Source organism: Octopus sinensis, linkage group LG9, assembly GCF_006345805.1.
Source record: "Octopus sinensis linkage group LG9, ASM634580v1, whole genome shotgun sequence".
NCBI lineage: Eukaryota > Metazoa > Mollusca > Cephalopoda > Octopoda > Octopodidae > Octopus > Octopus sinensis.
The window spans coordinates 30,740,079-30,865,078 of record NC_043005.1 but is presented as its reverse complement, the minus strand read 5'-3'; the positions used below and the strand labels follow the sequence as shown (position 1 = coordinate 30,865,078).

Here is a 125,000-nt window from a genome sequence, read left to right as displayed (position 1 = left end):
ATAGATTTCTCCACAATTCAGCATAGATATCTTCTTTTTCACTGATCTTTTTTTACTTTATGTTAAACATCTACTGGACAACTGATTTCAGCTACAGTATAATTTTCTCTTTGTTCCAGATCGTTATGTATGGTCTGTTCCATCAGTATTCTTTCATATGTATTGTTACTATGCCCTCCACGTCACTGTAACTTCTTATATTTATATCCCCAGGATTATTCTTTCTGCATTGTTTACGATATCATGTCTGATAGGTAATACCGTGGTAACATTTTTGTACAGCTACTTATAATGAGGATGGCATACTCAGTGTCAGTTCCACAGAGTCTGCATCATGTAGGGCATTTTTACTTAGATCCCTTTCCTTTTTGCTCAACAGGTATTTTGTGATTATTTTCAGCCCCGTATTACTAAAGCATACCCCTTCAAAGTGAAAGCTGTCCAAGATAGACTACTCTGGTTATCAATGTTGCTGTCATTGAAGCCATCTGGGACTATAACCATACACGACCGTTTGCTAATATGTATAAAGTTCTGCGACCTAAGTGTTTATCCCTAGTCATCAATCGGAAAATACTTTCTGAAAAGCCTTTCCAATTCTCATGATGTTATCACCCTCATATCTGCAAACCCAATCCACGGCTGGACTTCGACATTTGGTGGTTAGTAGATGTCAAAGGAACGACATTCAAAGGTTGTTTGAATTGCTGGAGGCAAACTACATTATTGTTGATGTGGGATTTTTTTGCATTGGTTAACAGTTTTCAGATTTTAACATCAATGCCGCAGATCTTATGTAGCATCCAATCGATTTCTGGTACAACAAACACATTGTGTGCAGAAAGTTCCGAAGTTCATAGTTTATATATATTTTTTTTTTTATTCCTGGTTTTGTGTTCTTTGCTATGGGTTTCTTCGAAGGAAATATTCTCATCCATACTTTAGTACCTATAGCATTCCGGATACGATATCAGAGAAATAATGTTGTGGGTGTGTGTTTATATGTTTACTGGGCGCCCGTCGCCAAGGAAGGGGCACGGGATGATACTCTTCTCCCACTACTTTTCAAAGGTGTACCCTCAGATTTAGAAAATACAGTTTATAAGAAATTTCTTAAAATACATTTCTTGAAGTCTTAACTTTACTAACTTTTCTTCTCAAACCAGAACAAATATAAATATTAAAACGACGAACAAAAAAGTGAAGAAAGAGGCTGGTCAAATCCCTGAGGAAATAATGGAAAGTCTAAAGAAATGATAATAAACGAAAATAAAACTGCATCAGCCACGACGATGGACAGCCATCAGACACACCCCTTTCCGCTTTTTTTTTTTTTTTTACTGAAACCTACGTTTTTCGCTACGGAGATTCCGAATCTGAAAAAAAAGTGGCAAAAATCGGTATTTGAACCCTCCGATTTCCCCACCTCCCCAACCCCTTCAATTAATTTTTTGCGTTATTCAGAGATTTTTTTTTTTTGCGAAATACATACAAAAACACGCAGATTATGATTCTGAAAAAAAATTTTTGTAAATTCAATTTTTCAAAAAAATTACCCCTCGCACTCCCCTCACGAATCTACGACATATACAGGATGTTTTTAAACCCTTTTGGTCATTGCGCATGCATAGGGGTTTTCCGACCCGCGCATTAGATAGGCCTTCAAGCAGTCTCTCCACATGCTAGAAATGACAGCCAAATCTCCAACAAATTCTTTGGCACACACGTACATACTTTATAAGCATTACTACACAAGTATGCCCCTTCGACTTTGTTTCCTCATAACTTTCAGAAAAATGGATATTTTTTATCAAAATTGTCTTCACTTATTCTTCATACGGTATAGATTCCAGTTATATTGTTTCACTTTTGACACGTTATACCGAAACAGTGTAAGAGATTGCTCCAGGCAAGAAGTTGAAAATTTGTTTGGCCCATAACACTCCGTAGACCCTTTGGAAAGCATGTGTAAAATTTGAATGAAATTGGTTGAGTAGGTCTTGAGTTTTAGTGATGCATACATACAGACACACATACACATTCTCAGTTTTATATATATAGATATATATCCAAATTACGATGAAAGTAAACAAAGTTTGCTTTAGAAGCATTGAGAATTAATTATTTCTGTATCTTATATATATATATTTATATAAAACTGAGAATGTGTGTGCATTACTAAAACTTGAGAACTACCCAGTTGATTTCATTCAAATTTTACACATGCCTTACTTAGAGGGTCCATGGAGTGTTGTGGGCCCAAAAAATTTTCAACTTCTTGCCGAATGCAAGCCCAAAGCAATCTCATATCTCTTACATTGTATCGGTATTGTGTCAAAAGTGAAACAATAACATCTCTATTGTAATGTGATATAATACTTTCACTATTATATGGTTTCAATTACTTTCACTATGTATTTATATACATGTTTGTATATGTGTGTGTGTGTATATTGTGTATATATAAATATATATATATATATATATATATATATATATATATATACATACATACATATATCATCATCATCATCTTTTAACATTCGTTTTCCATGCTAGCATGGGTTGAACGGTTTGACCGGGGTCTGGGAAGCAAGGAGGCTGCACCAGCCTTGTCTTCGATTGACAAGTAATAATAAAGAAGTGTAACAGAATCAGTCTGATCTGACAGTGTTTCTACAGCTGGATGCCCTTCTTAATGCCAACCACTCCGTGAGTGTAGTGGGTGCTTTTTACGTGCCATCGGCACAGGTGCCAAGGGAGGCTGGTAATGGCCACGATCGGTTGGTGCTTTTTACGTGCCACCAGCATGGAAGCCAGTCACGCCAGTCTCACTTTCTCCCCATTCCTCACCTTGTACTATCTTATAACTCTCTCCACCCCTACACCAATAATACAATAAAAAGTGACAAAATTCCTACAAAAGTTCGATTTGACAACTCCACTAGAGTGCATGTAAAATTACAGTCAGATACAAGTAGTGACATTACTTAATGACAACATACACTACAGAAAACATTGAAAAATGACTGTGGCATCTCAGGGATAAAATTAATTTTTAAAGGTGAAATTTTTTGTAATATTTTATTTTACAGTAAGATTATAAAAGCAAAAGCTTATGTATTAAAAAATACAAGTAATCTTTTTGGAACTGTTCGACTTTTTGTAAAAATGTAATGGGGTCCAAACACAGAGTCAGAAAATTTCAAAAAAAGCAATGTAAAGGTTTCTCCCTGATGTTTTCTCAAATGAGTCTAGTTGGTGCAATAAATTCAAAGCCAAATTTCAGGTAAAAGAAAATGCGTTACAAGTTTTCAAACCCAAATGTAATGTACCATTTGCATCTCTGGGACAGGTAAATAAAGAATTAGACAGACTAGAGAAAATAGGAGCGATTGAAAAGATCAATTACTCAGATTGGGTGAGTCCAACTATATATGTTAAAGAGAAGAAGAAGAAAATACGTATTTGTGCAGTATACTACCCATTACCTAGCCCAGAGGAAATCTTGAAACTAAATGGTAGTAAATTGTTCTCAAAATTAGATTTATGATGCCTACATACAGATACAAGTGGAAGACGAATGTTCTAAGCTCCTAACAATCAATATATGTAAAGATCTGTACAAGTTTAACCAGATTTTGTTTGGCATAAAGTTGCTCAACAAGTGATGGATAAGGTGCTTGCAGAGTATGACTTCACGATAGTCTACCTAGATTATATATTAATTAAAAGGGAATCCCAGGATCAGCATGTCATGCACGTAAAATATGTGTTTGAAAAAATAAGGTAATTTGGCATCACACTGAGTGAGGAGAAACATGATCTTTTCTTAACTAAAATTAAATACTTAGGACAAATCATTGATAAAAATGGACATCGACCAGATCCGTCGAAGGCAGATGCAATTGAAAATATACCCCCTCCGACAAATATATTTATCTTACAAGCTTTTTTGGGACTCGCAAACTATTATCAAATTTATATACCAAATATGCATGAAGTAAGAGCTCTGCTTCATAATCTATTAAAAAAACATGTAAAGTGGAATTGGTCTAAAAATTTTCAGAAGGTGTTTGGCAAAATTAAAAAGCTTTAACATCTGATTTGTCTTTCGCACATTTCGATCCTGTAGTGGAGATTGTAGTAGTTTCAGATGCCTCTGAGTACAGCATCAGAGCAGTAATGCTACATAAATATAAAGATGGTAACATGAAAGCCATGGTTCAGCCAAATTGAAAAAGAGGCTCTAGTGATTATTTTTGCCACAAAAATATTTCATAGACTTTTATACAGTAGAAGTTTTCAACTACAGACTGGTCATCATCTGTTATTATCTATATCTGGGTTGAAAAAGGAATCGCCTACCTGTACTGCTAATAGGTTACAATGCTGGGGCACTATATTACCAAACTATGATTTTAAGATGGAGTTTATACCATCTAAAAAAATTAGGACACACTGATTGTTTATCAAAACTGATTTCAAAAAAATACTGAACCATTTGAGGATACTATGATTGCTCCATTTCAAGCAGAAAATGAAATTTAAAATGTTTTGTTTTATATCATACTTGAACTACCAGTTACATTACAAGACATAAAATTAAAAACAGAAAATGATCAGTCCATTAAAAAAAAATGAAAGAAGTGCTGAGGGCTAAAAGGAAAAAAAATATGAGCTTTTCTGAACACAACACAAATTTGAATCTATTCTCAATGTGTGTCTATGTGTAGATGTACACATTACAAAAGCAATTACTAAAGAAATTTTGCAATGGGCATCCAGGGATTTTGAGAATGAAATCATTAATGAGAAGTTATGTGTATTGACCAACAATGGATTGTGACATTGAGAAACTAGTGAAAGAATGCAAAGGTTGTGCCCTAGCTACAAAAGCACCTACCTGCATGTTGATTATACAGGTCCACCTAAGGGTTCATATTACCTTGTTGTGGTAGATAGTTTTTCAAAGTGGCCTGACATCCACGGTTACAGTAAATTTTTTACAGGAATTGTTTGCCAGATATGGTATTTCTGATACCATTGTGTCTGATAATGGAACTCAATTTACTTCAGATGAGTTCAGAAAATTTTGTAAAATATTTGTTGTTGAACATGTGACCACTCCACCATATCATCCCAGGGCAAATAAACGAATGAAGCATTTTGTCAATACATTCAAGAGGGCTTTAGAAAAGGCGAACAATGAAGAAATAGATGACCTAGCACTTCCACAATTTCTAAGAGTGTTCTAAGTAACATCTAATCTGAATACTCCATATTGGATATCCTTACCCTCTTTGTAATGTTGGCAAATGGAATAAGTATAAAAATGTACATTGTCTATTTAATTAAAAAATTCTATATGTGGCTGAAGATTGCTCTACATTTTAAAACTGATGTAATACATTGTTTAATAAAATGAAGTAGCATGAAACGATTGTACTACACTACCTTGGATATCCTTGTTGCCTATTTTGATTATAATCACCCCATTTGATTTATATAATACTATACCAAATTCTGGTGCCTTTAACTTAAGTACCATATTCATCTGAATCTATATTTTGCTGAACTTATATATATATATATATATATATATATAGGGAGAGTTTACGATAAAAACAAAAGACGAAGACAGATGGTGTACAAAGAAAAACAGATGTATTAGTATAATGCCCAGGAATAGAAAAAGTCTTTTATGTTTCGAGCCTACGCTCTTCTACAGAAGGGACAGAAAAAACAAGTAGAGAAACAAGGAAAGTAACTAACGATCTATCATGATATATATATATATATATATATGTATGCATATATATATATCATGATAGATCGTTTGTTACTCTCCTTGTTTAGAACCTTATCGTTCTTCATTTCTAGGTAGAGTTCAGTGTCTAAAACAGGTAATCTATAGTTAGGGTGCTTACTAGGGTAGTCTATCATTATTTCTATACACTAGAACAAGAACACATGCAAAAATGAAAAGTGTTATTGAAGAGGTCATAGATGTGTGATGAAAGATTTCCAGACAATGGACATGAGTTAAAGTAATAAAATAAGAACAGTAATCTTTATTAAGATTTGGAGATGAGGAATTAGGTACATTATATACATTTGACAGATATTTGTCTCATCTTGTTTGTTGTTAACACAACATTTCGGTTGATATTTCCCCAGGTGTCCTTTTCATTATCAAGAAATGTTTTATCTACCTTTGAATACTTGATTTTGGAGCAAATTTTGATCTAGAACCTTCTTGAGTTTGCAGCAGCAACTGGTATTTACTTGTAGAATGACCGTGCAAAGGAGAGGTGATGAGAATGGTTCCTTTAGTACATCGCATGGTCGATACAATAAATATGAAAAGTATGAATGAGTACAAGTGCCAGAAGGAAAAGAAAGACACAACCGGTAGAATGTTTAAGAGAAAGATTTTATTTATGTGCTAGCATGTGTGCATCATATAAGCATAATAATAATAATAATAATAGACAGGCCATCATGTATACATAATGTGTATCTGTGTGCATTAAATACAGAGCATAGAAAAAGTCTATAATAGGACACTAGAAGAATAATATTCAGACACAAGGAAGATAAATACCAGTTCGTAGTAAGGTACATAATAGATGAAGTGCTGTAACAAGAAGTTGAGGTGAAAGGAAGCAGAGCCGGTTGAGGCACATGTCATGTAAGAAGTTGTGGCTACTATGCTGCTACCGGTCATTTGATACAGGAAGTTCTCGTAGGTTGTATTTACTGTTAACCATGGTGAAGTAATTCACAAACAGTGTTGAGATAGAACCTGGGTGTACGTAGAGAGATGTTGACATTAAGACGGAGGCGACAGAGATGGGTGTCCTGTATGCTGCTGGATGAAGTGTTGATGTTTCTCCATGTGGCTGCTGGTGTTGTCACTGGAACTGGCTGTGTGCTTACACCTTAGAAGGTCTAGAACCGAAAGACATCAACTTGGTGTTGAAGCTAGCATTTTACAGGGACCAGTCAATGCAAACGGTGATTTAGAAGGCTGCAATTGGTTGGGTTGCACAGTGGCGCGTAATAGAGCAAGAGACAAATTGCGCTAATACCAACCAATCAGAGTAGTGGACACAACAGGGTCCAAGTGCCGAAGGCTAGCTGTTATCTACTACATCTGTATTCATGTATATATATAACAGAGAGAGAGAGAGAGAGAGAGTCAACTACATACTCTTTTCATATGAGTGATTCCAAATACTATTTAAATACGGCAACTTCACCTGTCCCATCACTTTCTTCTAAAATAGTGTTTGCCCAACTATTCAAGCGTTCACTTTAATTAACAAAACTGTAGGTACTTTTGATGATATGGGTATACTAGTTTATAATAATAATGATGATAATAATAATCCTTTCTACTATAGACGCAAAGCCTAAAATTTTAGCAGAGGGGTTTAGTCAATTACATTAACCTCAGTGCTAAACTAGTACTATTTCAACGACCCCAAGAGTAGACCTCAGCAGAAATTGAAATCGTTTTATCTAGTGTTCCAATTTGCCACCTTTGGGGAACATTTGGGAAAGGATCTGAGGGGGAGGATCTAGTTTTTTTCATTTGCAAAATATGCATTTTTTTAAAAAGACAGTAAAAAAATCTGAAAATTGGCTATAATAATATAGTTTTCCAGTCTAATTGCTATGAAGGTATGATGTCATGGAGGAAAAAATTACAGAGGTTTAGGAATTGAAAAAACTGTATTTCTAGCCAATAGCGAGACAAAATTTCTGCGTTTTGTGGAGCAGTGTCAAGTTTAAGGTTGTACCCTGTGAAATTTATAGTTTAGCGTCTGTGAAATGACCTTTTCACTGTAGGTTTCTAAATAAACAGAAATACCTAATAAAATCAACACGTATCATCTTACTGTTTCTTTTGTCTCTTCATTGATTGAATGTTTTTTATTAATTTTTAAAAATTTGTTATATTAATATAGTTAGTCGGCATGTGTTTACTTTATGCGTATTTCAGTATAATGCATACCTGTCATGTATTTGTGTACATCATTAATATATAAGTGCATGTGTGTGTGAAAAGGGGGCGTTTGTCTCCAAAACTTCATACTTGGAGTTGTAAACTACGATAAGAATAACATTCGTCAACAAAGAATTTGTCCCAAGAACAAGAATACCTGTACCCTATATGTTTTTGCATACATAATTAAAAAATAATATCAAATTATCTGTCCTAAGTTATCATATTCCATTCGCCTTCATAATGTCAAGAAACTGTACAAACATCGCAAACAACTTTTGCTATATATGAAAATATGTAAAATATTAAGACAATCGACGAAAAATATCTATAATAAAATTCCAATAGATAAATATAGATTTTTATTGAAACAAAACACGCGGGTGAAGTAAATCTCGTGGTGTAAAGAATCAACACAACAATCGGGTGGAACACAACGTGCGGTTGTCATGGTAACAAGCTGTTACTGCTTCGCAGTCTGTTGATTGACTAAAATTACCCAAATTTCCCAACTTTAATTCCAAATAATATCAGATTCTTTAATTTAGGAAATAAAGTAATTGGTTGATCGTTATCAAAATTCAGAGTTGCATTGATACACCAAAATTGAAAGCAAAATGAGCAAAATTAAAGCGGGCTGATTTCAAATTACTGCCAGGGGTAATTTGAAATCAATTTCATCCCGCCAGCCAAGTAATCTGAATGCAATTTCAAGTTACCGGGAGGCAATCCGGAATCGCTACACCGTGTGATTACCTCCGGTGTTCAGTGTTGTGTTATTGTTGTTGATATTATTTCTAGTAACGCAAACACTCTGAACCTTTGCATTCAGATTGCAACTCCTGTTTTCAAAATCCATTGTAGATTTTAATAACTCTGGTGGTCAATAAAAATAAATATCAGTTAGTCTTGGTTAAACAAGCACACTGAGCTAAGAAAAGAAATAATTACTCCCTTTAGTAACTTCAGTTTAGAGGCCTCTTGTGGAGTTAGTGAAAATGGAAAACATGGCTGGTGATGGAACTAATTCTGAAAATCAGCTTTTTAAGATTCTCGAAAATGAAATTTCTGCCGAGCAGTGGATGAGATGGAAGCAGATGAAGAAGCAGGTTAGTTTTATTTTTTATTTGGATAAAAATCTTTCTTCGTTTTAGCAGCTTTTCATTTTAATGGTATATCCTAGAAAAACAAATGCATATATAATCTTTCGGTATATCCTAGAATATAATATTTTTTCTTAAATGAGGCGAGAGCAATCCTTATTTCAGTGTTAATTTTTATTCAGCATTAAATAGTTATGCAGTTTAAGAAGGTGCCCTAACATCGGCTAATTTCACAAAGTAATAGGGTCCCGCGAGTAATACGGGGGTGGGTGGGTTATTTTGAGAATTTTTTGTTTTACTTTTAAATTTTCAGACTTTTATTGTTTAATTCTTTGATCTTTTGCCAGTTGCCTGTACCCGCATGAAAGATGTTTTGACCTATGTGACTAATAGTTTAATTCGACGGAGTATTGCCTGTTATTTCTAGATTGAGCAGTAACTTAGAAGCTTATTTGTTGACTCGTCTTTGTTCGTAAAATTTGTAACTTTCAAAACAAATCCATCTCAGAGTTTTTTTTTAGACTGTGATTATATACGATGTTTTAAAGGTTTCTATTAGTTCCTTGTCAAGATTTTCATTAGGACAACCATTATCTCATATATGTCAAACTGGTTATCATGCAGTAGTGAAGACCCTTGTCAGACCTGTTCAAGTCAAACTTATGATAAAATGCAGGGCCATATTATGAAAGGGTGTGATTTGATGGAAATTTTACTACTATTTTTTGTAGGCTGAGAACTAAATACAGTTCTTCGTTGTCAGAAAATTCTTAGTCCCATGTTAGCACTTAATCTAGCAGGCCTATATAAAGACATTCTAGCTATGACCATCTCATCTTTTCAGGCACAGTTAATCTTGGACTACAATATCTGTTATCCCCCGCCCCTTTTTTAAAGACGGTTGGTTGTTATTTGTGACATTACTGATATTCTGGCAGCTTTAGCAACAACGTAGAGGTTTTCTCGTTGACTGGCCGTGGCTCCTATGTAGACTTAATAAACAGTCTAATCATGTCTTTCTTTGTTTCAGTAACAATAATAGCACACTTTTCATTTTATTAATATCTAAGACAATCAAATCACAATTATTTAGAACGTGTTTGTCATCACTATATGCAATTGACTTAACAGAAATCACAAATAAAGGATTGCTGAAAACGCAAGCGGAGATCCTAGTTAGCGAAAAGAACAAGGGAGACAAATATGTTTACTCTAATAAGTCTTGTACATTGCTGGATGATTATGGTTAGAGTTATTACTTAAATGATTCGTTCCATATTATCAGCAGAAAATGTCACACTTGAATCACAATGACTCTTCTGTAAGATTGATGCACAGTAAAAATAATTTTTGCTGCAAGACGACCTATCAATGTTTTTGCATCAGATACAGTGAACCAAGTTCAATTTTTAAGTGTTTTGGGACTGCCAAACATTCCTGTTACAGGGTTGACAGTTAGCATTCAGAAGAATGTGGCAATCTTTAAATAGCACACATTATTGCCCTCTCTCCTCCACACTTTATCAGTACAACAGCAATGATTAACCTTGCCTTCTCAGTTCAGACACTGAGGCAGCATAATTTCTAATAACTGCACACTGAATAAGATTACTCAAAAAGAGGGTGTTTCCAAATAACTATCTCCACTATGATACCAAGGTTCTTGTTTACTGAGTAGACTGGAATTTCACTCATCTATGTCACAAAGTATAGTGATAGTCAACAATAATTTCAGAATTTAGCATGATGGTAGCAATCCATCAATGTTCAGTTCTCATTATAGTACTACAGGCCATCACAGTGCAGTTTCAGACTTACTGTGCATGGGAGCTCCTATATATTGACAATCTAGTTCTCTAGGGGAGGGACCAGAGAAGAAATTTCTGGCATGGAAACTAAATCAAGAATTGAGAGACCTAAAGTTAAACATATCAAAGACAAAAGTTTTAGTAAATGGGGAAAAAGAGACATGACTCAACTATTTTCCGGGAAATGTCCTTGCTCAATATGCAGAAAAGGAGTAGGTATAACTGTCATATGCTGTACCCAATGTAAGCTATGGTCACACAAGAGGCGTAGTTGAATCGCAGGCAAACTAGCAGATGAAATAAGTGTCATATTTCACAGATGCACTGAAGCAGTATGAACTATGTGCACATCAAAGGTAGATTCTTTTGGTTTTTTTGGAAGTATTCAATAGGTTTTGCTACCTAAAAGATTAAATATTAGGGTGGTGGTTGCTGCCAAAGTATAGTAGCCAAGGAAAAAGTTCAGCAAACTACTACCATTACTGGCAACAAAGGTCTTTCCCCTCAGAATGAAGGGAAAATTGTGCTAGGACTGCAATGCTGTATGGTAGTGAGGCATGGGCCTTGGATGCAGGAGACTTGAGAAGGCTAAAAAGAAATGAAGCCAGCATACTCCATTTAGTTTGCATGAACAACAAACTACAAATGTTTTCAGAGAAAAGATGGACATCAGAGGAATCCTATGTTGTGTGCAAGAAAGAAGATTGTTCTGATATGGACATATGATGTGTATGGGTGAGCTTAGCTCTATAATGAAGTACCGATCACTTAATGTGGATGTAACTTGCAGAAGTGGGTAACCCAATGAAGAGCTGAAAACTTATCTTAGGACATTGAACCTCACTGAGGAAATGACAAAAGTCCAGGATGACTGGGAATATGTAGTTTCAAGAAGACTTACCTATCATAACAAAATTGAGATTCTAGAAGTACAATATATATATATATATATATATATATATATATATAAAGAAGAGCAGAAAAGGGGTTTAAAATTTACTACAGCTGTTTTGGTAGAATTTTATTTGATGCATCCATAAATTATATAATAGCATAAATCCGCCATCTTCAGGTAAAATTTTAAACAGGTATAAACAAGCTAGGTAACATGATGATGACCTATCCAACAAACAACAAGATGGATAATTTTAAACCCAGTTTGTGTTCTTTTTATACCTATGCATCACCTGGAACTAACCCTGAGCTGGATCTACAGTTTTTAGAAGCACCATTTTACAGTTTTTGTGCCAGATAGAAGCACCATTTTATTTATATTTACTTATTATAATTGTCATGGTGGTATATATTTGACTTATGTGAAGCTCTTAAAAGTATGTTTCTAGCTTCTCTTGCTTTCAGATTGATTTAGCTTAACACATTTTTTCCACAGGCTGGTGACCTACTGGTTAGCTCTGATGAAGAAGAAGAGGAAATTAGTGGATGTCTGCCAACATCTAGTACATCATCTAAAACTGCAGAGTCCTCTACAGTTGCAAAAGAACCTGGAAAAGTTGATACCAAGGGATATGAAGGTTCAATTGAAACAATGGGTGTAAAATTGTCTGGTTTTAATACAGACCTTACCCTAAAATTCCTGAATGGTAAGAATTAAAAGCAGTCATTCATCTTGCTTTTGTATTAAAAGGAAACTCTGGATAGCAATTTGGTACTATTTGACATTATTAGACATTTTAGTTTATTACAATGTGTTGGGTAAAATTTTTACTTACCTAAGTGTTCCAACTCTGTTTATATAACAGTATTCATATATTTTCTTTGGAAAATTGCATGTTCTGATAAGGATAGAATTAAACATGACCACAAGATAGTTGATTGTGATGTCTTTGTTTTTTAAATCACTCATAAATTACTATAAATGCATATGTAGTCCATTGGCTAGGCTCCTTTCACCAGATTAAATCATTAAAACAAAAAATTGTTTTTACTTACTGTTCATATAACCACTAAGGTATTTGACTTGACAGTAAATAAGTTATATACTGGCAGCAATGAGAAACAATGTTGGTGCTTGGCTGAGAGAGAATAAAATAATTGACTAGCATAAAAGGTTTGAAGCTGTTTTTTTTGCTACTTTAACCCTTTAGTGTTCGCATTATTCTGCCAAAATTAATCCTTTTTTATCCACATTGTTTTGAACTAATCATGCATTATCTTGTAGCGATAAGATTTTGATGAGGAAGCTGTTAATTTTTAAAATGATATTGTAGGGTTGGTGTGAGAGACCAGATCTGGCCAGTTTGTACATAAAACAGGCAGAATACTTTTGGCCGGATATGGCCGGTTTAAATGCTAATGGGTTATGGTTTCCATTCTCTGCAGTCTCAGTAAGTTCTCTTTCATTCATAACAAAGAAATACTTTAAGTGCTCACCAACACCTGTGTTGGTTATAACAACCTCAAATCACAGCTGGTTTGCTGTTCTATGTACGGTTCCCAAACATGTCACATTCATAACAAAATCTTCACTTAACATTCTAGTGGTGTCTCAAAAAATTCAGTTTTGCAATAGCTATTTAATACCCTTTTTTAAACAGGTTTTACAATTAATCTTAAGTATACATTATTTCCATGAAAAGATAAATGAATATTGCTGGTTTCAAAATGTTGGCTCTGAAAATTGTCAATTTGTATAGCAAAACATGTTATTTTGTTACTTAAAAGGAAAGATGTTTCAAGAAGCAAGAAGATTGGTGCATCAAACAGATTTGACTAGAAGCGGAAAATAGTAATAATCAATTGAAAAGATATTGAAGATAGGGAGAGAAGTCCGTTTTGTAATATACGTCTATACCAATGAAGTTATCTCATTGGTTGATATCTTTTGTGCCTAGCTGTTTTTTCATTTGTTTTTGATATTCATATCCATATAGATACCAGCATATCCTGGCAGACATTGTGTTCAGCCTTCCATGAAAATCAACATGAAGTGTTATATGTAATACCCATTTTACTACAGGTTTCTCAATACAACTGTGCATTTGAGATATTAGAATTATTTGATTTAATTTTTCTTAGGTTTCTATTGATAGCTTAAAATGCTTAATTTATTTTATAGTGTTTCTGATTAATCTAATTAATTTCAGGAAAACATGTATTGAGTACCAGCTTTTACTATGCCTAAAAGGTTTTTACAAATTTAATTAAGACAAACTATATGCAGTGTATAATTACCAAATTTATGATTTCTTTTTTCCTCTATAGGTCAAATTACATTTAATGAATTCAGTACTGAAATGGACAACCTTCACCAGGTTGAAAATACAAGGGAGACAGAAGTAGAAACTGATGGGGAAGATCTTGAAGCTGGTGTTACTGAACAAGAAGATGATGAAGATGATGAGGAAGTTGATGATGCAGGAATGATCGTGGATAGTAAAGATGAAGACTGGAGCCCAACACCTACACCCCGTAAGAATAAGTAGATTTAACTCGTCTTCCACTTTAAACTATTTTGAAATGATTAACTGTAGCAATATAATTTTCTTTCAGCAAAAATAAAGATAAATAATTTGAAGTTTATTTTTTTCCTTATCTTTAGGTAAGAAGAAAGGAAAACGTATCCGAAAAGTAAGTTTTTTTTTTCTACTGTACTTTCATTGGATTATTATGATTTGTAGAAAAAATTGCTCTGTGGTCAGTTTTCCGATAAACATTATGACAATATACATTTATGGCTGAGACTACATGTCAAAATTGGACTTTACAGTCCCAACTCATGCTAGCATGGAAAGCGGACGTTAAACAACGATGATGATGATTTCAGATGTTGCACTTTAAGCACCCTCTGTGGTCTGTAAAGCTGATGGGTGCTACCATATGTTTGTTGCTCTCTTTCTTTAACCTCCTGCTCTTCCTCTCTCCTGCAATCACTCTCTCCTGATCTCTCTCTCTCCTGATATCCCTCTCTCCTGCTCTCCCTCTCTCCTGATCTCTCTCTCTCCTGCTTTCCCTATCTCCCTCTCCTGCTCTCTCTCTCCTGTTCTTCCTCTCTCCTGCTCTCCCTCTCTCCTGTTCTCCCTCTCTCCTGTTCTCCCTCTCCTGCTCTCCCTCCCTCTCTCCTGCTCTCAGTCTCTCCTGCTCTTCCTCTCTCCTGCTCTTCCTCTCTCCTGCTCTTCCTCTCTCCTGCTCTCCCTCTCTCCTGCTCTCCCTCTCTCCTGCTCTCCCTCTTTCTCTTGCTCTCCCTCTCTCCTGCTCTTCCTCTCTTGCTCTCCCTCTCTCCTGCTCTTCCTCTCTCCTGCTCTCCATATCTTGCTCTCCCTCTCCTGCTGATCTCTATCCTGCTCTCCCTATCTCTCCTGTTTTCATCTCTCTTAATCTCCCTCTCTCTCCTGTTCTTCCTCTCTCCTGCTCTCCCTTTCTCCCTTGCCTGTTCTCCCTCTCGCCTGTTCTCCCTCTCTCCTGCTCTCCCTCACTCCTGCTCTCCCTCTCTCCTGCTCTCCCTCTCATGGTCTCCCTCTCTCCTGCTCTCCCTCTCTCATGCTTTCCCTCTTTCCTGCTCTCCCTCTCTCTGATCTCTCTCTCTCTCCTGCTCTCCCTTTCTTCTGCTCTCCTGATCTCTCTCTCGCCTGCTCTCCCTCTCCTGATCTCACTACCGCTCTCCTGTTTTTTCGCTCTTCCTCTCTCCTGCTCTCTCTTTTCTCATCTCCCCCTCTCCTGATCTCTCTCCTGATATCCCTCTCTCCCTCGCCTGCTCTCCCTCTCTCTGATCTTCCTCTCTTCTGCTCACCTTCTCTCCTGATCTCTCTCCTTCTCTCCCTCTCTCCTGATCTCTCTCTCCTGATCTCTCTCTCATCCTTTCCCTCATCTCCCTCCCTCTCTGTTTCCCCCTGCCTCCCTCTTTTCTCTAAACCTTCATCACTCTCATTGCCCTCCCTCTCTCTCTCTGGAATGCATTAGTTCCGTAACAGAACTTATATTCATAAACAACATGAATTTTTTACTTATCCCAGGTTCACAAGAATTGATTTACAAGAGAAAGCTCACAATATAATCAGACACTGTGAATTTCACTTCAAAAAGTGATGATGTTACTCTTCAATGTTGTAATACAAAGAATTGTCAGGATAAAACATTAGAGTTTATGACTGTCAAACTTGGTGCATAAGAAAATCGGCCATTTTATTCTTAATGACCTGATATATATCACTAGCTCACCTGCTTACCATAGACATGTAATAAGAGTGAAATCAGTTGAAAATCAAATTCATTTGAAAATATATACTCCTTGAGCAGTTCACAAGTCTTAGGGCTAAAATATTTTGTGGGACATATAGATGAACAACAGTGAATGTGTTTGTAGGCTTTATTAATGAGTACTTTGAAATCCTCATCATCATCATCATCGTTTAACGTCCGTTCTCCATGCTAGCATGGGTTGGACGGTTCGACCGGGGATCTGGGAAGCCAGAAGGCTGCACCAGGCTCTGGTCTTATCTGGCAATGTTTCTACAGCTGGATGCCCTTCCTAACGCCAACCACTCCGAGAGTGTAGTGGGTGCTTTTTACGTGCCACCTGCACTGGTGCCAGGCGAGGCTGGCATCGGCCACGGTCGGATTGGTGCATTTTACATGCCACCTGCATGGAAGCCAGTCGACGCGGCACTGGCTTCGGCCATGATTCGGATGGTGCTTTTTACGTGCCACCGACACGGAAGCCAGTTGAAGCGGCGCTGGCATCGGCCACAATTCGGATAGTGCTTTCTACGTATCTCCAGTCCAGGGGTCCTGGCATCTGCCGGGTGCCAGTCATAGGATTGGTTCAATTTCGATTCCGATTTCACTTGCCCCAACAGGTCTTCGCAAATATAGCTTTGAAATATAGCAATTTAATCTAATGATATTGGCTGATGTAATGTCTTTATGGCTGGAAAAGAAATTTTTTTCCATTTTCTTTTCTAATACTAATGCATCATAGGAGCTAATAAATCTTGTTTTTACATTTGAAAAACTTCCTATTAGTATCCGAACAAATATATGAATTATCAGCTATGGGAATAGAGTAGTTCATTTTTTCTAAATGTGGAAAACTGATACAAGTAGTGTGCTTTGTTTAAAAAATCTGAAATGTCTATGGCAAGATAGAAATAAATTCATGTCTCAGAGTGATAAATATCATTTTTATCTTTTTCCATTTCTTTTTTATATTTTGTATAACTTGGGGTTCAACTATTAAACTTGAAATGTGAACACTTTTTTCTTTTGCAGCAGCGTCGCAAAAAAACTGAACTACCTAAACATTTACAAGGTTTAATGGGAGAAGCTAATCTGAAGTTTGCCCGTGGAGAGCACCAAGAAGCTATTAATATGTGTCTTGAAGTTATTCGCCTTGGTAACAAATCCTATTTTTTTTGTTTATTGTGAAAGAAATTTTGATAGTTTTGTAGATGTCATAAAGAAAATAAAGTGAGTTCACAGCTGTAACCACACCAGCATCGCATAACCAGCACACACAAAAGAAGTACCTTGGATCGTAGGGCGACATGCCATGCTTGAGGAGACCTATTGAGTCAAGTACATCAACATCAAAATCAAATCAAACTACAATCAAGTCTAACAGAGTGATAGAAGGATTTTATTGACAGCCTAAAGTAGCATTACTAGCACATTCCAATATGATAGTGTTACTATGTTTACATAATGCTGTTAAAGAAGACCTAGGTTACTCCCAGGCAGAATTACTGTATGGTTCAACACTTAAACTGTCTGGTCAAATGATATTTGCTATAGCTACTCAACAACATGATTTTAGCAACTATATTCATAGCAGTGTTGATTGACTTAAGCAGGCTTTCATCGAGCCTATTCACCTACTACAACACAACCCCTTCCTTGTCTGCCACACCCAAACAATCCACACATAAACATAATGTATGATCTAACAACAGGGCATTTTATACTGACAGGGTAACCAAGAGTGGAAAAAGAATACATTGGATGGATAGGTACACTCACTCATATTTTATTAACACATAAACAAAAAAAAAATGTTTCCTTTTTATAGTTTCCAAGAAAAAACAACACAACTGCAAAACTTTGCATTTTCTATGAACTTTTCATTGCTGCATGTACATTGTTTTCGGCAGTTTTTCATATAGATAGGTAGATAGATAGACAAAAAGACAGATAAATAAATAAATAGGCAGGCAGAGGACCAATTTCTCAGTCATCACAACATTAATTCTCTTCCTTGCCTTGCAGTACTCAGCAGTTAAGTACTAAATTTAACTGTAAAATCCTTTTTTTCCTTATTTTTAATCGCTCAAGTAGTGGCGCATACAGAAGGCAAGTGTGCTTTCCATTGTCACTGCCTGATATTTATGATTCATCTTTCAAAATATTTTCTTTCTCAACTTACTCAAGATCTTTTGTTTTTTATAAATGGGAGAGAGAAAGATAGAGAGTAAGAGAAAGTGAGGGAGAGAGAAAGGAAGAGTGGGAAAGTGAGAGAGAAAGGAGAGAGAAACAAAGAGGGAGAATGTGGCAATAAGAAACAGAAACTAACAACCATACTCTCACCCGCGTGTAAAGCGGGTCACCTTAAGCTAGTCTGTCAGTATTAAATCTGATTTGCAATTATAATACCTTTTATAAACTCTGGTTTATTTTCACTTGTCTTTTAAATCTATCTTTTCATTTAAGTATGTTGAAATTGACTAATTTAATTCTTGTTTTTGAACTCTCGTGTATCTTATATATTGCTATTCTTATCTGATAAAATACTACTGATTTTTCTTTTCTTTCAGCTCCACAAGCTATTGTTCCTTTCCAAACTCTTGGCATGCTTTATGAAGAAATGGGTGATTTGGAGAAATCTCTACAAGTAAATTGGTTTTAATTATTTCTAACTGATCTCATCTATTCTCAGTAAGAGAATAGATAAGTTCTAATCTTTTTGTTATGCCTAATAATAAAAGACTAATTTTCCTGAAACCAAGTCCTAACCATACTCTGGTATTTTTCCAACTACTGTCCAGCTCTCAAATCTAACACTGTTGCACTACTACAACTACTTTAAAGTAACTCTCTAGTGTGTGATACTGTTGAAGTAATAAGATGCGTTATAGATATGGAAGAGGGTATATGAGCTGTGTGCACGCGCGTGTGTATATTTTATTTGGTTGGCTAAAACATTGTTGATGACTACTGGCAGTTTCTCTGCATAAAAGTCATATACTTCATCAGACCACCATTCTAGAATAAAATTCTAAGCAAAAATATGAATGGATCATTTTGTTAATTAATAACTACTGTATACAATCCCACACTTCCTTCTTTCCTCCAACTTGCTCAGGTGTAATAATGTTGTTGATGGCACAATGAGTCTGCAAGAACAAATTGAGGCACTTGGTGTATAATTTTTACTGCTCAAAAGCCTACAAGAACAAGGTGGTTTAGATGTTTTGTGGGATATGAAGTGTGGTGATAGTTGATAACTATTGGGGTAGTTTTTGTGTACCCTTGATACTTTCTCCATGCAATCATATGAAATCTAACCAATAAAAGGTGAAATTCTTCAGTCAGTAACCTGTCATGAGGTCTGGGACTGAGAATTTCCTGTTTGACATTTTCTGCAGAACTGATTCCTCTATTTTGCTCTCTCTTTCACATTACTTTTGCTAGACATGCTGGCAGTAGTCTTGCTCCAGTTTTTTTAGCCATACAGCTTGTTTGTTAAATTCAAAATTTGTTTCCAAACAGATCTACAATAGCCCTCAACTAGATCTTATGTGTGGTGTCTTTTACAGAGATTGAGCCTTTCGCATTGAAACTGTGATAGACTGACTTGGGATCTTTGGCAAATACTCTATTGAATATTTGTTGTTATGTGCTGTAAATTTATATTTTAGTTCTTCAGCTGTAGCTACGAGTTGTTTCTTTAGCTGGAGCATTTTTTGAATCCTATATCACCAAATCACCTCTCGAGTTTTTTCTGCCTGTCTGCTTATCTGTATATAAGTACATACAGAATGAGAGTTGGGAGAGAGATGATCAAACAATTATAAGTGTATGAATATTATGAGTTGTTACATAATTGTACACAGTATGATCAAATCTTTATAGCTATTTTGATGGATCCTGTGAGTTGTGGATATTATTATGCAATTTGGTGCCAACATTATAAAATATTAGTTCTTAAAAAGGACGAAAGCAAATATCACTAAACATGAACCATAATATATAAGTCCTTACAACATGCACAGTACATAATTCTTAGAAGGGTGGCTGAATGTGATGAGAGGAATAATTGCCCAGAATAAATAGTGACATCAAGTGGAGTGTGTATAAAGAAAGGAAATAAAAAGAAGTGAGGGAAAAAATAAATAAGTTATTTTAAAGCATAAAAGAAATAAATAGTATGTGATTGTGAAAAGTGTTTCAGCTACGAAGAAAGGTATAAGGTATAAGAAGGAAAGAAGAAATAGATTACAAAATAAGAAGGGAGCAGATAAAGAAAGAATGAACTTTGAAGGCAAAAGAGTTGTTGGATCATTGCAAAGTTTGCTGTATTCTTTTAAATCATTGTTGACAATAAAGTACACACCTTCAGTTTCAATAGTCCCTTGACTTTTATATATTTCATATATAAGATGCTACTTCTCTACAACTGCTTTTTTCTGGAGATAGCTTAGGTGGTACTTAGCCTCAAAGCTTTTGCTCAGTTCTTCAATAACAACACCAATCTGCTTTTATGTATATTTGACTCTTCATTCAAACTGTGACACAGTGAAGAACTCAATGTACTTGATTTCCTTCTCCAATTGGTTCTTGTTTTTTGTAATTTTGTGGGGAACATCTGTTAATATGATTGCCTTCATGTCTGTGTTCTTGTTATTTATGCTACTGATGGAATTTGTTTCAAAAACACTGGCAAATTCAAGATTTTTTTTTTTTATTTGTGATCATGCTATAGTTCAGATGATTTGGAAATTTCTCCTTCATATGTATTGGCAGCTTCAATTGTTTCCTTCAAATCCACCTTTAGAACATGCATTTTCCAGTCTTCTCTGAAATCTCTAAGACAATATAGAAAACATAGCAAGCAAAATAAAGGTTATATATACATCTTTGCAGTCAAGTGTGAGGGTCAGTTGTATTGACTACCCTCTCTTCTTCATATTACTGCCTAACTTAGAAACAACTGTTATTATTATTTTGCTTTTAATTGAATTTTTCTATATTAACAGAAAAGACATGTTCACCAAAAACAAGGTGATCTACAAAATGTCTTGCCCACTTGTATACAATAATAGCTGTAGTTAACATTTCAGTGTCTGACTACCTGGTTAGTTTCCCAACATCTGTTTCATACAAACACAGTGTTCTTTTTTTTGTTTTTAATTTTATTGAAATCTGATTGAGTTAGAAATGGCATTAAATTTTTCAAAATGCTCTTTTTTTAATTAGTTATGCTGTGGTACACTTTTGTATTTGTTATAATTTTTTTTTTGATTGCTTTGAGATTATCAAAAACTTTATATTTTAATACCAAAGGGTTTGTATTGTTTTCTTGTTTGTTTTTTTAGTTATATCTAATAGCCGCTCACCTGTGGCCAAATGACCCAGAGGAATGGGCACGTCTTGCTCATATGTCAAAAGAACTGAATAACCCCAGGCAAGCTATTGCTTGTTATAGTAAAGGTAATTGTTATTTTAAAAGAAATTTTTTCAGCTATTGGCTTTATTCTGCTTGTGATAAAGTTTAAAGAATTACTATTTTTCTTTTGTAATTTCCCGCCTTTAAACTTAATTTTTGTAATTGATAGTTTAGAGTAACACTTGGATTGTTGTTGAATATTAAAAGAAATAACATTACATTTATTCATATTTAGATCCCACCAGCTACACTTTGTGCTCAGTTAAGGTTTTATATTTTCTTACAAGCTTATTTTACTAAAATTGATATGTTTATGTATCTAAATATTCTGCTGATTTCAGCTATTTATATTGAAACAGATATTAAAACAGTTTGACAATGTTTTGTAAGAAAGAAAATACCAAAGCTAGTGCAAGAAATCAAGATATATATAGACTTTTCTTTTAATTATTTTGATACTGATTAGCTTTAGAGAAGAAATGTAATTTTAAATCTTTTGAAAATTGTCTAGAATTTGGCAGGATTTATAAAAATAGCTAACTTTTCCATTTATTTATGTTATTCATAGCAACTTCACAGAAGATTCATATATAAAATCATGGTGGGAGGTTTTAATTTAAATAAGAATAGATTAAAACCTGATATTTTGTTATAGAATCAGAACAGTATTAGGTGGGTGGGAATCAAAAAGGTTAAGCATATTTATTTTAATAATTTATGCAGTTGCTTCAATTTCATGATTTATATAACATTAAACAAATGAAAAAATTCTATTACGTTACTATCTATAAATGTTAATTTACAATGGAGGAGTTTTTTTTTTTTTTTTTTTTTTTACTTCAGTTGGTATTATTTGAAATGAGAAAGATATAAACACATTGACTTAATATTTTGATAACTGTTCAAATCATTGAACAAGTTGTCAAAATGTTATTTTACCTGCATCAAAAGACTTCTCACTGGTATTTTTGTATAGTTATTAGTGTAGCTTAATTTTTGGAGTTGCTATCTTAGAGTAACACTTGGATTTTTGTTGAATGTTGAAAGAAGTAGCATTACATTTATTCATATTTAGATCCCACCAGATACACTGTTCATTGTTTGTTATTGTCCTTTTCTCTTCGTTATTACTAGCAATCCGGTGTGATGCATCGAATGCAGATTATATTTGGGCGAGGTGCAATTTATATGAACAAATTGATGAACATTCAAAAGCTTTGGAAGGATACCAAAGCATTCTTCAGTTAATGACTGCTGGTGGTGCTGATGCTGAAGATTACTGGAGACTGGCTAGGGATACTTCACGGGTATGTGAAAGTTAAAAGTTTCATTTTCTATTTGTTTATGTAATCTGACCACCCATCAATTGAAGATATTTTAAAATATAATTTTAACAATGGAATTTCAATTTAAATTTTATAAATTTTTTCTTATTTGATGGAACATTTTCATTTTGTCATTAGAAAACAGTATAATTTCTAATAGATAACAATTGTAGGAAGTTAATTTTTGTACTTGTTTTTGAAAATTTCTTTGTTTCTCATGTATCACATACAGTCAAGAAATACATATGTAAAAATAAGTCTCTGTAAGATGATTACAACTATTCTGATGTGAGAAGACCATGTGTATGTAACTTAGTTACATTTTTGGGATGTGTACACACACAAAGAATAAATTACTCTAGAAAGACAAGGTTAATAATGGAAACTTTGCACAACACACTTGTATTTTGGAACGTATATAATTAAGTGCAGGCATGAATATGTTGTAGTATCATAGTTTGACAGGAGCTGGCCAGCTGAAGGGCTGTTCAGGCTCCATGTCTGTTTTGGTATGGTTTCTATGGCTGGATGCCCTTTCTAAAGTGTGCAGGGAGTTTGTTTTTTGTACATTCCTTGTATTTAATGTACCTATACATCTGCGACATGTAAAGACTACTTTCTCTGTTAGTCATCCAATGATACTGCTGCACCTCTTATGTCCATAACTCGCACTGGGTACACCTTATGGTTTTTCTCCCAAAACCTTCTCTACCTATTGAGCAGGGATTATTAATCCTCAGAACTGTAAATACCAAGTTTCTCCCCTAATCTACTTGAAACATGCTATTGATAAGGATGGAATTCAACTAATATGTGAAAAAAGTAAGATCAGTCTTTGATTTCCCTTTGATTTCCCTTTGATTTTGTGAGAAAATTTCTAGGTCATTAATTTCTGTAGATATATTATACCATTATGTTAAAGCAATTCAACCCTTAACAGGTTTACTTTGTGAAAGAAATAAGAACAGTCCTATCATGCTCAACTTTACTGCTTTGCAATCTTTTGCAGAAGTCAAAGAGAAGCTAGCCAAAGCTTCTACATTTGTAAATTTGAAAACTGATGTCCCATTGCACCTACTTAATGTTGCTTTAAATCTTTGTGTTGGTGTAATCTTTACAGCAAATTATCAATGCTGAGACTGGCAACTTTTGTCATCCTTCTCAAAATAACTCAAGTCAGCAGAGACCAGATATAGTACATTTGGATGAGAATAGGTAGTAGCATGCCTGGCTGTGGAACACTTCTGATAGCTTTTGTAAAGTCACACATTTTCTCTTGACACACTACAATTTTTTCATTTTTAATGTATGTATCATCATACACACATAAAAGAAATATATATTTCTTTTTACATTTATGTGTTTGTTTTGCAAGATTCCTGTGAAATCATGTGCTGAAACAGACATTGTTATATTTTGGAATGGATATATTTTATTTTTCTTGACAAATAACTACACACATATACTCATTCTTCACTTCAGCTTAATTAATATGATTTTAGTGTTCCTTTGTCTGAAATCTTTTGTAACACATCCTATAAAATTATGGTGGTGCTCCAGCATGACCTGAGCTGCATGGCTCAAATGAAAAAAAAGCAATAAAAGAAATATATTAATGTATATACTCAACTGTAGGGACAGGAATGCATGTCCTCTAGCAAATGACTGTTTACATAGGAATATTACATATATATGAATCCCAATAAGTGGTGGAAGTAGTAACCATACTAAGATGTAATATTTGTCACCACATCAATATGGCTGTTTGATGTTACTATTGTTTTATTTCCTGGCAGACCCTCTGCCAGCTGGTTACTGGTGCAGCCTGCACTCTGTGTATATTGCAAGCAGGGAGGTAAACCCCTATCATCCTCTTGCAGACGATGAGATCACAAAATCAAAGTTTTGGGCTTGTACCCATCATCAGTTATGAACACCCAACTGCTAGAAATGGCAGGGATTCGCTCCAGCTCACAATATATAGAAAAATAAGCAACCATTGGTCACTGATTTTGCCATTAATATATTTTTTTTATTTTCAAGTAGTTGTAATCATCTTACATGTTATCATTTTTAACCTATGTATTTTCTAATTTTTGTTTTAACAGGCTTATCTTGAAGCTGGCGATCTGTCTACAGCTTTGTCTACATTACAAAAGGCTTGTAAAAATTACCCAAATTTAATCACATCAGAAGGTTAGTTTGTTTACTCACAATTTTTTGTGATTATGTATGCATATATATGTATTTATGTATGGCTATCCGTTTTTGTTTGGATTTGTCGCAATACTTTTACCACCCATCTGCTTAGAGTTAATATAACTCTAACAGCCGTGATTTAATCAGTGTGATTAGCCACTACTTGAAGATGCATGCTAAATTTGAAGCCTGAATTCTTGAATTTATAAAAAGTTTGCATATATAGATCACCTCTAAGCCGCTACCTCTTGCAATAACCCTCACACAACATTCCAAACAATTTTCCCATTGCTACAAACATTATATTCTAGAACATTAGAAAGAAAATCTTTCACTCAACCCAGAAAAAATAGCTACCATAACATTTGGTTGAATACAACATCACACTCAACATACAACTGAGCAATGACAGTATATTTTAAAATATTGGGACTTATATTTAATACCATGCTAGTACACACTGGATAATCGAAAATCAGCCAGCAGAAAGCACATGTATTCCCAAATTTCATTCAACATACTTCAAACTGTTTGCTATCAATCTGTCATCTTATTCCTGTGTATTGTATTTTTTCTGCTGCTCACTCTTTCTGTATTGCTAGTCATCACTCCCTCTTCCCTGAATCACTTCTATTGACATCCATCCCACACTCATATTTACCATCAGCCACCCTCCACTTTTGTTCACCATTCACTGTATTCACTCTCACTCCTATTTCTAATCATCTCTTATATTATTGCAACTTTACCCATCTACTCTTTCTGATTTTCTGTGTTTACATCCTTTTATCATTTTCTTGTATTTTAAGATTATGGTCTGGCACATGATCACTACCATTTTTTTCTCTTTCAAGCTACACCTCATTCTTTCCCTTTCACGCACATATAATGCTATGAAGTCAGGAAATCCCCATCACAATAATAGATCTATTTCTGCCCTTCCCATTGACACATTTCTATTGTTCTTTTTCTCAGTTAAGGGACCTCTTCAGTCTTTTAAGTTACAAGGTGATCTCACTTGTGCTAGACCTGCCCCAAAAGCATCCAGTACAATTTATAAAGTGATTGGCATTGGGAAGGGCATTCAACTGTAGAAGTTATGCCAAAACTGAAACACTGCAGCAAGATGTGGCTCTCTAACCTATTGGATCCTCTCAAACCATCCAGTCCATGCTGGCATGGAAAGCAAATATGAAGTGATGGTGGTGTTAGTAGTCATGGTATTTCTCCATTAAATTTCTTGCAGACTATTTTGAAGTGTTTTTGTAAATTAATCTTTTTTCCAGTGTATATTTAAATTCATAATAATTTTTTTTTTGAAGATATTAATACCATTCTGGAGATGCAGATATCACAGAAGATATTTGTTGAATCTCTTGAGGTAAATATACGCTTTAGTTGTATTTATTGAACTAATATAAGATTTTCTCTTCAACAGCACTTTGTAAACTACTTTTCTTTACCTATGTTCACTGAAATAATATTTGAAACCAAATCTTCTGTTTGTCTACACATTTTTATTTAAAAAAAAAACAACATTTTTGCCTGTATGTATTTCCAGTTTCATAAATAAATGTTGTTGCCAAAGGGTACAGATGTACATTCAAGTATATATACCTATATGCTTCATACAAACACACATGCATACGTACATGGTAATTGCCGTCAACTTATTCAGTACGACCACTTTTCTGTGCTCCTTTCTCTCCTTTTAAACATGTGATGTCTCTCTGTCATAGGCACTTGTCGCAAGCCCATGACTCCACTACCTGGATACCAAAAGCACATCTATGGAGGACACAATAGTATAGATGAATAGAGAATTGTGACTGCTCTATCCTATACTAACAACTATATGTTCCCATGAGCTGGGAAACTACAAAAGTGGTGATATTTCATTGTTGCAGATGTACATGATTCACTGACTGTCATACTAGAAGGTCTGTCGTCTGTCTGTAGTTCCAAGAAATTTGAATCCTGAATTGCACTGGTGAAAAAGAGGGCAACACATCAAAACTTAAGGGGGCAAACACTTGTGTGATACAAGTATCACTCTCTAGAATGTTTGAAACTATTGATAAGTAAAGCAAAAAAAACCCAACAACACGAGTACCAGTGACTACAAACACCGCAAATTTCATGTCAAAGTATTCTCTTCCAAATATCCCTTTAAATACATGTGTAAATGCATATGTGAAGGCACATGGCTCAGTGGTTAGAGTGTTGAGCTTATGACCATGGGCCCGGTTTCTGTGGCGTACGTGTTCCCCTCAGCTGGATTGGATGCCAGTCCATCGCAGTGTTACTCAAGAAACAGGAAGGAAGAGTGAGAGAAATTTGTGGCGAAAGAGTACAACAGGGGTCGCCCACCCCCTGCTGGAGCCTCATGGAGCTTTAGGTGTTTTCACTCAATAAACACACACAACACCCGGTATGGGAAGTGAAATTGCAATCCTCTGACTGCGATTCTGCTGCCCTAATCACTGGGCCATTGCGCCTCCATGGGTCTACCTATAGTAATCCATATTTATATGATGCACTCTCCCCATTTAGCAACCTCTCATCATAGCATTTCCATGCCTCTTTTATTTTTGATTGTAATGAACATGCGTGTATATATATTATTACATTGACACTTTACACCAACATCCCAATTCACACTGATTATACTACTTTGCAATTCAGAAAATTCATACATCTAATCTCCAAATTACAGAACTTAGGCAGACTACTTATTTTCAACCACTCTCCTTGCTAAGTATATCCAATGTTTAGCTATCTGATATTGCAGGCTTACTTTCCCTCACTCTTTCCAGGTCTATCTCCTAGTTTTTATGGCTTTATCATTTGTTATTGAGATTTTGCAAGAGGCTGTCATGAAAATTGTCCTTTGGATCATCTGTAACTTCTGATGGTGTATATGCAAAGATGATTATTGCTGTTGTATTGCCTATGACTACTTCAGTTGCTCTATACATTTCTCTGCCTATTATATGCCATCATTCATTTGAACATTGTTACCTGTCTAGAAAAAAATGTACCTGTGTATAGGCACAGATATGACTGTGTGAACTACTAGTTCTGGGTTCATTTCCACTGTGCATCAACTGGCGAACTGATGCCTCATGAGGGAATTTGGAAGATGGAAACTGACTGAAGACTGTTGTTTGTTTGCGTGTGTGTGTACAACAGATGTTGTTTGTTGATACTTCCTGCCAACAAATTATCCACTTGTTCTGTGCTTTTGAATTCTTCTGGAACTAAAATATATTTACTTATGAAACAGGTAAATGTTTGTAAGAAAAGCATCAAGCCACAATATTCTTGCTTCAAGTATCATCCCATCTAACGCCAGTTAGCATGGAAAAATAGACATTGAACAAATGAATAAATGGATTTTGTTTGTGAAGATTAAGGCTGAGACTTCTCTCCATCTTGCCTGTATAAATCTAATTGTCTTACAGTATAAATCTAATAGTCATCACTCAAGTATTTCTACGATCTCTGTGTATCTACCTTCCATTATGCTAATATTTATGGTGACATTCTTAAAGTTCTTTGAGAGATTTTGCTTGGGTAGTGAGTGGGATACTTATGTCTGCACATGAAAGGAAGAGAGTTTCTGGGATTGTCTACAGTTGTAATATAATATTTCTGTTATATGATATTACTAAAAGGTCTTGTCTTCTGAGTTAAAAAAGAAATAATTTCTTAATATTAAGTTTTGAATATTGCTTTTCATTCAGAAATTTCATGAGCATGTCTATTTGCTTTCATATTTTTTAAGCTGTTGGTGAAATTCTGTGGTGTTGTTTTTGAATTTGAAAAATTTAACTGGAGTTGTGAGTCACTTTATGTTCCCGATGGTTTGGTTGATGGACGATTAATTCCTGTAAAGTAAGTTTAATTTATGAACTTTTATGTTTGATTTTCTCTTCTATTTTTCATAAATATCTAATGTAGATACAATTGCAGCATGGAAGGTGTTTAAAAGCCATTTAAAAACACACAAAAACCATTAGATTCACTTCAACATTTACATTTAATTTGTCAAAATATTTTCGCTGCTTTGAAACCACAACCTGTTCACTGACAAAATTCCGTGCTGTGTTTTTAAATGACTTATAAACACCTTCCACGCTGCAATTGTTTTTGTTTCAGCACACCATCTCAGATCAGGTCACTTGCTATTTAAGTACATCTCCATAAAAATAATATAGATAATTTGTCATATATAAATTGTGCTGATGAAATATTGATTGATTATACCTCTCTATCTGCCAGTCGTGTATTGGATTGAAAGCTTCTCATTAAATTATGCCATTACTGTATGCACTGATAGGGATCTTTCTGACACATACACTTTGTCTATTTTGGTGTATTCCAAGATTCACTTACGTTCCTCAGCATTTTTCCATCTCTTCTCCATTAAGCTTGCTATCACTTCTAACATTGCTAGAGGTGATAGCAAGCAGGTTGTTAATGACATCACAGGAAAATATCTGCCAATGACTTCTGTGCATGTAAACTAATGATTTGGGATGGAATTCCTAATCATGTCCTGCACTATCAAACATTATCAATTGATTCTTGATTCACATAATTCCCAAGCTACCTAGAGTAATAAGGTGGTTTAAGAGGAAACAAAAAAAAAGTCAAGGTTGTGAATTATGTGTGTGAAGGATCATATTTCCAATGCATCATCTAAAGTATGAAAAATTAATTACTTTCCCATAAAAAAATCAATAAAATTTGTATGAGGTTGATATACTGAGGTTAAAACCCTTGAAAGTAGTACCCCAATGTGACTGTCCAATGACTGAAATTAGAGAAAGAGTAAAATATACAGCTCTTGATTGAATTTAAATTCAAATACATCTTAAAATTCATAAAATATTAAAATTTTCTCTGGATGTGTATATTCAGTTTTGTGTCAGTTACATAATATTCTCTATGGTGAAATGCTGGAGTGTATCCTCAACTTAGACCTTTAAACCAGAGGACTTGATAAGGAATATAATAAAAAAGCTTCCAGTCAGGCGTGTTTCACTTCAGCTGCATACAGTGTTGAATGAAGGTATTACTCTTAAAAATAGAAATTCATAGAAGCAAAATCCTTAAATAAATATGACTTCATTTTCATTCTGTTACTGGAAAATATCAGGACAGATATTTGATTTATTTTGTTTTCTTCGTTTTGCTGCTTCTGTTTTAATATAATAAATGATTGTTAAATGATGCTCTATGAATTGTGAAGTGTTACTACATGGTGTACTGTCTGACTCACATATATGTAACTATTTTATATAGGTGTACAGCACCTGAATTACTACCAATTGACCTCCGAGCAAAGCTTATTGTCTGCATGATTCATTTGAAGCATCATAAAATTGTTGAGGTTTGTAAATAAAATTATTGGGGTTTCTAAAACATGTAATTGTGTGTGTGTATGTATATGTATATATATATATATATATATATATATATATATATATATTCATTTATTTATGTATGTATGTATTGATATATATAGGTGTGCAGTAGTGGCTTAATTTAGAGACCCTCACTGTCTCTATGCCTACTATTACTCTCACCCCATCATGAGGAATAGTTGGAGTGTCATTGAATAGTGAGAGAGTGGGGTCTAAGTGTGACACACTGACACACAGAAATTAGTTTTCACATTGATTTTATAACCTACATTTACACTATATATATCTAATATGAATTTATTGTATTTATTTCATTATTAAGATTTATATAATGTATTTCCCATGTTTTTACTGAAACATGTAACACAGAATGAAAATGATACTACATATTCCAGTCTTTGTTTTAATGCATAGGTGTGTGTATACATATATGCGTGTATGTGTATGTATGTATATATATATATATATAATATAATTATATATCCACTTATGTGTATATATATATGATTTATATATTTGCATATATGTCTATGTGTGTTCACATACACACACACATTATAACATGTATTACCTTGCTTTTTCATTCATTGTTTAAATGAGTAGTTTATTGGTGCATATATTTTTTATTCTTAGCCTTTGATGCAGCCTTTTTATGAAGAAAATATAGAACAAGTTGGAGACCTGTATCTAGATATAGCAGAAGCATATATGGAAAATGCTCTTTACTCAGAGGCTAAATCTCTGTTTTCAGTTCTTGTTCATTCAACTACATACAATGAGGTAAGTCAGTTCTTATTTTTTGCTAGGTAAGTGTTGTTTATTTGTTGATTCTAGCCATGATTGAGAGAAACTCTCAGAATTTTTTGTGACTGTTTGTCGAATGTTGATAAGTTCAGTTACCATGTGAAGTATAAAGTAAGATGCTTTAGCATACTGTATTCTACAACTTAATTTTTTTTTTTACAATCTAAACCTGCATGCGATCCCCCTCTCACCACCAAAATTTCACTGTTTGCTTATAAAACAACAGAAACATGTAACCTTGTCAAAAATTCCATTGTTCCTAGTTTCATCCAGCCTAATGTTCCTCATGCTCTGAATTTGGTTGTACTCATCATTACTTTTCCAAACAAGCAGTTGTATAGAAGAAATAAATGAAATTAAAAATGCACAAAGAATGTATTAGTATTAATTAAGTTTTAATATATATATATATATTGTCATATTTCGGTCATATTATGCGGAGAAAATCCCTGGAGAAGGACATCATGCTCGGAATGGTCAGTGGCAAGAGAGGAAGAGGCCGACCAAGAACCCGCTGGCTTGATACCATCAAAAGTGATACTAGAATGGACATAGCCAATCTGAAAGAAGCGGCTCAGGATAGAACTGACTGGAGGACACTGATCCAATGACTAACCAAGAGTCGACTTCGACTGAGCGGATAGATAGATAGATAGATAGTTCATAAAAAGAAGCATGCTCTAAAGCATTAGAGCTGTAATATATTTTTGTTAGGTAGTTAAATATTTTGGCTGGTCATAGAATAGCCATTGGTTTTATACCTATAAAGTGTTTAATTCGTTTTGTTACCCACTTTGTTCTCTCTTGCTCATATTATGTCTGTATCCTTGCTTTTTGCATGCTATATGTTAAATAGTAGCTTTCGGTTTATCTGTTTGGATATTTTACATGGCCTTTATCTAGGGAATAGGGCAGCCATGATGTTTGGTCATTTGTGGTGTACCTGCCCACCCCACCCCAAATACCTATACCAAGAAAAGTCTTTTTTCCTTGAACCCCTACCAGAAGTTTTTTCTCCTCGAACCTCTACTGGAATTCTTTTCTCTTTGAACCACTACCAGCAATCTTATCTCCTTGAACCCCCACCTGAAGTCTTTTCTTCTTGAAACCCTACCAGAAGTATTTTGTCCCCAACCCCCTACTGGAAGTCTTTTCTCTTCTTGAACCTCTACTGGAAGTCTTTTCTCTTTAAACCCTTACCTGAAGTCTTTTCTCTTCAATCCCCTACCTGAAGTCTTTTCTCTTTGAACCCCTACTGGAAATCTTTTCTCCATGAACCCCTACCTGAAGTCTTTTCTCCTCAAACACCTACTGGAAGTCTTTTCTCCTTGAACCCCTACTAGAAGTCTTTTCTCTTTGAACTCCTACTGGAAGTCTTTTCTCCTCAGACCCCTACTGGAAGTTTTTTGTCAATGAATCCTTAATCTCATTCTTAAGGTGAATTTCCTTTGTCCAATGTAATATTTGCTGCACCCATTGCATTTGATGGTATGTCTTAAATGTTTTAAAGAACAAATAAATTGGTTTCTCACAGTAAAAACCTGTCCTAATTTAAATTCATGTTGTATCTTCAATAAGATAGCCACAAATTCTACAATTAGAGTGGTCATACTTTTTAACTACTGGAGTTAAGTGCACAGTCGGTAGTTTTGCATTGGTATTAGGTCATCTCATAAATAATGCAGTTTTTTCAGTTGTATGAAATAAAAGTTAGAAGGGGACAGGATAAACTACCTGCATCAACTTACTATAAAAGCAGGTAGTAATTTTACCATGTCCTTATTTATAGTGCACGTTTTGAAGAATGCAGTTCGAGTTTAACATTTATTTTATCAAAGCTATAATGGCAGTGATAAAAGAGCATGTTTGGCATATTTTGCTTTATGAGTTCAATAAAGGCAACAACGCAAGGGAAAGTGTGAAGAATATTAATGCAGTATATGGGGATCGGGGGATCAGACAATAAGCATAGGCCAGTGTCAAAGGTGGTTCCAGAAATTCCGAGCCAGAAAGTACAGCCTAGAAGATGAGCCTTGATGAGGACATTCTGCAAACCCTGGTGAAACAAAATCTCATTGTAACTGTTGAGGAACTAGCAGAGAAGTTTGGATTTGGTCATTCAACCATTCATTGACCCCTGGATGCTATTGGAAAAGTCATCAAATTGGGTTGATGGGTTCCTCACAAACTTTCTGAGTCTAATCGTGCACAGAGAGTAATTGTGTGCTCTTCTTTGCTGTCATGTCTCACGAATGAATCTTTTTATGACCGAATAGTGACTGGTGACGAGAAATAGGTTCTCTATAAAAATGTCAAGTGCCGATGACAGTAGGTAGGGAAAGGAGAAAAACCAGCACCCCAGGTTAAAGAAGGTCTTCACCATTGTAAGGTGTTGTTATCTGTTTGGTGGAATATGAAAAGTTTAGTCCACTTTAAACCAAAACCAAATGATAACAAAGATCTACTGTGAACAACTTGAGCATCTGAAGTCAGTGCTAGAGGAAAAATGACCATCGTTGGTTTCAAGATGAAAGATGTTCTTCATAATTACACATGTGGTTTTTATGCTTGTCATATATTTGCTTAGACCATGTTTTCTTTCAAAAATACTTTGAACTTAAATTGCTGCTTGACAAAATGAAACTTATCTAGTTTTTGTCAATAGTGAAACATTTTAGGAAATCAAAGTGAAAAAAAAATAGAAAAAAATCTCCAAAAGTTTGTAACACTCAGATATCATGTAAAATAATGCTGGACAGAGTAATTAAATTGTTTACATAGTGAAATCATGTTTTCATGAATATACTAATAAAATTTACCTTGAAGTTTTCATTTAAATATAACTTGATTATTTTAGCAATTTTTGACTGAAAATTTGTTTCTTTTGGTATGATAGAAAACTCAGCATTAGAAATTTGTGGAGTAGACATAAGTACTGTAGGATGGCCTTAATTCTTCAGGACTTGATGATTAGTATCTTGTCTTACACTGCAGCTATTTTGACAGCTATATGCATTTTGTAGTGCCATTGGTAATCATTGTATACTTACTGCTGACAGCAAATTGATAGCAGCAGCAAATATTAAATTTTTTATTTTCATTTTTACTTCTTATATTTTGTTATGACTTAATCAATGGAAGAAGAGTAGTATCCACTACATTTTACAGGGCTTCTGAGATTGGTAAGGGAGAAAGTATTGAAACTTTGACTCATGTGTTACTCTTAGACTGGAGACTCGTCCAAATTCTTGCAGTTGGGTGGACTCTGCTAAAAGTACCCAGAGGCCAAGTGATGGTGTAAAAATGAGTGTATGAAGTATACCATCCAGGGACCGGTACAGTCTATCTGATAGACTTCTGTTCAATTTCTGTTTACTTACTTCCCACAAGTCTTGGGTGAAGCTGAAAGCTATAGAGAAAGACTTGCCCAATGTACCATGCAGAAAACCAGAACCATGTGGTTATGAAACAAACTTAAAAACCACATGACAAATTCCTGTGCCTACTTGACACAAGAGCACTTTAATTATCTTAATTACTCTATAATTATTCATTGTTTGTAAAAATAAATAAATTTTTTCTAGGCTGCTGTTTGGCTTAAATATGGTGAATGTCTTAACTGTTTGGGTGAACTTGAGAGTGCTGTGAATTCTTATCAAAGAGTGGTTGAGTTAGCACCAAGTCACACTGGCGCTCGTATATCATTATCTGCTCTGCAACAGCAACTTGGCCACTCTAGAGATGCAGTTGAAGCTCTCACCATACCAGGTAAGTCTTTTGCAGTTTTCCAGGTACTTTTGTATTAGATTGTACTTTCAATTTGTAATAATGATATAGAACTTTAAAATTCTTTAGACTATTTATTTTCTTACTTAAGTATAAGGTTAAGTTGATAAATGTGATAAATGGTTGATTTTGGTGTGGTATGAAAGCCAAGAGCATTTCAAATTTTGATTCTTTGAATATAATGATGACTTTAAAGAAAATTGTGTTTGCTATCATTAATGCAAGACAAGAAGTAATTGATAACGATTGATACTTGGCAGTATATTATCCTAGCAAAATTATGAAATGAGAATTTCCATCTAGAGTGATTCAAATTAGTTCCTTAGGTTGTTGCTTTTCATCAAAAATCGCCCCAAGTTGATTTCCTACATGTTTTATTGGATAAACTTATTGTCCCAGGTACGTTCTCATAAATTCATCATGCTTTTCCATCTAAATTTACCTCCAGCTAACCCATTTGTATGCATCGTTTTTGTCCTGCTTTTTTTTCGTCAACCTGTACATAACTGCACCTTCCATTTTTTGTTGTTTTTGTACTGCTTAAAGGCAAGTTTCTTTCCAGCCAAGCTTACTGTTTAAACCATGTTTGTGTTCTCCCAATCAACTGGTACTTTAAACTCTTTGGTTGGATATTTGTGTGAATAAAATCGTTTTTCTTTGGAATAGTAAAAAAGTCTATCTTTATTTCTTCTTTTGCTGGTTAAATCAGTGTTTCTCAAAGGGGAGGCCTATGGGACGGTCGGACAAGTTGTTTTGAGAAAGTTTGGTTTAAATGTTTGACAACTCAGCACCGTCTATTGGAGGGGGGGGGGGGGCGTTTTGCTCGTATTAGAAATAAATGAAGAAATGTAAAAAATAGTTTGTTTTTTATATTTTGCATTTTTAAAAATATTTTTATTTTCTTTCTTAATCAGGTTCATCAGATTCCAATCCACCTAAACGAGTAAGTCAGCATTTTACATTTTTATTTAAATGCACTAAAAGAGATACCTTTGTGCTTCATTATCCAAATTTAGAAATTACTTCTTACAGCTTGAGACAAATGTGTGCACAATAATAGTACAAATATATTTGCTATATTTTAAATTGGCATGACAGGTAAATTATTTGATAAATTCATTTGTTGGTTTAATGTACTATATATAAAGAGAAAGAGAGACATACTGGGTGTTTGGGCTAAACTTGACAGTTTGCATAAAAAGAAAAGAAAACACTATCCTTTCGATCAAAAAATTTCAACTAGATTATCGCTAGGAGATAACAGTTTACTCACAGTACCTGCACTCAGCTTACACCACAGCCTCCAGACATCCCTTGATCTTAGCATCCAGTTTGACCATATACATGTGTGTGTGTGTGTGTTTATATACACACACACACACACACACATATATATATATACATACACATGTAAAAGAGCGTAGGCTCGAAATGTAAAAGACTTTTTCTATTCCTGAGCGTTATACTAATACATGTATTTGTTTTGTACACCACCTGTCTTTGTCTTTTGTTTTTTTCGTAAGCTCTCCCTATATATATATATATATATATATATATATATATATATATATATATTATATATATATATATATATTCTCCTCCTATGTATATGTAAATGTGTGTATATATATATATATATATATATATATATATATATATGATGAACTCTCCCATTGGTTTCGACATATGAGGCTCCAACAACATATTTTTTCTTTATTACTTTCTTTTGACTATTTCTTTTCTGTTCTATAGTGTAATCTTGTTTTTCTCATATAAAAACTTTCTTCAAATGAAAATGTTTTGAATATATTTGTTGGTTTATTTCACTTGTAGGTTTTCTTTCACAAAAGTAGAGCCTTTCTTATTTCCCTCCCTAAATTAAATAACACCAAGTTGCAGTTAATCACTTAATACATGTACTTAAATTGTTTTAGGTAATTACATTCATCATTACTATTTCTAAAACATTACTTTTTCTGCATGTCACTCTATAAATTGACGTATTTTCTTTATATCTGCAGGACCACATATTGCTGGTTCACAAATGCCACTTGCTTTATTCCCTTAACCGTTTTGATGAGTTCTACCAATGTGCAAAACAGTTACTTTTCAGTCATGTCAGAGATGAATGGAAGCCAGTCTTCAGAAAAGGTAAACAATTTTTTCTTTATCTTTATTTTTGTTTCAAATTTTGTATTAATTCTCTTGGACTATTTTCTGGTAATGAGCCAATGTTGATCTCCTTTACACCATGCTAAATGCAGTTTGTGAAGGCAATGGTCTTTCTTCACACTTGAAAGAAACTTCATAGGTAAGCAGTCAGGTTGAATCATCTTCACCATCATTTAATGTCTGTTTTCCATGCTGGCATGGATTGAACAGTTCTACAGGAGCTGCACCAAAATTAGCTCTGCACATTTTACTAAAACTGTTGCCTCAGATTGTCCAAAAGTTTAAATCAACATATTTTGTGACTATTATCTCCCCTCTTTAATAAAAATATGTTCTAGAAAAAGTGGGCTATACCTAAGGGCCTTCAAAGCCCCTCTCCCCACCCAACAGTCAATAAGATTGACAAGGTTTAGCATTCCTCTTTACCATCAGCAAATCAAAGACTGCCTAGAGGATGTTTTTGTCTTGTAATTATTAGAATAATTTCCATTTCTTGAGGTTTATCAACTCACCCACTGTATTACATATGTGAGACTCTACCATATTTGTATTTAGTGACCAGGACTACTCCACCACCTTGACAGGTGTTTTCATATTTTTGTCCTTTGACCATATTGAGTATATAAAATATCATTTTATGCTGAATAATCTTAGCAGCTATTGGAGATTACAACCCTAGAATAGTTTTGTGAACAGAGCCTCCGTATCTGGTTTTCAGTTAATTAAATGGTTTTTGAAGTTGTGTTGTGTGAATGTAGATGAAAGGTTTTAAAAGATAGTAAACCAGCAACCAGAGCATTGTTATCATTCCTAGAAATTATAATTTAACTTATTTATCTTTAATGAATGACTTTTCTTGCATTTCATTCCACAGTGTATAACAATCAGGAGTTTTCAGACTTTCTACTGAGTCAAAGACACTGCCAACTTTAGACAACACTACCTGCTCACATATTTACATAGGTAGCTTTCAACCTGTTGATGATTATAGTAAAATAAGGTACAAGTTCTTACCACTGAGGTTACCTTCATGATCCAAGTGTAGTTATAGCCTGCAAGAGATTGTATCAGTAAAGATATTTAGATAAAGATCTCTTGGTGCTAAAAGAAACCAATCTTAGAGAAGATATACAAAAAAGAACTCTAAGTAATATCAGTTTGCAATAGAATATTCAAATTTTTCCCCCAAGAAGTTTCCAGATTCTTCAGATTTTACCATTACTTCTTTTTATTTCAGTTATATTTGAATTTATGAGTCGAAGAAGCCGTGCTGAAAGTTTAGAATATTTTTACCAACACATTGGGAAGAAAGGTAAAGAATTTTTTTTTTGTATTTCTTTTCTCCTTCCAAATGTCATTGCTTCTGAAAAATTTAATTTGCTGTAAAAAAAAGCAAAGAAAAACATTCACTGCCAAGTTAAAACATGTATCTGCATGTGTAATATATATATATTGGGTCATCCCATAAATAATGCAGTTTTTTTCTTTTATTTTTCAAAATTAAGATAAAGTTCTTTTTTAATCTAAAATATACTCTCCTTGATTTTCTACAATGCTCTTCTGTCTATCTGGTAGACTTGCAAGGTTCCTCTTCCAAAATTCACTTGTCCTTGTATTGTTCTGAACTCCAGTGCTGTTCTGACCTTGTCTATAGAATTTATATTTTTTCCGTCCAAATGATTTTGAAGACTGTGGAACAAATATAGTTCTATATTTAAGAGATGAGGAATTATGTACATTATTTACAATTGACGGATATTTGTACTCATCTTGTTTGTTGTTAACACAACATTTCGGCTCATATACCCTCCAGCCTTCATCAGGTGTCTTAGGGAAATTTCAAACCCAGGTTCTCATTCCTAAGGTAGTTTTCAATGTTGTTGTTGGTGTTGGTAGTGGTGCTGTTGGTGGTGGTGGTGCTGGTACTGCTGCTGCTGTTAAGCAACAACTACCCAAAAGCATACTCTCCACTCCAATTATGAAGAAAAGAGAGGTTGAAACCAATAAACTGTCCACAGTCTGTCTAACCTATGTGAAAGGCCTCTCTGAAAAGATATAAAAGATAGGCAGCCTGTATGACATCAGGACAGTATTAAAAAGTAATACAACACTTTGCAAATATCTCCTTCAAGTAAAACCACCAATGGAAGAGAATATCACCAAACACAGCGTGTACTCCATCCCATGTGGCTATGGTAGGTTATACAAAGGCAAAACATGCCGCCCCCTCAAAAAAAGAGTAGAGGAACATTGCAAAGCTGTGACACAGGAAGATGTCATAGATCAGGTATAGCTGATCATGCATGGAAAAATGGAGACCACCTCCCCCTGTGGGATGAAGTTAAAATAATAGACAGAGAACACCACTGGAAAATATGGAAACTAAAAGAAGCAGCACCTATGCTAGGACACAACAACCTCTTAAGCAGACCGAGTGCAGATATGAACAGCATATGGGAACCAGTATTAAGGAAGGATAGGAGAATATTAGATTTATAAGCCCTAAAATTCACTCCATAATTGTCCATGGGCATGTGGCATAGTCGTTAAGAGCGTGGGCTACTAATCCCAAGATTCCGAGTTCGAAGTAGTTGATAGCTTCCGTTACCTAGGTGACCAAGTCAGTAGTGGGGGAGGGTGCACTGAAAGTGTAGCTGCTAGAATAAGATAAGCTCTTACCTCTCCTGGTGACAAAGGGCCTCTCAGAGTAGAAGGTAGACTGTATGACGCATGTGTACGAACAGCCATGCTACATAGCAGGGAAACATGGGCTGTGACTGCTGAGGACATGTGTAAACTTGCAAGGAATGAAGCCAGTATGCTCCGATGGATGTGTAATGTCAGTGTGCATACTCAAAGGAGTGTTACCTTGAGAGAAAAGTTGGACCTAAGAAGCATCAGATGTGACGACTGCACTGGTATGGTCATGTGGTGAGAATGGATGAGGATAGCTGTGTGAAAAAGTGCCACACCCTAGCGGTTGAGGAAGACCTGGGATGAGGTGGTGAAGCATGACCTTCGAATATTAGGCCTCCCTTAGGAATGACTAGTGACCAGGACACTAAACTCTGCTTGTGAAGACTTGTTGAGGCAAGTGAAATCAAAATCGAAATCAAATTCGATGACTGGCATCCATGCGAGTGGAGCGCTAAGAGCACCATCCTAGACCAGCAAGATCGGTTAAGGAAGGATATTATCCATCTTAAGAAAACATTTGATCTTAGCGTAACAATAAAAAATCACTCATTTTTCTCTATTTGTATTTTTAATAACTGATTAAACTCTAAATAATTTAATTTATTTCTTTTCTCTTTAGAATATTTTTCAGAAACACTTGTTTCTGCTGATGATCTTTGGGATATATTTTTGATGGTATGTGTAAACCTTCTTTATGAATATACACACCTAACATGATGTTTTTTTTTTATTTCTTTGTTATGGTATTTGAACCAATTAGTAATGTTATGCTGATTAAGATTTTTTTGTCAATTCACAAAGCTTTGCTCTGTACTTAAGCATTTTTATAAATAATTTCTGATAATTCTGAAGTGAGTATGAACTACTAGGAAACATTTCTTGCTTTCATTTACTCTGGTGTTATTTTATTTTTATAAACTATCCTAGTTTTTGATGTATTGGAATAGTTGTTTCCAGTCATGTTTCACATGGCAAAAATTGAATTATTAATTAGTAATTTTGAACATAAAATATCTTTGACATTAGAAAAATACATTTGATTGATAAGTAAACACTTTTAAGCACCCAATAAAAGAAATGGTCACAAAAGAGGTGCAATGGGCTCAGTGGTAAATTGATAGGAAATCTGGGGTTTAGATAAGATAGGTTATAAAATAAAGCTGTAAATTATTCATAAATCCACTATAAGTAGGCATTTATCTACATGGCATAATTAATGCTTTGATTGGTTACAGTAAACTTACTGTGACTAGATAAGAAAGGGATGGAACAATGTTAGAGTTTGATACCTTTTTTTATACTAAAATGATTCTTTTTCTGTTCAGAAGGCTAACTGTTTGAAACATGCATAAAATATAATGCTGCATGTTACTAAGACATAGGCATTAACAATACATAACATTTGTAGAGAATGGAAAGAAAGGAGTTGTGTGGTCAATTGGATTACTTGTATGCCAACACCTAAAAAACAAACAAACAGTTGAGACAATATGATCTGTACAAGAATGTAACTGGGTATTAAAAACCCATTTATGCAGTACAGATCACAACATTGATATGGACTATGAGTACTGAATGAAACAATCTGTTTTACAATCCATTTTCTCTGCCCACTATTCATGGGAGGGTTATGGGGGTAGAGTCCTCAGATAATTTCTCCATTGGATCTTATGAGAAGCAATCATCATTGCACTTTCTATGTCATCTGCAAATATCAGCTTACCAATCCTATACCTTCTGTGATACCACTTCCACAATGAGTGTACATGTCAATCTAGTTCATGCAAAGAGAGGTGACAATACACACATTGAGTGTACATGTCAATCTTGGATGTTGAGTCTTATATCAGATAAGAAAGGGTTAATCAGTTTGGCAATACTGCAGAAATTTCAAAATCATGCTATCATGGGAAGAATAGGTGATAACAAAGTATCAGCAGAAATATGATATACAATATTTATCAGATAAACTTGAGGTTAGAGAAATATAAGCAAATGCATTTTAGCTGTGTGTATTTCTGGATATAATTAAAAAAAGATTTTTTTGAATTATCTTGCACCAAAATAAAGTTGAACTCAAAAATATTACTTCATTTCTGCTTTAATCTATATTTTTTCTTTTTATAGTTGTGTCGTGGTCTTTGGGAAAAGAAGATGTACAATGACCTTTTGGATGCTTGTATTCATGGTTTAACAAATCCCCAAATATTGGGAGATGAAGAGAAATATAAAGTAATGTTAACTTTCGCTTTCCTTAATTATTTAATATTAATATCTGTAAAAAATTATATGCATCCTGTAAAGTGAGTATCAAAAGCATGAAGTGTTCAGGATTGCAAGACAGTGTGTGAGAGAGAAGTGAGACCTCATTAGTAAGAAATGTTTTCAGAATGATGAAGGCGTACATCATAGATATGGAAGACAAGAAAGTGATATGGAAGTGCTATTATGACAGGTTGCAGAATGTGGAGAATGCATGCAATATAGAGGGGCTATCTCATTCTGATCCTATGAAGGGACCAGCAATTCAAGTTGACAGCAGCATTGTAAATGAATCAATTAGGAACATGAAGAGAAGGAAAGCTCTGGGTCCATCAGGAATAGTTGCAGAGATGCTCAAAATATCTAGTGAGGTAAGATATCTGATTACTAGCTGGATAGTTAATCAAGTTATACAGGAAGGTATCATATCCAATAATTAGTATATCAGTGTCATCATAAAATACTACACAGGTAAAGGAGATGCTTTGGTAATCAAACTGCTTATGAAGATCAAAGAGAAAATCATATAACAATTGATCTGTGACTAAGTATACCTTGATAAGATATAATTCAGCTCTTGTTGTTATTGCCTAAGTGAAATGTCTGAAGGATTCAAAGATATAAAGTTATGAAGAACATTAAGTGAATTTAAATGATTGTATTTCTTTCTTCAGTTTCTCTGATTCTTGATGTCATATTCACCATTGAGCAGGGAAAATAAACACAAGTTGCATTTAAGTTATGATGTTTGACTTGCCTATCAAGATTCATTGTTGAACAATTGTTAAATGAGGTAGATTTAAAGCAGTTTAACTCTTTGCACAATTGTTCCATAATTCAACATAAAAAGTACAAACAGCCTTGAGAGAATGGGAAACCATATAAATGTTTATCAGCCTGTCATTAGCAGCTGGCACTTATCAGTCAATGACAGCAAACATTCAAGAAATGTGTCACGGTTTACTTCTTAGAAGATTCAAGAAAATTTTGCCACAGTTATAAAACTGATAATTTGAACTCCACAACAGAGCCAACTCAGATTCCACAAAGAAACATATTATTTTGTTCCACTCGATCTGCTTTCATCTCCTACTTATCCTAGCATAGCATACACTTTTCTCATATTCAGTAAAGGTAATTGCCTTTATGTTTTAATGTCGCGACATTCTCCCATCTGTTCATACATGTATTATTTTATATAATCAGCTTCTTTATTCTCTATTATGTTTTTAATAATGGACATATGTTGCATAACAGATTCAAGTAGACCATTCCCTTTATCTTAAATGTTGTCAAGTTTTAAATATCACAGACATTTTTAAAAGAAATTTTTATAATATAATATAAAGAGAGAATGAAATTAGCAGCTGTTATTCTTGAATATAAAGTGGGTTACATGCAAGCCACCAAATATTCTTTACATTTCTTTCACATTCATAATCATTCATTGCATACACTATCCCATACAACTGTTCTGTGTCAACTGAAAAGGATCGGAAAGGTTTCAGTGGTTGGAAAATGGGTCCTGCACAAACTGTCTCCAAAGAATCTACATGTTGTTTGTTGTCAATCATTGCTTTCACAACACCTTAAAGGAACCATTATTAGGAAGGCTTGTTACAGGTGATGAGAAGTGGATCCTTTACCATAATATTAAACACTGCCAATTGTGGATCAGTCGAGGAGGAAGACTTGTTCAACAATTAAGGGGAGAACTTCAAACAAGGAAGATCATGTTGAATGTATGGTGGGATATTGAATGAATTGTCCATTATGAATGGTTTTTGATTGACATCAAGAGAAGAGGTTGAAAATGAGTTGGATTCATATTTCGCATCAAAACCTAAACAATTTTACAAGCTTGTTGGCAAATGGAATGAAGTTCTAGAAAGCAATGGAAATTATGTTAATGAATATTGTCTAAATCATGGACTTTTTTATTTTTAATAGAGACCTTAAAATCAGCCATTACATTTTATACCAACCTGACACACACACACATTCTTTCTCAGTTCAGAAACCTTTCTTTGACTGAAATTCCTCCTCTGTGCACCAAGTGCCTCCTGTTTAAGAAGTTTCCTATTGAAACTAATGCAGCTTCACTATCTAATAGTGTATTCCACTAAAGTATGGGAAAACTACTGAAGCACAGACAAAGAAAAATTAATTTCCTGAACAGAAACCTGTAAATTCAAAAGAAACCACTAACTACTCATATGTTACGATATCTGATCAAGTTGTAAAACCCCAAATTATAAAATCCATGTAATTATAATCAATTGTGTATATTATAATTTAATTCATTTGCATGCATTTGAAATTGATATTCGATAATGCCTTCAATAATGAGAATGAAATCAGCACAAGACTACACATATTATTTGGATGAACATGGGGATTATAGATGATTTAGTTGATCCTCAGCATTTGACTAGTATTTATCAGAAGTAAAAGAATGATAAAGTCAACTCCATCTGGATTTGAAGCAGAATATGAACCTAACATGCTTGTCATATCTAATTAAGATTTCATTACATTTTCAGAATCATTTTACCCTTTCAAAATTTACCAGTTTTTACATTACCTTTACCTCAGTTATACTAATTTTGTCTTCACACATATTTCAAAATTCAGAAGTGTATATGGATATTGTATTTTATTCTCAGAAAACGGAGCTGTTATACCTGATACATTGTACTGTCAGGAGCAATGGTAACAACAGATTTTTCATTACATTAATAAGATTTTTTATAAATGTACTTCCGAGAAAAAAAATTTATGTTTTTATTCATAAGAAAAATATAACACACTGTTACTTGTTTTCTCTGTAGGAAGCTGAATTTTTATGCCTTATAGCTTGTACTCTCAGTAGAAATGGCAAGCTGGCATATAATCTTATTCGAGAAATTTGTGTCAAGGTTAGTTTTTGCGCTATTCTTTTTTTTTTTACTTAGTTTATTTTATTTTTCTAAATGCAGTCATAAATAATACACACTACTAATTATGAGCTATTTCAACCAAATAAGAAGATTGCTTTGAATCATCTTATCTTTCTAATCATTTTGTGAAGATGTAGGAAGTGACAAAGTCCTTTCTTTTCTCTTTTTTATTTTTTTTTTTCACAGGAGAAATTTTAATTTACTTCTTTGAAACATGCAGCAAGACATTAAAAGTTTTTCTACAGGAGTGTGAATGGAATCTAACTGAAGCATTATAATCACAAAAATTCATTCATATGCTAGCTTATTGAGCAGACAGTTTCATTTGTGTGATTGACCTGAGGGCTTCTTTTGATAAGAAAGGATAAGTATGTTAAAGGCTTGTGAAAAGCTAAATGATTCCAAAGAAAAAGTTACTCCTTTCGTGTCAGATAGAAAGAAGCAATCCCTCAAATTTCCCTTCACTCGAAGTGATGACTGATGATGCTGGATACATAACTCTTACTGAGCTTGAAGAAATTGTAGCATATTTGGAAATGCTGTCAAAATTGTTTGATGGATATTTTGCTACTGGATGGAACCCTAAGGATTAAAAAAAAAAAAAAAGAAAGATTATGAATCTATATTCCTGCAACTTGGAGAAAATATCAGATGGATTGAAGTAAAATCTTACTGATTTACAGACCAGTCAAGCTCTTTGGTTGTAATTTAAAAGCTAGTCTTTGGAGAAATTTTAGTGTTCAGCACTGGAAAAGAATTCTGTGTACTCATTTAATTTGGAACAACATATTTTTGTGAATCCTCTTTTGCCAATCAAAGAAGAATCGAGGAATTACCTGTGGATCACTATTAGTAAAAAATTCTGTCTTGATAAAGTCATGAATGAGAAGCAAGAACAAAGAAGTCATTGAGTTTTATTTTCACAGCTGTGATTAATTTCATTGTTTAAAGGGTTTTTTTCCTAATTACTCAAAAGCGTATTTTTTTAGTTCATTTTGTTTGCTATATGTGATTCAATTAAAAGTATAAGTTTGTTGCTAGAAAATTGACTTTTCCATCTTCAAATATTATATTACTTTTGTAGGGAGAGTGAAAATTAATCAAACCATTTCTTAATAAATGTATGAATTCCATTTAATTGTTAGAAACCAGTATATGTTGGAAGATTTACATAAGATACATCAAATGTAGTATACTCCAAAAGAAAAATTCTATTTTGTGATAGTATCTTTTAGACTGTCAGTTTACTATATCTATACTTAATAGGTTATTAGTGTCTTTTTTATAAATTTTAAAAAGTTTCAGATAGAAATATTACTTTATCAAATACTTTTCTCTTGTCTTATTTAGGAAATCAATAATAACCAAGCCTGGAATCTTTTCAATCAAGTCATTATATGTTCTTCTGATGGGCGTCACAACAGGTTCTGTTTACGTCTAATGATGAAAGTAAGCCGATATCTTATATACTTCCACTTTAAATTGTATTGCTTTAAAAAAAAAAAAAAACTGAACGTTAATCCCCTCAAACTTTTATGATTCAAGTATTCATATTTAATCTTGTTTATCATTAATCCAACATTTCATATGCTAAACATTTGTCTTTTGCTTTTCCAAACTTCAGCTTAGTATAAGGGAGCTTCTATGCAATAACTTGACCTTCTAGAAATAGCAACCAAATTTTCTGCAAATCACACCCCACATTGTTAGAAAAGGACATATTGGATAATGTGATCCTAGTTATTTGATTCTGGGTAAAATGGTCAAATGGATAGATCTGGCTGAAATGCTTTTGAAGGAACTAAACATTAATGAAAACTAACAAGTAAAAGTGTGAAAGGTATTTTTTGAAAGCCTGCCAAACTTTTGGTTATTTTGAAAAACATGTGAAATAGGTAGGCAATCTATTTGTGTCAGAATAAATGGTCAGTGAAGAATTAAATACTAAATAATGTTCACTGATTGGATTGTGTTTCAATTTTTAAATATAGTAGGTATAGCTTAATGGTAAAGAAGTTTACTTTGCAACTGTGTAGTTTGAAGTTCAATTCCACTGCACAGCACCTTGGACTCATGTCTTCTATGATAGTCGTGTGCTAACCACAGCTTTGTCAGTGTTTTGGGGTGGCAAAATTAATCTGTTTACTAGTTCAACACCACCACCACCACCTGGCCATGGGGATCTTTAGCAGAATCAACTTTGTGGAAAGCATTCAGACCAGATCTCTATTCTGAGTATAATGTTTTCTTTTCTTCCCACAAATCTTGGAGATCCTGGGAAAGTTTTTAGGTACTGCCTTTCCTCCTCTGACTAAACCATCAAAAATAATATTTAATGAATAAAAGTATATATATGAGGTCTGATCAATAACAAGATCTTTATTATGTCAAGAATGATAAAAACTTTTTGAAAACCTTGCATAGGCCTCTGAGCAGGTATCATGAAGCTTTTGGCAAAATTTGATGCTGATTCTCTGCTCACCTTTCTCTGTCTTGGTCAATGCGATGATCACATGCTACACACCTTCCTTCCAAGCACTACTGTAAACAGCAGAAGTGAGCTAGAACGTTAAAACTTAGTGTGCATGCACAGTAGAGTTCACTGTCAATCTTCCCTAAGCGGTTTTACCCTGTGTTCTTTAGCTTCGTTACTAAGGCAACAGTTCAGATACTTATTGATCAGACCATATATATATTTTAAATGTAAAAACAATTTCCTAACATAGTTCAACATTCTTTTGGATGCAATTTGAAATGATTTTTTGTTAATTTAAATCAGATCACTCCATATATTCAGAAAGCAATGTAATTTATTCCAAATAACTTTGTGTGAGCCAAATGGTTATAATGTACATTTCAACATTAAAATAAAAAAAAAACAAATCAATAATTCTTTCATCTTTGTCTTAATAGCATCCAGACAACGTTGCCCTTGCTTTACTCAATGCTCATAATTCCATGGTATCAGGAACATATAAACATTCCTTAGGTATGTAAATACTACACAAATTTCTTGGTGTTTGTTCGTAGCTTATTACATATCTTACTTGTTATAAACGTCTCTGTATTTACTTAGAGCTTTCTATATCCTCTATATGTATTTTCATTGCATACTTCTGGCAGCCATATTGCCTCCTGCCAACCATTTAGTATAAATAAGATCCCAAACCTTCGATTTCTCTCTCAAGGATTTACCTTTTGGTTACCTATCAGACACGCATGCCAAGATAGGCACAGATAAGATAAGTTGGTCTTTGCCCCCAACCCCAGCATTAATCCACATTCTGCCTCACTAGCCCCCACCTGTATTGATTTAACTTAACTTCATATATTTCACTTGATTAATTTATTTAATTTGATTTAATTTAATTTAATTTAACTTATGCTTGCTCCATCTCTCCTTTCTCCTGTCATTCTCTTCGTTAATACTATGAATTTTGCTTCAATGTTTACTTATCCACAATGCGCCCACCCTTTCCCAGGTCTTCCTGGGTCTACCTCTTCCACAGGTTCCCTCCACCGCTAGGGTGTGGCACTTTTTCACCCAGTTATCCACATCCATTCTTGCCACATGGCCATACCAGCGCAGTTGTCTGTCTTGCACACCACATCTGATGCTTCTTAGGTCCAACTTTTCTCTCAAGGTACTAACACTCTGTCGAGTATGCACACTGACATTGCACATCCATCAGAGCATACTGGCTTCATTTCTTGTGAGCTTACGCATGTCCTCAGCAGTCACGGCCCATATTTCACTGCCATATAGTATGACTGTTCGTACACATGCGTCATATAGTCTACCTTTTACTCTAAGCAAGAGGCCCTTTGTCACCAGCAGAGGTAAGAGCTCTCTGAACTTTGCCCAGGCTATTCTTATTCTAGTGGCTACACTTTCAGCGCACCCTCCCCCGCTACTGACTTGGTCACCTAGGTAATGCAAGCTATCAACTACTTCTAGTTTTTCTCCCTGAAATGTGGTGGAAGTTGTTCTCTGCACAATTTCAGTGTTTATTGCTCCTGAGCATCTGCCACATACAAAAACTATCTTCCATTTAGTGTACATCTTATAGAGTTTCTACCCTATTTCTTAAATTTTTTTTAGTTGTATTGTGTGCAACAAGATCTGGAACAAATATTTGTATATTCATTGTTAATACATCTAGGCAGGTTCAGACACAAAATATGCTGGTTACTAAACTAGAAAATTCTGAGAATGTATTAGTTAGAAATGTATATGGCTGATATTTTTTATTGCTTTACTCTCTTATGTAAGTTTTTGATGATAAAAATGCTTTTTATTCTTGCAAAAAGACTTTGGAAATTTTGCTTATGCATATTTTATTTCATTTCCTAGGAGAATATGTTAATGTCTACAGACAGCAGCCCAGTGACCCTTTAGTTAATTTGTGCATTGGTCTTGCATTCATTCACATGGCATGCCAGAAATTTTCATCGAAAAAACATGCCCTCCTGATACAAGTATGTTTTGTTTTTCTTTTTGTTATAAATTGTTACAATTAAAACTGCTTTGATAGACAGGATATAAATATATAACATTCATTTTCTAAAACAAGTATTTGTTTAGAAATTTTAATCACCTTCATTTTAGTAAAATGTTCTGCATTTCTTTTTTTCTCTCCCAGGGCCTCTCTTTTGTAAATGCCTATACGGAGCTGCGAGGTGAATGTCAGGAAACCTTGTATAATGTCGGACGTGCCATGCATCAACTGGGATTGACTTATGCTGCTGTATTTTATTACAAAAAAGCGATACATTGTTCTCCTCCAGTCGGTAATAAAGGTGTAAGTAACTCATTTGTATTTATTGAAACTGACTTTTGTTAGATATTAGCTTAAAGCTTTATGCAAAGAATTTAGTTTTACAAATACTCAAGTCTTTTACTTGGATTCAACAGCAAAGGTTTTTATTTTAATAAACATCATTGTCTTACAATGAGGAAATCCACCATCAACTTTTATCTCACTATAGTCATTGTTCTTAGTTATTTTGCTGTCCATCACTACTCTTTGGTTTTCCATTTTAGTTTCATAAACCCAAAAGTGCAGAAGCTGCAACTGTTGCATTGAGACAGCCTATACTATCTAAAGTTTTCTATTTGTGTGTCCTACCAACTTCATAAGCATTTAAACTGATAAATGTTATATTTTCTGCACCTATAGTAATCCCCCATTCACAATCCATCAAAACCTGGAGATAAGGGTGCATACAAATGTATAGGAGGTGAAGTTGGCATTGGATGGATGCCTCACAATTCCTTACATAGTTGTGGAAAGGAAAATAGTGGGAGCAAGAAACTCCAATCAAATAATAATAATAATTTATTTCGCCTGAATAAACATTTCATCTCTGGACATTGGTAGCTTGGACGTCTCGGTGTGCGAGAAGCAGCAGGGTTGGTAGTTAGACACAAAAATACTAAGGCATTTTCACAGACTCGCAACGTCGCTCGCCATCAGAATTCCAGCTCCATGGAGCTGGTCTAGGTTGCATCCTGTCTTGTCAGAAGCCAGGGCCGAAGAGGGAGAATAGCGGTCAAAGCTAGCTGCTGCTGATGACTATGCATGCGCATAAGGGGCTTCCGGAAGGCTCTAATCCCTGTGCATGCATGGATGAAAATCCCCAAATGGCGTCTGGAACCAGGCGTCACTACAAATGTATATCTTTGCTGGGTATCTGCTCATTACTTTATCATTCAACATTTCTTGGATACCAGAGAAACAATTACAAATAATCACTTACTCTACATATATATACACACCGTTTTTAAATCCTTTTTCTTCTCAACAAACATCTGTATACTTTCTTTGAAATCAGCAGTCTTTGGTCATGCCTGGCATGGGAATTTTCAGGCAAAACTAATATATTGCAAACAAAAGTTTCTGGCAAGAAGTTTAAGTGCAGCTTCTGTTGACAGAAGTCTTATAATCGTTACATTATTCAGCTTCCATGTTTCCCTGTGCCATCCATTTCTCTTATACTCTTATTTACTTCAGGGATTATTTGGTCCCACCTCCAAGCACATTTAATATGAGAACACCAGCTCAACACCTTTCATATGTATGTGCATGCTGCATCAATACTTGCTTGTAATAATTCATGTCCTTCATGAATGAGAATCTGAAACATTAAGCAGTGATGACAGGGCTACTTAAACTTATAACTGAGATTATTCATAAATAATCTCCATTTTAGCAAAAGAGCAAGTCATAACAATGCATTCCATTTGGTCAGACAATAGACAGCACAAGAAAATTCTAAGTCTTGTTATAATGTTTCATAGAAACACTTATTTTCTCTTTAGTGAAGATTACCCTGAACAAAAAATTAGCTTTGACCAGCCTCCTTGAACTTTTAATTAATTCTTGTCTAATTCATCTCATACACAGAAATGCTTGATTGATCCAAGATAAAACCTTAAGACTGAGAAACAAGATTTTACTATTCACTAGCATTCTTTTATAGCTACAGCAAAGGCACCTATTACTCACTGTTTGCTGATTTAATATAACTTCCATTTAATCTATTAAATGTATCTATTGCCACTGCCCAGTAGCCCAGTCTAGTTAATTAGAACTAGATCTACCTGACATTTACCTCCTTTCTGTTCTTTCCACCTGCCTTCTTGCATCAGTTCAAATCAAATGACAATTGCACAAATCCTTACCCTGGTACTGGTACCTGTATCCATATTTGAAAAGTGCTTTTCAAATATACTTTCAAAATACTTTCTCAAATTAACAAATGAAAAAATAGTCATTGCTAATATCATTGTTTTAATAGTGACTATATTATAGAAATCATAAGCCATTTCAATACAATGTGATAATGTTTGAATTTATAACCTCTTCAATACTAGCCTAAATGAATTAGGATTTATTTTGAGAAATAAACTATTCTGTAACTTTAGGGGATAAATAGAATTACAATATCAGTTTTAAAAGATTTTTGAAATACAAAAAAAAAATGAGTACATAAAATTTGTCAAAACTTTTAAGTAAGCTGTCATATTTTGACATCTCTACCAGGTAAAGTTGCATTATCTCTGTAACTATTTAGCATTTAAACCAACTATATCCAGCCCAAGTATTCTTCCTGGCCTCTCACAGACAATTACATCATTGAAAGACAATACATGATTAATTCAAAACAATGTGAATAAGTATTACATTTGGCAGAGTAATCTGAATGCTAAAGGATTAAAGCCTGAAAATATGTAAATGCAGCCTCTTGTTACCTCATCAGTGGAAATAAATATTCTGAAAGCATAAACCACTAATGATTTTGTGAGATATTTATCATAAATGCTCTTATTTTTGTTTGTTATAAATACAGTTTGCTTTTTCAGTTTCATATTCAATGAAACTAAAGAATACAGTTTTTAGTTAATTTATAACATGTGACAAATAGTTTATTTAAAAAAATTAAATCTTTGTTGGATAAGATTTGTTTTTGCTATCTTTTTGGCCTAATTGACCTACAAATGATTGCAACCTCAGTCTCAAAAGATTCAGGTTTTGAGAGTAGAAATTTGCATTATAGCTTTATTTGAAATAATTGTTCTGTCTTTCCTAATAATTAATATTTTAATTTTGTTTTTGTATCTGGTTTGCAAGATTCTTTTTGTGAATTCATGTATTGAAGCAAATTTTGTTGTCTGGCGAGAGTCATGTCTTAATGCTTTATTGTCTATCACACTCACTGGTTCAACTTCCATTAATTTCTTATTTATATTTTTTCTGTTATTGGAGTTGCCCCAATAACAGAGTCAACATCCATTGACGAGGTTACAAAAGCAATGAAAATTTTGGAAGAAAAAATATAAATAATAAATGAGGGGAAATCAAACTGGTGAGTGTGTTAGATAATAACACATTAAGACAATATGACTCTCCCTAGACACAACATAATATTTTTATAAATGCATGATTTATTTACTTATCTTTGCAGGGAGTTTTTGATCTGAGTCGTGAAATTGCACATAATCTCTCCTTAATTTACCAAACAAGTGGATCAAATGACTATGCTCGGTGGATCATTCAACAGTATTGTGTTGTCTAAGAAGAAAGTAAAGCAAATAAACCGAGTACTTAATGTCCTTCACTTATTTTTTTTTGCATTATCATAGTAATTTTGCCATAAAAAGTTACCAATTAAAATTGGCTACAAATTTCAAATACTTTTCAGTTACAGATAAGGCTTTACCCATAAAATCAGCAATCCTGAATTCAGATATAGTAATCAAATTCTCCTATTATTTTAACTGGTGTAAATATCATTACAGATGCAAACACACACACAAACACACACACAATGGACTTCCACCCAGTTTCCATTTTCCACACATGTGTAGCATCATCATCATTTTAACACCCACTTTTTCATGTTGCATGTATTAGACATTTTCAATTGACCAGACATGTTTTTGCAGAATATAGCAGATGATTGACATTCATTTACAACACTCACACGCATATGTATGTATGTATGTATGTATGTATGTATGTATGTATGTATGTATGTATGTATGTATGTATATATGTATGTATGTATGTATGTATGTGTGTGCATATGTGTGTATGTAAATGTATATGTGTGTGCATATATGTGTATGTATGTGTGCGTATGTGTGTATGTATATATTTATATATGTATGTATATATCTGTATATATATATATATATATATATATATATATATGTGTGTGTGTGTGTGTATGTATGTATGTATGTATATATACGTGTATGTATATAGATATATATATGTATATATGTGTGTGTGTGTGTGTGTGTTGTGTGTGTGTAATCCTTTATTCTTTTACTTGTTCAGTCATTTTACTGTGGCCATGCTGGAGCACTACCTTTAGTTGAGCGAATCAACTCCAAGACTTATTCGTTGTAAGCCTAGTACTTATTCTATCGGTCTCTTTTGCCAAACCACTAAGTTATGGGAAATGTAAGCACACCAGCATTGGTTGTCAAGCAATGTTGGGGGGGACAAGCACATACATACATGCATATATGTATGTATCACCATCAAAATACAGGACCAGATACTGCAACAGCTTGGGTTTCAGGAGACCACAGCTCTTCAATATCCTTCCTAAATGCCTGAGAGATCTGCATGGTGTGGATGTGGGTTTCTTTAAAACTAAACTTGATTTCTTCTTGTCAGGTGTTCCAGCTGAACCTACCTCTCGGCAGTAAACACAGATGCTGGCAGCAGTGTTGAACTCCCTTGTTGACCAAGTGCCATGTATCAGAGGAGGTTTCACATACTACTGTAGCACAGTCAGCGGTGGTGCCCCAGCATGACCGCAGCTTTCAGGCTGAAACATTTTTAAGAATTTTAAGGATATATATATATGTATTTGTATATACTTGTATATGTATATATCTGCATTTGTATATACATGTATATGTATATATATGTACTTGTATATACATGTATATATATATATATATATATATATATATATATATATATTATATATACGTATGTATGTATTTATGCTTATATATATATATATATATATTACGGAGATGTACTTGCATAGCAAGTGATTTGATCTGAGATCGTGTGCTGGAACGAAAACAATTGCAGCGTGGAAGATGTTTGTAAGCCATTTAAGAAACACACAAAAGCCATTTGATTCACTTCAACATTTAAGTTTAATTTGTCAAAATATTTTCTTATAGCAACGAAAATATTTTGACAAATTAAACTTAAATGTTGAAGTGAATCGAATGGCTTTTGTGTGTTTCTTAAATGGCTTACAAACACCTTCCATGCTGCAATTGTATATATATAATATATATATATATATATACATACATGCACACACACACAACCACGTACACATATGTTGGTTAAATGAATAGATTGAATATATTACTGAAACATTACTTCACGGCTGGATGTCTGTCTTGTCACAATCTTTCCATTTTTTTTCATATTTTATTACATTTTCTCTTAGAACTATATTCAAAATTTCTTATAAAAAGACACATTATTACTGATCATCACCCAGCCTTGCACCTTCACATGTCTATGTTCATACTTTACACATTTCTTCACTCTTATATGATTTTTTATGTTTCTTAACAGTTTTATAATCTACATTATACAAACTTGCATTGATATTTATAATTTTAATTAAAATCTAGCAATCTTATATGTTTAAAGTTTTTTATTTCTATTTTTATTCTTCACCTTTGCCAATTTTCCAATATTTTTTGCCTTTGCCAGATTTTGTCCTTTTATTTGTTTGGTTATTTCCCTATTTTGTTTAATTTTTTAAATTTTTATCTGACTCTTTTACTTGTTTCAGTCATTTAGTCTCTTTGTTTAATATATTTCATTATATTTTAATCTCAACTATACACAAATGCAAAAAGAAAAAAAAAAATGTCTCATAGTCAAGTTTAAAAAAGTGGTTCATGCTCAAACATGCTTGCACCTGTTGAAGTATGGCAACAAGTATGGAATATATTGCTGTCGAATAACACAGATTTCTAAATGTAAATGTTCCATGCCTGTATCATGTAATAAATTTAGTGCTTTATTTCCAACAATATTTTGGTCTCGTCTTATTATTACACATGTGCCTTGTCAATATACACAAACACACACACATGGCCAGCTTCTTTCAGTTTCTAACCCATGCTACAATGGAAAAACATGCACAAACAAACTTATCAAGTTTCAAAAATGCTATATTTACAGGACTCAGCCATTGAGTCAGCTTCTAATAAAAAAAATTATATATATATATATATATATAATCAGGTGCTTGATTATATATATATAATCTGGTGCCTGACTGAAGAAAGAAAAGTTCGAATGACCCATCCTTGTTTTCTTTGTATCGTCTATCTGGATGTTTTGTTGTCCCATTTTTGTATCACCTAGCTGTCCGGATGTTATGCGTTCTTGTCCCATTTTGTATTATATATATATATATTATATATATATATATACATACATGCACACACACACAACCACGTACACATATGTTGGTTAAATGAATAGATTGAATATATTACTGAAACATTACTTCACGGCTGGATGTCTGTCTTGTCACTATCTTTCCATTTTTTTTCATATTTTATTACATTTTCTCTTAGAACTATATTCAAAATTTCTTATAAAAAAACACATTATTACTGATCATCACCCAGCCTTGCTCCTTCACATGTCTATGTTCATACTTTACACATTTCTTCACTCTTATATGATTTTTTATGTTTCTTAACAGTTTTATAATCTACATTATACAAACTTACATTGATATTTATAATTTTAATTAAAATCTAGCAATCTTATATGTTTAAAGTTTTTTATTTCTATTTTTATTCTTCACCTTTGCCAATTTTCCAATATTTTTTGCCTTTGCCAGATTTTGTCCTTTTATTTGTTTGGTTATTTCCCTATTTTGTTTAATTTTTTTATTTTTATCTGACTCTTTTACTTGTTTCAGTCATTTAGTCTCTTTGTTTAATATATTTCATTATATTTTAATCTCAACTATACACAAATGCAAAAAGAAAAAAAAAATGTCTCATAGTCAAGTTTAAAAAAGTGGTTCATGCTCAAACATGCTTGCACCTGTTGAAGTATGGCAACAAGTATGGAATATATTGCTGTCGAATAACACAGATTTCTAAATGTAAATGTTCCATGCCTGTATCATGTAATAAATTTAGTGCTTTATTTCCAACAATATTTTGGTCTCGTCTTATTATTACACATGTGCCTTGTCAATATACACAAACACACATGGCCAGCTTCTTGCAGTTTCTAACCCATGCTACAATGGAAAAACATGCACAAACAAACTTATCAAGTTTCAAAAATGCTATATTTACAGGACTCAGCCATTGAGTCAGCTTCTAATAAAAAAAATTATATATATATATATATAATCAGGTGCTTGATTATATATATATATAATCTGGTGCCTGACTGAAGAAAGAAAAGTTCGAATGACCCATCCTTGTTTTCTTTGTATCGTCTATCTGGATGTTTTGTTGTCCCATTTTTGTATCACCTAGCTGTCCGGATGTTATGCGTTCTTGTCCCATTTTGTATTATATATATATATATATATAGCGGTGTACGTACACCTTGGTCTCTTACATGTAAGTACACATTTTTCTAAATCTTGTACGACTCTATTTCTGTCTATCAGCCCATTCATGCTTATTTATTCATTCCACTCTTCGTTACCCCTCTCTCACATTTCTTTGCTTTCTCTTCTTGCTCACTTTCCCTCCACTTTTCACATCACTGTGTCCCTGTCATTTTTTCTCGCCCCTCCTTAATTCTTCTGTCCCTCTGCTTCTACTTCTCTCTCTTCTTTTCCCACATGACCGGTGTTTGGCCAGCCTGTTCTTTCTTTCTTGGTCTGGCCGTTGTCCGTGCAACATCGATATTCTTCCGTGTTTGTGAAATTTTCTATCTCTGCCATAAGGCTTCGTTTCCACACACGCCAGCTTAATTCAATTCATCCTTAGTCAAAAGACACTTGTTATGCCCTGTTATTATTATTTTTATTGTATTTGTGTAACATTTTCCATTTTTTCTGTCCTTGTTTTTGTATACATTCACTGCTTTCTTCCAAGGAATCTAATGCTCTTAGCTTAGTTTTTCCTTGGGACTGGCCAGTTTGGAGCAATATCAAGCATAATCAGCCGAAATTGCGAGGATAATCTGGTGCTTGACTGAGGAAAGAAAATTTTGAATGACCCATCCTTGTTTTCTTTGTATCGTCTATCTGGATGTTTCGTCACCTAGATAGCAGAAGCTATCAACTACCTGTAGCTCACCTACCAGGCATTTGATGGAGTCTATTTTCTGTACATTTTTGTGCTTATTGTATCTGTACACATTCCACATGTGAAAACTGTTTTTCCAGTTGACTTGCCTCTAATATTGCTGCACCACTTATGTATCCATAGCTTGCACCAGGTACATCTTATGCAATTTCTACAGACCGAGAAGGGCCATCTGCCTAAAGGGGTTTCTGATTTGTCTACTCTCCTACTTATTAAGACTTTGGTTTTTGCTAGGTTAATTCTAATGCTGTGTGATTCCAGACCTTGCTTCCACACCTAAAAATTCTTCTCTAGTTCTGATAGTGGTTCAGCTATAAGTCATCAGCATAGAGGAGCTCCCAGAGACTGCGCAACTTAAATTCCTTTGTTATTACCTGGAGGACTGTGATGAACAAGAGGAGGCTGAAGACTGATCCTTGGTGAACCCCTACTTGTACTCTGAATTCATAACTACCTTACCTTACTGACGGCATTTCTGTACATGGCTAGTACAGCTCTCTCCAACCAATCGTCTATCCCTAGTTTCCACATTGACCACCAGATAAGAGATCTGGGGACCCTGGCAAAGGATTTCTCCATGTCAACAAAAGCCAAGTACAGAGATTTATCTTTTGCTAGGTACTTCTCCTGCAGTGGCCTTACCAGAAATATAGCATAAGTGGTGCTTCTCCCTCGCACAAAACCAAACTGCATCTCATCTAGACTAATTCTCTCCCTAATTTGTTGGGCTATGACTCTCTCTGCAACTTTCATCACCTGATCCAACAATTTGATATCTCTGTAATTATTTCTATCTAAAGCATCACCTTTACCTTTGTAGCAGTTGACTATGATGCTGCTACACCAGTCATTGGGTATGATTCCTTTGTGTACCACCTGATTAACTATACAGGTGACTAGACCATAACTCACACCACCAGATATTTTAAACATCTCAGTGGTTATTCCTGATGTGCTGGGAACTTTCCCGATCTTCATAGCCTTCATGGGTTTGTCTATTCAGATTGCTGCTCCCTCTATTGCCTCAGCATTAGGCAGACTCTACTTTTCCCATGAGTTCTCTACATTTAATAGCCTTTTATAGTGGCACTTCCAAACCTCTTTCTTTGCAGAGTCACTAATTGCAAATGAACCATCATCCATGCAAACACAGTTTTCCCTGGAACACTGTCTTTCAAACCAAAACACTTGAAGCCGCTGGTCCTCATGCTGCAGAACATTGGCAAACTTCTTTCTTTCTGTTTTACCATTGGCTAAGTATACCTGCTTCCTAGCTTGCCTTCTAGTGGAGGGGAGGTGCAATGACGTCCTTAGGGAGACCCTGGGCGTCGACGACAAATACCTGACCTGCCTCTTCAGGACCACTTTCGGGCCGGGACCTATGGACAATCACCAGAAATCCCTGGTCTTGCAGTGCTGTCGAGAAGCATTGCCTGTTCGAGATAAGCTCTACAGGCACGGTTCGAGATAGACCGGACCGACTTGCCCGAGATGCGGTCAGAGCAACGAAACTGTTCTGCACACACTCGTGCAATGTCCAAACATTTCAGACCTGTGGGCTTATGTCCAATGGCTGCCGTCACGTGTGGAATGAATTTGGTAGTTGGCCGAGTCTATCGTGAATATTGCCCCGCTACCTTCCTTTAACCGGGAAGGCAAGGTATTCTTTCACTGTAGTCACCAGTACAATGAAAACTGTGTGTGGTGGACTTGGGCGAAAGGTTTAGAGACATTTTCCTCTCTGGCCAACCGCTCAACAACTTTTTCAAGTACATAATTCCTCATTGCTTAAATATAGAACGAGATTGTAGCAAGTTCAAGTAAATAGAACCAGTCACAGTACCATCAAAACAAAATGGTCCAATCCTTTTTATGATAAGGATGAGTGGGGGAGTGTTTTATGATACTGATAGTTTTCATCATAGGTGATGTATATATCTGAGTATTTGGATGTGATGTTCTGTATAGTGGCAGGGACTGTAAGGGTTGATGCTTGCCATAGTGACAGGTTACAGGTCCAGAAGGTCTATTTAAAACTTATGATTTATATATGATGCATTTTTTAAAAAATTCTTTGTATTTTTTGTGTGGAGAGATTGGGAACCCAGGCAGGACTGGTATAATCAGTAAGGATAACCTCATATCAAATATTTTTCTTTTTCTTTTTACATTGAGTGTTGCATCATTTTGTTTTCTATTTATGCAAAATAGACTGGTCAGTGGTCCTCTGCCTACCATGTAACCCAGATCTGGCATCCCCAGACTTCCACCTGTTTAGTCTGATAGAGACAACAGTTTGATGACATTGATGAGGTGAAAGTGGCTGTGAAGTGGTACAGGGTGGGACAGAGAGGATGGACATTTTTGAAAAATTCACAAATAATAATTATTTTAAAATTATTTCTGAACATTAATAGCATAACTAATTTTTCAATAAACAAAGAATGAAATAATTACTCATCATCATCATCATTGTTTAACGTCTGCTTTCCATGCTAGCATGGGTTGGACGGTTCAACTGGGGTCTGGAAAGCCCGAAGGCTGCACCAGACCAGTCAGATCTGGCAGTGTTCTACAGCTGGATGCCCTTCCTAACGCCAACCACTCCATGAGTGTAGTGGGTGCTTTTTATGTGCCACCGACACAGGTGCCAGACGAGGCTGGCAAATGGTCACGCTCGGATGGTGTTTTTTATGTGCCACTGACACAGGTGCCAGACGAGGCTGGTGAACGGCCACGCTCGGATGGTGTTTTTTTTTTATGTGCCACGGACACAGGTGCCAGACAAGGCTGGTGAACAGCCACGCTCGGATGGTGTTTTTTACGTGCCACCGGCACTCCTTACTAATATATTATCAGTTAATTTAATGTTTAGATATATATGAGTTAGTTTATTGTTATGAATCAATATCACTGGTATTAATAAAAGAAGATTGTTCATTAAAAGTAAATTGCTAATAGCAAGGGATAATGATAATTAAACAAGAGATATCAAGAGTGGTGAAAGTGTTTATTTTCAGTCAAAATTCCAAGAAAGCTATCAGGAGAGCAAAAGATATCTTAATGCATCACACCACCTGCAAGCTTTTTTCCTTCTTGAATTGCAGTGAAGCCATTTTGGCTTCTTGTCAGATGATTTTAATGGCTGAATTCATTCTCTATCACTAAGTGAATAGCGTGTGATATATCAACATGCATACATAATTAGCGACAGCTCTTTCTACAAATACTGTTTTTCAAAGACACAGCCTTGATTTCATGTATAGTGTTGCACACAAAACAGAGCATTCCTTATTCATGCTTTCACCAACATAAAGGACCATTCTACATCAACTGCTGCAACTCAAACAACAGACAATTCCACATGTACCATGCTGCTTCAACACCATTTTTTCTTGCCAATAGAACAGATCTTCCTACATGTACTTGGAGAGAACCTGGCTCCTTTTATACAGAAAGAATATATCATTCGACATGCATTGCTACATGGAGAAGAAAAATTCCTCATACTTCAATTAGAAGCATGTTAACTGTTGAATTCTCACAAAACACTTGTATACACACTTGTTTATATAGACTCACTTGTATAAATACACACACAAACATACACACATATGTACATCTTTTACTTGTTTCAGTCACTGTACTGTGGCCAAGCTGGGGCACTGATTTGAAGGGCTTAGCTGAACAAATCAACCTCAGTAAGGCTTATTTTTTTAAACCTGGTATTTATTTTATTGGTCCCTTTAGCTAAACTGCTAATTTACGAGGGACGTAAACAAACCAACAAGTGGTGTGGGGTACAAACACTGAGATACACACACATACATAAGACAGTCTTCCGCACAGTTTCTATCTACCAAATTCACTCACAAGGCAATGATTAGCCTAGGGTCACAGAAGAAATTTGCCCAAGGTGTTACACAGTGGGGGGGACCAACCCTGAAACCCCATGGTTGCAAAGCAAGCTTCTTAATAACACAGCTATGCCTGCACCAACATACAGAGCCACTCGTATATACACAACAATGCGTATACAAAATGACTTGTATACACACACAGGTGTGTAGACTAACTTCTATACATTGTATACATACACACATATTCTAGACAGCAACTGAAGAAAAGGTCATATTTCTCTCTCTTTCTCTCTCTCTTAGTCATGAATGAACTATACTCCCTCTCAGATATATTTTACCACCACTCAATAAACCATCCTCCTGAGTCTGTCAAATGCGTACCTCAAGTATCTATACCCACTCAATACACTTGCGTAGTTGCTCCCGCAAGGTTTCAACCCCATATTGTAACAAATCACGCCATAATGATATGAAAACAATGTATATTGTGTATTATAAAGAAGTATACGTGTCTGAATGTATAATGTATAACTAGAGTTTTTGCTAAACTAGAGTTTCTGTCAACATCCACGTTACTCTGCTAACTCATAGCAAGGTGAAAATATCCCCAAACAATAAATATGAATAAATAAAAAAATATGAGTCCCAAATGATTTGTTCTTATACTTTTCTCTTGTGCTTTGTTGGTTTGCTGTTTGTGTGAACAGAATGAGAGCCATTTGGTTGTAATTGGTTTCTTGTCTCATACTTATCATGAACATGTATAAGTTGGGTGCTAACAACTTCACAGTCAATTTGAATCAGCCCAATACTTCCGTCAGGACGGTGCACAGAATCTAGAAAATTGAGAAAAATAGAAAAAAAGGCTTCAAATCGAAATCAGAGACAGAATCCCTACAAATTTAGAAACAAGAATTGTGATGACAATGACAATGTGTGTGTGTGTGTGTATATATATATATATATATGTGTGTGTGTGTGTGTGTGTATATGTGTGTGTGTGTGTGTGTATATATGTGTGTGTGTGTATATATATGTGTGTGTGTGTGTATATATATGTGTGTGTGTGTGTGTATATATATATACACACACACACACACACACATACATACATACATATATATATATATATATATATATATAAGAGGTGAGAACCAAAATCCTTCAAAGGGATGTCAAACCTCCAAGTCTGCCAATACAGTCCAAGTAAAGAATATATATAAAAATAGATGTTCAGTATTTACAAAAACAGTAAATGAATTATAAGGAAAGAATTGAATTAAAGTTCAGCTACACTTAGAATATTTTTCCTTTCCTTATACTTCATTTTATATATACATATATGAGAGAGAGAGAGAGATTGTGTGTTAAACCTAATGGCGGGGGAGAGTGGGTGTGTAGATGCACATGCGTACTTAACCCATCTCCCATTTTGATTCTTTCACTGGCTTTAGCCCTCCATTTTTCCCAGCTCCTTTTCCTCCTGTTAATTTATATGCTGTAACATACACACATCCGCAAATATATAAACATGCACAAACCCATAAATATACAAAGTGATACAGGAGCCTCTTCAGCCTATATACAATTTTAAGATTTTTTAGACTTACAATTTTGTTTTTCTATATTTTTAATACTGCCTTTGTCATTTAGTAGTCAACATCTTTTGATATATGTCACACCAGTGTCCAACTCATGCCAGCACTGAAGCTGGATGTTAAATGGAATTAATGATGATATATATGAGGGGAAGTCAAAAATTATCCACACTTTCACCATAACATATCTTTATATATATATTAATTAGAGAAGATATATTAACCTCTTAAAGGGATGATTACATCCAAGAATACACTAGTTCACTACCTTATATCTTTGGGTAATAAATTTCCCTAAATCAATAGATATATATTAAGCATATAATCCATATTCATCCAATTTCTTCTCTTAAATGAATATGGATTATCTATCTACCTACCTACCTACATACATATATATATACTTTATTAAAAAAGCAGCAAAAATATCACAAAGAAGCTCTAAGTAACAGGTTTTGTGATATTTTTGCTGCTTTTTAATAAAGTATATTACTCTACCTCTGGTATTCAAGTACTATTTTTTCCTCCTTGTTTCACATTTATGTGCTTACTCTAGTATATATATGTGTGTGTGTGTGCATACTTTTATCAAAGCTGTGAAATTATCACTAAACTGTTACTCACAGTTTCATGTTCCTGTTTGTTGGAAAGTTGCGATCAACTGTCCGATGAATGGGAACATGAAACTCTGAGTAACAGTTTTGTGATAAATTTGCAGTTTTAATAAAAGCATATTACTCTACCTTTGGTATTCGAGTACTATTTTTATCCACCTTGTTTTGCACTTATGTTCTCACCTGTGTGAGTGTGTGTGTGCATATATATATATATATCCACAAGGGGCTAAACACAGTGGACAAATGCGGACGGACAAACAGATTAAGTCAACTACATTGACCCCAGTGCGTAACTGGCACTAAATTTATCGACCCCAAAAGGATGAAAGGCAAAGTCGACCTTGGTGGAATTTGAACCCAGAACGTAATGGCAGATGAAATATGGCTACGCATTTCGCCTGACATGCTAATGTTTCTGTCAGCTCGCCGCATTATTATATATATATATATAGTACAAATAGTGAGGGATTATCAATTGGGGCAAAATTCTTCATAAGCTCTCTGTTGGCACATCAGACTAACAATATTGTTTAGATTAGTGAAGAACTCCAAGTAGTCTTTTGGTAGGGTTCCAAGTTATGGGTCATCACCATTCTGTATTGTAAATCCGTAGATGGGCTCCAGATAAACTGGTTTTTACTCAGAGTGATATATAAGAAACAAGTTAAAAATTACGGTCATTACATATAATTTCATTATTGAAGCAAATTTGGCTTACACCTGTTTCCAGTTGTTGTTATAGGGACATTACTGATAGGTTTACTCATTTGGGTCTATTGACCAATTGAGGTAAATTGAAAGACCTAAGAAAATTAATGCTACCTTCGTCAGAGCCAATCCAGGTACTAGTTTGATTTGGTAAGATTTCTACAGCTGGATGCCCTTCCTAATGCCAACTTCCTATATTTATACCATATTAATTATTGGAGACAGTATCTACAAGTACAATATTGCAATAAAGAAAATTAAACATCTATAAATAACAACTGAAATTCTCACCATTGAGGGCTAATGCAGGCATCATCATGGACATTCGAGGTCGCATAGTTTTATTGTGCGCAGTTGCAGGCAGTAGAAAGTGATCCTACAGAGATAATACAAGACATCTTTAATGCCATGGCATTTGTAAACACTCAATAAAAAACAAAAGTTCTCTAATCATAGTAACTTACCATGCTTAAAGATAATACATAGAAAGTATCATTTCTTCGAGGAATATTTTTAAGGTAATCTTTCTTATTTCTGGGACCATTTTCAAAAGGAAGCAGTTCATATTTTTGGTAGTCAGCTCTAATATAAGAAACAATGATTATCAAGAGATGAAGGGAGAAAATTAGAGATTTTTATAAAAAGATTGTTGATTTATATAAAGAACATGATTTATTACAGCAATCAGAATGAACAACTGTTGAAGTAACAGGTTTATTCTCTTTTGTTTTATGTCCATTTTCTACCAGGTAATTTAGACATGAGCACATTATTGATAAAATCAGGACTGCTTAATTGATGCCAGGACCGCCTGATCGATGCCAGGACCGCCTGATCGATGCCAGGACTGCTTGATCGATGCCAGGACTGCTTGATCGATGCCAGGACTGCTTGATCGATGCCAGGACCACCTGATTGATGCCAGGACCGCCTGATCGATGCCAAGACTGCCTGATCGATGCCAGGACCGTCCACTTGACTGGCTCCTTTGCTGGTGGTACGTAAAAATGACTAATTGAACATGACCGATGCCAGGCCAGCCTGACTGGCTCCTGTGCTGGTGGCTTGTAAAAAGCACCCATTACACTCTAGGAGTGGTTAGTATTAGGAAGGGCATCCAGCTGTAGAAACATGCCAGATCAGATTGGACCTGGTGCAGCTGCTGGCTTTCCAGACCTCAGTCAAATCGTCCAACCCATGCCAGCATAGAAAATGGGCGTTAAATGATGATGATGATGAGAGGCACTTGCAGCTGTTAATTACTCAAATATAAAATAGGAGTGGAACCTGTTATCAGCTGGACAACTGAGGTAAATTGCATTAAATGCCTTTTACAAGGTATTTAAAGGGTAGTTAATTTTAGTCTCATCCTCTTAGCATGATATCAATTAACAGATCACAGAAACTGAGTAATAAGATAATATAGATAAGGAAACAGAATTTAATCAGCTCCGTACAGCAAGGACAGGAGTTGTCAAATGTTATAGACATAACCAAGGATACAATAATCATTCAAGTCACTTTATGAACTGTGTGTGTTCTTTGTTGATAATGGAGTACTTACCTGAGCTTTTGCCAGGCATCAAAGTGACCATTGTTTGTGAATTTCTTGAACTGAAATACTGTTTCATGGTTATGGCTGTTCTTTTTGAAAGCAGGTTTCTTTAAAGTATTTTTTTTCTTTTGCTGTTCAAGTAACAGCATCCAGTCTGAGAGATCTCGAGCAATTCTGAAAGTGATAGAAATATCTTTTCAATACATTTGTTTGTATTCATACTCATATTAGCACACACACACACACACATATGTGTAACATGTTGATATGTAAATGTAGGCACAGGCACGACTGTGTGTATTGAAGCTTGCATTTCAACTAAGTGGTTTTGGATTCAGTTCCACAATGCAACAGCTTGAGGAATGTTTTTTTTTACTGTACCCCAGAGCTGGCAATTCCTTGTTAGAGCAAATAGTCAAGAGAAATTGTATGCAGCCTGTTGTGTGTGTGTGTGTGTGTGTTTACAACCTGTCCTGACTTTAGAATGTCACTGTTTATAGCTAAACAAAAGACATTCACTGCCATCCTTAGTGACATAAGTGGTGTGTGTATATACACACACACACACATATTGAAGATAAAAAGCAAAATACATTGACACCTTTATGACAAAACAAATTATGAATGAAAAACAAAACAAATTATTTCATCCTTTAACACTTAAACCAGTTAGATCCAGCCCAAATATTATACCTGTTTTATGTTCAAAATGACCAGAATTGGCCTTTTACACTTCCTTACAATATCATTTTAAAATAAAAAATTACATCTTTGAAATATTGATGCTACAAGATAACACAGGATTAATTTTTTAAAATGTGAATAAATAAGCCTTAGCTTTAACAACGGTAATCTGAATGCTAAAGGGAAAGTCAATAGGTTTTACTTTTTTAAAAATAATTATAACTGTGTAATTAATGATATATTATAATTTCGTAACTACTTGTAAGCAATATTGTTATAATTAGATAATCATAAAAATAGAGCTTGACTGTAACAGGGGAGATAATACATGGAGCATTCATTTTCTTCAATTACTTGCAAATATGCATATTTAAATGCCAATGAATATAAATGTCCTTGATTGATGAGACATGTTCCACCTACCGTGCTACTGAGGCACCTTATTTAATCTACTGTTGTTCAAATGTTCAAGTACTACACACACACACACACACGTTTAATTTGAAGCATTATCCTGATGTATGAGAAAATGCTGAAAGACTTACCTTATTGATTCTGTTTTGTTGAACTCACTTGAACATTTCTGTCTTTTAGAGTCTGTATTATTTGCAAGGAATGGTGGGTGTTCAAAGAGAACATCATTACTGGGTGCTACTTTGCTCATTCTATCTCTCCACTTTGAAGACAAAGCTTCTTGTAGTAACTTGCCACCATATTTATCACCAAATGACAATAGATGCCGACCAAGTGGCATGCTGAATTCATTTTTTAAATTTTCTACAGTATTTGAGTCTTTGAGAGAAAAGTAACTGCAGTAGGAAAGTATATGTGAAGAAGAAAATGAATTTAATGTTAGAAAAAATTAAATTCAATAAGTATAATTGAAGGTGGTAAAATAAAGTACAGAAATTTGTGATATGAAGATGTGGGACAACTGGTTACATGCTCATGGTTTTAGACCTTATAACTACAGCTTTTTTTGTGCTTTAGTAAACATACATAACTCTACTTAGCGGACAAATGGGTTCCACTCTTATAGTGGTGGGAAGGATATCAAGCAACAAACCCAATACCTTAACAATATCCAAAAATCTAAATGTAGGAAAGTCAGTTAGCTCATTCTAGCAGTGTAAAGAAATCTATCGTTCATTGTCCTCATTGTTTTTTAGTCAGATGGAATTTATTGATGCAGATTGTCTACAACTGAGTGACCTTCCTGTCATTAACCCTTGCCTGTTCCCAAGCAAAGTAATACTTCTTGAAGGGTAGATATATTTTACTGGAAGATTAGAAGTGAGGGACACTGATTGTATGACAGTGATGCTTATTTGTAACTATCATATGATGTGAAGGCAAGGAGACACAAACATACAGGCACATACACAATGGGATTCTTTCAGTTTCTGTCTATAAAACTTACTCACAAGGCTTTGGTTAGCCTGGGGCTATAATAGAAATTACTTGCCCAAGGTGCCACACAGCAGACTGAAAATGAATTGTAAAGTAAAAATCAGATTGGTCATAGACTAAACTGGGATGAGAACTGTTATGTTACCAAATACTTTTGTCGTTTTGAATCAGTTGTGCCCCATCCCAGGTAATTAAACTCTGTTCTCTATGAGTTTTCAATTAAAACTTGTATGTTGAAACAGAGCTTCATCTGCTCATCATAAGAAATTGCAAATGCAGTGTCTGAAACATTTAGCAAAATACATTTGTTGTGGTAAAGCTTTGAAGAAAAACGAAGTCTGAAAATGATGTCTTTCCATCAAGACGTTTACATATTAAAATACAATTCAGTCTAGCAAGAAAATAGCAATATAACACCAGGAGCTAATATACAACTTTTTTTTTTACCTAATAATCTAGAAATATAGAAGTAATTTCGTTTATGAAAGACTCCATTCATAAAGTGAGATAACGTTCTTACCTGAGTGGTCCCAATCTCATTGTTAACATGAGAACTATAGTCAAAAGGAATGTCTTTTTGCTACTTAACACGGGAACACATTTCTTCAGTTTGGCATTCTGTAGAACACAAGTGTAACAAAATTATTTAGAGATGGGTAAATTGTTTATTTTTAATAATTTTATGTAGACATTAAAGACAAGATTAACTAATTTTTTTAAAGCAGAAAGAAGTAAAAAAGAAGACATTGTTTTGGAGATTTCTTTTTTTATGGTTGTCTTCTAGCTAAGACTAACTAGCATGGACAATATTCTATTTTATGAAAGGATTTATGAAAAATAACAGGTTTCCAATAGACTAATCACTGAATCACTGTATTTCAGAGTGTCTGTAACTCAGTGCAGAACAACTACTACAAGGGGTATTTTTATTTGAAAGGATCCCCTTTCTTGATTTTCTTGCTAATATTTATATCTTTTGTTGATATACAAATAAATATCTATAGGATGGCTATAATGTTGGTCAAACTGGGGCCATAGAGAAGACACCTGCCACTATGTGGTTGTGAAGTGAACACGGTCAAAGAAAGATGACAAAGTGAGAGGTAAGCTGAATTAACTGTAGGGTTAGCTACAACTTAACAATGTAAAGAGATAATTATGAAAATAAAATTAGAAAAGTAGAATATTATTATTTTAATACTGACAGCATTAAGAAAAGAAATGCAGCCAGAAAAACAACCCAAACAAACAAAAGGTTACATCTTAGAAAGGAATTCTGATCCATTAAAAAGATTTTAAGCTCAATTTGAAAACAAAAGCAGCACAATTTTTAGATATAAACATAAATTTTTGAGACAATACAGTTATGGACATCAAACTTTGTACTAATGAACGTTGATCAAGTATTTTAAAATGTGTAATTTTTGGAAATTTAAACTTTTCCATCAACAATACCTCAGATTCAAGTAGGAAAATTTTATTTTTCAGTTTTTGGTTTTCTTTTTGAAGTTCATCATTCTGTTTGGTGAATTCATTTAAAGTTGTTTCCAAGTTTTGGAGATACTGTGGAAAAAAAACCCCAACCCAAAATAGATTAAGATGGTTACAATAAAATTTAGGACTATAAATGTGAATATTACCAATACATCTCATAACAAAGTATGACAGAAGGAATATTGAAAAACATGAGTTGTAGAAAAGTGACAAAAAGAGAAAAAGAAATAAAAATAAGCATTCAACAAAATATTGAGGTAAACTTATGTTTAAAATCACACAGCATCACTGAGTAGTGAAAACCAGCCATGGAAGCTTAAAAACACTGTAATCTTGAAAATAATAATTATAAACCTTTTATTTGAAATATCCTGGGAAACTATAAACTTGTTGAGTGTGTGTATAACATTAAAACTTTTGGTTGTGTGGATAACACTGAAACTTTTGATTGTTTGTCTAACACTGGAGTGTTTGCTAGTTCGTCTTTAACTTGTTGCAGTCTGGTGACTGCAACACTGCCTTAAAGCGATTGGGTGAACAAATTGACTCTGTACTTATTTTATTTTCCAGCCAGGTGCTTATCCTATCAGTCTCTTTTCGGCAAACTGCTAAGTTATGAAGATGTAAACAAACCAACACTGTTTGGAAAGCAGTGGTGGAAAACAAAACAGACATATACACATAGATACATATAACAGGCTTCTTTCAGTTTCCATCTTTTGTTGGCCTTGGACCATAGTAGAAGATGCCCAAGGTGCTATGCAGTGGGACTGAACCCAGAACCATGTGGTTGGGAAACAAACTTCTTATCACACAGTTACATGACTGTATATGTAACACTGAGACTTTTGACAGTGTGTATAACATGGAAAATTTTGAATGTGTGTGATTTTGACTGTGTATAACTTCGAGGTTTTTTCTTACTGTGTGGCACAAAATCAATTTACTTGGTTTATCGGTGCACAAATTATGGATGTGAACCTTGATACATGTAGTTCAAGCATAATTAGTATTCTTTCATTGAGTCATTTTAACTGGTAATTAACTAATTTCTTCATTTCAATCAATTTTGAAAATAATGAAAAGCTTTGTCATTCTTGAGCTGGTGTTCGGATTTGGAACATTAACATGAAATTTTGATGAAGGGTTTTAGTCCTCCAGGCAATAACAGAGGAATTTGAGACAGGTTGCTCCTAGGAGTTCCTCTGTTGACCAGAACTAGAGGAGAAGTTGCAGGTATGGAAACAAGGTCTAGAATAGAAAGGAGCTTACAGTTAACCTAGCAAAAACTAAAATCTTAGTAAATAGGAAGGCAGACAACAAATCCCTTCAGGTAGATGGTCCTGCTCAATCTGTAGAAAAGGCGAAGGTAGAAACTCCACAAGATGCACCTGATGTAAGCTTTGGACACATAAAAGGTGCAGCAATATCAGAGGAAGGTTAACAGGGAAACCAGCTTTTGTATGTGGAAAATGCACAGGAACAATAAACACTGAAAATGTACAGAAAATAGACTCCATCAACTGCCAGAGAGGCAAGTTGGAAGTAGCAGATAGCTTCCGTTGTCTAGGTGACCAAGTTAGTGGCAGAGGTGGATGCTCCAAGAGCATAGCTGTGAGATTAAGATTAGGTTGGGCAAAGTTTAGAGAGCTCCTACTTCTGCTGGCAACAAAGGGCCTCTCTCTCAGAGTGAAAGGCAGATTATATGATGCCTGTGTGTGAACAACTATGCTACATGGCAGAGAAACATGGGCTGTGATGGCCGAGGACATGTGTAGGCTTGAGAGAAATGAAGCCAGTATATTTTGCTGGATGTGCAATGTCAGAATGTATGTATGATAGAGTGTAAACATATTGAGAGAAAAGTTAGGCATAAGAGGCATCAGATGTGGTGTGCAAGGAAGACGACTGTGCTGGTATGATCATGTGATGCATATGGATGAGGACTGCTATGTAAAGTTGAGTTGATCTCTAACTGTGGAAGGAACCTGTGGTAGAGATAGATCCAAGAAGACAGGGGATGAAGTGGTGAAGCATAATCTTCGAACTTTGAGCCTCACAGAGGCAATGACTGGTGTCTAAGACTTGAGGTGATATGCCGTGCTTGAGAAGACCCGTCAAATCAAGTGAAATTGTAGCCATGGCCGATGCTGGTGTCACGTAACTTGCACCTGTGCAAGTGCAAAGGGCACTTTTTGATTATTGGACCGCATGGAGGCTGAAGTTCCTTTCCAGTTTTGGGCTTCATGGAGGCAATGACTGAGACCTTTGGCATTATGTCATGCTTGAGAAGAAGACCCATCAAGCCGAGCAAAATCACTATCATGGCAGATACTGGTGTCATGCAAATGGCACCCATACCGGTGGCATGTAAAAGTACTCATTACTCTTGGAGTGGTTGGTTTTAGGAAGGGCATCCGGCTGTAGAAAACCATGCCAAATCAGTCCAGTGTAGCCTTCCAGCCCCGGTCAAACTGCCCAACCTATGCCAGCATGGACAACAGACGTTAAATGATGATGATGATGAGTTTAAACAAAGTTTACATCTTAGAACCAGGGGTGGTATCACATAGGATAGTTTCAAAGGATTTTGTGTCTTGTGAGAAGAACCGGATAAGGCAACAGTGCCAAAGGAGATGCCATGGTTAATAAGTAGGAAGGGGACAGGTTAGAATTCATTACAGCAAGGTAAAGTGTAACCAGTTTTAAAAGTTAGATATAACATGACATACCTCTTTCTTCCGTTTCCGTGATAAACTGGCTGATTCTCTGTTTTTGATCATTCTCTGTTGTCGTTTTAATGCTTTGAACTGGAAATCATTAAAAGAATAAAGGAAAATATTTCACATTTGAGATGATAGACATACCATCAGTTAAAAACTGTTAATTCTACTCTCCACTGACATCAGATATTGAGTATTCATAATGTTTCAGCATTAAGCAAACAACATAGAGATAGATAGAGAGAGAGAGAAATAGAGAGTACAGAAGACACAGGTTGATATGTCATTAACTGACATAAGGCCACCTCCCTCACTTGAGAGGCTTTTTGTCTTGAAAGTTCCCTGATAATCTCACTAGTGCCAAAAAAAAAAAACCCATCCAGTATACTCTATTAAGTGGTTGGCATATTAGGAAGGACATCCAGTGGATATATGATGATGATGATGGTGAGGATGAACAAGAATCTGTATTAGTCTAGTAGAGGGTAGTTGTGTAAACAATAAAACAATTATAATTCAAGGTGAAGAAGAGACATGATTATATTTTTGAAAGTTGAGTTTCACAAATAAAATGCTGAAAGTGTAACTGAGAATATGTTGAATATGGTAATCATTTAAAGCAACAACTCCAAAAATAAACACTCTCAGGTACTTAAAGCAAAGAAATTATATGGGTAAAATAGTTTTTAAAAAAAATGAACAAAAATAATGTTAGGGGTTTTAATAAATGCTATTACAGATAATTTATCAGACCAGGTAATTTGGTAGCAAATATCAACGAGAGAATATTCAATAAAAAAGTTTTTTCATTCCTACAAATTTTTTTATTTTAGTGTGATAAGGAACATGCCAGAAAGTCTACCAGAAAGCAAAAGTAAGAAAGACATTGAGGCAGTAATATAAAAAATTTTGTAAATGGTGTAGATGGAGATGATGGCAGTAAGTTACTGATTAGGTGATCATCAAGGTTCAGATGGAATTTGTGGAGGTAGATTTTCTTTAGCTAGATGCCCTTCTTGTCACCAACCCTCACCATTTCCAAGAAAGGTTAATATTTCCCTATGGCCAGACAGAGTTTCATACAAGACTGGAAACAGATGACACTGCTTGTATATTTAGTGACACTCATTTACAAGTATCACATGATGTCAAGGCAAGGAGACTCACATACTTATGTACATGTGTGTGAGTATGTGTGTGTGTTACTGTCTTCTTGTAGTGACACTAAACGATAGTTGTGTCACCAACATACAAGCAGAGACATTTGTTTCCAGTCTTCCATGAAAATCTGTCTGGTCATAGGGAAATATTACTTTGTTTGGATAGAAGGTAGGTGAGAGTTGGTGACAGGAAGGCCATCTGGTGGTAGAAAAATCTGTCTCAACAGAATCCTATCCAACCCATGCAAGCATGGAAATGTGGGAAGTAAATGATGACAATGATGATGAAGCATCTTGTAAAATGTAATAAGATCAATGCATGTCTATAGATTGATTGTCCTACAAAAGGCATTATTGTTCACTTACACTATTATTTAGGTTGGAATGCAAAGGATTGGTGCCATTCATGTCAATAAATTCAGATGTAACTGTAGTTGCATCATTCTGTGGGTGAAGATCTGTTGAAGAACAAACTGGGTAGTTTGGTACTGAGATTCCATTTGATGTGGTCTGTGGTGGCACTGAGGTGGGCCAGCATTCACCATCTGTTCAATTAACAATAGCAAGGAAATCAAAAAAAAAAAAATCATCTGCAATTAAAATCTATAGCTAAGTGCTTTTATTCTACAGGGTTAGTTCAGCATTCTTTTCTATAGTTAATGTCTGTGTTGTTATTCATAGATAGTATATTGCAATTTTCCTCTTTAGGATAGTTCAACATAAGCTGTATTCACTCTTTCAGTTCTATATTTAAGAGAAGAGGAATTATTTACATTATTTACATTTGACAGATATTTGTCCTCATCTTGTTTGTTGTTAACTCGTTTCGGCTGATATACCCTCCAGCCTTCATCGGATGTCTTGGGGAAATTTCGAACCTGGGTTCTCATTCCTAAGGTATTTTTCGATATTATTATTATTCAGGTTACTGCCTGGAATTGAACTTGGAATCTTGGGGTTAGTAGCCCGCACTCTTAACCACTATGCCATATGCCTGTAGGAATGAGAACCCAGGTTCGAAATTTCCCCAATGATGAAGGTTGGAGGGTATATCAGCTGAAACATTGTGTTAACAACAAACAAGATGAGGACAAATATCCGTCAAATGTTAATAATATAAATAATGTATTAACTTTTTGTCTAACATGATGATGATGATCTAGTTTCAGATCAGCTCTGAGTGAGCATATCCATGATTAAAACCGTTCCATCTGTGACTATCCTACCTTTTTAAGGGTATCTAGGTCTACATTATTCAATGTGTTCCTTCTGTATTTAAGGAGTGGCTTGAGGGAGATTTGGCAATTATTTCTAGCAGGCTATGTGACTCCATAGAGGCTATGGTGTTGATTAAAAAAAAATATGTAGGAATAAAATTTGAGATTTTATTTGCCAAATTGTTCTTAGATTAAGTTTCCAAGTTTGAAATTGACCAATATAAGCTTAGGTTTTTAGTTCCGTGGCTGAGATACACTAGTTAAGCTGACTACTGACTTCATTATTTGAATTCTGACAAATATACTAGAATATATACATTTTATCTTAACTTGTTACTGCAGCCCCACTCAGTTGAAGAAGATCTTGCTCTTGTGAGCTACATGCTGACCTCACGTGTGTTGGTGCTATGTAAAGAGTGCCCAGTCCACACTCTGTAAAGCGGTTGGTGTTAGGAAGGGAGTATAGCAGTAGAAACGATGCTAAAACAGACATTAGAGCACAATAAAGTCTTCTGACCTGTCAGATCTTGTGAAACCATCCAAACCATGCCAGCATGGAAGATGGATGTTAAAATATAATGATGATGAGGAAATTAAAATTCTTAGTCTGTTTCTTACAAATACCAGCTAGAAAAGACATGTTAAAACAATTTCCTCAACTGAAACTATAGTAAGCTGAATGTAAAGAGCTAACTGTTCCAGAAAACTCTGACAAATGTATGTTAGCAGGAATTTAAAGAGGTATTCATTCTTATTCCATACCAGAATAGCTTATAACAATCTTTCGTTAATGGATGGTTATAACATTTACTTGTTCAATAACTGATATTTTCTTACCAAGGTAGCAAAGATTTTAAGCTGGCAGTTGTACAAGACAAACTTCTGTATTTTATATTTGTCAATATCTAAATGCATGATTCAGAAGAGATTTGAAAGAAAACAACAGTAATTATATTGGATTCCTGTTTTGGCACAGGGCCAGCAGCTTGGTACTTACTTTATCAACCCTGGAAAGTTGAAATGTAAAATCGACCATGGCTGAATTTGAACTCAGAATGTAGTGATGGATGAAATGCCGCTAAGCATTTTGCCAGGCAGACTAACGATTCTGGTAGCTCGCTGCCTTAACAATGGTAAATATATTGAAAATAAATAGTAAAACATTTTCCTTTACACTTACTGGTCTTGGAAGTAGTCAAAGGATTCTGGCCATCAGACATTCTTGGTTTAATCTTCACTTTAGAGTTTACAATGGTGCTAATGTTAGATGATGTCAATGTTGGTGAAGGAACTGAAGTGAGACAGGTGACCGGCTGAGTGGGAAGAAGATTGCTCTGCATTACTTGCATGACTGAAGGGTTAGTAAGATTTGAGCCAACACCAGGGTTGATTACAGAATTTGCAGCATTGGCATTAGCCTGATTTACAAAAGAGAGGACAAAATCTTTTGATTCTGACTTTAGATCAGAATGGTAATGAAACTGGTCATTTATCTGGCAAAAAAAAAGAAAAAAAGAGAAACTTTTAAAAAACAAGAAGAAATCAGTGGAAAAAATGTAATTTGCAATATATTAAAACAAAAATATTAGTATGTTTAAATGTTAATATAAACCATCAAGAATAATATAAATATTCTTTTCTATCTAGGCACAAGGCCCGAAATTTTTGGGGAGGGGGCCAGTCGATTAGATCAACCTCAGTATGAAACTGGTACTTAATTTATTGATCCCAAAAGGATGAAAGGCAAAGTCGACCTTGGCGGAATTTGAACTCAGAACATAAAGACAGACAAAAGACCACTAAGCATTTCACCTGGCATGCTAACATTTCTGCCAGCTTGCTGCCTTACATAATGTCGTAAATATTGTATAGGGGGATATAATTTAACAGTACCACCAGACTGGCTCCTGTGCAGGTAGCATGTAAAAAACACCCTTTGAGTGTGGTCGTTGCCAGAATTGTCTGACTGGCCCTCGTGCCAGTAGCACGTAAAAGCACCCACAACACTCTCGGAGTGGTTGGCATTAGGAAGGGCATCCAGCTGTAGAAGCTTTGCCAAATCAGATTGAGCCTGGTGCAGCCTTCTGGCTCACTAGTCCTCAGTCAAACCATCCAACTCATGCCAGCATGGAAAACAGACATTAAATGACAATGATGATGATGATGAATGCCATATAAATATTGATACAGTGACATATGGTATTTTACAAAGTTATATAAATACAATAATTACCTATAAACACTGCACCCCCTCCAATCCTCATTATTAGACCTTCCTGACATATGTATTTCTCCTCTCATTTACAAGTTTCAATCTCCCAGTTTCCCCATTATTAAAACGTTTCACAAATAAATGAAATGTTATAGATGCAGTTCTTATGCTCTGGCTATTTCAAGATAGTTTTAACTTTGTTGAGGAATCTTTGAAGTGTGCTGTGAGTATATGATGGGCTGGATATTCGTTACTCATGGATATAATGCATTTCTTCTGTATAAACTGATATGTTGGTGCAGATTCTTTTTGCTCAATGTTGTAGATATTTGACAACTCATTTCTTAATACTATATGGATAATGCGACTCAAAGTAGTTGGTTTTGATATATTCACGTCTAACATTTCTCTTTTAACCCTGTACAGAAAGTAATGGTATATGGTTTTGTCACTGTCCTTTTTCCAGAATAAATTGGAGTGATCTAGAATTCATGGGCTCTACAATAACCTGAATCTCTCCTTGACATAATCAGAGCATAAAGGTATCAAGCTGTACAAGGTAAAAACACTGAAATCTGCAGCCTGGTTACATGTTCCAAATAATTAGAATCTTATTTACACCAACTCATCTCAGATAAAATTTAAAATTCAAATGTAAGAGAATAGTTCATGATAAGGTAAAATATTTTCTTTCATTGGTTATGCCAATATATAACCAATGTCACTTTTTAGGATAGAGAGCATTTCCAGTGGTAAATTCTTAATGAATTTAACCCTTTTGTTATTGTATTTATTTTGAGATGCTCTGTGTTTCTTTCAATTACTTTAAATATAAAAAAGAATTTAGGAAAATAACTTAGCTAGTGTTAGGAACATAAATTGTGACTAAGGTTTGGTGGAAGATTTTAATTCAAAACATTTGTACTCAGAGCCAGAGCTGGTTTCAGCCAGGTTGGTATCGAAAGAGTTAAATTTATAAAAATTAGATAGCAGAGTTGTTCTAGAATTACACTTACCATAAGTCCATTTATGCTCGACATTAATCTTATAAAAAGAGAAATGTGATACTGAAACTATATCTAAAATATTCAGGTTTTTATGGAAAACGTAATTTGCATGTGAAAAGAATTTTAACTGATTGAGATAGTTAATTAGTAAATGAATCATTAACAGAGAAAAAAAGATACTTCGCTGGACTCTAAAATTCATTTAATCAGATATAAAGTCAATATTATTGATGATATTACTTCTAATATAATTCTTTCTAATTCTGGCAAAGGTCAGCAATTTTGAGGGGAGGGAGTTAATACAACTGACCCCAATACATGACTGGTACTTTATTTTATCAACCCTGAAAGGACGAAAAGCAAAGTTGATCTTGGCGGAATTTGAACTCAGAATGTAAAGAAGCAAAACAAACACTACAAAGCATTTTCTGAAACTAACAATTCTACCTGCTTTTTACCTTAATTACCTTCAATACAATACAAATACCTTTTTTGTTTATTGATTCAAGAGAGTAGAGAAGTTTATCTTGGTGAAATAGGAATTTAAGCTTGAAAGTTCATAAACGAAGTAAAGTGTAACTTGGTCTAATTACTTTCTATCTCTGCTAAATAAAATATCTGTTTAACTGTACCTAAAATATTAGTTACCATTGACAACAGGTTCACACAGAACTATTGTTCACACCACAGCTGAAAGCAAATCTTTATAGTAATGGTTTTCTTTTCATGCTCTGATAGATAAAGTTTAGATAAACAATATATTTTGTAATACCATGTTGTTCAACCATACATTTAATATTTTGTTCAACCATGCATTTAATAGACATCTGACGACTTGATTTAATGTCACTGAATAAATTAAAAAGAAAAAAAGCAATCTTCTCCAATATTCATTTTCTCAAAGGTGGTGAGCTGGCAGAAAAGTTAGCGCACTAGGCGAAATGCTTAGCAGTATTTCGCCTGTCTTTATGTTCTGAGTTCAAATTCCGCTTAGGTTGACTTTGCCTTCCATCATTTTGGGGTTGATAAATTAAACACCAGTTGCATACTAGGGTTGATCTAATTGACTGGCCCCCTCTCCATGAATATTCTATTTTCATTCTTTACAATGTAAACACTGAGAAATTCCAGCTAGCTCCCTCTTACAGGGATATCCAAGAATCTAACCATCCATCTAACTGCTTGCTCTATTTCTTCACTTGCTATTGCATTGCTTGGTCTAGAATACTACTTCAAGCCTTGCAGCTTGTGAAAATATGAATAACTTCAGACAATTCCTAAATTATGGATATCATGGCCACTTTTTAAGTTTTGAAATAAAAATAAAGCTAATAAATCACTTACGGGTTTATAACTTTCTATGCCAGAATCAGAGCCAGGTGTTGAAGAAGGGGACAATGGTTCTTGTTTGATAGCCAGATCATTAGCAGATCCATCTGAACTGTTAGAGTGTGGTGACAAAGGCTCCGGTTTAAGAGTAACACCTTAATAAAAAATTTAATATTATTTAATAATTACAAAAAAAAAAAAAAAAAAAGAAAAAAGCAAATTGTGAAAACAAATTAGCAAGTATTTTATATTCCTCGTTTTATGTTCATTTAGGTGCAGACATGGCTGTGTGGTTAAGGAGTTCACTTCCCAACTCTGTGGTTTGGGGTTCAGTCCCACTGCTTGACACATTGGGTAAGTATCTTCCACTATAGTCCTGAGTGGACCAAAGCCTTGTGAGTGGACCTGGTAAATGGAAACTGAAAGAACTTGTTGTATATGTGTATCCATGTCCTGACATCGTTACGAGAAAATATTACTTGGCATGAAAACAGATGAGAGCTGGTGACTGGAAAGGCATCTGGCTGTATACAATTTGTCTCAATGAATTCTCTCAAAGCCATGGAAGTAAGGAAAAGTGGACATTACATGAAGATGAGGATTAGGATGAGTGGGGTGGCCTATTGAGCTGTGAGATAATAAAATATCCAGTGATTGGTGCTAGGAAGGGCATCCAGCCACAGAAGCTATGCAAAAACTGGAATGCACAAGTGAGACATGTCCTACCTATTCTTAGACAATGATGACTTATTTTAATCCACATCAGTGTGGGAAGTGGTTGATGAGATAAACTGGAATATGAGAATATGCTCCTTGATTGTGATAAGATTTGAGGCCAATTGTACAACACCTTAACCTCACATTCATTGTATTTCTGTAATGTACTACAACAACCTTTTCTTGCACTTGTGAAACCACAATAAGTTATCTTGAGCATTCCATTCTAAATGTTAGAAATACGCTACAATAATTATTTTGAGAGAGAGAAAGAGGGAAGAGAGGGAGTTGACATTTATACGGGTTTGTGGATCAAAAGAAAAATCTTGTCATCATATTGTTTTAAAGAGGCAAAACAGAGCATTGACTTACCATGAACCCCACTATCTGAACTATCACTGAGATCATGCCAGCAGACCTCTTCAGTTAAAGAATTACACTGTATGGGACTGCTATTTATGGAAATCTGCCAAAAACATCAAATATAAACAATGATAAAAAAGTAAATATACAAGAATAGTCACATCATTATAAAGTGATAATCAAAAGATATGTAAGAAGATGCAATTTTTCCATCTTGCATTTCACGATGACCCCAGTCCTGTAAGACCTTTGCCAACTGTTCCCTGCTTTTGTCTACTGAAAGCTGTTATGTCACTATGGTGTTTACCTTTTATCTTTTGTTTCAGTCACACACTGTGGCTAGGCCGGGGCACTGCTTTTGAGAATTTTAGTCCAATCATCATCATCATTTAGCGTCCGTTCTCCATGCTAGCATGGGTTGGACGGTTCAACTGGGGTCTGTGAAGCTGGAAGGCTTCATCAGGCCCAGTCAGATCTGGCAGTGTTTCTACGGCTGGATGCCCTTCCTAACGCCAACCACTCCGTGAGTGTAGTGGGTGCTTTTTACGTGCCACCTGCACAGGTGCCAGACAGAGCTGGCAAACGGCCACGAACGGATGGTGCTTTTACGTGTCACCGGCACGGGGGCCAGGCGAGGCTGGCAACGGACACGAACGGATGGTGCTTTTTACGTGCCACCAACACGGGGGCCAGACAGAGCTGGCAAACAGCCACGAACGGATGGTGCTTTTACGTGTCACCGGCACGGGGGCCAGGCGAGGCTGGCAACGGGCACGAACGGATGGTGCTTTTACATGCCACCGACACGGGGGCCAGACAGGGCTGGCAAACGGCCACGAACGGATGGTGCTTTTACGTGTCACCGGCACGGGGGCCAGGCAAGGCTGGCAACGGACACGAACGGATGGTGCTTTTACATGCCACCTACACGGGGGCCAGACAGGGCTGGCGAACGGCTACGAACGGATGGTACTTTTACGTGTCACCTGCATGGGGGCCCTGATGTTGATCGACCTCAATTTGGTTTGATCTTGATTTTGACTGTTCTCACTGGTCTTGCCGGGTTTTCTCACGCACAGCATACCTCCAAAGGTCTCGGTCACTGGTCATTTCCTTGGTGAGACCTAAAGTTCGAAGGTCGTGCTTCACCACCTCGACCCAGGTTTTCCTGGGTCTACCTCTTCCACAGGTCCCCTCAACTGCCAGGGTGTGGCACTTTCGCACACAACTATCTTCAGCCATTCTCATCACATGACCATACCAGCGCATACGTCTCTCTTGCACACAACAACTGATACTTCTTAGGTTCAACTTTTCTCTCAAGGTACTTACACTCTGTCGATTATGAACACTGACGTTACACATCCATCGGAGCATACTAGCTTCATTTCTTGCGAGCTTACGCAAATCCTCAGCAGTCACAGCCCAAGTTTCACTACCATGTAGCATACATTTATATATATATATATATGTAAAAGCCTGCAAAGTCCATGAGTTTTGGAAACATTTAAGTATGGAATCAACTTTGTGCCTCAGTTGTTAAATGTCAGGTGCCTGCAGCCATCAGCATATCTGCCAACACTATTCATGGCCTCCTGACCTCCTTATGCACTCTTTGCCTTTTTGGTACACTTTTCCGTTTGGTTGTGTTTTGTCCTGTGTATTTTGCAGGTAACTTTTGCTGGTCATTGCTCTTTACCTGTTTTACCATTCTCGTTTACCCTATCCTGATGAGCTGTAGTGCACATGAGCTTTGTATACAATGAATTCATTATTATAAATCCCCCCCACCCCACAAATAGAATTATTTAATCTCAAATTTTTATCTAATGTTAAATGAAAATGTAAATTTACCAAAATAAAAACAAATCAAAAGACTATTTTAAACCATTACAACATTATATATCTAAGATATTCTACTTTAAGCCATGTAGCGTTGATGATGTAGTGGATGTAACTATGTCCATCAGATTAAATCAAAATCTATACAATTCTTGAGTGAGTGGAGTCAGAGAATAAGAAAATGGTTTCAATCCTGAGAAACTAGTTATAAAGTCAAGATGAACAACTTCATATGTAATAAAATTCTCAAGGTATGAAAATAATCTTATCATCTCGTTTAAAGTCCACTTTCCATGCTAGCATGGGTTGGGCGATTTGACTGAGGACTGGCAAACCAGATGGCTGCACCAGGCTCCAATCTTGATCTGGCAGAGTTTCTACAGCTGGATGCCCTTCCTAATGCCAACCACTCTGGACAACTGAATTTCATTTATCAAGTAAACTCTAATATAGTCACTCAAAACATGTACCAGCCCACTCAAAAGTACCTTGGATTGTAGGGCGACATGCTGTGCTTGATGAGACCTATTGAGTCAAGTACATCAACATCAACAGCAATATCAAAATCAAATCAAATGAAAATTGTAGTTGTTACCTCCATGCTGGTAGCTCATAAAAAGCACCATTCGAAAATCAGCTCCTCTAGCCTCTGTACCAGTGGCACATAAAAAGCACCCACTACACTCTCGGAGTGGTTGGTGTTAGGAAGGGCATCCAGCTGTAGAAACACTGCCAGATCAGACTGGGGCCTGGTCCCAGACCCCAGCTGAACTGTCCAACCAATGCCAGCATGGAAAACGGATGTTAAACGATGATGATGATTTCCCCTGAATCTGTGCTTACAGTTTCAAAAGTAAACAACCATATTTTCCATTTAACCATTGTTACTGCATTTCTGTTGAAACACACTGCCTTTGTTTTAATTCATTTTGAAAATAACAAAGAATTTAGTAAAATAATTTTGTTCTTATTAAGTTGATTTTGTAATATAATTTCACATGGAAATTTTGATGGAACGTTTCAATTTAGATCACTTCAAAAAACCAGGAGTGGGTGACATGAAATGGGTTAATTCCAGAGTTAATTCTACAACAATTAAAAATCATGATAGTCTTTTTAAAAGTATTATAGAAACATAAATAGAATAATCATATTGTCTCATACAAACCAAAGATTTCTAAGATAGGTAACTGGACTCACCTCAATGTCCTGCAAAGTTTTTCTACAGAGATCATCAAATGGATAAGATATGTTCTTTTGAAATGCAGCTGAAAATTAGAAAAAAACTCAACTGTTATTAAAAACAATATGTTTAGTAAAATGAAATACTTTCTCTCACTGTCATTTCCACCCTCCCCTTCCCCCACCTTTTCTACACACTAATGCATAAGATGAATATGATTTCTTTCTTATTTAACCCACAATGAAGTTTTGTAATGTTTAAATATATTTCAGTTTTGCAGTTCTTACTTACACTATGTTGTGCATTATACATGTGTGTGTGTGTATTGTATACATATTATCTTATAATAATTCTGCTTGCCATATTTACTTAGCCTGTTGGTAGTGCTTTCATGTGATTAAAGAAAAAGAGGATAAGGCGAAGAGAGAGAGAGAAAGAGGGAGAGAGAAGCATCCATAACATGTGGTAGGGGGAATGTAATATTTATTACGTGGTTAAAAAAGTTAGTTGAAGGTAGTGATATAGAAGAGAGTTAGGAATATAATTTTAGCAGAGGGGTGGTGTTCTGATTGCAAGATTAAAGAAAGGTAGAAAGTGAGAGATGATGGTGGTTGTTGTGGGGGAGGTGGCGATGGTGAATGCATAGGGAAAGTAATTTCTTTATAATTGAATTAAGTTTTTTTATATTACCTATCACTTAATGAGACATTTGATGAAGTGGGGCTGTTCTTGCCTGAATCTGTATTCGGCCATGGTCAGCTATATGTTGCATTCTCAAGGGCTCACAAATTATCTGATGTGAGAGTTAAAGCTATCAACACTGACAAACAAGGGAAAAGAAGAGGGAGAACTTACATGAAGAACATAGGCTTCAAAGAAGTATTTTTATTGAAAAGTGTGCGCAAATTGAAATGTGTATTGGCTCTGATCCATTGCCTTGGCTTGTAAGTTACCAACGATGTGATTTTCAGAGTATGTCATGTTGCATTAAATTTTTGCCCCTGTGAAATTGTGACTTCTACCCTGCATGCATTAGGAAAAACAGGGTATTGTAGTTGCTTATCTTTGTGAGTCTGTGTGTTTGCAAAATTACTGGAAAATGGCTGAATGGATTTTCACCAAATTTAGCAGAAATACTCAATGGTTTGAACTCATTAAATTTTGGTTTGATTATCTTAAAAACTGGTGGACTGGTGAATCAAAATGTATTTTTCCTTTTGCGCAAACGATAAACAGGGGAAATAACTCTTGATGTCATTTTGTTGAAATATGAATTCATCTGAGAATGTATTTATCAAATAATAATTTTATTTTATCCTTGGGTGTGTGCAGGATATGCATCACCCCTCCGACACCTTTTTTTTCATTTACATATAAAAAAATTTTTTTACTATAAAATTTTTGTTTTCTAAATATGAAATTGTGATTGTTGTTTATTTTAAAATGCAATTTTTTCTGTTTATGGGGAAAATGGGAAAATAAGAGTGAATATTTATTTTAAGAGTGCTGCATATTAAGTCTATAAAATTGATAAAACTGAGCATAAAGTATATATATAAAGTGCTTTAAGTAATCATTGTATTCCAATTTCTTTCACTTTTCAATGAAAAGCAGATAAGTGACCATCTTTTTTTCAATCCCAATCTTTCACATATCTTTCTGGCCCAGGGGAAACATTACCTTGCTTGGAAACAGGTGACGGTTGGCAACAGGAAGGGTATCTAGTCATAAAATATTTACCCCAATAAATTATGTCTGACTCATGCAAACATGGAATAGTTAAAGATTAAAATGGTGCGCTGATGTGGCCGATGACAGTACGGCCTGATTGGCACTCGTGCCAGTGGAATGTTAAAAGCACATCTGAGCATGATCATTGCCAGGGTCACGAATTGGCTCCCGTAAAAAGAATCATTTGAGAGTGATCATTGCCAGCGTTGCCTTACCAGCACATGTGCGGATGGCACATGAAGAACAACATCCAAGTGTGGTCATTGCCAGTGCTGCCAGACTGGCTCCCATGCAGGTAGCATGTAAAAAACACCTTTTGAGTGTGGTCATTGCCAGAACTGCCTGACTGGCCCTCATGATGGTTGCACATAAAAGCACCCACTACACTCTCAGAGTGGTTGGTGTTAGGAAGGGCATCCAGCCGTAGAAACTTTGCTAGATCAGATTGGAGCCTGGTGCAGCCTTCTGGCTCGCCAGTCCTCAGTCAAACCGTCCAACCCATGCCAGCATGGAAAGAGGACGTTAAACGACGATGACGAAAATATGTATGGCATACCTACAAATGTGCTCCACGTATATTAAATATTTTGTCTATATTTATTAGGTATGTCATGTTCATTACATAATTTCTTGTTCCTTTGTCCTTTAATTTCTTATATACATATAACCTGTTATATATATATATATAAAAAGTTATATATGTATATACATATGTATGTTCTCTTTATTAGTATTTATCTATCTATCTATCTATATCTATATATATTATCAGCATTTTGGATAATTTTTTATTAATGTCTCATTCATGGAGACTCCCCAGATATAAATTTTATAGAAAATTTCTTTGCCTTTTATACAAATCTGGAAGAGGATGTATTTCTGCTTTGTTTCACTATCTATATGCGTGTGTACACATATGTAAAATCGCACATATAGATAGAAATTTTCTGTAAAACCTATGAAACTGGGGTGATCTCAGGTTAGTGGTTCCAGAGATATGTTGGGCCGACCAGGTCCACCAGTGCTTTCCATTACTGGCAGTCCCATGCCAGTCCCTCTGCATACTCCAAAATGATACTGAGCCTCTGGAGAACTTCCCCAGTCATGTCCAGCCATCTGGTGTGAGGCCTGTCACAAGGTGTCCTCCAGCCTGCAGCTTCTGTGTTGAACGAGAGTAAAACCTTGGTAGAATGATCTAGTGGGAGACAGAGGACATGTCTATACCAATGCATGTGACAGATAGCAGGCTGATGTGTGCACACATGCAGTTCTTTGAGAGAAATGTAATGGTACTATCTGATGTTCTTGATAATTCTCAGGCCTCTGCTTTAGAAGCTGTCAATCCTCTTTGCCAGGGTCTTTGAGGGAGGTCACGTTTCTGTTAAATAATGTTATTATTTTTAAATACTTTTAAGAATAACTGAGGATTCATTTTTGGTGTGACTCAAATTTGTTTTGAAAATCAAGTTGACTGGGACTTCAGAGAAAAAAAAGAAAAAAGAATATAGGTGCAGGAGTGGCTGTGTGGTAAGAAGTTTGCTTCCCAACCACATGGTTCTGGGTTCAGTCCCACTGCGTGGTATCTTGTGCAAGTGTCTTCTACTATAGCATCAGGCCGACCAATGCCTTGTGAGGGAATTTGGTAGATGGAAACTGAAAGAAGCCCATCGTGTGTTTGTCCCCTACCATAGCTTGACAACCAATGTTGGTGTGTTTACGTCCCCGTAACTTAACAGATTGGCAATAGAGACCAATAGAACAAGACTTACAAAGTCCTTGGGTCAATTTGTTCGACTGAAGGTGGTGCTCTAGCATGGTCGCAGTCAAATGACTGAAACAAGTAAAATACATGTGTGTATATATATATATATAGTCTATGCGGTAAGTTTAAATTTGCTTCCTAATCATATGGTTCTGTGTTCAGTCCCAGTGCATGGCACTTTGGGTGTCTTCTACTATGGCCTTAGGCCAATCAAAGCCTTGTCAGTGGATTTGGTAGACAAAAACTGAAAGAAGCCCATCGTATATAGGTGTATGTGTCTTTGTTTGTCCACCACCGCCTGACAACACGTGTTGGTGTGATTACGTCTCTGTAACTTAGCGGTTTGGCAAAAAGAGACAGGCAGAACATTAAGAAAAATAAGTAACAGGGTCGATTTGTTTGACTACTAAACCAATGATGGAAACAATATATATATATATATAAATAAAGACCCCCTTCAGGTCATGACTAACCATGGGATTGTAGCTAGGAAGTTACCCTCCCAGGCACAAGTCCGGGCAAGGTTGTTTATAGAAGACCAGCAGTCGCCCATGCATACCGGCCTTCCCTATTCACACCACTGATGTTATCCAAGGTACAGCTTGGCACCAGTGATGTCGCAACTCACTTCTACAACTGAGTGAAATAAAGTGCCTTGCTCAAGAACACAACACGCAGCTCGGTTCGGGATTCGAACTCACAACCTCGCGATCGTAAGCTCGATGCTCTAACCACTAAGGCATGCGCCTTCACACACACACATATATATGTGAAAATCTGTAAGCTACTATAAAGTCTATTTTAGAATTTACTTACATTTTCTATGTTAGATATATTATTTTTACTATTTTCAAAATTAATTAGTTTCAAAATATAGGTTCAGAATTGTTTTTGTAAAGCATGTTGTTTGAATGTGTCGTATGCTTTTTCTTTTAAAAAGCAGAAGGGTGTGGCTCTCTAGAAAATTATCGCATGTCAAACAACTATGTAGTGGGCTCTTGTATGACACTGGTGTGGTATAAATGCGGTTACAGATTATATTACTAAACGAGAGCGTGAGTAAAAGCAACGTTAACCGTAACAGGATTTAAAATATGGTCGGTGTGGAAGTAGTTAAAAAAATGGACCACTCAAGCCGGCTCTCTCAGCATTTTAAGAGTTCCGAATAAAAAACGAAGTAGAATAATATTTTCATGGTTTGAAAACAAGTTATTCGTCGGATTTGTGATCAATCAGAAAATGTGTAAATTAAAAGGAATGCTCGGAGTGTAGTATTTAACCCAGGTCAGTCCAGCCGGACGTGTTTTAGTCACTGTATAAAGGGCTACTTATTATTCAATGTATCCTCCCTCTTTTATTTAGCACGGCAGAGAATAGTTTACTGCTGTTTCTAGCTTCTCCTCTAACTATATAGAGTACTTTATTATCAGCAACACAACGAAATGTCGCTAGTTTAAAGCTGTAGGTCAACTATGATTGAGAAGACCTATAAACAACAGCACTCCAGCTATGGCCATTAAGTCATTTGGGTTTGGAGAATGGGGCATCTAGGACTACATTACCTAATGTGCATTCTTACAGTTTGTCAAAAAGATGGTGGGTTATTATTTGTGGGATTTATTATGTTGTTATTTCTAACAAACCGATTGACCACGCAGAAGCTACCTTGTCGACTAGAAGAAGGCGTGTAGCCTTGTGGACAGACACGAGGAGACATGGCGATGTCTTACTCATGTTTGTAAAGTAAGTCCTCTTGAAATGTTTACTTACCGAATTCATCTTCATGGAAGAAATTATCCTCCAGAAATTGATCAGAAAGACTCAAGTTTGTCGTTGCCATGGCGTAGTGTGGTTAACAAAATAATCTTCCATCAAAGTTGCTCTCCCAACCTGGTCAGACATTAGACACTATCGCTTAGTTACGACTGTTAACAAAACAAACATCGATTAGTACACACTGAAAATATCGTTTTCATTGGTCACTTATCAGCATCGTTTAGTTTAGTCTGTCAACATCATTTTCATTGGTCTATTTATTTACGCTTCCACCTTATCATTCATTTAATTTTCATGAGTAAATTCTTTCAACAGGATTTAATTCGCATGTTACAATTCCGTTTACCCTTTTTAAAGAAAGTGTGGACTTTTGCTTTAAGCCAATAATCACACACCATATTACTAAATCAAACCCGAATGTTATTTTGGGGACGCCAGCGTTGTCGGAAATTTCTGAGATTTGAAAATAGTTGAAGTCGGACGTAGAAGAGGCAGAAGTGAAATTACCTATTTTCCTTCAGTTTAAAAATAACGAAACCAGCATGCAAAATTTTGATACTTCCAAAACTGCCTATAACGATTAGCGGAAACGTTTACTGGCGTATGATGGTATAATTTAGTCCTCCTAACCAATTCTCATGTAGTATATATACAAAAGTAATTATTTAAGATTTGGGTATGTTCCTAATAGTTAACCGTTGAAGCATGTTCACTGCTTATAGCTACATGACGTCATCCACGGTGTTTCCACAACCGTTGCTGGATCTGCCTCAGGAATTCCTCAGAGTTCGTTGAGTATAAAACAAATGATAGAGACAGAAAATGGAATATGCAAGAAACTTTATTGCTCACAACACTCGTTTCGACCCGTCATGCATCGAACCCTTGCGGGTGGGATACTGTATAGTCAGTTGGGGTGTATTCTTCGAGGCAGAACTGTCTCGTCAGGTGATGTTATAAAGCGTATCTCGTTAAAGAAATCCATGTCTCTTATCGCGGTACTTAAGACGCGAAAGATGGTTGTTATATATCGATTAAAATTTTCCTTCCACAGCCGTGTAATATAATGTTTGATATCTGTACGACCATCGTCGTAGTTTGCTGAAGCCTGTGCTTCTTAAACAATGGAAGATATATCACACTCCTGTCCCAGAGGACATTTATATTTCTCTCTACGTGTGTATCCAGGGCGCGAAATTTTTTACCTAATATATATATATATATATATATATAGTTATATTTCGGAATGGTCATATTGCCAGTTTAGCCAATAAAAACACACGCACTATATATTTGGTGTTATTTTGCTTCAGTGATATTTATTTTTTACATTAATCTTAATCTTATTTCGGCCAAAGTTCTTTCGTCACACTCCTGTGACCGCATCAGTGGTCCTTTGTTTTCTTCTCACTTACTTGAATAGAAAACTAGAATGGAGCAATAGCGCACACCACAACATATGACAATAGTGGATCCTGCAAACATAATAAATACACAGGTAATTAAAGAAATAGAAATGAATATCTATATGTGTATGTATGTGTGTATATATGTATATATATGTATATGTATATGTATATGTATGTATATATATATATGTATATGTATATATATATTTTTTTTCGATTAGATTTATTATTATTATTACTAATATTGTTGTTATACATACATACAAGCATATATAATGATAATAATGGGTGGATGTAAACACATGAACAAAATTAGAACAAAAGCAACAACAACAAAATACAAATTACAAGAATGTATATAACCAGAAGATACAAATATTACAGGCATCCCCCCCACACACACACTAAATAAACATAGACGCACATAGAGATATAAGCATGCGCAAATGAAGACATACAATAGAAATACAAAATGGCTGACGGTTAGTAAGGAGAGACACAAGTAAGTGAGAAGAAAACAAAGGACCACTGATGCGGTCACAGGAGTGTGACGAAAGAACTTGGCCGAAATAAGATTAAGATTAATGTAAAAAATAAATATCACTGAAGCAAAATAACACCAAATATATAGTGCGTGTGTTTTTATTGGCTAAACTGGCAATATGACCATTCCGAAATATAACAATATCTGTTTCAACACACGACTTCACATAAAAAATCTTGCACAACAAATATTTAAACGTATATATATTATATATATATATAATATATATATATAATATATATATATATATATATATATATATATATATATATATACATACATACATACACATACATTTTTACATCGTGTCTACTGCTGCTATGGCTGTTAGTGTTTCTGCTGGTGCAATTGGCCGTGTTCACCCGTACCTCGACCTGATAGATAACGCCTTTGATTTTACAGCAGCCTTCTACTGGGCAACTGTTGCGGATTCTGCATGAATAACCCCACCTCTTACCGTTGCTTTGGGGCGCTAACTAAGATACTCTTAATGCTAGGGCCACAGCTAAGTGAGAGCCTAATGTTGTGCCTATTGAAAATAAGGGTGTACCTATGGGAGTTAGTAAAGTGTTTGCCTATTAACTTAATGAAAAGTCTACCTACGGCCGTTATAGTGTTAAGGGAGAAGAGGTGGAAAACCAAATTGTATTCCTGCAGCATTTCCTTCTGCGGGTGATGGGTTCTGGCATATAGGAGATGCAGTCCTTGAACCTTCTGGCGGCTAGGGCCTCGTTATAGTATAGGGCTGCTGCGTCAAAGGCCTCTTGGTTAGAGGAAAGGCTTAAAATCCTCTTACTGACACCCTTTATGAGGTTGTAGTGGATGTGTGTGTATGTAAATAAATACATAAATTATTTCATGATTAAAAAGGGATTTATTTACATGGGTTATAAGTACACTACATACAAATGTAAGCAATTGCTACGAATTGCTTGTATAGAACACATATTAAAGATGAATATGTTTGGGTGTGTGCGTGAATCATTCGAAACAGTAGTCGATAGATACTGTAGGCATTTCTCTGTCGTTTCCAAAACGCGGGGCGAGATAGATCTGTCTGCTGCCGTCTTCGCTGTGATTGTGTTTTCTGTTATCCCCGTTGTATTTATAACTAACAGTATCGCCCGGCGTTGCTCGGATTTGTAAGGGAAATAACTATATAAGCATTTTAGAGAGTTATAGCCAAAAAATAGCAAAAAAATGCATTAAAAATGGGAAAAAAATGATGGTAAATTTTTTTTAAATCGTTGACTCATCGTAGACATTTTTAGAGAGTTACTTCCCTTAGCGAAAAAATGCATTAAAATGGAAAAAATGATGGTAAATTATTTTAAAAATCGTAGACTCATCGTAGACGCGCGCTAATACCCAGAAGGGATCGATATGAATCACGACTATAAGATACCCGGTTTTGGTTAAACTGCACCGCAAAATGTGGGAGTAGTTAGGAATCTAAATCGTAGGAGACACAACTTCACTTTTATATATAAAGATACTAGCAGTATCGCCCGGCGTTGCTCGGATTTGTAAGGGAAATAACTATATAAGCATTTTTAGAGAGTTATAGCAAAAAAATGCATTAAAAATGGAATTAAAAATGATGGTAATTTTTTTTTAAATCGTTGACTCATCGTAGACATTTTTAGAGAGTTACTTCCCTTATATAATAGCGAAAAAATGCATTAAAATGGAAAAAATGATGGTACATTTTTTTGAAAATCGTAGACTCATCGTAGACGCGCGCTAATACCCAGAAGGGCTCGATATGAATCACGACTATAAGATACCCGGTTTTGGTTAAACTGCACCGCAAAATGTGGGAGTAGTTAGGAATCTAAATTGTAGGAGACAGACACAACTTCACTTTTATATATAAAGATTTGTGCAACAACTAAAACATTCGGTTGTGCAAATTGTTTGCACAGGAAACCTGCCCTGTGTGGCGGTTTTTGCTGTTTTTGTGGATCTGTTTCAGCTTTTTTAGCGATTTCTGTTTTGGCGACTTCAAGCCATGAAGTCGTTGTTCTAAAAGAACGCTGGTCTCCTTGACAACGCTTTACGACGTTGATTTCCCTACCCTGCCTTCCACACAGCTTCACGAGGGAGGGAAGAAGGGGAGGAGCTACACAGATGCAGGTGCGAGCATGAACGCCAACGCCGCCACCGACACACGAAAAAATTGGAAGACCCCAGACGACAGCTTCAGCCACCACCACCACCACGACCAACACCATCACCACTACCACCATGACCACCACCACCACTACGCCCATGACCATCACCACCACCATCACGAAGACCGCCACGACGACGACGACCACCATCATCATCACCCCCCACCACCACCACCAACAACAACACCACCACCACCACAAACACGACGACCACCACGACCACGACCACCATCACCACTACCAGCACCACCGCCACCACCGCTGCCACTACCACCGCCTCCACCACCACCATACAATGCCTCTGCTCTCTCCTTTTGGCTACTAAATCCATTACCATATTTCACAAGTACCATCGCCATACAATATTGCCTTCAAAAGTTTGTGTTTGGATAATATTTTTTAAGTAAAAGTTGTGCAACAACTATAACATTCGGTTGTGCAAATTATTTGCACAGGAAACCTTCCCTGTGTGGCGTGTTTCCCGATTTTGTAGAATTTGCTTTCGGGCTTTCTTAGCCATTTCTGTTTTGGTGTCTTCAAGCCATGAAGTCGTTGTTCTAAAAGAACGCTGGTCTCCTTGACAACGCTTTACGACGTTGATTTCCTTACACTCCCTTCCCCACAGCTTCACGAGGGAAGGAAAAGAATATGCGTTAAAATGGAAAAAAATTATGGTAAATTATTTTTTAAATCGTAGACTCATCGTAGACGCGCGCTAATACCCAGAAGGGCTCGATATGAATCACGACTATAAGATACCCAAATTTGGTTAAACTGCACCGCAAAATGTGGGAGTAGTTAGGAATCTAAATCGTAGGAGACAGACACTCACACAACTTCACTTTTATATATAGAGATTTGAGACAGCTACAAAGATAGACATACTGCAACAGAGTTACTATCTAAGTAGGTCAGCGCTTGTCCTGTTGAACTTCGCCTGACATGGCTGAGGTCGCAGGTCAAAGGGAGATGATCAATCAATTTTTGACAACAAAGGAAACCTTTTTTTCGCGCCTGTTGATCGTCGTGGTTTGGACGACCGAGAATTCTTGGATTCGATTGCGAATCTAGGCTTAGAGAAGGAAGTGCTAATTCTTACACTACCCACCTTCTAGTGAGAAAGCCACAGAGATCGAACGATATTGGAATGTTATTTTATTTGTGTGTATGCAGAAATAATTTACACATTGTAACAGACAAATGAACAATAAAAATATGAAGCAAAGGTTTACTGTTTGTGTGTGCTATATGGTGGGCAATATGTATATGTGCCCAGGCAGAAATATGTTGGCGCGTCGAAAGAGATGTGCGTTTATTGATTACTCGACCCACTAGAGGTCTAATAGAGGCAAGGTGTCTTTCAGTGGCGAAAAAGATCGAGTGGTAGCACACATGAGAATATGACTTGTAAATGTGTGAACATATATATATACAAGAAGGTAAAACATTTTAAAGGGAAAACAAAACATATGTACATGCAAAAATGAAAGAAATGTTCATCGGCAAAGTTCGATTGTGAAATGTTCCGTAAATGTTCATACAGACAGTTTTTCGTTAATGTGGAACACGTTTTTGTTTTCTTTTTTTTTCTTTATGTACACGAATGTTCTTTGATTTTTTTGGGTTTGTATGTGGGTGATGCAGTTATGTGAGTTATGTGTTGATGTATGCATTTCATTTAGGAAGATGGATAAGTTAAGAGTTCGGAACTTACCCGAAAAACTTGCACAAACCTTGCTGGCCATCGAACTGTTCTTCCCGATTTGGTGTGTCGGTGTTGTGCAGAATCTGTGGTGTTTGCTGGAGTTGTTGAGTCTGTTCGAGGAAAGGAGGGAACTGAATGTAAGTCCTCCTCGATGAAGGCTTTTTTTAAACGATCAATCGAGACCGTATTTCGTTTACCTCCAATATCGAAGACGAAATACTTGGGTTTCTCTTTTGATAACCTTGTAGGGCCCGGAATATGGTGGCCGAAGTTGAGATGGTATCCCATAATTCCTCACGAAGACACGAGTCCAGGTGTTGACATCTTTTGGGACACGTGAAACGACGTTCTGTTGTCTGGGACCTGAAGGTGATAACTGCGACATGGATGTCCGTAATCGGTGCACATATTGTTGTGGGTCAGGAAAGTCTTGTGAAACAGGTTCGATCATCTGCCCAGGTAAGATGAGTGCTGTGCCATAAACGAGTTCAGCCGGAGTATATCCCAGTTCTTCCTTAACCGTGGATCGAATTCCAAGGAGGATGAAAGGGAGATGTTCCAACCAGTGAGAACTGTCTGGAGCTGCTTTGATAGATTCCTTGAGTTGGCGGTGAAAGCGTTCGACCATGCCATTTGCTGCAGGGTGGTAAGCCGTAGTGCGGGTGTGTTTACACCCGAGGAGACGAGTCAGCTCAGTTAAAAGGTGGGAATCGAACTGACGTCCTCTGTCGGTGGTGATTGTTGCGGGTGTGCCAAAACGCGAAACCCATTGTGATATCAACATTTTGGCGACCGTTTCTGCTGATATATCAGATAAGGGCCAGGCTTCGGGCCATCGCGAAAAACGATCTACGCAGGTAAGCAAATACGTATAGTTCTGCGAAGGTGGCAGGGGTCCGACGATATCAATGTGAACGTGCTGAAATCGAGCGTCGGGTTGCGAAAATGAATCGATTGGTGATTTTATGTGCCGGTGGATTTTCGCTTTTTGGCACGCAACACAGCACTTGGTCCATTCTCTGATATCCTTGTTGATACTGGTCCACACGAAACGGGTCGATATCAGCTTTTGAGTAGAGCGAATACCAGGATGTGACAGAGAATGCAGAGCGGAGAAAACTTCTAGACGATGTTTCTGTGGTACATAAGGGCGTTGGTAACCAGTGGAGATATCACACCAAATATGGGCCGTAGATGATGGTAGCGGAACATGCTGAAATTTCAGAGATGACGAATTCCGGAGCTTTAGAAGTTCTTCGTCATTCTCCTATACGTGCTAGATCAATTGTAGACGTGGTGTGGATAGCATTGATCTGCGTGCGTGAAAGTGCATCGGCTGCTAAGTTGGTCAACACCGAATTTGCGAAGGTGTTCGAATAGTAGGTGAAGGTGTTGGTTATGTTCTTCGTCCGAGTTACTGGTCACGAGTATGTCGTCTATGTAGGCATAGACGAAAGGCAAACCTCTAGTCACCATGTCGATAAACCTTTGGAATGTCTGTGCCGCGTTGCGTAAACCGAAAAACATACGCAGGAATTCAAACATTCCGAAAGGTGTAGTAACCGCTGTCTTCGGAATGTCCGCAGGTTCCACTGGGATTTGGTTGTATGCTCGCACAAGGTCGATTTTGGAAAAGATGCGAGCTCCATGCAGCGAGCTCGAAAAGACTTGAAGAAAGGGCACCGGATAGGCATCACTAATAGTGCTTTTATTCAGCGATCGATAATCACCGCAAACCCGCCAATCGGTCGATGATTTTTTTGGGACGCAGTGTATCGGCGAGGACCAGTTGCTGCTGGAAGGGCGGATGATTCCGAGGTCGAGCATGTGCTGGAATTCCCGCTTGACGGCCTGGAGAAGGATCAGGTGGTAACCTTCTAGGCCTTGCAGCAACAGGTGGACCACTGGTTTTGATATGGTGGGTAACGTCGTGTTTGATCGGCTGGTTGTGGGATACTGGTCGAGCGACGTCCGGATATTCCTTCAGGATGGAACTGTGACGAGTCGTTGTTGTAAGCAATACAGTTGGGCTGACTGTGGCCATATGAGCGGCTATATCGCGCACAGTAAGCTTGGTGGTGCTGTCGACAAGTCGTTTGTTCTTAATGTCTACCAGGAGACCGAAATGATGCAGGAAATCGGCTCCTAAGATAGGGGTCGACAGTTTAGCGACGACGAATACCCACTGAAATGTGCGGTGTAGTCCTAAGTTCAATGTTAGGGACTGTTCACCGTAGGTTGGGATGGGTGAATAGTTGACTGCCTGAAGACAGACTGGTGTCTCTTTTCTTTTTCCAGAAGTGTTGGAGACAGGGATGATGCTGACTTCCGCACCGGTGTCAACCAGGAAACGCGTGCCTGTTACCCGATCGCAAACGAAAAACAGGCGACTGTGTGGGTGCGAGCCAGGAACTTCCGTCGCGTTCAATTCCTGGCTGTGCCGTTTCCCGAGCTGGATGAGGAAAACGAGCATGGTACCGTACATTTTTGTGCCCGTGTTCCGAATGTTCGGTGGTACCAACACGTGTCATGTGAGTTGCGGGTAGCACTGGGGCTTCGGGACCGTCTGCCATCTCGTCGCGATAGGGCCTGTATTTGGGTGGTGAGGGTCTGAATTTGAGTAGCTTGCTGCATCATTAATGCACGCAAGTCCGAAATCTCGGAAAAACTGGTTTGTGCACGGAAAGGATTGGTACTGGGAGCGGCTGGCGTCACCGTCGATACCGTTGGATATTTGTGTGGTACCTCGGCTATTTTGTCAGCTAGCTCCGCCAGTTCTTCAATGGATACTGTAACGAACTTAGTGTGAGTGTATCTTCTCTTGTACTTTCGGGGTACAAGAGGCAATCACTAGCCGTTGCTTTAATAATCCAGAATTCTACCAGTCAGAAACAACAAGACGCAGACGTAAATAATATATATACTACTTTATTCTCTAATGTGGTAACAGTAACAATAAGTGGTTATCTGGTATCCCTTTGGTATAAATGTGTCGTGCTGAACCTTATCTCTGTAAAATAAGAAAGTGTTCAAATGCAAAACGACACTGGTCAAAGATGGCGGCGAACAATGGAGACGATGTTGGTCTGCAACAATTTGGTTAAAGGCCTTTTGGTAAGGTGCTGCTAGAATCTAGTTCGGACGGAGAGGAAATATATGTGACCGTCGCCCTCAGTCGCTGCTTGCTGGACGCTGGTAGTCAACGTCTTACGACCCCCTTGCCTCGGCTAACTGCTACGTAGGCAAAAGGGTTCTTCTTCCGGTGGTGAAAGCACCAACCCCGCACGCGCGAAATACAAATGGACGGTGCGCGAGCGCGCGCCGTTGTATAGGATCACTACAGATGTATTTTCTCTAGTAGAAGCGAGAACAACCTGGGTATTGGAGGGCAGACGCTGGAGCAAAAGCTGCTTGAAAATTTTTTCCGGGAGGCTCTCATCTCCGAGAAGCTGCTTCATTCTATAAAGAAGCTGGGACGGCGTTTTGTCACCCAATTCTTCCGATATCAGAAGCTGGTGAAGTCGTTTCTGTTGCGATTCGGAGGTTCTGTTTATCAGCGTGGTTTTAAAAGTGCCGTACGACACAGAACCGGCTGGTGCCATGATAAGATCACGGACCACGTTTGTGATTTCTGGTGACAGAGAACCGATAACGTGCGAAAGTCGAGAGGCATCGCTCAGTATTCGGTGAGAGGAAAACTGTGCCTCTGTATGGTAAAACCATAATGCAGGGTCGTGGGTCCAGAATGGTGGAATTTTCAAAGAAATCGCCGCTTGGAATGCTATGTCGATCGGAGGTATGATGTTGGCCGCTGGATTCTGTTCCGTGAGGGCCATTGTGTTCGTCGGAATTCTCAGGTGTTTCGTTGCCGGCTGATGTGCAAACTGTAATTCTTCGACGCGGTTGGTGAAGCTGGTTCCGGGGAAGGCGCAATTCGTTTGACGGGGTCACCAAATGTAGTGGATGTGTGTGTATGTAAATAAATACATAAATTGTTTCATGATTAAAAAGGGATTTATTTACATGGGTTATAAGCACACTACATACAAATGTAAGCAATTGCTACGAATTGCTTGTATAGAACACATATTAAAGATGAATATGTTTGGGTGTGTGCGTGAATCATTCGAAACAGTAGTCGATAGATACTGTAGGCATTTCTCTGTCGTTTCCAAAACGCGGGGCAAGATAGATCTATCTGCTGCCGTCTTCGCTGTGATTGTGTTTTCTGTTTTCCCCGTTGTATTTATAATATTTGAGACAGCTAGAAAGATAGACATACTGCAACAGAGTTACTATCTAAGTAGGTCAGCGCTTGTCCAGTTGAACTTCGCCTGACATGGCTGAGGTCGCAGGTCAAAGGGAGATAATCAGTCAATTTTTGACAGAACAAAGGAAACCTTTTTTTCGCGCCTGTTGATCGTCGTGGTTTGGACGACCGAGAATTCTTGGATTCGATTTCGAATATAGGCTTAGAGAGGGAAGTGCTAATTCTTACAAGGTTCTTGAATATGATGGGTAGGTGGCATGAGGCTGCGTTGATGTATGTTAGCTTCTCGTTTGGTTTGCAGCAGGGCTTTAGGTACCGGAGTCCAAGTCCAGCATGACATCTAAGAAGTCTGCTGTATGGTGATCTTCAATCCCAGCCCTTCCTAAGCCTATCTAGTGTGTGGCCGCTTGCTCCCCTAGAAATGGCCACGGCGTCATCCCTGTAGAGATGAAAGAGAACAGAGGAGAACTTTTTCCTAAGGATATCCGGGATGTACAATCCTATAAGGTCACACACGTCAGCACTATATATATATATATATATATAGTTGAAATTTACAGAAAAACAAAAGACAAAGACAGGTGTATAAACAACAAGCAGGTGTGTGTGTGTGTGTGTGATTTCTGACATCAGAACGAACAAAGCAACAGATATTTTTTTATTAGAAGGAACAGTCTATAAATCAATCTTAACACAAATTGACAACCAGAGTTTAAACTCAGAAGTTAAACAACTACCACAAATATTTATTCGCCACTTTATCGGGGTGAATATAATCAAGATCTCCAAGAGAAATGTGTCAATGTGGAATCAGAATGCTTTCGGGCTCGGGAGAAGCTGGGTTGTCTCTCACTCACCCAACTTTTTGGGGAGAGGCCGGACAGCTAGTACCAGCTGTAAGAGAGGGCTCTTATAGGCTCTGTATATAGTAATTTGGTTATTCAGTACTTGATTGGCATTTTTTTTTATTGCTTCGGTCTGGCAGAAAGAGTTATGCCAATGGCTAATGCAGATCTTCCGACCGAGATTAATAAGATCGACCATCTTAATGTTACTTTTGAATTGCAGCAAATTAATTGGGACAGGGAAGGGAATTCCAGAGGGATAATATGCTGAGGAAGCAGACCTGGGAATAGTTTGGGTAGGGACTGCTGAGTATGGACACAAAATGGGTAACAAAAGGATAGAGATTACTGAGTGGAGATAATGCCACAGTCGTTGTCGTCGTCGTCGTCACCACCACCACCACCACCACCACCACCACCACCACCACCACCACCATCATCATCATCATCACCATACCACCATCCAGTGTGTCGTAGCCATCGAGGCTAGTCACATTTTGAAACTGCATGATTTGGAACCGACGAAGACAATCCGTGCAAAAAAGAGTGATCAAATCTCCCTGATATTATTACCTGTTATCTAAAACTAGGGATAACGTATTCCTATAAAATAGAGTCAGAAATTATCTAGTGTACCAAAATCCGTAATTTCTTCATCTCTGTATGTTTTAAGCATCGTGGAATAGGAATCTGAAAGAAAGTGACTGGTGGCGGAGCCCGTTTCCCCCTTCCGTAAATTTTCGGGTTTATAATACGCATAATTTTGAAGACTAATCTCAAATACTTAAAGCAATCTGAAAAAAAAAAAGAAAAAAAAAATCAAGAGAAAATCTAAACCGAAAAATTACGGACCAGAGGGGACAAACCCTGTTTCCTCTCTCCCATTCCCCCAAACTACAGTTTCGTAGTCAACGGTGCTTAAAACATACAGTTTTGAGGGCACTAGATAATTTTCGATGTTCTTGTATTGGAATGTCCCTAGGTATTCTATGTCAAAAGACATAATGGTCACGGTTGACATGCTTTTGATCATAGGTTTGTCCCATTATAGTTGACCCAGGAACGAAATGCTACCATCGCAGAATTGTTTCCACTAAGGGAGACAACACCAAGGAAAATATGGAATATATTATCTACCTTGATCAAATCTCTCATTCTCTGTCTTTCTCTTTCTCTCTTTCTCTGTCACTCTCTTCCACTCTCTCTCTCACTCTTTTTTCACTCTCTCTCTTCATTTGTAAAGCACCATAAGAGACGCAATGAGAAAGCTTGTATATGGTCACTCTACGTTTTAGAAATAGCAGCCAAATCTCGCTCCAATCATACCTCATTGTCTTAAAAAGTCACATAGTGGAATGAGGTCCTATATACACTATACTGACAAAAAGACAGGATGGTCATATCTGGAATATCTTTGATCATAGGCCAAGGTTGACCCAGAGTTAATCTCAGTGTAGTACGGATAAGAAAAGCGAAGTTTGTTGTTTTCTTCTGTCGCAACCTGTTGGGCTGGAAGTGGTGGTGACAGGTTGAGTTGATGAATGAAAATATGTTTCTTGGGTTGCATTTAGAAATAACTAAACAATACCCATGAACATTTAATAGATTTTATTACTGCACATAAAAAGCAATCGCATTGACCTTTTACAAATAACAACAGCAATAATTACATACTGTGAAATATATATTGCTTGGAGTTTATGGCGTGCTATTAATATGGCAACACGTGCCTTGTCCAACATAACTGGAAACAATGGTGCTATATTTGTGGTGATTGAGGTCCATGTCATCTATCTGCGCCATCTGTCTTCCTGTGTCATCTGGCTGGTTGAAATGCATGCTCTTGTGTGACAAGAATGGAGACATATTGTTCAGCTGCCTTAGTATTCTGCAATCAATTACTGCCAAGAGTGACCCTTTTATAGGGGACAACAAGATTCTAGAAAATTCTATCATACGATGGCTTAACACTGATTGGTTGTTTAATAGACCAATCATGGGAAATGTGGTTTGGTCACGATGTCTGACTGAATATTCAGAGATCTGATTTCAAATCCTGACTACAGATCTTTATTCCAAGCTCCATGCTGTAATCACACAGGGCAGATAAATAGCTATAAATATGACTCTGTAGATATTTTTTTACAGTTATTCTGCAAAGATTTTAAGAAAAGGGTTAACTCTTTCATTACCATATTTCTTATTTCTTTATTGCCCACAAGGGGCTAAACATAGAGAAGACAAACAAAGACAGACAAAGGAATTAAGTCGATTACATCGACCCCGTAACTGGTACTTAATTTATCGACTCCGAAAGGATGAAAGGCAAAGTCGACTTCGACGGAATTTGAATTCAGAACGTAGCAGCAGATGAAATACCACTAAGCATTTCGCTCGGCGTGCTAACGTTTCTGCCAGCTTGCCGTTTTCCTTATTACCATATTTCTGTTCAAATATACTGTGTTTAAAAATAATAATAATAAAACATTGTGTACAGTGCTCAAGGTGCACTACAACTCATCTAAAGTTATTTCAATTAACTTTGAAAATAATGAAGAATTTACTAAAACAACCTTGTTATTATATTCTAGTGTTTGGAATATAAATCAACATGAAATTTTGATAGGTTTTTATTTAGATCATTTTAAAACAGGAAATTTGTATCATATTATAGAACTAGCCACAATCTCAGACAGGTTGATATCAGAAGGACTAAAAGCTTTACTTTTGAAAATTTCACATCTCTTTGCTGATACAGAAAAGAAGTCATATTTTCTAACATATGCAATGCAACTCCACATACCTCAACACCTCTACACCTTACTCCACACAGTTTATCAAGGGTTATATTGATAGTGTTTCTAGTTTGGCAAATTTCTCGAAGCATTTGTTAAAAATTAAAGATTGTTTAAAATTTACAACTTTCATCATCATCATCATCATCATCATCATTATCGTCGTTTAACGTCCATTTTCCATGTTGGCATGGGTTGGATGGTCTGACTGATGATTGGCAAGCCAGGAGGCTGCAACAGGCTGCACCAGGCTCCAATCTGATCTAGCAAGGTTTCTACAGCTGGATGCCCTTCCTAATGCTAACTACTTCGAGAGTGTAGTGGGTGCTTTTTACATGCCACTGGCATGGGAGCCAGTCAGGCAGCATTGGCATCAACCACACTCGAATGGTGCTTTCTATGTGCCACTGGCACAGGTGCCAAGCAGGCAGCACTGGCACTGGTCATGCTCAAATGGTGGTTTTTTTATATGCTACTGGCATGGGAGCCAGTCAGGTGGCACTGGCATCGACCATGCTCAAATGATGTCTTTTATGTGCCACCAGCACTGGTGCCAGTCAGGTGGCACTGGCATTAGCCGTACTTGAATGGTGCTTTTTACATGGCACCAGCATGTGCCACAGTCAGGTGGCACCGGCATTGGCCACAACTACAATTTGGTTCAACAAGTCTTCACAAGCTTGGCAGATTGCCTGATAATTGAAAGGTGCTTTTAAATGGGCCAATTATGCAACACTGGCATCGGTCATAGCTACAATCTCACTTGGCTTGCCGGGTCCTTTCAAGCAGAGCATATCTCTAAAGGCCTCAGTTGCTTGTCATTGCCTCTGTGAAGCCCAACATTTGAAGGTCGTGCTTCACCACCTCATCCCATGTTTTCCTGGGTCTACTGCTTCCACAGGTTCCCTCCACTGTTAGGGTATGATACTTCTTCACACAGCTGTCTTCATCCACACACAACACATGACCATACCAGCACAGTTGACAAGTTACATTTGAAATAAAATTTAATTAGGAAGGCTGTTTAATGTTGGTGTTTCAAAGGGACTTTTTCTTCGTCCAGTTTCTGATTTGCTGCTTTTACCTCAACTATTACATAAATGCATTATTTACATTATTTACATTTGACGGATATTTGCCCTCATCTTGTTTGATGTTAACACAATGTTTCGGCTGATATAACCTCCAACCTTCATCAGGTGTCTTGGGGAAATTTCGAACATGAGTTCTCATTCCTAAGGCTGGAGGGTATATCAGCCGAAACATTGTGCTAACAACAAACAAGATGAGGACAAATATCTGTCAGATGTAAATAATGTAAATAATGTACATAATTCCTCATCTCTTAAATATAGAACTGTATTACATAAATGTTTTTTTTGTTATTTGAATGCCTCAAAGAATTCTGATAACTGATATTGAGTACAGACTTATGTCTCTTCAAACCGCCAATAAAAAGACAATGGTTGTTACACAACTAGGTAACCAACTTAAAAAAGATAAATGCATTTACAAAGTGAACATATGAAGAGACTATATCCAAGGGTTTCCTTTTTTAGGGTCTTATTTCAATTTTTTCCTGTTTAATGTAATTCTTTTCAAAAATGCTTGGATATATTGGATGTATATTTTCTCCATGATACCCAATCCAGTGCATTTTCTTCTCAACTCTCCACCATTTTCAGATTGAACTTAAAGCAGGGTATGTGTCTTAACTTTATTTGTGAAAGGGTATTTTCCTAGAACATAGTTCTCCACAGAAAACAGACTTATGAATTCTTTTGACAAGGCCGGACAACCTTAGTCTGTTTAAATCACAAGAGACCTCTGCTTATTCCTTACATCAAAGCATCAAGACCACTCATACTCTTTCTAAGATATACTCTTTTACTCGTTTCAGCCATGCATCTGTGGTCATGCTGGAGCACCACTAATATATGCAAAATTTATTGAAAACACTTTGGCAGAAAATGCTTAAACTGTTTAAAATGACAGGAAAATAATGCCTATATTCACAGCCCTACAACAAAACAAAATACATGTTTTTAAAATAGGTTAATGTCATTTTTATATATTGTTGAGACCATGATGAAGATAGTAATTTTCCAAAAAAATATCCATCTCTTTTGTAATCTGTTTGGAATTTCATTGCCTAAATTTTCACCCTTGTTTAACATGCTGTCATGTTCTTGACAGAAAGTATGTTTCCATAAACTTTACTATACACAATATAAGGCTTTCCAGAGCAGAGTTAAGAAAGTGTTGTAGTGAAAATAGTATTCCCCTTCCCATGTGACAAAGTAGTATGACATGGCCACTATAAAGTCAGACAGTCAGTTGTTGTAGGAGGTCCGTAGTAGTAGAGTCGTTGCACGAGTCCAGTTAGAGTCAGTGTCAGTTATGTGATATATACGTGTTTGAGTTACCGTCAAGGTAGACATTACAAAGTCATTGTCATGTGGAGCTATCAGCGATAGCACAATAGACGAGTCAAAGATAATTAAAGGCAGAATACTGCTGCAACATAATAGTGGCAACAAGAATATTACAGTGCCGACAATAGCATGCAAGTAGATGAAGATGTCTACATTATAACATAAAAAATGTCACATATGCACCCACCCCCACTCCCACACAAATGCTCAAATGCACACATACATGCGCTCACACACCTATGCATACATACACATGTATGACAGGCCTCTTTCAGTTTCCCTATACCGAATCTACTCTTAAAGCTTTGGTTGGCCTGAGGTTATAGTAGAAGACATTTGCCCAAGATGCTGTGCAGTGCAAGTAAACCTAAGACCCCATACAGCAAGCTTCTTACTCACACAGCCTCACCTGCATCTTGCTATTTATATAATATTCATGAGTGATTACTGATTATAAAACAATGATGACCGATGCATTGAATCTATCTCTGGCTCACTAAATGGTAACTATTTTAGCTCAGGGCAGAACATCTTACCAATAATAAGATAGAAGCACAGGACTCAGCAACCGGTTAATCAATACGATGCTTACTTTCATGGCTGCAATTGACCTGAATAACTTACATGAATATCATTGATTAATAATAATTTATTAACAAAGTTAACCAATGATCTCAAGTCAACAATGAAGAACAAGGGCCTAAAATATACTTGAACAGCAATAAAGATCATCTGATGTATGTTATAGTTATATGAAACAGACGCAACTCTTTGATTGACAAAGACATCCTTTGTTCTGATGATAAAATCCCCATTGTATTGTACAATGTTACAGTCAGGCTGCAAAGAAGCATACACGTTTGTGTACCTGGTTGAAACACAACAGAACAATGTTCTTTGTTTGCTTTAACTGATATGCTATAGTAATCATTTTGCATTTGGCGTGCATATAAACACACTTATAAAACATGCATGTATACTATAATCACTCAGAAAAACACCTGCATTCAAATGTGTGCACAAATAACTTGCTCCTTGCCCTTCTCTTTTTCTCTTAACTTAATCTCTCTCTTTCTTTATATATATATATATATATATAATATATATATATATATGTACATATATATATATGTATATATATATATATTTTCAGGTATACAAATGCGAGCTCTCTTTTCAGGTACATGATGCCACTGTCCCCTGTCCTAGGGTCTCAAGGGCCCATACCTCCCACACCCTCAGGGTTGGCACTCTCAACGTCGGCACACTGAAAGGTAGGTCTGGTGAGATTGTTGAGATGCTTGAACGGAGATGTGTTGATATGTGCTGCATCCAAGAAGTAAGGTGGAGAGGGGGTTCTGCTAGGTTTCTCACAGGCAAAGAACACAGGTACAAGATTTTCTGGGCAGGGAACACTGGTGGGGTTGGGGGTGTGGGTATACTTCTTGTGGAGAAATGGGTAGATAAAGTAATTGAGGTAGTCAGAGTATGCGACAGAATACTTAAGATTAGATTAGTGCTCCATCATGGGTTAGCAACCATTATCTCAGCCTATGCCCCTCAGCCAGGGCTATCCGATGGACAGAAAGACCGATTCTATGACACCTTCTTGCAGACTACCACGTTGACAAATGACAGGGACCTTCTCTTTGTGGCTGGTGACTTCAATGGACATGTTGGATGACATGTTGGGGGCGTCCATGTCATACATGGAGGCTATGGTTTTGGCTCTCGCAATGAGGGGGGAACCAGGCTGCTGGCGTTCTGCGATGCAATTGATCTTATGGTCTGCAATACAAACTTCAGAAAACCTGCCAGTCACCTAGTCACCTACCACTTGGGCAGATGCACTAGTCAAATTGACTACATCCTCACCAGAAAAAGGGAAAGATGGCTGCTTATAAATGCCAAAACCTTCCCAGGTGAAGAATGTACCCCACAACATAGACTGGTAATTAGTGACTTCAGGATCAGGGCTAAATGTATGCCCAGAAGATGACCAGCAAGGAGAAGAAGGGTCTGGAGACTTAAAGATCTGGCAAACGGACAGAGATTTAGAGACATATTAATCGAAGCCTTTGACGAAATAGAAGGGGATATAGCTTCACACGATATAGAAGACAACTGGAGGTTTCTATGGGACAACCTGTTAAGGGTCACTGACCAGATCTGTGGATGGTGCAATGTCCCCTCTTGACCGAAAATGATGAGGTGGTGGAACAATGTTGTTGACAGAGCTATTAGAGAAAAGAAACAGGCTTGGAAGGACTGGAAAAATGGTGGTAGCAGGGAATTGTATCAGACTACCAAAAGAGGAGCTAGGAGACAGGTTTATTTAGCCAGAGGGGAAGCAGATAAGAAAAAATTTGCCAATGTTCTGCACCGTGAGGACCAAAGACTTGAGGTATTTCGTTTTGCAAGACAGTGTGTGAGAGAGAATCGTGATGTTGTAGGAGAGAAATGTGTTCGCATGGATGATGGCTCACTTGCGCTAAATGAGGGTGCAAAGACAGAGGTTTGGAGATGCCATTATGAAAGGTTGCTCAATAAAGAAAATGAATGGGAGAAAGAGAGTCTGCCGAATGTTGACCCAACAGAGGGACCAGCTATCTGAGTTGACAGTACCTTGGTAGATAAAGCAATTAAAAGTATGAAGACAGGGAAAGCCCCCGGCCCATCAGGAATTACTGCAGAGATGCTCAAAATATCTGGCAGTGTTGGCTATAGCCTAGTCACCCATATAGTTAACCAGGTGATACATGAAGGAGTCATACCCAATGACTAGTGTAGCTGCATAATAGTCAACTGCTACAAAGGTAAAGGTGACGCTTTAGATACAAATAATTACAGAGGTATCAAGCTGTTGGATCAGGTAATGAAGGTCATGGAGAGGGTCATAGCCCAACTAATTAGGGAAAGAGTCAGTTTGGATGAGATGCAGTTTGGTTTCATCCCAGGGAAAAGCGCCACTAATGCTATATTTCTGGTAAGACAGCTGCAGGAGAAATACCTAGCCAAAGATAAGCCCCTCTACCTGGCTTTCGTTGACATGGAGAAAACCTTTGACAGGGTCCCCCGATCCCTTATCTGGTGGTCAATGAGGAAACTAGGGATAGATGAATGGTTAGTGAAACTCATGCAGGGACGCATCAAGGACACTGTCAGTAAGGTGAGGGTTGGCAACGAGTACACTGAAGAATTCAGGGTAGAGGTAGGGGTGCACTAGGGTTCAGTCCTCAGCCCCCTCCTATTTTTCATAGTCCTCCAGGCAATAACGGAGGAATTCAAGATAGGATGCCCCTGGGAGCTCCTCTATGCTGATGACCTTGCTCTAATTGCTGAGTCACTATCAGAACTAGAGGAGAAGTTTCAAGTGTGGAGGAGAAGTTTCAACCTAAGGGAAGATTTTCTGTTGTCGTCTGTACATTATAAACTCATATGTATTAATATACACACAGAGATTCTTTAAACTAATTTTATTTTGATTAACATCTGCTTTTATCTTAAAGCATTATTACCTCCGCCAAGGAAGGAGGTTATGTTTTCATTGGTACTGGTTTGTCTGTCTGTCCATCTGTGTGCAAAATAATTCGGAAAGTTGCAAATGGTATTTGATGAAACTTGCAGGAAAAATTGGTAATGATACAATGAACAGATGATGAAATTTTGGTAGTTATCTGGGAATTTTTATGGATTCTTGAAGGATTTTTCATTTGTTATATTTACTTTACATGAAGTATTACAATGTTACATTCTTTGATTATCTCCCTTGAAAACACGTTCATCGTTTCCACATAACCTATGGTGGCATTGCTGTTTCCAAAGTTTATTTTTGTTTCTCTATTATTCTTTTCTTTTCTTTTATTTATTTCAGTCATTTGATTGCGGCCATGCTAGAGCACCACCTTTAGTCAAGCAAATTGACTCCAGGACTTATTCTTTGTAAGCCTAATACTTATTCTATTGGTCTCTCTTGCCGAACTGCTAAGTGACAGGGATGTAAACACACCGGCATCTGTTGTCAAGTGATTTGGGGGGGGGACAAATACAGACACACAAACATATACATATATGTATATACAATAATAATAATATGCATATATATATATATATATATATATATCATCATCATCATCATCATCATCATCATTGTTTAACGTCCGTTTTCCGCGCTAGCACGGGTTGGACGGTTCGACCGGGGGTCTGGGGAGCCAGGGGCTGCCCCAGGCTCCAGTCTGATCTGGCAGTGTTTCTACAGCTGGATGCCCTTCCTTTTCTTATTCCTTATTCTTTTCTTTTCTTTTATTTATTTCAGTCATTTGATTGCGGCCATGCTAGAGCACCACCTTTAGTCAAGCAAATCGACTCCAGGACTTATTCTTTGTAAGCCTAATACTTATTCTATTGGTCTCTCTTGCCGAACTGCTAAGTGACAGGGATGTAAACACACCGGCATCTGTTGTCAAGTGATTTGGGGGGGGGACAAATACAGACACACAAACATATACATATATGTATATACAATAATAATAATATGCATATATAATATATATATATATATATCATCATCATCATCATCATCATCATCATTGTTTACGTCCGTTTTCCGCGCTAGCACGGGTTGGACGGTTCGACCGGGGTCTGGGGCCAGGGGCTGCCCCAGGCTCCATCTGATCTGGCAGTGTTTCTACAGCTGGATGCCCTTCCTTTTCTTATTCCTTATTCTTTTCTTTTCTTTTATTATTTCAGTCATTTGATTGCAGCCATGCTAGAGCACCACCTTTAGTCAAGCAATCGACTCCAGGACTTATTCTTTGTAAGCCTAATACTTATTCTATTGGTCTCTCTTGCCGAACTGCTAAGTGACAGGGACGTAAACACACCGGCATCTGTTGTCAAGTGATTTGGGGGGGGGGGGGGACAAATACAGACACACAAACATATACATATATGTATATACAATAATAATAATATGTATATATATATATATATATATCATCATCATCATCATCATCATTGTTTAACGTCCGTTTTCCGCGCTAGCACGGGTTGGACGGTTCGACCGGGGATCTGGGGAGCCAGGGGCTGCCCCAGGCTCCAGTCTGATCTGGCAGTGTTTCTACAGCTGGATGCCCTTCCTAACGCCAACCACCCCGCGAGTGTAGTGGGTGCTTTTTACGTGCCACCTGCACAGGTGCCAGAGGGGTCTGGCATCGGCCACGATCGGTTGGTGCTTTTTTATGTGCCACTGGCACAGAAGCCAGTCAAGGCGGTGCTGGCATCGGCCACGTTCGGATGGTGCTTTTTATGTGCCACCAGCACAGAAGCCATTCGAGGCAGGGTTGGCATCGGTCACGTTCGGATGGTGCTTTTTATGTGCCACCGGCACAGAAGCTAGTGGAGGCTGCACTGGCAGCGGCCACGTTCGGATGGTGCTTTTTATGTGTCACCGGCACAGGTATCACAACTACTGTTTCCATTGATATTTGGTTCGATGTTCATGTACATGCACTTGACTCAACAGGTCTCCTCAAGCACAGCGAGATGTTCCGGGATCCCACGATTGGTTGGTGCTTTTTATGTGCCACCGGCACAGAAGCCAGTCGGGGCGGTGCTGGCATCGGCCACGTTCGGATGGTGCTTTTTATGTGCCACCGGCACAGAGGCCATATATATATATATATATATATGATAATAATAATAAAACCCCACCTACTTTGGACATTGATAACTGTATCATTGTTGCTACTGAAAGGAAGATAAAAAGAAAACAAAAATGGTTCTTACTTGGAGTCTGGTTTCTTTTTCTTTTGGATTTCCAAAGGCATCACTCATAAGGTATCAAACCTCAGCTCACATCTTCTGGGAAGAATTATTTTATCTATCTCTATATGTCGTCCCTACCATTAATATATCCATGAAAGGTTTGCAGAGAGTCCTTCTTTTAGGTGTTCTTTCAGCTTCACAGTTTTTTTGCAAACAAGTGAAATGGTGACAGTAATTTTACTCGCGTATCTGTCTTAAAATGTACCGCTTGGTGGAGGTCTGCAGTGGATGACATGACAAGCCTTGACTATTGGGATCGACTCAAAAAGCTCAGGCTTTGCTCCCTCCACCACTGCTGTGAGCTCTATATCATCTGTATGATGTGGAAAATATTCCATCAACATTGCCCATCTTTAAAATTCCTCCGAGGTTTGGCCCCCGTGCCATCTGTCCACTACAGAAATGCTTGTGTCGTATCACAACACTATGACAGAACTATTTCACCTCAATTGGCCCTGCTCTCTTCAACATTGTGTCAGACACACTTAAAGGAGGAAAGTGACTTCATGGCATTCAAATGAACCCTAGATGATTACACCCAATAAATACCAGATAAACCACCCACACCCAGATATGTCTCTGAAAACAATAACCCTCTGCTTGAATGGGCTACAGTTTACCAGAGCTGACTGTGTATCTATTCCAGGTGGTGCTATTAAATTAGACATGACTTGAGTCAACTTCGGCCGAAACTTATCTAATTAATCTAATCTATGCCTTTTAATCAAAGCATGACAACGTGGGTAGAGGATGATATCTTAACATTTCTGATGGTCTTAAGTATAAAAAAAAATATTAAAGATTTATATAGAATTACATTCAGAGTATGTCTATGTTATGTCGCATGTTCGGATGACCTCTACTCAACTCCTCTCTGCTCTCTTGACGTCTAGGCTTCTCCCTCTATATCTACGTATTGGGCTAGTCTACTTCATCGTCTGGGGGGCGTCTTTGCTGTCATAGCACATCCCCTACACTGTTTTACCAGTCTCTCAATTTGTATGTATCTATGTATGTATATACACAAATACACACATACACACACACATATACATATATAAAAGAAGAAAAGAAAATGAAGATTAGGAAGTTGATAATTGTTTATTATCAACAACAAATTGGTCATCTTCACTTCTTACAGCTGTTTCAATTAATACTCAATAATTTAATTACAAATTTGTACATTAAATTTTTACATTTATGTGACATTAGTGTAATTTCTTCAGAGGCAAAAAGATATACCCTTAGATGTTATATGTGGGCTTATTAATTCATTTCAGCAGGGTGTTTGTGCTCAATTTTCCAATATATATATATATATATATATATATATATATATATATATATATATATATATATATATATATATCATCATCATCAAGCGGACGTTAAACGATGATGATGATGATATATATTCCTCAACATGAAAAAGCACTTAGTTGGGAACCAGTATCACAGTGATGATGATGTCATATCTGCTGTTGATGACTTTTTTGATGAACAGGATGAAAGCTTCTTCACCAATGGAATCCAAGCGCTTCAAGACCAATGAAGAAGTGTGTGGAATGCGAAGGGGACTATGTTGAAAAATAAACCTCATTTGGTCATATTCCATGAGAGTATCTTGGTCAGCCTTTGAACTTTTCAAGCTGACCTTCATATGGTCATTAAAAATGGGTTGCAGGCATTGCATTGTAACAAAGGTTTGTTAAAAAGTGTTAGTAAAAGTAAAGAGGAAATAATTTGAGGCAGTATCCTATAGATTACATAAAATGTTTATTGATTTCATTACTGGTTTCTGTGTCAAGTACAAGTTTTCTTTGTCAAATCATATAAAGTCTCATTCATTGACAAACATTTTGTTTCTCTTTTGTTTCCCAACCTTCACAAACACCTTGAACAACCTACAGTAAAAGTAATAAAAACAAACCGTCATTGTTATCGTACAACTAGCCATCTGCTGCATGGTGAAAAATGTCATGTATTTCTTGAATAACTCTTTCGTTACTGTGCTTATTTTGAGAAGCTCTGTGTTTCTTCCAATTAATTTTAGATATAACAAAGAATTTAGTAAAATAACTTAGTTATCATTCAGTTAGTGTTAGGAACATGAATGGTAACTAAGGTTTGGTGGAAGATTTTAATTCAAAACTTGTGAAAACAAGATATTTGTACTACAGAGCTGAGCTCATGGATCTATTTTTTTAGCATTCAGTTAGATATCTTTTCACTGCATGTAGGTTTGTTTCAGAAGCATTGATCACCAAAGCTGCTCCTGTTGTTGATAATTGATAATTTCTTCTTCTACCGATATTTGGGACATGGGGACATGGTAGCTGACCTTCCTCTCCTAATTAAGCCATTTAAAATTAATAAAAAAATTAATAAAAAGTCTCATATTAAAGATTTCTTTAGCCAAATCCCTTACCTAATACATCTCTCCTTGCTTATTATGAGCATTTAGTTCCAAACAAAGACAGTGATAAACGAATCAGTGATAAATGAATCATCTTGATGCACTTAGTAAATGGAACTTACGAGCCACAGCAGTGAAGTTTCCACTTTCATGTGCTTGCTTGATCATCTCTACCTTTACTTGTAGAGAATACATTTGTCTTCATCATTTGTTATGGTCAAGTGCCTTCATATTTTCCTTTTCACTGGTCCCATGTTTATGTGTATAAGTACATTAATCTATATGAAAATTAGAGTATATATTAATCATATGTTTTTTCCAAGAGTATTAGTGACCTAGATGAATTACAATGGGCTCAATTAACAGTTGCAATTAGCTTGTTGACTTAAACTGATTCTAACTTTATTTCTCCTCCCCAACATCTAAGCTGGGCATTAACTCATACACTGCATTAATCGTATGATCACTCAATTAGGAGAGGTTTAAGTCAAGAAGCTAGAGTAACGACACGTCAGTAACACATTCGTTAACAACATTGCTGTAAGCCAACAGTTCAATCAACATAATTCAATTGATTTCTATTGAGGGAAGTGAGAACTATATAGATTCGAACAGAACCCTCTTTTATCATAAGTGCATTTTTCTTCTCATCTTGCTCTGCTTATCAAAATTCAATATCCAAATTAGTCAGAAAAAAGATTTCTGCTGCTGCTGATTGTACTGATAATATCAGTACATACATACATACATACACATAGGAGTATGTATGTGTATATGTATATATATATATATATATATATATATATGTGTATACGTATAACTATATATACATTATATCCATACACACACACACACAACACACACACAATATATATATATATATATATATATATATATATTATATATATATATATGTATATATATATATATACATATACATAGATAAATGTATGTATGTATATATAGATCTACATATATATACAAACTCATATGTGTATGTATGCATATGTGTATGTATATATATATATGTATATATATATTCCATACCTACAAACATAAATACATACATCAATGCATACATACATATATATATATATACATACATACATACACACATGCATACATACATGCATACATACATACATACATACATACATACATACATACATACATACATACATACATACATACATACATACGTATATACATATTTTGTACAAGTGTAGTGTTGGCAAATGAAAAAAAAATCAATTTCGATGCTTTGTCTTGATTAGTATCATAGCAACTACATATCTGTGTTGCAAGACTTGCTCTCCTGGTCTGGGGAAGACCTTCCACATAATATCATTTCCACCTGGGGATAATAAATATCTCTATAAATGAGAGAAGTTCTTAGCTTCATATTGCTTTAAATAGGACGCTAATGCACAACATGCTCAAATCTTGTACATGCATCCTACCACTAAGTCAACAGAAGACTTACATCAATGATAAATATGAATTGATATTCCAATTTAGGTTGAAACCTAAAACCTTATCAGTCTTACATATCAGAAATTAATATATATATATATACCGGAGTAAACACATAAATGTGAAACAAGGTGGAAAAAAGAGTACTCAAATACCAGTGGTAGAGTAATATGCTTTATTTAAAGCAGCAGAAAATTCAACAAAATCTGTTACTCTGAGTTTCTCGTTGCCGTTCATCAGACAGTTTTTGCTAGAATGGAACCGATATATCAATTCAATCCAGACTCTTACAAACGCTATACCTTTAAAAAAATGGACTTGTTTGATTGGCCCTTTAGAAATAACGGTCAATCTTCGAGCAATAAACAAAAAATGAGCTCAAAAATATATGTATATATATAAAAAAAAAATTATAAAAATTATAAAATTCGAGGAAAAAACCTTACATTGAATAAAATACATATTGACGTTAATGAAGAAAATATAATTAATGCATGGAAATTAAAACGCATTATAAATATTTCACTGCAATACATATTCATATTAAAGTGTACATATATATATATCAACATACACAGAAGGATGCGTGCAAACGCCATACATATACAGACGTATAAATATAAATCTAAAATATACACACAAATGCATGCATACATATATGTACGCAATCTATCTCACACGCAAGTTAAAATCATCGATGCTAATGTAGCGTTTCTTATTTACGGAGTAAAGCTTAAGTAAGGGGGACGTAAAGTTGTATCAGTATCAGTTAGAGAGAAAAAAACGAAAGAAAGGAAGAGAGAGAAAAAGGAACGAAGAAGGGGGAAGGAAAAAATAAAAAGGAGGGGTGGGGAAAAAAACGAAATAAGAAAAATTATATATACAAGCTGTGTAACCACGTTATTGACATATATGGAGACAAGTATACAAATACACAAGTTCGAATGGATACATGCATATACAGTCATGTATGTGTGTGCTTAAGCACAAACATATGCTCACTTACACATACACAGAGACGCATGCTTACAAATACATATCCATGGCTATACACATATTTACATCAAAATTCTAATTTTTGACAACATTGCTTTTTAAAAAAAAGGTGAGTGCAATAATGAAAAATATACGAAAGACATATAAAATATAACACCCTATTTTGGATCATCTATAAATTAAAAATCAAGGTAATCCTATACAATACAATAACATGAAATAAACAAAGCCGAAGGTTTTTCCTAATGTACATGTAGAAATATAAACAAAATAAACAAAATATATGCATGAGACTTTGCTATACGGAATGAAATCTGCATAGCACGAAACAAATCCATCGTCGCGTTTACATACTAGTCCAAGAGTCAAAATCAAAATTTCAAAAATCAAAAATACAAAATATATACTCTATCCATATGGTATATTTATATTTGACATTTAAAATTTGGTTGCGTGTCTACATAAGTTCATTAGCTCACTTCTTTGATTCTCTGGGTATCTAAATGAATTTTGAATAAAATATACAGTTTCTCTAACAGGCAAAGCTTGCATTTAAAATTATTTCTGTGTGCTCCATGCCTGTATGGTGCCGCTCTGTCCAGAATGCTCCATGTCACGTTGAAAGGTGGGGTTTCCTTTTCTTTTAGTTCCCAGACATATTTTGCTAGGCTGGTCCTCTTCCTATTCTCTGGGTATCTAAATGAATTTTTATGTGAATAAAATCGTGGTTTACATATATTTTTGAGCTCATTTTTTGTTTATCGCTTGAAGATTGACCGTTATTTCTAAAGGGCCAATCAAACAAGTCCATTTTTTTAAAGGTATAGCGTTTGTAAGAGTCTGGATTGAATTGATATATCGGTTCCATTCTAGCAAAAACTGTCTGATGAACGGCAACGAGAAACTCAGAGTAACAGATTTTGTTGAATTTTCTGCTGCTTTAAATAAAGTATATATATATATATATATATAATATATATATTATATATATATATATAATAATAGAAATATTAAAATAACTAAGTCTCTCTAAAAGAGAACAGCGGCAGCGTTCCCGGAAAATAATAGTTATCGCCATACTAATATGGCATTCTTATAAAAATAAGAAAAAAGCCGTCCGCTTATTAGCTCCATGAGGCCATCGCCTTAAGTTAGCTATTGATACACAAACTGTATCCATATATTAGTATGGCGATAACTATTATTTTCCGGGAATGCTGCCGCTGTTCTCTTTTAGAGAGACTTAGTTATTTTAATATTTCTATTATTGAAAACAAGTGGATGTATTCCACCGAAACTAGGTAAATAAAACCATCGAACAGAGATTGTCGGAAGCGACACCTACTGGCTGGCTACGCTGCATTGAAAAGGGGCAATACTCTGAAACGCGTCTGTAGCTGCCGGTCAAGTAATGTGGAGCAACTGACCTCCCTTGTTCGAAGGTTATATGGATACAGTTTGTGTATCAAATAGCTAACTTAAGGCGATGGCCTCATGGAGCTAATAAGCGGACAGCTTTTTTCTTATTTTTATAAGAATGCCATATTAGTATGGCGATAACTATTATATATATATATATATATATATATATATATTAATATATATAAATTAATATATTATATATAAATATATACATAAATTAATATGTATATATAAGTCTGTGGCTGGTGCAAAGTCCCTTCCAAACCTAGAGTTATGTGGTGGTGGAATGGTACAGTAGACAAAGCCATTAGGGCAAAGAAACAGGCCTGGAAAGCTTGGAAGAGTTGGGTTAGCAGGGAACTATACCAGGTAGCGAAAGGGGGGCTGGGCAGCAGGTATACAGAGCCAAGAGCAAAGCGGAAAAGAAGAAGTTTGCCAATGTCCAGCGACGTGAGGACCAAAGAACTGAGGTATTTCAGATTGCAACACAGTGTGTGAGAGAAAATTGTGATGTCACAGGAGAGAAAAATGTCCGTATGGATGATGGTGCACTTGCTTTTAATGATTCTGAAAAGAAATAGGCTTGGATAAGCCATTATGAAAGACTGCTGAATGTGGAGAATGAATGGAAGGAGGAGAGCCTGCCAAATGTTGACCCAGTAGAAGGACCGTATAGACAGCTCCCTAGTTGATAAAGTAATTAAGGGTATGAAGCCAGGAAAAGCCCCCGGTCTATCAGGAATCACTGCTGAGATGCTTAAAACATCTGATAGTGTGGGCTATGGCCTAGTCACCCGCATTGTAAACCAGGTAGTTCATGATGGAGTCATACCCAACGACTGGCGTAGCAGCACCATAGTCAATTGCTACAAGTGTAAAGGTGATGCTCTAGATAGAAATAACTGCAGGGGTATCAAACTGCTGGATCAGGTGATGAAGGTCATGGAGAGGGTCATAGCCCATCTCATTAGGGAGAGAGTCAGCTTGGATGAGATACAGTTTGGGGGAAAAGTACTACTGATGCTATATTCCTGGTAAGAGAGCTGCAGGAGAAATACCTAGCCAAAGATAAGCCCCTGTACCTGGCTTTCGTTGACATGGAGAAAGCTTTTGACAGGGTCCCCCGATCCCTTATCTGGTGGGCGATGTGGAATCTGGAGATTGACGAATGAGAGACTGTTAGTAAGGTTAGGATTGGCAATGAGTACAGTGAAGAACTCCAAGTAGAAGTAGGCGTCCACCAAGGTTCAGCCCTCTGTCCCCTTTTATTCATCATAGTCCACCAGGCAATAACAGAGGAATTCGAGATGTGTTGCCCCTGGGAGCTCCTCTATGCTGATGACCTGGCCCTCATAGCAGAATCACTACTGGAACTAGAAAAGAAATTTCGTGTGTGGAAGCTAGGTTTAGAATCAAAAGGCCTTAAAGTCAATGTAGCAAAGACCAAAGTTCTAGTAAGTAGGAAGGCAAACTCACGACACACACCCTTAGGTAGGTGGCTCTGCTCGATCTGTAGAAAAGGTGTAGGTAGAAGCTCCATAAGATGTACCCAGTGTAAGCTATGGACACATAAGAGGTGCAGCAATATCAAAGGAAAATTAACCAAGAAGATAGCTTTCATGTGCAGCAGATGCACAGGGACAATAGACACCACAGATACTCAGAAAACAGATTCCATTACACTCCAGGGGAAGAAACTAGAAGTAGTTGATAGTTTCTTCTACCTAGGTGACCAAGTTAGTAGTGGGGGTGGATGCCTGGGCAAAGTTTAGAAAGCTTCTTCCTCTACTGGCGACAAAGGGTCTCTCGCTCAGAGTCAAAGGTAGATTGTACGATGCATGTGTGTGAACTGCCATGCTTCATGGCAGTGATACATGGGCTGTGACTGCGGAGGACATGCGTAGGCTCGAAAGAAATAGGGTGACCTGCTGTGCTTCAGGAGACCTATTGAGTCAAGTACATCAACATCAAAATAAAAATCAATATTGGATATTGTAGTTGTGATACCCGTGCCGGTGGCACGTTGGGTCTCACAGAGGAAATGATGAAAGACCGAGATCTTTGAGATATGCTGTGACTGCAAAGGCCCGACAAAGAAAGTGAGTTCATGGCTTACAGGATGGCCTCGTGTGCTAACCTTGGACCGTAGAGTGACCTGCTGTGCTCGAGGAGACCTATTGAATCATGTATGTCAACACCAACATCAAAATAAAAATCAAATGGAAATTGTAGTTAAGATACCCATGCCGGTGGCATGTAAAAAGCACCATCCGAACGTGGCTGATGCCAGTGCCACCTGACTGGCGTCCGTGTCAGTGACACATAAAAAGCACCAACCGATCATGGCTGTTTGCCAGCCTCCTCTGGCCCCTGTGCCAGTGGCACGTAAAAAGCACCCACTACACTCACGGAGTGGTTGGCGTTAGGAAGGGCATCCAGCTGTAATAACACTGCCAGGTCAGACTGGAGCCTGGCACAGCCACCTGGTTTCTAGACCCCGGTTGAACCGTCAAACCCATGCTACCATGGAAAATGGACGTTAAACGATGATGATGAAATATATAAATAAATTAATATATATATATATTAATTTATATACATACATATATATATATATATATATATATATATATATATATATATATATATATATATATATATGTATGTATATAATTAATATATATAATATATATAAATTAATATATATATATATAGGATATGAGGAGTTTTTATCAGGATGTCCTTGTCCTGCCTTGCCTAATCGTTTGTCTTTTCTTACTGTTTTAACCTATATATTTATGTGTGTGTGTGTGTGCGGTTTAGTGGTTAGAGGTATTTGCCACATAAGAGTAAGGCTGTGAATTTGATTCCCAGCAGCACATTGTCTCCTTGAGCAAGAGACTTTATTTCACATTGCTTCAGTCCACTCAGCTGCTGAAAACGAGTTGTACCTGTAATTCAAAAAGGGCCAGCTATGTCACATTTTGTGTCAAGCTGAATCTCCCTGAGAATCTAGATGAAGGGGATGTGTGTCTGTGGAGTGCTCAGCCACTTGCATGTTAATTTCACGAGTGAGCTGTTCAATTGAACAGCTCAACTGGAACCCTTGTTGTCATAATTGATGGAGTTCCAGGATATATATATATATATATATATATATATATAAGGTTGAAAAGGAACATATATATGTTATATATGGAAAAAACTGGAGCCCTTGTTGTCATAATTGATGGAGTTCCAGGATATATATATATATATATATATATAAGGTTGAAAAGGAACACATGGGTTGATATATATGGAAAAAAAAGTCAAGGTAGAAAATGCTAAAATAGTTTTATAAAAACACATTTCAGTACTGGTTTCAGTCATTGAGACTTTTTCAACTGTAAGTATGGAAAATAGTTAAATTTTGGAAAAATTAAAAGGTAAGTTTTTTAAAAGAATATTTGCGTAGTATTCAAATACAAGGGGCATTTTCCTTGTTTCTGTCTGTCTCTGTCTCTCTTGTTTACTCTTGTGGGTTTGAGGTCGTTGTGAATCATTGGCAGAGAAGAAGAAGAAGAAGAAGGAGGAGGAGGAGGAGGAGGAGGAGAAAGAGGATGATGATGATGCAGGAGTGTCATGATAGTAGTAGGATGTTAAATGGTCAAGTGCCCTGAAAGTGACTTGTTGTGGATGGTAGTAGTGATTGAATTCTTGAGACATCTCTTTTGAATGTTTTGTTTATAAAATTTGCATAGGTGTTATTCTAAACAGCAATAGTAGTAAAGTAAGGAAGGAGATGGTGGAGAGGAAGAAGATGAAGAAGAATGGGAAAGAGAAGAGAGAATAATAAAGGAATGCAAGTGGTACGATAGTAGCAGGATGTTAAATGGTCAAGGGACCTAAAAGTGATTCGTTGTGGATTATAGCAGTGATTGGGATTGTTTTTTAATTCATTCTTGGTAATCTCTTGAATGTATCATTTTTCATATTTGCGTGTGTATTTGTGTTATTCTAAGGTATAGTTGTGTGCATGTACGTGTTTACATATGTGTATATGTGTGTGTGAGTGTTGGTTATAGTTGCTAGAATCATATTGCAAGTGTATATATGTATGTGTTTTTTCTTGGAATGTGTGTGGGTTTGTGCTCTAGTGTGGGGATATTGTTTGTACGTGTGTGTGTATTTGCGTTGAAGGTTTGCATTGTTTGTGTGTGTGTATGATTTTGTATACCTGTATGTGTTTCTGTGTGTGTTTGTTTTGGATGTGTACTTGGGGGGGGGGATATGTTAAAGTATGATGAGTTGTGGTCTGTATTTTTGAATAAGATTATTTTCCCTATTTATTTGTGTTTGGTTAGTGGTGTTGTCCGGGCATTGGTATAGTGGGAAAACTAGGAATTTGGGGGACTTGTGTGTACAGAGATCTAAATGCCCACTAAGTGGTATCTGTCTTATGGTAGGATCCCTCAGTTGTTGGCGGTGAACCTGTCATCCTTTCTCTGAGGGTAAGGCTCGTTTGCCCTATGTAATCTTTGTGGCACCCTTCACACCTTATGGGATAGAGTAAATTCTTTGGTGTACAGGTGAAGCTATTTTTTATGACAAAAGTGTGTCCCGCCTGGAATTTGTACATTGTTCCTTCAATGAGGTGGATGCAAGTCCTGCAGTTGGAACGACCACATTTTTTGACGGTGGGCGGTGGACTTGTGTTGGGTAATTTTGCATTGGTGAGTAGGTTTTTTTAGGGATTTGGGTTGTCTTTTGCTTTTTATTATTTTATGGGTTGCGAGTACATTGAAGGAGACTTACCCTCAGAGAAAGGATGACAGTTCAATGCCAACAACTGAGGGATCCCATTACGTGAAAAAAACATTCGAGCGAGGTCGTTGCCAGTACTGCCTGACTGCCCCCCCCCCGGTGCCAGTGGCATGTAAAAGAACCCACTACACTATAAGAGTGGTTGGCGTTAGGAAGGACATCCAGCTGTAGAAACTCTGCTAGATCAATATTGGAGCCTGGTGCAGCCATCTGGTTCGCCAGTCCTCAGTCAAATTGTCCAACCCATGCTAGCATGGAAAGCGGATGTTAAACGATGATGATGATGATGATGATATATATACATACATACATATATACATGTATACATATACAGAGGTGGGCACTGGGAATCAAAAAGTCAACTTTGTTAATCGCTAATCCGTTAATTCTTTGAAAATGTAACAAAAGTTAACCCTTTCGTTACCAAACCGCCCAAAGCCGCCCGAAAAAAATTTTGGTTAATGTGACCAAACCACCCAAAGCCGCCCGAATTTACCTATTCATATTTAAATGAGAATATCAGAGCAAATCTCTTTAGTACATTCGTGAAAACACGTGATTATACTTCGTAAACAGTTCATCTACAGTTTTGTACAACGATCAACATGTAATTTTAATTCCCTGAATTTTGGGAGATTTTTTTCCACATTTTTTTTCAGCATCGATTTTTCTTCAACTTTGAAAATGGATTGGAGTTTCATGTTATGAAGCATTGATTCTGAATTGGAAAATTTGTGAAGCAAATACTGGGTACTGCGTGGATTTAGTTTTTATACAAGGAAAATAATGTTAGTCAGCATGGCCTAGGGAATGATATGGTCTGGAATTTATCACTTCCATACCATAACCAGGGCCATATATTATTTTTTGACCGATTTCTTTAGTTCAGTCAAACTTGCGGTGAATTCTAGTATTTCACTTTATTCCACCTTTATGGTACACCTGTTATGCATTAAATTCAACTGATGATATAGTGATGTGCACAATTCTTCTTTATCAAATTTTGTTGCATACCCATTTGAATATTAGCTGATGATTCATTTTCTATGGTGATGTTTAAACAAAATTTTAATATTTTTACCTTTTGCTCAATTTACCTGGATTTACCTGTAATTAAAGTCACTTTGAGACAAAAGTTATGCAATAGAATTGATTAAGAACCCTTTCTTTAATTATGTTCCAAATATCACATTAATATGTTGATAAGTAAAAAAGTTACAGTTATTTAATGAAACAAGCCTAGATTCATGATTATTTTAGAATTTAATTGAAACTCATGAGGGGTGTATTTTGGTCAGAAATATAGTAACGAAAGGGTTAATGTTAATCCACTAACGTTAAAATGCATTGAAAAAAAACTTATCTACAGTTTAATACCCCATCTACTTTGCTGCCTATTAACTTCTAGAAAAATGGATACTTTTTAATGAAACTTTCACGAAATAATTGCTTATATCCTGTAGATTGAGTGTATATAAGGATTTTTTGGAAAAAGATTTTCTGAGGGGTTGGGAGGAGGAGTTTCAAAAAATTCATTTTCCCCCTCAAAAACTTTTTGGGAAATTGGCATTTTTTAATGAAATCTTATACAAATACCTTTCAAACAGTGTAGATTACGATTGCAATGTAAGCAAAAGTTTTGGAAGGGGGTGTGGGGGGGATTTTCTGGAAATGGAGTTTCAGATCAGATGGCCCACATAAGTTGGAATTTCTCTGTTTTGACGGGGAATTTTTCAATGTTTCTCACCAAAGTCTTCAGAATGATGAGAGGCATCTTTCCAAGAAAAAAAATGAAAAGAATTTTGAAGTTTTTTTGTTTTCACTCTCGCCACCCCCTCACCACTTCAGTCTGAATCATTTCGGCCATTTTTTTTTTCACTACACACTTAAAACCCATGAGAGAAACATTTTCAGTTTAAAAAGAATATTGTTTATAATTTCAGAGGAAAATGTGTGATTTAAGGGAGATCTGGCTGTTGTTTCTAGCACATCCTAAAATCTCCCTCCTCGTTTCTTTCTCACTCACACATGTATTGATAATTTTGAATATTTTTCTTCCCATAAACAAATTTTATGGAATGATGATGTCAAAGTAACATATATCTACTCCCAACCGAGAGAGGCTGTGTTATGTGTGTGTGTGTAAGAAAAAAACACTTAAAACATCTTTAGTGTCCATTTTAATCTGTCAAAAGTAATGCTTATTTGTTCACATTATTTTGAATTATTCAGGTTCAAGAATGGTGTCCAAAATATTTGCTTGTAACTTGGTAAATTTTTTACATACAGATTTGAAATTCTGTCGGTGGGTGCTTTATATATGACTGGTTTATAGTTATGTAAGTTTAGCTGATCTTGCTGAGTAAGTTTGACTTTTATGGGCTAGTAAATTTAATTAACAGGTGTAAAAGCAATAACATTATGGATAAACACTAAAATTGAAATTCTTAATGCATCTTTTCTAAGACAACCTAAAAACAATAGAAACTTTTAAACATCTACCAGTTTTTATGAAATTTTTGGGTTGATGGACTTGAGTTAATGGAAGCTAAATGTAACGGAAGTTAATTACTCTGATAATGGTTTTCAAAGTTTAACTTGAAATTTAAATCATTAATGAAAATATTAACTTCATTAATTAACGATTAACAGAGATTAACGGACTTACACCCAGCTCAGTATATGTGTGTGTGTGTGTGTGTGTGTGGTGTGTGTGTGTGTGTGTGTGTGTAATGGCTGTGTGGTTAAGAAGTTTGCTTCCCAACCAAATGGTTACAGATTTGGTCACACACATGCCACACACACACACACAAACACACAATAACGAATAATCATTTTTACTCTAGGCACAAGGCCTAAAATTTGGTGGGAGGGGACCAGTCAATTAGATTGACCCCAGTTCACAACTAGTACTTAATTTATTGACC

The 125,000-nt window shown here is 36.2% G+C and overlaps 2 protein-coding genes across 2 annotated transcripts; one reads left to right on the top strand and one right to left on the bottom strand.

The window, feature by feature from the left end:
* Positions 1 to 8,666: 8,666 nt before the first annotated feature.
* On the top strand, positions 8,667 to 53,263 carry LOC115215831 (general transcription factor 3C polypeptide 3). Its single transcript, XM_029785156.2, has 25 exons — positions 8,667 to 9,123; positions 12,316 to 12,526; positions 14,148 to 14,354; positions 14,485 to 14,513; positions 17,151 to 17,274; positions 18,689 to 18,765; positions 21,470 to 21,584; positions 22,675 to 22,847; positions 24,974 to 25,061; positions 26,387 to 26,445; positions 28,852 to 28,961; positions 30,375 to 30,462; positions 31,130 to 31,276; positions 34,885 to 35,068; positions 36,001 to 36,029; positions 37,108 to 37,237; positions 38,496 to 38,570; positions 40,575 to 40,630; positions 42,083 to 42,187; positions 45,049 to 45,135; positions 46,507 to 46,605; positions 48,070 to 48,145; positions 49,511 to 49,635; positions 49,800 to 49,958; positions 53,125 to 53,263. The coding sequence occupies exons 1-25, from the start codon at positions 9,013 to 9,015 to the stop codon at positions 53,233 to 53,235; spliced, it is 2,775 nt and encodes a 924-aa protein (XP_029641016.1). The 5' UTR covers positions 8,667 to 9,012; the 3' UTR covers positions 53,236 to 53,263.
* Positions 53,264 to 62,334: 9,071 nt separating this feature from the next.
* On the bottom strand, positions 62,335 to 89,125 carry LOC115215671 (cyclic AMP-dependent transcription factor ATF-6 alpha). The gene is made up of 14 exons (XM_029784935.2): positions 88,952 to 89,125; positions 83,706 to 83,773; positions 80,673 to 80,766; positions 79,599 to 79,738; positions 76,216 to 76,528; positions 74,185 to 74,363; positions 72,668 to 72,745; positions 69,897 to 70,004; positions 68,962 to 69,059; positions 67,577 to 67,840; positions 66,357 to 66,521; positions 65,257 to 65,374; positions 65,084 to 65,168; positions 62,335 to 62,705 (listed from the first exon to the last, which is right to left on the bottom strand). The coding sequence occupies exons 1-14, from the start codon at positions 89,019 to 89,021 to the stop codon at positions 62,530 to 62,532; spliced, it is 1,956 nt and encodes a 651-aa protein (XP_029640795.1). The 5' UTR covers positions 89,022 to 89,125; the 3' UTR covers positions 62,335 to 62,529.
* Between the last annotated feature and the right edge of the window lie 35,875 nt (positions 89,126 to 125,000).

What these genes read in the sequence shown, in the direction of transcription:
- LOC115215831 (XM_029785156.2), top strand. Translation starts at nt 9,013, where the DNA reads ATGGAAAACATGGCTGGTGATGGAACTAATTCTGAAAATCAGCTTTTT. An exon ending in TACCCTAAAATTCCTGAATG is followed by an intron (nt 12,527 to 14,147) that starts GTAAGAATTAAA and finishes TTTCCTCTATAG; the next exon opens with GTCAAATTACATTTAATGAA. An exon ending in TTCGAGAAATTTGTGTCAAG is followed by an intron (nt 45,136 to 46,506) that starts GTTAGTTTTTGC and finishes TGTCTTATTTAG; the next exon opens with GAAATCAATAATAACCAAGC.
- LOC115215671 (XM_029784935.2), bottom strand. Translation starts at nt 89,021, where the DNA reads ATGGCAACGACAAACTTGAGTCTTTCTGATCAATTTCTGGAGGATAAT. An exon ending in ATTCCAACCTAAATAATAGT is followed by an intron (nt 72,746 to 74,184) that starts GTAAGTGAACAA and finishes AATGATTTCCAG; the next exon opens with TTCAAAGCATTAAAACGACA. An exon ending in CACGGAAACGGAAGAAAGAG is followed by an intron (nt 70,005 to 72,667) that starts GTATGTCATGTT and finishes TTTTTTCCACAG; the next exon opens with TATCTCCAAAACTTGGAAAC.